Source organism: Marmota monax, unplaced genomic scaffold (assembly GCF_021218885.2).
Source record: "Marmota monax isolate L192 unplaced genomic scaffold, Marmota_monax_Labrador192_F-V1.1 WCK01_AAM20220418_F8-fsc00051, whole genome shotgun sequence".
Lineage (NCBI taxonomy): Eukaryota > Metazoa > Chordata > Mammalia > Rodentia > Sciuridae > Marmota > Marmota monax.
Genome location: NW_026695202.1, coordinates 9,995,341 through 10,134,600, shown reverse-complemented (window position 1 = coordinate 10,134,600; position 139,260 = coordinate 9,995,341). Strand labels below are relative to the sequence as shown.

General features: G+C 53.2%; 5 protein-coding genes, 1 non-coding gene and 1 pseudogene across 8 annotated transcripts; 3 read left to right on the top strand and 4 right to left on the bottom strand.

The window, feature by feature from the left end:
• Positions 1-35,691: 35,691 nt before the first annotated feature.
• Positions 35,692-46,782, top strand: Sox10 (SRY-box transcription factor 10). Its single transcript, XM_046429188.2, has 4 exons — positions 35,692-35,884; positions 36,360-36,871; positions 41,106-41,374; positions 43,560-46,782. The coding sequence occupies exons 2-4, from the start codon at positions 36,438-36,440 to the stop codon at positions 44,261-44,263; spliced, it is 1,407 nt and encodes a 468-aa protein (XP_046285144.1). The 5' UTR covers positions 35,692-35,884; positions 36,360-36,437; the 3' UTR covers positions 44,264-46,782.
• A 2,176-nt stretch (positions 46,783-48,958) lies between these two features.
• Positions 48,959-58,620, bottom strand: Polr2f (RNA polymerase II, I and III subunit F). The gene is made up of 5 exons (XM_046429191.2): positions 58,461-58,620; positions 56,461-56,530; positions 53,882-54,012; positions 49,357-49,428; positions 48,959-49,127 (listed from the first exon to the last, which is right to left on the bottom strand). Exons 1-5 carry the CDS (start codon positions 58,478-58,480, stop codon positions 49,037-49,039), a joined length of 384 nt encoding a protein of 127 aa, XP_046285147.1. The 5' UTR covers positions 58,481-58,620; the 3' UTR covers positions 48,959-49,036.
• Positions 58,621-58,639: 19 nt separating this feature from the next.
• Positions 58,640-68,862, top strand: CUNH22orf23 (chromosome unknown C22orf23 homolog). Of its 3 annotated transcripts, XM_058574326.1 has the most exons (8): positions 58,653-58,816; positions 59,080-59,190; positions 61,139-61,201; positions 63,554-63,736; positions 63,946-64,077; positions 64,170-64,270; positions 68,568-68,643; positions 68,734-68,862. In XM_058574326.1, the coding sequence occupies exons 2-7, from the start codon at positions 59,088-59,090 to the stop codon at positions 68,595-68,597; spliced, it is 612 nt and encodes a 203-aa protein (XP_058430309.1). In that variant the 5' UTR covers positions 58,653-58,816; positions 59,080-59,087; the 3' UTR covers positions 68,598-68,643; positions 68,734-68,862. The 3 variants fall into 3 exon arrangements, with proteins under 3 accessions (XP_046285145.1, XP_058430309.1, XP_046285146.1); XM_046429190.2 differs by lacking the exons at positions 68,568-68,643; positions 68,734-68,862 and adding an exon at positions 64,435-64,954 and having other exon boundaries at positions 58,658-58,816; XM_046429189.2 differs by lacking the exons at positions 68,568-68,643; positions 68,734-68,862 and having other exon boundaries at positions 58,640-58,816; positions 64,170-64,954.
• On the bottom strand, positions 63,093-92,827 carry Micall1 (MICAL like 1). Its single transcript, XM_046429187.2, has 16 exons — positions 92,654-92,827; positions 88,436-88,484; positions 88,007-88,148; positions 82,289-82,377; positions 81,566-81,708; positions 79,773-80,215; positions 78,527-78,584; positions 77,405-77,766; positions 75,451-75,857; positions 72,532-72,666; positions 71,851-71,977; positions 71,657-71,747; positions 71,470-71,543; positions 69,442-69,556; positions 68,784-68,830; positions 63,093-67,427 (listed from the first exon to the last, which is right to left on the bottom strand). Exons 1-16 carry the CDS (start codon positions 92,797-92,799, stop codon positions 67,306-67,308), a joined length of 2,550 nt encoding a protein of 849 aa, XP_046285143.1. The 5' UTR covers positions 92,800-92,827; the 3' UTR covers positions 63,093-67,305.
• A 4,219-nt stretch (positions 92,828-97,046) lies between these two features.
• LOC124083024 (barrier-to-autointegration factor-like) lies at positions 97,047-102,796 on the bottom strand (annotated as a pseudogene).
• A 3,549-nt stretch (positions 102,797-106,345) lies between these two features.
• Positions 106,346-135,413, bottom strand: Eif3l (eukaryotic translation initiation factor 3 subunit L). The gene is made up of 13 exons (XM_046429613.2): positions 135,270-135,413; positions 134,695-134,743; positions 133,324-133,534; positions 128,893-128,972; positions 127,601-127,662; positions 124,500-124,569; positions 124,224-124,297; positions 119,506-119,677; positions 116,967-117,121; positions 116,005-116,175; positions 113,729-114,226; positions 107,409-107,489; positions 106,346-106,517 (listed from the first exon to the last, which is right to left on the bottom strand). The coding sequence occupies exons 1-13, from the start codon at positions 135,300-135,302 to the stop codon at positions 106,479-106,481; spliced, it is 1,695 nt and encodes a 564-aa protein (XP_046285569.1). The 5' UTR covers positions 135,303-135,413; the 3' UTR covers positions 106,346-106,478.
• LOC124083179 (U6 spliceosomal RNA) lies at positions 109,284-109,390 on the top strand. Its single transcript, XR_006848679.1, has one exon. It is a non-coding gene; the product is annotated as a U6 spliceosomal RNA (small nuclear RNA).
• Positions 135,414-139,260: the final 3,847 nt, after the last annotated feature.

Here is a 139,260-nt window from a genome sequence, read left to right as displayed (position 1 = left end):
GCCCGAGAGCCCTGAACCCTCTTTGTGGAAAAGCTGTGTTGGAGCCGTGGCCTCGGGGCTCTGGAGCCGAGTGTCCCTGGAGACAGGAAGGCGGGAGACAGCACGTGCCCGGGCCCGGAGCCCCATCTCCCCGACGGCAGAGCCGAGACACCGTGCTCTGTTGCCCACCTCCCTGCCTCTTGCCCAGCCCAGGGGGGAGCAGGGCTGAGCCCGGGTGGGCGACTTGGGCAGCTAAGTGCGGCTCACGAGGTCAGCTCGTCGCAGCTCCTGAGAGGCAACCGTTTGATGTTCTGTGAACTTCCAGCCTGTGATTTTACCTCGGAAGCTTGAACCGTCCCCACGGGAGTTCTTACATGATGAAGACCGCACCTGACCCTCCAGCGCCCACCGACAGAGCTGGCCCTCAGGCATGGCCAGCATGTTCCGGGCCCAGGAGTCCCCTCTCCTGGCTGCTGAAGCTCGCTGCCTAGCCTTAGCTCTTGGGAGGGGTTGCTGTCACTCAGTGTCTCCCACGTGCCACCAGCGAAGGCCCCAGCTACTGCCCCGGGTCTTCCAGGCCAGCGTGTCTCCAGCTGGGCCCTCGGCCACCCGCTGCAGGCTCCAGGCCAAGCCACGCAAGGAGGGAGGATGCGGGCGGCGGGGGCCCGGGCTCCCCCACCTCTGCCACACGCCCTTCCCTGCTCCGCCCGTCCTCCCGCCCCATGTGGCCAGTTCCCAGCTGGAGCTCGGTTGACCTTTCTCAACAGGACGGAAGGGAACCCGGTGGACACCCCGTAGTAGGGGGGTCCTGGTGCTGTGGGAGGCTGGACCCCCAGGAGACTGAACCCCCACCCCTGCATGGGACAGAGACATAGGAGAGCGGCCCCCTTCCCCTTGCTGGCAGGCTGTGGGAAATGGACATGAGGACAGGCTGACCCCCGACTTCAGGAGCGGTCAAAACAGGAGCCAACTCACACCACCCAGGGCCACTGCAGCCAGACCCTCCCATTCCCCATCATCCTCTCGGATCCTCTGCAGCCTTCCAAACCCAGCCCAGAGGCTGCCTCCGAGAGAGTCCCACCCCGCGCCTGTTCACCCTCTGGTCGGCGCACTCATGGCGCCGGGTGACACTTGTGGGTCCATCTGCCTGTTGCCAGGCTAAGCACAGCCACCTGTCAAGAACCTGACCTAAGGTGAGTCCTCCGCCTGGTGCCCCCCAGGTTCAGGAACTGCACGCCTTTTCCGCGTGTGCTACTGAGGACTGAACTTCAGGACCCTCTCCACCTGAGTTACATCCCCAGCCCTTTAATAAATTTTTTCATTTTGAGACAGAGTCTCGCTAAGTTGAGGAGGCTGGCCTCCAACTTGTGATCCTCTGGCCTCAGCCTCCTGAGTGATGGGATCACAGTCCCCACTGCACCCCGCAGGAGCTGTTTGCTGAATTGACCTGAATTGACTTGGTCACTGTTTTGGGCAAGTCACACCTGCCCCCTGGGACTCAGTTTCCCCCTCCCCATGAGCTGGACTTAGACTCGGTCATCTCTGAGGACTTTCCAGGCTTCTGCATTTCCCCCACCTCCTCCCGTTAGTCACTAATCCCTGAGCGTCCCTCCGAAGTCCCCAGCCTCCAACGGGAGACTCCCCTTTCTTGGCAGCCTTCACCCCACCCACCTACAGGCCATCGTCACCCCTCAAGCCCTGAATTCCACTTTTCAGGGTGCAGGGCTGCCGAGGCCCCGCCCGCACGCCCCGGCCCCCCCTTGCTCACTGTCAGGGACGCGGCGCGCCTAGTGCCCATCAGCCGGTCGTGATGGAGTGGCGGGGCTCGCAGGGCCTCGGGTGAGCTGGCAGAGTCCAGGTTCAGACAGGCCGGAGCCGCCCGCCCGTCACAGTCGGGGGTGGCTCCCTGGAGCCCAGGGCAGACGGCCTCGCACCTTCTGGGGACCCTGCCCCTCTCCCCAGCCCACAGAGAGGCTGTGGTGGCCGGGTGGCCACTGTCCTCTCCAATCCCTCTGCCTTCCAAGTGCACCCGGGGACAGACAAGTGCATGTGCTTGAGCAGGGAGACGTGCACACACAGACACACGGACACACAGTCACATGTGCACACGATCACGCACACCCCTGCCCCCCGCAGTCACCCTGAGCGGCACCAGGAGCGTAGGCAGGTGTCAGCGTGCTGTCCAGGTGTGCTGTTAGAGGGCTCCGATCCCTGGGGGGTCTCGGATCCCAGACCCAGGACCCCCCACCCTCCAGAGGCAGCGACCTGCAGCAGGAGGAAGCCGCCCCTGGCTCTGCTTTGTGGCTGTCGCTTGGGCCTCGTGTCTCCTGCAGCGACCTCCTACGTCTAGGTTTTCTGGGGGTGGCAGAGGGGGTACAGGGATTGAGTCAGGGGCACTTGCCATTAGCCACATCCTCAGCCCTTTGTTATTTTTGTTGTTGTTTTTGAGGCAGGATCTTGCTGAGTTGTTTAGGGCCTCAGTAGTGGCTGAGGCTGGCTTTGAACTTTTCTTTTTTTTTATTTTTTTATTTTTAGAGAGAGAGAATTTCAATATTTTGGCGGACACAACATCTTTGTATGTGGTGCTGAGGATTGAACCCGGGCCGCACGCATGCCAGGCAAGTGCGCCTCCGCTTGAGCCACATCCCCAGCCCGGCTTTGAACTTTTCGATCCTCCTTCCTCAGCCTCTTGAGCCACTGGGATTACAGGCGTGCGCCACTGCACCTGGCCGACTTCCTACATCTCTACCTTGTCTCTTTGTTTCTCAGGTGACCAGGGTAGAACACAAGAAGCAAGTTTAACAATGTCCAGAGGAGAAGCCGCTGTAGGCCAGGAGACCTGGGGAGCCGGTAGCGCTCGGTGGCCCTCAGTGGTGCAGATACAAGGGTTCAGAGCCTGGACTCCTGCCTCCTTCCCCTGGAGCGGGAAGACCTGTGCCATATCCTAACCTCTCCCCATCTCAGTGTCCCACCTGTAACACGGTAGCAGTAATAATGCCACCTAATACAGCAGTTGGGATTAAATAAGTCCACAGTGCGGTGTCTTGCATGCAGTACGTGCTCAATAAACACCAGTTGCTGCTGTTGGGCGGGCGGAGGGGAGGCATCCGACATCCCTGCCAGTGAACTCCACACTAGGTGACAAAGATGGAGCCAGGGGGAGACAGCAGAGCCGCTCCAGGCCCCACTGAACATGTGGACACACTGCCTCCGCCTCTGGATGTCGGGGGGACACCAGCGAGGTCAGCAGAGGGGCCAAGCCCTGATGGAGGATCGGAAGCCATAAGGGCTCCCCGAAGAGGGGAGGAGTTCCCAGAAGACGGGAGGAGAGGAGGGAGCTCCAGGGGGAAGGAACAGCTGGAGCCTCGGCTCAGACATGAACTGGGCCAGGGAGGGTGTCCCCAGGACCCCCACCTCACAGCACCCCTTCTGAGCTGGCCTTGGCCCCACCCTCCGAGGACTCCCCCCCACAGAATGACAGGCCACCCTTCCCAGGGGTCACAGAGGCCCTCCCAAAGGTGCCTCCACCATGGTGGGCATGTCCATCTCCCGCCAGGACGGGCCCTCTGAGACCCCAGACAGACGAGGGGCTGAGTGACTACCACACCCCTGCTTCCCGCGGGTCACCTGATGACTGGCACCACCAGGCATCCGTGACCATGCCACACAACCCACGGGACGCTGACACCCCCGGCTGGGCCAGCGGCCTCCCAGAGCCTCGCCTCCACAGCCACGTGGAAGCAGAGCCGCTCCTACGCCCCCCAGTCCTGCGCCCCCCCAGCCGCCACCACCCACGCACTGTCCCTGTCGCCTGGGGCAGCTGGTGGGAGGGGGCTGGGCCAGGGCAGGGGCTGGGGAGGCTGGGAAAGTCCAGGCTGTCCCTCCTGGGTGGGGGCGGTGGCGGGCGCTCACAGGGATGGAGGAGGGGGTCGCCAGCCCTGTACAGCTGCGGTCCCCTCCCCAGCAGCCTGCCCGGCACAGAAAGGCCTCTTTGTTCTCCGCCTTTAAAGGGTAAGAGAAACACTTACGCATGGCAAATTAGCCCAAAAATGTATTTCTCTAAAGCACCCAATTGTCTCCCCAGCCTGCAGCTGCAGGCAAGTCCCAGGGAGCCAGGGAGGGGTGGCTTTGGGGTGACCCTGGAGGACAGGGAGAGGAGGTGGGGAAAGGGGGGCCATCTTGCCTTCCCGCTTCTCTCAGAATCTCACTGTCACAGAGGGCACAGCTGGGAGGGCCCCAGGGCCAGGGCGACCGTCACAGAAAGGGAAACTGAGGCCCGGGGTGGGTGACCAGCCTCAGGTGACCTCACAGGGCGAGCGCTGGCTGTGCAGGGAAAGTTCTCCTGGACTCTCAACTCTCCCTACTGCTTTGTCCATGCCGGGAGGGACAGGGCTCTGTGTCCCCAGGGTCAACCAAGCCAGCTGTCCCGGGCATGGAGAGGGAGCAGGGGTCAGGTGGCTCTTCTCAGAAGCAGCCCACTCAGGGCTTTTGGGTCAGGAAGATGGGCAAGGCCACCTACCGAGCTGGAGGCCGCAGGCCTGTGGTGATGGAGAGTCGGTGGGGACACTAGGACGTCTCCAGGAGCCAGCGGGGGAACCGGACTCCATCAGGTGACAGGCAGATGCAGATGAGGAGGTTCCAGGGTCCCGAGGGCGCACCTTCTCTGGAAGCCAGCCCTGAGGGCCTTGGAATGCCATTAGACTTCCAGAGAGGCACCAAGACTCGACCCAGCAACCCAGCTGCAGAGGAGGCAGATACAGAGGAGGGCAGGCCAAGGAAGGCCCCAGGGGAGGCAGTCGGAGGGCCAGTCCAAGCAGAGGGTACAGCACAAGGACACAGCAGAGAGCCACCCCTTTGACGCCCCGTTCAGACTAGTTGATTTCTGAGGATCTGTTGACCATTCCTGATCCAGTCACATCCTAGATGCCAAGGAGGAAACAGGTCCCGACCCTGGGGATCCTGTCCGCTGACTTGACCAAGTGAGTTTCATGGGTAAGAAATGGCACAAAGCCTAGCACAGAGGCCACATCTGTGACCTCAGTGACTTAGGAGGCTGAGGCAGGAGGATTGCAAGTCTGAGACGAGCCTCAGTGACTTAGAGAGGCCCTAGGCAACTTAGTGAGACTGGCTTGAAAATAAATAAATAAATAAAAAGAACTGGGGGGGTGGTATGAGGATGTGGCTCAGGGATTAAGGGGCCCTGGGTTCAATCCCCAGTATAAAAAAAAAAAAAGTACCAAACCGACTATAAAAGGCACCAGAAAGGGTGCAGATTTGGTGCCCTGGGACCCTGCCTGGGGCTCCTGTGGGGCAACCCAGGCTCATTGTGTGCACCTGTGTCATGAGGTGACCACGTGTCCAGCAGGACTGTCCCGAGGCGTCAAGAGAAGACACGGAGGGAGCCCCGCCTGGTCTCGGTGCTCAGCCAACATGCAGAGCAGGGGTGTGGAAATGTGTGTCAGGGGAAAGGGGAGGCAAGAGGGAGTGTGGGTGCTGTGTTGTGTGAAGGGCCTGAGTGTGTGTGCGTGTGAGGGTGTAGGAATGCAGGCTGTGATTTGTGACCGTGCATAGGTGTGTGCGTGTGAATGGGAAAGGGGTGCACGTGCATGAGTGGTTGTGGTTGCCTACAAGTGTGTAAGTATGTGTGGGTTTTGTGATTGTGTCTATGTATGTGTGTTGTGATTGGGTGTGAGTATGCGTGCCCGTGTGTGATTGTGTGGGGGGAGGACCTATGTGTGCAGAGCGAGTGTATGCCCATGCACGTGAGTGTGTGAGACTGTGCGTGCACATGTGCGAGTGCTGGGGTGAGTGTGTGTGAGCGTGCGTGTTCTGGTGGTGTGAGTGAGCATGTGCGACTGTGCACCTGCGTTGACATGAGGGCTGGTGCTCAGGTGCTTCTCTGGAAGGGACTGAGCTAAGCCTGACACTGTCAAATACATGAAGAGGCCACACTGCCTGGGGAATGTCCTTTGGGGTGACAGGAGGGACCCGAAAGGACCCAGGGAACAGAAGCGACGCCCAAGAGGCGTGGAGACTCCGAGAAGGGCCCTGCTGTGGACGGAGGGGCAGATGTGGAGCCCTGGGGCCTCTGAGTTGGTTTCTGAGGATCTCTTGACTGTCCCCGCAGCTGAGCCTGATGCTGGGCTGCAGGGGGTCCCTCGCCCGTGTTCAGGAATCTTCGTGGCCTTCTCTTCCCCCAGCAGAAAGCCAGGCTCCTCAGTGGACCAACCTGGGCAGGCAGCCCCGGGCTCTCCCTCCTTCTGTCCCTGCCGGGCTCTGGGGCGCCCTGTACTTCGGCCGAGTTGTCACCCTGTGTGCCCATCTGCCTGTCCCTGTACCCCAGCCTTGCCTGGACCTCCACAGACGGCTCCCCAAGGCGTGCTGAAGCCCAGGGAACCATGATCCTTCACCCAGGACCAGGAAAACGCGTCCAAGGCTCCTCTCTACGCAAGGCCCCTGGAGTTGAGAGTGGGCATCTGCCCACCAGGCTCCCGGAAGCATGTCCATCGACGGGCAAGGGGACAAACTGTCCACCCATGGGATGGACCATTCATTCAGCCATAAAAAGGAAGGGACTCTGACACGGGCTGTGACATGGGTGGACCTGGAGGACATCACACTGAGCGAAATAACCAGAAACCAACAGAGAAGTGTGGTGGCTCCACTCTCAGGACGTACGGTGGCCACTCCACCAGGACAGAAAGCAGAGGGGTGTCATCGGAGGCTGGGAGCCCAGAACAGAGTCAGTGTTTCCAGGAGGCTGGAAAGATCACGATGGTGCTGATGGCTGCGCAGTATGCATGTAGTTGACGCCACTGAACTGTACACTTCGTGGCTCAAAAAGGAAATGTTGTGTTATTTTACCCCCCACAAACCTCCTTTTGGGTGGTGGAACCCAGGGCCTTGTGCATGCAGGGCAAGCTCTCTACCAGCTGAGCTGTAGCCCCAGCCCTTTATTCTTTATTTTGCGACAAGGTCTCATTGAGTTGCCCAGCTGGCCTTGGACTTGCAATCCTCCTGCCTCAGCCTCAGTCACAGGGATTATAGTGTTCACCACCCACTTGGCTCACCAAAACTTTTTTAAAAAGGCACCAGGCCCAGACAGGTTCATGAGGAAGTTCTTTTTAGATTTTGAGCAAGCATTCTTGAGATGTAATCTGGTGTTGATAGTAGAACAGATGTCCCCGTCTGCAGAGGCAATGTCACAATTCACTGTCCTGGACATCCAGTCCCGGCCCAGGTGCAGGTGGAATGGTGCCCAGTGGAGCAGACAGATGGCTCCTGCGCGCAGGTCCCTCTGCCCTTGGGATGGCTGCTCTGGTGGCTTCCTCCCTGCCCCCGCAACCCCCACTGCAGCTCAGGCAGCTTCAGAGAAGGCTGGGCCACCCCAAGAGGACATGAATGACCTGCTGGGGTACAGAAAGAATCTTAGTGCTTTTGTTTCTACTTTGACTCATTATTCAAAAGCCTCTCCTCTGAGTATGTGTAATATAATAGAAGCTTATCTGAGTTGTGCACAGCTCTGACTTGGGATCTGACTCTGGGGCTGGCTAAATCTGAGCAGATGTCCTTCACGGTCCAAGATGCAGGACCCAGATGTTGCACTAAGAAAGCTGGGCACAGAGGTGCACACCTGTAATCCCAGCTGTTGGGAGACTAAGGCAGGAGAATCGCAAGTTCAAGGTCAGAGTGGGCCAACAGCACCCTGTTTCAAAATAAAAGAAAAAGAAAAGGGCTGGAGATGTAACCCAGCGGCACAGCACTTAGTACGCCCCCTCCCCTCGGTTCCATCCCCACACCACAAAGACAAAACTGAAAACCAGGGGTGGCCTGGGTGCAGCTCAGTGGCAGAGCACTTGCCCAGCCTGTGCCGGGCCCTGGGCTCCAACCCCAGCACTCAAAAAACCAAAACAACAAACAAAAACGGCATCTGATTCTTGTTCCCCACACTCAGAAGCTAGTGAGGCTTCTGTGCCCATCCTGGCCCTCGGTGCCCCCACACGCTTTCCAAGGAGGACACGCCATCAGACAGACCACAGACAGCTGCCCCAACTGCGGGGGAGAGAAGTCTACGGCCCCACTTTACAGACTGGAGGAGAGAGGCTCCAGCCTCCTCGCAGGGCCCCCAGAGACAGCTGGGATTACCCCCTCACAGGGGAGGAACCTGGGGCCCAGAGAGGTCCACTAGCTTCTCCAAGGGAACAGCAAGGCAGAGAGCCCTGGAGCCAAGGCCAGCCTGGGTCTGACCCCAGACCTCTCTCTCGTGGCAGTTCCTCTCACCCAGGGCAAGGAGCAGCTCGGCAAGGACAGCCCCGGGCCCAGTGCCCCTATCAGCCAGCTCCGGGCCCCAACCCAGCACATGGCACCTGCCGGCGGCCCCTCCCTAGCTCACGCCTCAGGGTCAGAAGTCGTCCCTGTTGTCTCCCCCTCCACGCACTCCCTCGGCCCTGGCCTTCCTCCTGGCTGGCTCCCCCAGCCCAAGGACAGGCCCAGGTGGGTTCTCCCCTGGGGCCTGATGCTCAGCCAACAGCCCGGTACACAGTAGGTGCACAGCAAGTGACACTTGAGGGCGTGGGCTGGGGCACCCCTCAGGTCCCTCCCGGTGCTGACACCCTCTGACAACTCTGACCCCAAGCTCCTGAAAGCGCAGCTGACCCACGGACCAGAGTCCACATCTGGGAGCTGCACCTGTGCTCAGTCTCCTCGCAGAGTCCTGGGAGCGGGCCGGGAAGGGAGGAGAGGAGAAAGGACGCGGTGACAGGGCAAGCTGCCAAGGCCTCCATCCTCTTGCCTCTGCCTCCCCAGAGGCTGGGAGTACAGGTGATCTCAGGTGTGCGCCCCTGTACCCGGCCCCCCAACTTCTTACAAGGCCACTGAGGTCGCGGGCTGTTGGGCTTCGCCCATGCGAGGAGGAGATGCCCCTTCTTCCTCTCCTGTCCCACCTCTTTCACCCCCTCCCTCTCCCGGCCCATTCTTTTTCCCATTAGCCATCCAACCCCGAAGCACCCCAAGAGTCTTTTGGAAGTCCTGAGGCCAGTGGATTTCTCCTGTCCACACCATCCTGGTCTCCCAGAGGTCCCTCTCCCCTGCATCCCCTCACACACACCACACCTAGCTCCTCAGGGGTCACCTGGGGAGTGACACCCTCCTGTGCTCCAGCTTCGTCTGTCCCCGCATGCCCTGGGTCTGCCAGCTCTGGAGGTGACTGCCAGGAATTGGCATCCACCGTGGAAAACTTTGGTAGGCCAGGAGGACCGGCTGCACAAAAGGCACATTCGGGAGTTCAGCCCGACCTGGGGGCTGCCCCAATAGTCAGAGACACAGCCTCGGACCAGTACCGACTCACGTTACAGCTGGACCCTGACCCCAGCCCAGCCGCGGGTGGACTCTGGTTAGATATTGTCCATCAAAGCTGGATGAGAGCCAGCGGACTTGACCCCAGCCTGAGCCTGAAGCCTAACCCTGGCCCTGACCCCCACCTGACCCCTGACCTAAACCAGAATAAATCCTTATCAGCCTTAATCTTGGTGACAGACTGGACCCTAATCCTAACTCCAAAAATGAACACTTACCTTGGTCCTAGCCTGAGCCCTGACCCAGACTGGACCATTAGCCTAAATCCAGAACGAACCCCGACCCTCTCTCTGACACTGTTTCTAAACTGAACCCTGTTCCAAGCCCTGCACAGCTCTGATCCTCCTCTAGCCTAGATCTTCACCTGGCCGAACCTCAGCCTTGATCCAGGCTGAACCCTTACCCTCTCCCAGAATGAACATTACTCCAGCGACAGGCTGAGCAAGCCCTGGTTCTGGTCGCAACCTGGACGGAGATCTTGATCCCAGATGGAACTCGGATCCTAATCCTAGAATGAGCCCTGATCTAACCACATCCTGAGTCCTGAGCCCTCACCCTGCCTATCACCTGCTTCCTGACCTGAAGCCAGGCCCTTCAGAAAACTCTGCCCTGTCCTACACCCTATTCCCAGGACCGCAGACTCCTAGTGAGACCTGGGGGCCTCTGGAGAAACCCCACAGACCACGTGATGGGCTGCTGGGGGCAGGGGAGCAGAAGACAGCTGTTCCCATTTCACAGGTGGGGAAACCGATTCTCGGGGAGGCTCAATTTGGTCATGTGATTCCACGGGATGCAATTGGAACCCAAAAGTAGAAGCAACAGGGAAACAAAGTTCAGAGAGAACTTCCCAAAGTGCAGGCCGGGCAGGACAGCGTGGGCCGCGTGAGGAGCGACGAGCTCGCGTCCCTGGAGGCATGCCAGCAGAGGCGGATGACTTCTTGGCTGGTGCTACAGAGGGACCTGCAGGAAGTGGCAGGGAGAGGCCTCTGACCTCAGAGGGCCCCCCAGCACTAAGATGTCAAGGGGCTTCGTGACTTCGGAGGCCCTGAGCTCTTCCCCACCTGGATACAGTCCAGGGCGCCAGATTTGGAGGGACACTCAAGTCGGTCACCTGAGGAGGGAGAGCCCCAGTCAGAGACGGGGAGCCACCTGGGAGCCCTCGGCAGAGCCAGGCAGAACCAGGGCTCTCCCCTCCTCCCCTTCCCCTCTGTCCCAGCCCAGATGGGAGACAAGGCTCCCAGAGCCAAGCTGGCATTGGGCACGATCACACTGGGGGCAGTTCAGGCTCTAACCCAGCTGCGTCCCCTACTCCACCCAGGCTCAGAAGTGCAGCCCCGAAACTGTGGAGGCTGCACAGCCTTTCCAAAATGCCAGCACAGCTCCCTCCCTCAGCACCCGCCTCACAGACCTTGGACACCAAGACAAGCAAAGGCTGCCTCGGGTGGCACAGCCAGGCAAGGCCACGTCAGGATGCGGACCCCAGACCCTGGCACCGCCCCCTCGGTGCAGACCACAGCTGCCTCAGGAGAGATGGAGGATGGTGGGGGGACCTGGTGCCAGGCAGCAGAGGCTGGTGTGGGGGGCTGGCTGGCCCCTCGCACCACCCCCCGGGCACCCCGGCCTGGTTCCATCCAGCCCGGCTGCCCAGCTGCCGGCACATCCGCCCGGGCCCAGACATCAATCCACCCCAGGGCCCTCTCGGCTCTTTCTTTGCTGCCCTCCTCTTCCCTCCCCAGCTCTTGTCTTTTTTTTTTTTTTTTTACCCCTCTCTCTCTCTCTCTTCCAACATGTCATTACAGTAAAACAAAAAGCACGGGGACAATGCGGGCATTGACAGCAGCCCCCTCCTGCCCCCTCCCCCCGCGGTGCGTGCCAGCACTCTTTCCACCCGCCCAGGGCTGGAACCGCTGCCAAAGGAGCCCTGCTCATAAACAAGAGGAACCAGATAAACCAGGAACACAATAGAGGGATTTGTTGCACTTAGAATGGTGGGAACAATGTCAACGTCGCGCGCAGCTGCTTCTAAGCCCCCACCCCACCAGGTCCTGCCAAGCAGCCCCTTTGCCCCCAGCCCCTCTGATTTATGAAAGGTCAGAGGGCATCATGGCTAAAGGGCCCCTTCCTTGCATCCCTCGTTAACCCTTCGGACACAATGGTCCCTTCTCTGAGAGGTGGCGCCCGGGGGCTGGTGTCAAGCACAGCACTTCCTGGAGCATCCTGGGGCCCACGGTGCGGAGGGAGGAGTGGGCTCCCAGATTCCTTCAGGCTGGGCTTCTTCCCCATGGAGGGAGGTCTCATTGGAGGGGGTCTTCTTAGTGACCCATAAGGGTGTGGCCACAGCCCACGTTGGGTCAGCAAGATGGTGACGCGGGCTGTAGCCCCAGTTCTGCATTTGAGGGCAAAAGTGACTTGCCAATGCCCTAGTGGGTATGAGGAGGACAATACGGAGTCCCTAATGTGGGTGACGAGTGAGAGCGAGCCCAGGGAAGCAGAGTGGGCACTGCCGGCACTGGACTGGGAGTGGAGAGGACACAGGGAAGAGTTCCAACAAGTGGTGAAGCTTGAGCAAAAGCATGACAGGCAGTTCCCAGCGGATGTCCTCCTCTACCACTTGGGGGCTGAGAACCTCTCCACAGCTCCCTCGCTGTAAAATGGAGGCCATAATCCCTATCTCACAGGGTACTTTGGAAAATTAAATGAATAAACACAAATAAAGTACTGAGAACAGAGTGCGGCAGATGGTCAGGTTCGACAGGTGTAGCTACTGTTATTGTGGATTCTCATAACCACCTTACCTTTGTATCATGGCTCCCACAGGTGAGCAACTGAGGCTGGGACTTCCCTCAGGTCACATAGCTCGCTTTACAGAGCCAGGATTCCAATCCAGGCCTAACTTCAAATCCAGGAATCTCCTAGCCATTCAATTGCTTTGGGAAGGGGAACCTAAAACTAGAAATTTGGGATTGAGAGAAAGGGGAATGATAGCAATCTTTTTAAGGGCTAATCCCAAATTAGGCTTCTACATGTCACTTTTCCTTAAATATAAAATTCTCTTGGCCCCTTCATATTTAAGACCGTACTGTTAGAAGGAAGACTCAGGAAAGTTTCTTGTTCGACCACCTCTCATCTCTGCTGAGCAGGGGGACTCTTGACAATACCCTGACCACCTCTCTGTTCCCCATAAATCATCCCCACCATGCCCACTGTAGTCACTGCCTCTTTCTCTAATAGGAAGTTAGTATTCCAAATAATCACTAACCTTCAGTCCTTTAGAAAATCCTGTCAATCAACCTTCAAAGCACATCTAGAATGTCCAATTTCATTTCCATTCAGCATTGTACTAGAAGTCCTAGCCAGTGCAATAAGGCAAGAAAATGAAATAAAAAGCCCGAGAATGGAAAGAAAGGAGCACTACTATATTTATTCACAGAAAACATAATCATCTACCTAGAAAATTGGAAATAATCTACAAAAACAACTATAACTAATATATCAGTAAATGTGAGTTTAGCAGGCTTGCAAGATATGAGGTCAATATACAAAAGCCAATTACATTTCTATACACAAGTAACAAGCAAAATAATTTTTAAAAAAGGGAGAGAGAGAGAGAGAATTTTTTAATATTTATTTTTTAGTTTTTGGTAGACACAACATCTTTATCTTATTTTTATGTGGTGCTGAGGATCGAACCCAGCGCCCTGCGCATGCCAGGCGAGTGCGCTACTGTTTGAGCCACATCCCCAGCCTAATTTTTTTTTTAGAGAGAGAGAAAAAGAGAAAGAATTTTTTAATATTTATTTTTTAGTTTTCAGTGGACACAATATCTTTATTTTTATGTGGTGCTGAGGATCGAACCCAGTGCCCTGCGCATGCCAGGTGAGCACACTACCACTTGAGCCACATCCCCAGCGCCCCCAGCCCAATTTTTAAAAAATATTTAAATTCATAACAAAATATGAAATATTGAGAGATAAAGTTTTATTATAGATGTATGTCATAATGACACTGAGGAAGGTAGAGAAACAAAGAGATGATCTAAATAACTGGACAGTGGTTTTTATCTAGACTCTGGAGGTTAATAGCAAAAAGAACTATACACGAATGCTGTATGCCAGTTGGTAGGTTTATTTCTGACGAGGTTACAGGATAGCAACTATGATGCCATTTTACATGTATATTAAGATTGAACAAATGGGTAAATTATAAATAGTGGGAGCCAGGTTTCTTGTTGTTGGAGAAAGACAGTATAAGTAAGCGATACAGGAAGCCTAGAATAAACCCTGCCAGGCCAGAAGTGGAGCTTCATTTCCATTTCCTTGAGTATGAATGGGCCTTTGACCCTCACTTCTAGCAAATAGAATATGAAAATATTGTCTTTATGGGGAAGTCACCAGGCAGACAGCACCTTAATTAAGTAGCCAGGGTTGCCATCACCATTAATAAGATATGGCAGTACCTGTGCCCCTAAGACAATGCAATGACAATGCCCTGCTGTGGCATTCTTCCCCCAAATCCATACCTTCTGGCAGGTGCAGTGGCACATGTCTGTAATCCCAGTATCCCAGGAGGCTGAGGCAAGAGGATCAAAAGTTTGAGACCAACCTCAGCAACTTAATGAGAACTGTGACTAAAAATTAAAAATGCTGGGTGGACATGGTGCTCAGTAGTAGGGTACCCCTGGGGGTGAGGAACAGAAAGAAAAAGAACAAAACAATTCCACACCTTCAATCTAATAAGGAGAAAATAACCGAAAAAAATTAGAAACATGCTACAAAATGCCTAATTCTTCAAAATTGACAAGGTCCTGAAACACAAGGAAAGGCTATTGGGAAACTGTCCGCAGATTATTGGAGGGCGGGGGTATAGCTCAGGGGTAGAGCACTTGCCTAGCATGCACCAGGCCCTGGTTCTAACCCCAGGAGCACGCGCGCGCGCACACACACGCACGCACACATATGAGAGACAGAGAGAGAGAGAGAGAGAGAGAGAGAGAGAGAAATAAAATAAACAAAATAACAACAACCAGGTTGGAGGAGACTAGGAGACATGAAAACTAAAGGCCAGGTGGGATTGTGGCTTATGTCCTGGAAAAAAAACTGAAATTAGTGGAAATTTGAATAAGTCTATAGGTTACTTGATAGTACATCAACCAATGCTAATTTCTTAGCTTTGGTAATTGCATTGTAGTTATATATAAGATATTAACATTTAAAAAAAGCTGGGTAAAGGATATAGGGAACTTTTTGTACTGTCTTTACAAATGCTTCTAAAAATTTGAAATTATTTCAAAAATTAAAACAAGAAACTTATCAGTTAAAGTCGCATAAAAATATCAAATGCTTAGGGATAGATTTAATAAAAGATTTGAAGACTTATCCATGAAATCTATAAAATAAGAATATGTCAAATATTCTTAAAATATCAATTTTCCCAAATTGTTCTATAGATTAAATTCAATACCTGTTTTTAAAAAAAGCAAAAAAATTTTTATAGAAAATAACAAGCTGGTTTCTGAAGTTTGTCTGGCACATCTAGAATAGTCTAAACAGTTTTGAAGAAGAATCACAAAATTGGAAGACTTATACTACCTGATCCCAAGACTTACAAAGCTACAATAATCAAGATGGTGTAGTATTGGCATGAAGAAAGATCAATGGAAAAATAGAGAACCCAAGAAGAGAATTGCACAGATAGTCAACCGATTTTCGACAAAAAAAAAAATACAAGAAATACAAATACAAGAAAAAAATTAACTCTAAATGCATCACACACATAAATGGAAAAATCTAAGACTGTAAGACTTTTAGAAGAAAATATAGGAGAAAACATTTGGAATCTTATAGACAAAGATTTCCTAGATACAACATTAAATGCACAATGTAAAAAAGAGAAAAAAATGATGAACTGGACTTCATCAATTTTAAAAACATTTGCTCTTCAAAAGACACCATCCAAAAAGTGAAAAGACAAACAAAAGACTTGGAGAAAGTATTTGTAAAATGTCTATCTGAATACGTGAAGGACTCAAAACAATAACACATACAACCCAGTTTCTAAAATGGGCAAAAGATTTGCAGAGATGTGTCACCAAAGAAGACATATAGACGGCAAATAAGCTCCTAAGAGGCTCAGAATGATCCGCTACTGGGGAAATGCAAATTAAAACCATGTGAGAAGCCACACCGGGCTTATTAGAATGGCTGCTGTTTACCAGACTGTCCACCCCGGGCTCATCCAGCACGTGGAGGAATGGGAACACCTTACACCCTGCGGGTGGAAATGTGAAAGTGCTCAGTCACTTTGGAAAACAGCTTGAGTTTCCTAAGAAGTCAAATATACTTCCCCTCTGACCCACCCCGTTCCACTCCTAGATGTTTACCCAGGAGAAATGAAATCGTGTGTCCACACGACTTGTACATGGAAGTTCACAGCAGTTTTCTTCATAACAGCCAAACCTGGAAACAACCCAAACGTCCATCAACAGGATAAACAAACCACGGTCTCTCCATACAGTGAGATATTCTTGTGTAATAAAAAGGAAAAACCACGGATACACACACTGATGAATCTCAAAACAATTATGTTGGAGGAGAGAAGCCAGATGCCCACCCCCAAGTACACACTGTATGATTCCATTTAGATAAATTCTCGTAAATGCAAATTAATCCACAGTGACAAAGCAGTTCAGTGGTTGCCTGGGAATGGGGTGGATGGAGGGACGGAGGAAGGGATTACCAAGGGGCAAAGAAAATTGGGGGCGATGGAGATGTCCATTACTTTATGGAGGCGATGGTGTCGCATGTGTGTCCATGTGTCAGACTCCTCTGTTTGTGTCAACTGTGCCTCCACGAAGCTGTTCAAAAAGTCATTTTTAAAGCCAGACCCACCCCTAATCCCAGCTACTTGTGAGACGGAGGCAGGGGGACTGCAAGTTGGAGGCCAGCCTGGGCCCTTCAGGGAGACCCTGTCTCAAAAGAAAAAACAGAAATGTCCGGGAAGGTAGCTGGGGTAGAGCACCCGGGTTGGATCCCAGCACAAACAAACCCAACCAGGAATCTGTCGACTTCTTGCCCCGCCACTGCACCCACCTCCCTTCTGAGTGGCCCCGGAGCCTCCTCACTGGCTTGGCACCTCCAGTCCTGACCCTCCAGCCACTCTCCACTGGGGAGTAGAGCAGGGGTCCTTCGAGCATGTCGGTCAGATCCCAGCTGGCTCTGCTCCGAGCCTCGGTGGCCACTCTGCCCTCACAGTAAAAGCTCAAGTCACACAGTGACCACCTGGTGGCCTCTCTGACCTCTTCTCCCACCACATCCCCCTCGCTCCCTCCATTCCAGTCACCCTGGCCTCCTGCTGTCCCTGTGTGCCCTGGCCACATTGCCCCCTGGATTCTCTGTACTAGCTGTTCCCTCTTTCTGGAATGTTCTTCCCAGGTACCCCTGTGCCCAACTGCCCAGCAGCTTGAGGTCTCGAAGGACCTGCCTCAGACCCCTGCCACTCTTCTCTTGGCTCCTGACACTCGGTCCCTGCTTGACCCTCCCCTATATCATACAATAAAAAAACGTCTTGATGCTGGTCCCTGTCGGCTCCCCTCAGCTGCAGCGGCTCACGGATTAGCCTGAGGGCCTGAGCGCGCAGGGTGCGATTGGAGCAGGTGTTCAATGAATACTCATCGAAGGAATGTTCTGAAGTCCAACCCCGTCTAAGCTCTTTCCACAGATCACAGTAACCCCCCAGAAGAGGCACTATTGTCACCCCCATTTTTATAGATGAGGAAACAGACACGGGGCAGTTAAGCGTGCCCAAGGGTATTCAGCCTGGCGACCTGGCTCTACAGCCTGTGCCCTTAATCAGCACTCTCTGCCACCTCTCACCAAGGCCAAGTTTGGGTGACCTGGTCACAACTAGACTCCTCCCAGCATCTGGAGTCCAAGCCCCATCTGTGCCACCTCCAGGCACTGAGGCCTGTCTCAGAAGAACCGCAGGGGACGACAACCCTTGGGGACCAAGAGTGCTTCCTGCCTGGGTCTGAGGGGCCCAGCCGCAGGTGGCTCCACCCTAAAGGAGGCGGGGCCGGGCTGGAGTCCAGGGGCAGAGGCTCGCCAGGTGTGCCAGGAGGAAGCCAGGAGAGAACCCGCAGAGCTCAGAGGGAAGCGGGGTGCGCTCTCTGTGGAGACCTCCGATCCCCCTGACCAGGCAAAGGGGCCGTGCTGGACAGCGTCCTCAGGACAGACGTGGCCATCATAACTAGTTTTAACTGCCCTCTTCCTCCCTCAGGTGTTGAGCCATGAGGAGGGCTGTGCCTGCCCCGGAGCTCTGGGACCCCGTGGGGACAGAGCCTCTGGACCTCTGCTGTGGGCACCTACTGTGCATTCGCCCTGCGCCCAACCCTGGGTGGCACTGCTCCTTCTGGCTTTGCAGCTGTGGAGGCAGGTGTTGGAGACGGAGAGCCTGGCCCACCCTCCCGTCCCTGCCTCCTCCCTCCTCCGGCTCAGCACCCATGGCCGCCCTCCTCCTGCAGGGCTTGCCCTCTTCCCAGATCCTGGCCGCCAGGGCCTACCTTCTTCCAGCTCATCCTCGCAGGCCAGGGTCTTGTCTCTGAACACGAGTCCCTGCAGGGGGACCCTGCTGCCTGGGCTACCTTCTGTCCCCAGGGCTCTGCCTGTCCCAAGCCTACTCTCTCTCTGACTTGTCAGGTGAGAAGTGCAGGCCCGGGGCCTGAGCTGGTGCCATCAGACCTCGCGAGGCTGGGCTGGGGGCTTGCTGGAGAATCGTCCCACCCAGCAGCTCTGGGACTGTCCCTCCCCTGGGACCTCATAGCCCACTCGCTGCTCACACTGCCCACCTCAACCACATCGCCTCCTTTATTTATTTATTTACTTTTGGTACCAGGGAAAGAACCCGGGAGCGCTTAAACACTGAGCCACATCCCCAGCCCTCTTATTTTTCACTTGGAGACGGGGTCTTACTAAGTTACTTAGGGCCTTGCTAAGTTGCCGAGGCTGGCCTCAAACTTAAAATCCTCCTGCCTCAGCCTCCTGAGCCGCTGAGATTACAGGCATGTGCCCCTGTGCCCGGCCTCCCCTCCCCTTTTTAGGGTTCAGTTTATTCACTGTAAAATGGAGCGCTGAACCAGGAAGACCAGGTTCCTTCCAGAAGCCCAGAAGAAGCTAGAGCAGACACCCAGAAGGCTGACGGAGCTTCCTGTAATCGGGGTCTCGTTCATTCCAGGTCACCTGTGGTACAGCAGAGGAAGCTGGAGCTCAGAGGTGACCGACTTGCCCAGGGTCACAGAACAGGCAGAGTGGCAGAGCTGGGCCCGCAGCTGCTGGCCCTAGTCCTGAGCCCTGCCTCCCCTCTGCCTGAGCCAGGCCCTTCCTGAGGGCTTGGGGGAGGGGCGGGCCCCATGGGAGAGCCCCTCTCTCTGCTCCTCCAGGAGCCGAGTTCACAGATCCCGGGGAGCGGAGCAAGAAGCTGGCAGCTCGAGGGACAGGGACAGGTCTGGCCCACTCTCTTCTATCTTCCCAACGTGTGCGTGGTGCCTGGCCTGGCACCGAGGACGCCCTTGGTGAATAGTTGCTGGATGACTTGCCAGGGGATGGGTGGCCGGGGTCAGCTACCCATGATCACTCTGATCCCCTGACCAGTCCCAGGTCCCTCCAGTATATACGTAGCCACCTGCCTGCCCACCTACTGCCTCTCTGACTCACTGCCCTCCCTGGACACCAGCATCCATCTAGACTGGAGCTTCTCCAGCTCACTGGGGTAAGGGACATTAAAAAAAAAAAAAGAATATTTTGTGGATCAATACTTTAAGAACAGACAATAAAAATGAATGACTAGAAGCTGATTGCCGTCTTGGAGACTGCAGCTATGTTAAATCGCTCCAGGGTTTCTAAGCTCTACTTACCGGTTACCTTCCTGGCGACAATTCAGGAACGGCACCATCTATAGACTTCGGTGAGGTCCCTCTCGAGGGACAGTATCATCCCTCCGCCCCCTGCTCTGCCTGACAGCCCCTTGCCCTTCCTCCTGCGTGGAACAATCGGCCACCAACTTCCTTCTGTTGTAAGGTCTGGTTGCTGGACCCTCCTCTCCTGCCTGCTGTCTTGCCGCTGCCTGGCCAGGACAAGTTCTCTAATGTTCTACAGGGCCCCGGTCACCCCTGAGCTGAAACCTGTAATGGCTCCCCATTAAGCTGCAAGCTGGAGCTCGGCCACAGGCTCTCCACAGCCCGGCCTTGCAGACTCCCGGACTCCTCTCCTGCTGCTCCCATGAGCCTGAGGTCCGTTGGCTGCAGCATTCCCCCATTTACGGGAGCACTCTGCATCAGGACTGCCTCCCACAGGACACATCTGACCTCAGCCCCTCTTTAGCCAAGCAGGTCCTGCCCTGCTCTCTGTCCCAGCTTAGGTCCCTCCTCCCCACCCCAGAAGCCTCCCCTGAAGACCCTGAGCTTTCTGCCTCCACCCTCCCTCTGGCTCCAGCAGGCCCTCTGCCCAACGCTGCTGCAAAGCCTGGTGTCCCACCCGACATTGTCCCAGCGCAGCAGGTGAATATGCTCTCACCCACGGACCCTGGGGCAGCTGCTCCAACAACTCCGAGCCCTCCACTGCACAAGGCCCAGCAGACAGAGCACTCACGCAGAGGGATGTTGCAGTTTTAATGCAAGAATTTTCTCATTAGTCACAACACCCAGTGAGTGTCACAACAGTATTCCACGCTGGGTGTGGTAGTACCCACCTGTAATCAGGAGGATGATAAGTTCCAGGCCAGCTCTCGGCAACTTAGTGAGATAGTGTCTCAAGACAAATAAAAAAGGACTTGGGATGTAGCTCAGTGATAAAGAGTTCGATTCCCAGTAGCCCCTCTCCCAAAAATAGGATTCCAACTCTGTTTTTTTGGCCTCTGAAGTTCAAACTTTTAAATATGTATGTGTAGCCAGACCTGGTGGTGCACACCTGTAATCCCAGTGACTCAAGAGGTTGAGGCCAGTTTGAGGCCAGCCTTGGTAATTTATAGAGATCCTATCAAATTTAAAAGGCAGGGACGGGTGGTACTGGGGATGTAGTTCAATGGTGGAGCACCCCTGGGTACAATCCTTAGCATCCAAGAATAAATATCTACATGCATAATAAATATTTGTTGATAACAAAGGCATACTAACCAAACATAGATCAGGGTTGTAACCTTGTGATATGACAAGGTTAGATTTAGGACAAAAAGCATTTAAAAATAATGAGAAACATGAACTCAATAAAGCCAATAAGCTAATCCTGATACAGATAGAAAAATGTAAAGATATAGCACCAAATAACATGGCATCAAAATCCACGAAGCAGATACAGGAGATTTGAGGAGAAAATGAATTACATTAGGTAGATTGTAATCTACGTTTCTCAGTCCCTAACAGAGTGAACAAAAGGGAGAATCTAGAACAGTTTGCTGACCAAGAAGTTGATGTAAACCCCAAGACATATATGCTCATGTAGGCAGACACACAGACGTCTACCCCTCCCCAGTTCAGAACCAGTTCATCCACTGTGCATTTATTTCACTGTTCAGGTAGACACAGATGCATCCAGATGCACCCATCCGCACACACGCGGGGATAAAAGTTTGGAAATGTTTAAATCAAACAGTCGTATTCTCTGGACATTGCAATTAGAGGTGAGTTTTACTTTTTGTTTCTCTATCTAGTTTGTCCATGGGAATGTCCATCATATGTTTTTACATTGTTTTTAAATGCAAAGCACATGAGAATTCTGGTTAGTTGAAGGTTCACGTGATGCAGATTCCAGTTATATCAGGCCTGCCCCCACCTCTCCCTCCATGTAGGAGTTATGGGGGTCCAGTGAGGGGACACACTTGCCATACATACGCAGGTACATAGAAAGTGCCAGGCCCACGGTGACTACTCGGGGAGTGGCAGGTGCCATGATTACCACCGGTTTCCAAAGTCTTTCACTTCAGCCATTACTTGGTCAATTCTCAAATCTCTCCTCTTCTCTCCCTGCCTTGGCCCCCTCCCATAAGGCTTCATCATTTGTCACAGGGTTGACACTCCAGCCTCCTAACAGGCTGCTGGCCTCCAGGCTGTTCCAGCACCTCCCTCCCCCTCCTCTCCTCCAACCTTGAAGCTCTAGTGATACGTTGAGAATTCTTTTGTTTTAAAGCTGGTGCTGGGGTGTAGTTCAGTGGTAGAGTACTTGAGCGTGCCCAGCGTGTGTAGGGCCCTGGGTTCTATCCCAAGGAAGGGAGGGAGGGAGGGAGGGAGGGAGGGAGGGAGGGAGGGAAAGGAGAAGCCGACCCGTTGCCACCCTCTGGTTCTTAAAACGCCTCCTTGGCTCCCCATTGTCCTTAGGATGAAACCCAGGCCTGCCACCCTTCCTGTTGTCACCTACCTTTCCCTGCATGCTTCTGTCTCTGTGCCTCTGTTTATGCGTCCCCTACCTCAGCCATCACTAGGCCAGTTTTCCTTCTGTCCAGCCCTTCTCCCTCTTCGAGATTTGACCCAAATACCACCTCCCCTGGGACGCCCTTCTTGATTGGCCCCAAACGCAGCTGAGTTCGCTGAGCACCGGGCTCTGGTGCACTGGGACTGCATCCTGTAGATTCTTGGGGGCCCTCTCTTGCCCGACACCTGGATACACTAGAATGTGCCCGCCTCGCACAATGAATGGAATTGTTAGGCTACAAACAAGTTTTAAAGGACTTTTGCAGGTTAAATTGTAAAGTTTGAATGTTTCTATTTTGGCGTGTGTGTGTGTGTGTGTGTGCGGTGCACACCCACGCACGCGCGCACAGGGGACGGAGCCCAAGGCCTCACACAGGCCAGGCAAGCCTTCTCCCCTGAGCCACATCCCCAACCTTTGCCGTTCCCTTTGTGTACTTTGCAGCTGGCTGTTTTTGTTGTTATTGATTGTTTTCTTTTGATTGCAAACATTTCTGTGGGCCAATAAAAAGCCTCCAGACCCGTCCCCCCAAGATTCCAGTGTGAAGGGTTTAGAAGGTCCCAGGCACTTTCTGCATCCCAGCGCTGACCACTGGTGAGTGGTCTTGACCCACCTGCCTCCCCCATGGGACTGGGGGGCCTCAAGGGCAAGGCAGCGCCTAACTCCTCTCTGTGCCCTTGGAATGAATAAATTCACAAACTCCCCTAGAAATCTGCCTTCTGTCTCTCTGGACCTAATCTCCTTGCAACTCATTTATTTCTGTATCTGTCAACTGTGTCTCTATAAAGTCCCCTGGAGGTCTTCATCAGTTCTCTCTGAAGCTCTGTGTTAGAAACACTAAGTGTCCAGCAGGTGTACAGAAGAGAGCCTGCCAAGTCCCCGTGTGTCCCCTCTCTCGAGCCTCATGACAGATTCTGTTATCCAGATAAAGGAACCGAGGCTCAGTGGAGGGAACCAACGTGCCACGTGCGAGGTTGCGCTCCCACCACATGCCAAGCCCTGCGCTGGGAGTTGAAGCTGCATCAATGAATGCCGAGGGCTCAGGGTATGGGTCCCTCAGAGGCAGGGACCTATCAGAGCAGAGGGTGGCGGGACCTCATTGGCCCACCAAGGGTACTCCATTGACTGTATGTCCTCAAGAGTTCCCAACTTTGACAAGGTTGGAGAATGTCACCTTCAAACACCTACCACTCCCCTAAGCTGAGAGGGACCCCTGGGATACCCCGGCCCTCACTCCTGTTGGATATGTCCCTCTGGGTAAGGCCTCCATCTGGCAGTCGCCCTCAGGCCCCCACCCAGGGTTGGTAGAAGAGCTCGGGCAGGCCTGAGACACCTGCTGTCCACCTTTCAGATACCTTTCTAGGCCACAGGATCGGCACCTTCTCAAAGGGTCCCAAAGAGAATCTCCCACAACCCCCCATATTTGTAGTTCACAGTGTGCAACAGGCCCCACCGCCTTTCCACATCCTCCCCGTCTCCCACTATGGATAAGGAACTATCTAGGTCCACTGACTTCAAGAGGGAGCATTTGGGCCAGGACCTGGGAGTCCAGCCTCCCAGCTCAGTGTAGAAAGACTGAAACTCAGCTCAGCCCCAGGGCCTTAGAAGGGGTGCTCCCTTTTCCAACACCCCCTCACCCACTCCCCAGTCTGCACAGTAAGACATCTGGCACGACAGCCTCTAAGGCCTGCCAGCCACAGCGTGCCCAGAGGCTACCACGACAGGGAGGCTGGTCATCTTACCAGCTCTCCGGAGTTGCCACTGTGGCTGTGCCCCTGTCCCCGCACAGGCCACTGGGGAGGCAGTGCATTTCAACAGGACCAACAGGATGTCACCAGGTATGGAAATGAAGCTGGCAGGAGGGACCTCTGGGAGCCAGGATCTCCCCCTCCAAAACCTCGGCTGAGGAGGCCCCAGAAGGATCCCTGTGAGTCCTGCAGCAGGGCTCAGGAGCCGAATGGTGTGCATGGCAGGCCCTCCAGCCCAGGGCAGTGGAAGCCGCCCAGCCCTCCAGTGACAATAATAGTCACAATAACAACAAGGACAGTAGGGCCCTTGCATCTGTGTCCAGCGCTCTCCACCTCTTACGGCTTCCACTCCAGAGCGACGCTGCCTGCTGAGGACGACGGGCCCATGAGGACAGGAGGCCCAGGGCTTGAGAATCTAAGGGGCTCTGCCCCGGCCACAGGTCGGGGAGTGGGGTGCCTGCTCTGACTGTCCCGAGCCCTTGCCCTTTGCACCCCTCTGGAGGCTCCAGTTCTCTGCGCCCCACACGGTAGAGGCATGTTGCCACCTGGTCCCTGGCTGAGGCCCGGGAGCGGGCAGTCAGGGCACCATGCTGAGAGGCAGACGACCCAGGCTGACCCGACTCAGCACCCCAACCTAGGGCAGGCCAGGGTCCTTCTGGGCCTCTGCCTGCAGGTCCACAAAGCCAGCTCCAGGCCCCAGGGGAGACGGCAACCTGGGGGTGGAGGGTGCAGCCATTTGGGAACAAGGAAGGAGAGAAGAGACTTGGTGTGGGAGCAATGAGAGGGGGTCCCCTCCTGCACATCTGGATGAAGAGCAGGCCCCACCTCAGGGTGGAGGGTGGTAGGTGGTGCCCCCTGCCAGGGCGGCTGTGCTACCAGCCGGTCCTCAGTGCCCTTCCTTTGACATCAGCCTGAGGCCTCCCACACACCTCTCCTCTCTCTCTCTCTCCCGCTCTCCCTCTCTCTGTCATTCGCATTCCTCTGGGAGTCGATCAGGGCTTGAATGACACCCCAGATGACTCTTGCTATTAATTCCCACACAGAGAATGGGCCCCTTGTTCTCTCCCAGAGGAATGGCCAAAGCCATCCCAGAGCTCCTGACTTAACCCTTCTCCCGGCTGCTCCCCACACCCAGGCCACCGGGCCAGCAGGGGGTGGGGCACAGTCTGGGAGGACAGGGGCTCCTCCGGCCCGAGATCCTGGAACAAAGTCCCAGGGAGGGAACAGAAGCCCACCCCAGCCGTCAGGGGAGCCTGACCCCAAGCTGTGCCTGTGGTTCTGGGCAGACCCTGTCAGCCAGACATGGGAGGCCCAGGGAGGCCTTCTGAGGGGCAGGTGGGACGCAGGCCCTCCTTGCACCAGCCCCGAGAGGGTTAACAAGGACTGGAGGCAGGACATGCCCTGTCAGGGCCTGCTGCTGAGAAGAGATGGGTGCCCCTGGCCTCTTTTGATCCTCTGAGCCTGGAGGATGGAGAAGGTTGAGTGGAGGCCCATGGGCCCTTGGGCCCCGCCCCGCCCTTGCTCCCACCAGAGGCCGGAAAGGAAAAGCCAGCTGACAGTGGGGAGGCCGCCAGAGGCCACGTGCCTGTCACTGTGCCACGGGGAAACTAAGGCCCAGGAAGGGGCAGAACACAGCCGCCCTCCCCCACGGGCCTGAGGCACAGCCCAGTTCCCAGGCCCCTGAACCTGACCTTCTCCTGCCTCAGCCCAGTTCTGCAGGCCTGGCTGGGAGACCCCAGCAACCACCTTGGGCTGTGCCTGAGGGCACCTGCCCTGTCATCCCTGCCTCCCATCCTGTTGTGAGGGTGAAGCTGAGACTCCGTGAGGGTCCTGAGGGTCACGCCCCTGAAGGCGCAGCCCCTCCACTGCCCCCTCCCCACCTGCATCCTGCCTACAGCAGAGCTGTGGAGCACAGGGGTTGGGGAGCAGGGCTGCCAGTGGTCAGGGCCCAGAGGCAGGGGCAGCAGAGCTGGGAAGGCAAAGAGGGGCCCAGGGTTCTGGACGCGGGCCCAAGGAAAGGGCAGGGTGACCCAGGTTATGCCGGTGGACTGGGCTGGTAGCCTGGGGAGGGAAGGTCCTGAAGTCAGGCCAGGAGGACCCCTCGCAGCCCAGAGCAGCCATCGCTGCAGGCATTTGCATAAAGCTGGGGGTTCTACCTCGTCTTCACTCTCCATCTCCCTTCTACCCAGGACTTCGGACCCCCAGGCAGGCTCCCTCCATCTCCATGGACAGAGAAATGCAAGGAGAGAGAGAGAGACAGAGAGAATGTGGCCGGGAGAGACAGACAGATGGGGACCTCAAGGGCAGAGACAGGAATGGAGAACAGGGCTAGTGAGGGCCCCAAAGGGAAGAACACAGAAGTAACTCCCTGGGGGTCAGAGTTGAGAAGCCCCCCAGAGCGAGGAGACCAGACAGAAAGAGGAGGAAGCCGAAGCAACGTGGAGAGAGAAGGAGTGTGGACAGAGACAGGAGTGGGAGAGAGGCAGAGAGAAAGGCAGGAGCAGGGGCCCTGAGGGGAGTGGGGACGGGTGGAAGGCGCGGGCCGCTGGGCTCTGTGGAGTCCCTGGGCACAGCAGCCTGCGCCTAGGCTCTGTGCCCCCAGCCCTCGCCTTCCCACCAGGGCTTCAGATGAGGAGTCACCAAGGGAGCTCCCTCAGTGGCCTGCCCAAGTCGGGCAATTTTCAGGCCGGGGACCTTAAAAACCATCTCCTGGGCTGGGGCTGGGGCTCAGCGGTAGGGCGCTCGCCTAGCACGCGTGAGGCCCTGGCTTCGATCCTCAGCACCGCGTAAACATAAATAAATAAAGGTCTGGTGTCCAACTACAACTAAAAACTAAATATTAAAAAGAAAATCTCTTCCCATAGTGCCCCACCAGGTGCGACAGAATCACTGCTGAGCCCTGAAAACTCCGAGTCCCACCCTAAGCTGCAGCCTGAATGGGGCCTAGGAGTCAGTATTTATAAGTTCCCCAGCGATCCGGCTATGACGCCAGGTTTGGGCCACTTTGGCAGCTAAAGAGAACAACGGTGGCCAGAGAGGACCATGCCCCACTTGAGGTCAACAGCAGTTCCCAGAAGAGCTGGCCGCCCAGCCTGGGGCTCTTCCTCCTGCCAGGCAGGTGCCTGGTGGGCGTCGCACAGTGCACAGGAAGGGCTTAAGAGGTAGTGTCCTCTCTGCTTCCCTCCGTCCCTCTAACCTCAAGGCCCAGGTCCAGCTCTCCAGGGCTGCCAGGGCAGTCGCCCTCCTAAGACCCAGAAATGAAATGGGAGAGAGGAAGGCACTCGGCCAGGGTGGATTTTCTGTCCTGCCCGCTCCCCTGAGTGCTGAGTGCCAAGGCCTGGGGCTGCAAGCTCTCGCCAGAGAAGGGGTGGAGGGTGGGGCAGAGGGAGGAGGGAGGACACCAGTGCTTCCTGTCCCCACTTTGCCCTGCCTCCCTAGGCTCCGGGCCGGGTCCCCTGGGGCAGTGTGTCTGAAGCTGACAGATCTGCCCTGTCCTTCCTGCCTGCTGGGGAAAGGGGTGGAGAGGGCTTGGATCCCCATCCCCTCCTCCCCTTCTCAAGGTTCTCAGGGGCTGGGCTCCCCACTAAGCCCAGCCAGACCCCCAGGGGCCCAGCTCCAGAGGCAGGAAGCACATTGGACTGGGAGCTGGACAGGGAATCACACGCCTCCCTCCGTCGCACGGGGCCTGGACAAGCCTCCCTCGCCCTCAGCCTCCTCTGGGCTCCCTGTGCCTCTCTGGCCTCCCACTGCCCCTCCCGCCACCCTCCCCACGAGGCTTCATTAATTTGTTCTCTCATTCATCACTGGGCCCCTCCCACACACCCCGCCGCACTCAGGTGACCCCCGGAACCACGGAGCTGACATCCTTGTGGGGAGACCATGAACCCTGGGGCAGCTTCATAAAGTGCGCAGAGTGCTATAAAGGGAAAGTCCCCAGGCTGGCAGAGAGGATTACGGGTTCTGGAGGACAGGGGAGGTGTCTCCTCTGCACATGTGACCTATAGGCTGAGCCCGAAGGAGGAGCCGGCAGGGAGGGGTGTGGACCCACACCGGCAGGGGCGACCTGACCCAGGCCAGGAAACGGGCCTGGTGGGGAGAGAAGGGAGCAGAGGTTTCCGTGTGTTACTCCACAGTCCATGAGTTCATAAGCACTTACTGAGCACCTGCTGGTTGCTCTGCGTTCAACCCTCAGCAGAAGTTTGGGTGGGAGACCAAACCAGCCGTGGGTCTTTCCCTACGGAACCCTAAGCCCCTTGAGAGTAGATCTGACAGAGTCCCTGGAAATGTCAGAGGCCAGTTCCCTCACTGACAGATGAAGGAATGCATCCAGAGAGGGCAGCTGATTTTCCCAAGGACACGCAGCAAGAGCTGGGACCTTGGCAGTGAGGAAGAGTCCCACTGCACCTGCCAAAGCTTAGTCTCCAAGATTTTAACTCCAGAGTCTAAGTCTGGAACAGCAGCATCCAAACTCTAATTTCTCAACCTGCCACCTGGGAGGAAGGTGGGACAAAATACCAGACGTCATGAGGCAGACGGGCCTGAAGGTGGCCGGTGGGTATGTGGAGGCCTAGCCGGCAGCCCAGCGCCACTCCGTAAACCACAGCTCCCTGGCTTGCGCAAGGCCCCGGGACCCTGCCCCTGTTCCTGGTGGTGCTGGAGCCGCCAGGGCCCCTGCTCTCATCTCAGGAAGCTCAGCTCTTCACCCTGGGAAGGGAGGACCACCCTGGGCTGCGAATCCCAGCCCCCTGCCAGGTGGACGCCGAGCACTGAGCCACAGCTCACGAGCTGGGAAGGTGACCGCCTCACACTCCTTTGTCCCCCGCATTGAGCTGAGCACTGGCCATGCCTTGATCCTCTTTGGGACACCCCCACGAGGCAGCTATTGTCACCTTCATTTTACCCACGAGGAGATAGAGGAGCAGGAAGATTAGATAACGTGGCCCATCCCTCGACAGTAGTGGGGCCAGGGCCAGCCTTGAACTCTGGCCTCTGGCTTCAGACCCCAGGCTCCACATCACTCAACTCTCAGCAAGAGTAAGGGCCTGCAAGCTCACAGAGAAACCCCGCCAGACCATCCTGGTTTCAGTCTTAGGGGACAGAGGTAGGCCCCGCCAGAGCAAGGAGACAGCATCCCAGGATCCGCCTCGCCGGCCAGTCCTGTGTAATGCCCAGGACAGCAGAATACAGTGTGACAAGAAACCTGGAGTGGGAACTCAATGTCCAGTGGTCTCCTGCAAGTTGGGCGACCTTGACCAGCCCCTGCCCCAGGCTACCTACCTCTGAGGGGTGACACCAAGGGCCCCGCCTCTGAGGGGTGACACCAAGGGCCCTTTCCCCCTCCACCCTCGTGCTGTCTCCATCCTCACGCTTGTCTGCACCGTGGGGCCCGCAGGATGGCCTAGGGTGTGTCCAGACAGCTGGAGGCAAAAGTCATGCAACAGGTCCAGGACCAAATGTCACATGGCCTCTGTCACCTGCTTCCCTTTCGTTTGGTTCAGTGAACTGGTGACCTTGCCCTTGCCCTGCCAGCCTCCAGGACTAGCTGGGGGCAACACTCGATGGCAGCACCTCAGCAGGACAAGAACCAATGACTGCCTCAAAACTCAAGGTCGGCTGACAACCACCCTTGGCAGACAGAGCCCTGGGAGGCTCATGACAATCACTGCCATTTCCTGGGCTCCATCAGTGCCAGGTGCGTCCTGCGTGTTTACAGACACGCCACAGCCTGGAAGGAAACTGAGACCCAGAGACCTTCAGCCATTTGCCAAGGACTCACAGCTCACAAGTGGGGGTGCGGGAGCCACACCAAAGCTGTGTGACCTGAGCGCCTTTCACGCCCCACATGCAGCCTCCCCCTCCCTACACAGGACGTTCATTGTTCCTCACTTTGGCCTTCCCGGTGCCAGGCCTCAGGAGAAGGGGGCAGGGAGGAGGGCCTACAGAGAAGGTAAGCGAGGCAGGCCTTGGCAGCAGGCAGGGGCCTGGTCAGCACTGGACCTGCGAGGGTTTAGGGCCATGACAGGGAGCGGGTGGACGGGGCTGCAGCTAAGGTCAAGGCCGAGGCAGGTTGGGGCGTGGGGTTGTGAGCTGAGCTGGAATTAGAGGTGCTGAGAGACTGAGGACAGTGCCCTAGGGACGTCCAGACCTTGCCTGGGTCAGAGCTTGAGAGGGAGGACAGAGAAGGAGAGGACAGGAAGCAGGAAGACCCCCAAGTCAGAGGACAGGGGCTTGAGGGAACAGATGGAAAATCACAGGCAGGGAGGTGAGGTCTCTGGTGGCATGGGCGTGGGCCCCTGTGGAACAAGAGCCTATTCTACCTAGCCCACCCCTGCCCAGGCCTGGCACCAAGCTGTCACCCAGCAAATGTCCAACCCAGTGGAAGAGAATGAGAAGCCAGGGCAAGGTGACCCTCGGATGAGGGACAGCCACACCTTACTCAGGCACCAAGGTGCTTCTGGGATCACTTCCACAACTATTCCTGTCTGGAATAGGGTGACCCTGTTCGCCATAAAGCTACCAGATATTAGTAAGTGTTAAAAAATAGTAATAAGTTGGGGTTCATATTTAAACAAAGGGCAATTTCTTAACTGCAAAACTTGGGACTTTGGCCACACTAATAAGCCCTGCATCCCTAGTACAAAGCAGCCTTCCCAAGCAAAGCCGCCCCGGAAATGCATCCCAAGAGAGGCCGATTGATGTCCTGAGGAACACCAAGGGTCTGAGTGTCCCCTGTGGCAAGGCCGGGTCAGGTATGGCCTCCTGTTTTGAAATCTAAGTCATGGGCTATCAACTCTGAGAACACCCTGAGAGAACATCGAACTGCTCCTCACTTTACAGATGGAGAAACCGAGGCCAGGCAACCCAGGGCATCTGCAGCCATCAGGACCTGACCCCATCCCTTGGGCTCCAGGGGCCCAGCCCCAGCCACCCACGCGGCTGATCGCGCCCCTGGGTCTCCACGCCAGTCTTACCCATGGAACCCTGAGGTTGTCACCATAGGGCCTGGTCTGCATCACCTGGCCCGGTGCCCTGCAGGGCACAGTCACAAAAGAACACAGCAGCCGGAGAGGCTCAGAGCAGAACCCAGGAAGGGCTTTCCTGCAGCTGGGTTTGGATGACAGGAACGAGTAGCCTCCTCTGAAGGCTTCTAAGAAGAGAGAGGCCAGGCTGCCCCAGGCAGCCTCGGGCGCTGGCCCCAGCTTCCTTCTTCCCGGAGAGGGTGGGGCTGAGAGAGAAGGAAGATCCAGGCCCCTGGGGTGGCCTCCAGTGGAGACCAGCAACAGGAGGGGCGGAGAGCGTTCTGGACCAGGCCCCAGAACACCTCCTTCAGGCCCTCTCGGCCTTCAGGAAGCCACTTCTACCTACTCTGACCCCTCTTGCCCTTTCCTCGTTGGACTACCACTCAGGGAAGATGACCCCAAGGTCATGCTGGGCCCTGGAGAGGCCAAGACCTAAGGGGAGAGAATGGCCCTGTCCTCAGGGGCTCCAACAGGAAGTAGAATCTGGCCTAGGCACCATGCTGGGCAAGGCTGCAGGAAAGAATTCCAACCAAGGTGCCCAGGAACCACTCCAAAGAGGAGCGTGATCTAGGCCAGCAATTCAGGCCTCCGGCAGGCACAAGAGGCTCAAGACTCCTGACCCCAAGGAAAGAGAGCACGTGCCAGGGCCAGCAGGAGAGGAGGAGGAGGGGACAGGTCAAGAGGCAGCAGACAGAGCGGCAGGGGCTGATGCCAGGCCCCAGTCTGTGTCCTACCATCATTATCCAGGTGAGCGCAGGGCCATATGGAACCTCCTTACGCCTCAGCTTCCTTCCCAAACGAAAATAATGGGGTCACCTGCTCATGGGATGGTTAGTAAGATGGAGAGAAATGACAGGAACCCTCTGGCCCACAGGAAACCCTGGAAGTAACACCTCTGCTACTGAGGAGGTGCAGGCAGGGAGGCCCACCTGTGAGGGAGGAGCGTAGCACACCTGGTCTGAGCTGCTGACGGGAGGTCCACGGGGCCTGCTCACAGGATCTGAGCAAAAAGACTGGATGAAGTGGCACCCTCCACTCCTCCCTGACGGGCCTAACACTAGTTACTTCTCTAATTAACATTTATTGAGCAGTTAGCAAGCTAGGTGCTGGGTGTGTGTGTGTGTGTCTGTGTGTGTGTCCTTATTTCTCTCGTCCACTTGGGGAGACAGTGAATACATGAAACCATCAACACTTTACACATACTAAGCCAAGTCCTGAGATTCATACCACAGTTTGCCCAGGGCCACTTGGATACTAGTGGTGGAATCTCCTGACTCCAAATCACTTTCTATTACATCTCAGACTGAGGCAGATACAGCCCTGCCCAGAGATGGGGGTGACCTAGGAAGTGTTCAAGGGAGGGCCTCACCTCCAGGAGCTCCCGCAGGCCAGGCTGAGGCTCTCCAGGGTGGCTGGTGGCTTCTGTCTCTGTCACAACTCCACCCTTGACCCCTAACCTGCCCCTCAGTCCTCCACCTCCACAATGCACAGCCCTTCCTGGCCATGCCCCCAACCCCCTGGATGCTTCAGGGTGACCTGTAGGTCTGGCCTTCAGTTCTGGGCCCATAGCCTCCGCCCTCCCCTCTCCCTGGGATTCTGGCTCCGGCAGGGGGCCCTTCCCAGCCTCCAGGTTCAGAGACCCACCTCTGAGGGAGACAAGGCCTGCGGGGAGTCGCAAAAACCCATATCTGCCCTTGTCCCCAGAAATTCAGAATTAACCAGTCTGGGGTGGGATCCAGACTTTAGGGAGTCTAACGCCACAAGCCTGGGCCATGGTGGTTCATCTGAAATCCCAGCGACTTGGGAAGCTGAAGCAGGAGGATTGAGAGTCTGAGGCTGGCCTGGGTGACTCAGTGAGAGGCTGTCTGAAAAAAGAAAGAAGAGGGAAGGAAGGAAGGAGAGGGGGAAGGAGAAGGGAGGGAGGAAGAAAGGGGGTGATTCTAAAGGTCAGGGCAGCAGGGATGGAATCCCTCCGGGCGGGGCCTGGGCCTGGTGGGAAGGCCGAATCTCAGTGTCCGGAAGCACTGAGCCAGCCCTGTGCCCAGGGAGGTAGGCAGGGCCACAGGCCTGAGGCGCCAAGCAAGAGGGCAGCGGGACCCCAGGTCACATCCACACGTGCCTAGAGGTGGTGAAGGCTTCCCTGCACCCCTCCTCTGATCTCCCTTGTCCTGGAGGGGCCCAGGGCAGAGTCGTGATCACGCAGGGAAACGGAGGCTGGGCTGAGGCTCTCCGCCCTCACCACGGCTTGGCCCCTGGTTTTGCTATAGAGCAGATTTCCTGACCTTCATCTCCATGTGTGCAAGGCAGGGTGGGGGCTGGATGGGAAGGAGGGATCATCACCCATGTGACAGATGAGGACTTGGGGCCCAGGGCCTTCCACGAGGCAGCACCGGTGAGAGAGGGGGTTGGGAGTGGAGGGTTAAGGGCCACTGCTGACCTGGGCGGCTCTGCTCTGATTGACAGCATCTCATCTCTTGCCTCCTCTCAGGGCCGTCTTCTGAGAAAATCTGGGAGCAGGCTGAACAGAACCCAGACTGGGTTCCAGGGAACCCGTGGCTCCCGAGAGGCCTCCGGTGGGTGGGAGGAAGGAGGCCTGAGCCCCACACGCCCCCAGGCCTCAGCCCCTCTCTGCTCCCTGCACACCAGGAGACGGGTGGCCATCGAGCCCACCAGGGCCTCGCCTTGATGAGGACAAGCCCTCCTTTCAGGGCAGATTTGGTGGGGGGTGAGGTCACAGCCATTCCTGGGGGAGGGTCAGGAGTGAGGGGTAAAGAGACTCCCCACACCCCAAGCAGGGAGAGGAGCAGAAGATGGCATTGGCTTTCCTGGCCATCTTTCCAGGGACAAGGCCCAAAGTCTTTGCCCAGGACCCCTCCCCACTCTTCAAACTCCCTGTTCTGCAGGGATGAATGGTGGGAGGGAGCTTTGCCTTCCTCTGCCAGAGAAAACTGGGTTCCCAGGGCCTGGGATGGGAAGAAGGGATCCCAGTTCCCAGCCTGGTGGGCAGGGGTGTGCTCCAGTGGGGACCCCCGCAGGCACAGCCCTGGTTATCTGGGAGCCCTCTGGGCTCCTCTGCAGGCCCACCTGCCTCACTGGTACCTCTCCACCGGGAGCCCAGACACCACGCTCAGGAGAACAGAGGAGGAAAGAGAAAGAGGGAGCTGGCCCTGGCCTGGCAGGACTTCTCTGGGGACCAATGTGCCCACTGCTCTCCCCCCCCCTTCCTGGCAGCAAGGCCAAGGAGAGTGAAGGGGGCAGGGAGTTAGAGAGGGGAGCGGCTGCGAGACCCCATGTCCAGCTCACTAGCCCTGGGCCCTCTCCCTCCACAGCACCCCTCCCTGCCCCAGGGTCTCAGGCCCAGTCACAGACACAGCAGGGAGCAGGGAGGTCCTTCCCTACAAGAGGAGGGACCAAGGGGTGGGAGGATGAGCAGGGACCCACCGGGAGTGAGATGCCAGGCAGGCGGGCAGGCGGGCGGGCAGCAGCGGGCGTTGGAGACCGCTGCAGGGCAGCTGGGACACGACTGGCTGGATGCTCGTCCCTCCGTCCCTCTGTCCATCCAGGGCGGCTCCTCTCCGGGCAGTTCTGAGGCCGGGCGGGCGCTGTTAAAAAGCTTTTTATGTGTGTGTGTGTTAATCACATGATTGCCGTTCACCTGTATTTCGAACAAAGACAGCTCACTGTTTCAAGGCCCCGAACAAGAGTCTGGGCACAGGGAAGAGAAGGGAGGCGGGGGGAGGAGGGTTGGCAGCGCCGGGGGTGGCGTCGAGGAAAACTGGGGGGAGATTGTCCAAGGCCAGCAAGCGAGAGAAAGAGAAAACCCTTATCAAACTCCTAATTCACTGGGCTCCGCGGCCCCAGACACACTGGCCCGATTGTCTGGCTGGTTGTGTGTGCGCGAGCATGTGTGTGTGTGTGTTCCAATGTCCGCCACCCCCCCAACATGCCTTTGCCTCGTGTGACTACCTCATTGTGTCCCGTTACCCACCCCCCTCCGCCCCCTGGGCCTTCCGAAGCATGAGGCCTTGCCTCCCCAGACCCCTGTTCCAGCCCACTCCAAACAGGGCCCTCTTGGGGTGGACCTGGGGCCTCGCCCACCTGTAAAGGAACTGGGAACCACACATGGTCACCAGCGCAGCCAGGCTCTTCCATCTGTCCCTACTCACGCCCCCACCTCTGCCTAGCCACCAGAGTGGGGCTGCCTGTGACCTCTGGAAGGGACACCTAGGAGAGAGGAGAAGAAAAGGAATCGAGTCATGGGGGTGGTGGGAAGGAAGAACAAGCAAGGGGAGGGGGCAGAGAGGAGGGAAGCAGAACAGGGCAGTGTCACCCCTTCTCAGGTTGGGGGGGGGGACTTTGTGACATCCAGGACTAAGACTTCCCCACCCTCTCCCAAGACAGGCTGAGCCCAGTGTGTAGGGGTTGGTCTCAGGAAGTGGCACCTAGAAGGTCTCTGAGACCTACTTGAAGAGGACCCACCGCACCCCACCTCAGCCTCCCGGGTCTTTACCTTGGGCCAGGCCACCCCATTAGCCTGTGCAGGGTGACGGAAGAGAAGGGCCGGGGGCTGGGTGGGTTCTGTGCCTTGCCAGGCTGGGACCTAAAGGCTCCCTTACTAAGTTGAGGCAGCGAGAGCAGGGGAGGGGGACAGAGCGAAACTGGCTGGCCACAGTGCCTGGCACGCAGTGAGCACCCAACATGATTTACCAAGTGAAGCAACCAGGCCTGCCCCCCTCACAGGTCTGTGGGGCCTGCCTGGCCTCTTCCACATCTCTCCCCAGTCCTTTGCCAAGTTCGCATCCCACCACCTGAGGCAGAGGTCTGGGGTCCTGGTTGGGTCTGATTTTCCTCCAAGCAACAGGTTCTGACCCTGCCACCAGCACTTGTGCCTTCCCTGGCCTAACACCTCCCTCCCACGCCTGCCTGCCCAAACCCAGGCTAAGCCTAAGGAGTCGGGCCTGGGCAGCAGGGCAGGAGCCGGGATGGGGGGGTCTGGGCGGGGTGGAGCCCTGGGTGCTGGGGATGAAGGCTCGAGCTGGAGGCTCCACCTTCTGCCCTTCCCTCCCTCCTCTCCCCCTCCCCCTCCTTCCTTCCCCAGCCCTCCGCAGCGGCTCAGTCGCTCAGTCAGTCTCAGGCTGTCCGGCCAGGGTGGTTGGTGGTGAGGATTCAGGCTCCGTCCTAACCAGGAGGTGGCCTGAGGCTCAGGGCCCCCCAGCCCCTCCCTCCCAGTCCACCAGCGTCACCCCCCAGCCCCGAGCTGGACCGCACACCTTGGGACACGGTTTTCCACTTCCTAAGGACGAGCCCCAGACTGGAGGAGAGGTCGGAGGAGGTGAGTGCAAGCCTGCTCCTCCCTGGCCGGCCAGCCGGCCAGGCCCCCCGTGGGGGGAGAGGCTGACACTCGCAGCAGCTCCCCCCAACTCCTCTAGACCCGCCGGGGTGGGCGGAGGGGAAGGCGGAGAGGTGAGAGAAAAGGTGGGAAATTCCAGGGGCCGGGATTAGAGTAGAATAAAGGGTCCGTTTTTCTTCCTTTCCATCAACAAACCTCCACCCGAAAGGAGGTTAAAAAGAAAAACCTCACCCACAGCCAGAGACGGTTGGGACCAGGTGGTGGGAAAACGCGGAGGTGGGACGCACCCACCGAGGGTCTGGCATGTGCTGGGGCCCAGAGGCCCGAGCCGGCACCGCGCGAGCAGGAGGGCCGCCACCTCGGGGCTGCGCCACCTCGGGGCTGCACCGTGTCCCGCCCTGGGCCGCCCTCGGGGCTGCGCCCGCCGCCTCTCCATCGCGCCCTTGTTCCCGTCCAGGTGGGCGTTGGGCTCTTCGCGAGGACCCCGGCGGCGGGCCCGGGGGAGGCGGCCGAGGCGGCGGCGACCGGGGCCGACATGGCCGAGGAGCAGGACCTATCAGAGGTGGAGCTGAGCCCCGTGGGCTCGGAGGAGCCCCGCTGCCTGTCCCCGGGGAGCGCGCCTTCGCTGGGGCCCGACGGCGGCGGCGGCGGCGGCGGCTCCGGCCTGAGAGCCAGCCCCGGGCCGGGCGAGCTGGGAAAGGTCAAGAAGGAGCAGCAGGATGGCGAGGCGGACGACGACAAGTTTCCCGTCTGCATCCGCGAGGCCGTCAGCCAGGTGCTCAGCGGCTACGACTGGACGCTGGTGCCCATGCCGGTGCGCGTCAACGGTGCCAGCAAGAGCAAGCCGCACGTCAAGCGGCCCATGAACGCCTTCATGGTGTGGGCGCAGGCGGCGCGCAGGAAACTCGCCGACCAGTACCCGCACCTGCACAACGCCGAGCTCAGCAAGACGCTGGGCAAGCTCTGGAGGTGAGCACCCCCGAACCCCCGCGAGCTCTGCCGGCCCCCAGCTGCGGGAGGACTCGGCTAGACGGGGGGCGCCCCGGCCTCCTGCCCCACTCGGTGGGCACCGCCTGGGCCCTCCAAAGGGAACCCAACTCTTTGGAAGACCAGGCGTGGGGACCATGCCAGCCCGTCTGCCACAGGTACACGTCTGGGGTTCGGCCACTGCGCACCCTGGAACTCCGAACTCAGGGGCCAGGCCGGGTCTCCCCACCTGGGGCGGCGGGTGGGAAGGCGCCCCCTCGCGGCTGGAATTCTGTCCATGTCGGAGAGCAGGGCCTCTGGGGCTGCCTCCTGAGCAGGGAAGGAGGGCCAGTGGAGGCTCCACTGGCTCTTCCTACGTCCCCACTCGAGGGTGCCACTGTCACCAGTGCCACTAGTCTGGCGGATATCAGGGAAATGCTTGGGAAAGAACTGAAGGCATGGCTGATGAGCCGGGAAACTGAGGCAGCCGGATGGAGAACTGGGGGAGGATCAAGGGAAACAAGGAATTCAGAGGAAAGTCTTGAAAAGTGAGGGCTACGAACTATGCTCCCTGCCGCCCAGAGTCTCCTCCTGCCCCAGGTGTCTTCCTGGGCCTTCAGGACCCCCTCTCCTTTGGGCTAGCGGCTTCTTTATTCCCCAGGGGGAGGGGTACACAGAAAGGGGGCTCCCCCTCCCACCCTGTCCCAGAACCAGAGCTAGTCTCTGGCTCCTTTCCTGCCCCTCTGAGTCGGCGCCATCTTTCCTCTCAGGGCCCCACCCAAGGTTGAGCAACTCTTCACCGGAGCTTTGGGAGCTAGAGCGGAGTGCCCTAGCCAGGAGGAAACTTTGGCCCCCTCCCTGCTGAGGGTCCCTCAGGGACCAGCTCTGACTTCTAGGGAAACATTCCCCCAGCGGGGAAGTCTCCAACCCTTGGCTCTGAGGCCCAGCCTGGCCCCTTGGGCGTGTGTGGAGCAGGGCAGCCTCCATCCCACCTAGGAGTCTCAGGGCAGATCCCAAAGAGAACAGAGGCTCCAGGGGATGCCAGTTTGCAGAAGTTACCTGATCCCCACCTGATGCCCAAGAGATAGGCCCAGAAAGGGACTGCAAAGGTCACAGAGCAGTTGGTGGCAAAGTCAAGGCCAGACTTCAGGTCTCCCAACTCTTCATCAGGGATCTTCCCTATTAGTCCCTGATGACAGTAGTGGGTCACCCTTCGCTCTAAAGAGTGGTCAGGAGATGGCAGGGGTGGGGGCAGGGAAAGGACAGCAGGAGCGAGGCATATCTGGATTTGAGGAAATCTGGGGTCTGTCAGAGGAGTCTGCTCCCTCCCCTTTGCTGCCTCAGAACTCTAGATTGGGGTCAGTGGAGATTGGGTCTATGAGGCCAAAGGCGTAGAATGGTTGCCTGGGCAGGAGGCTCCCCTAGAGTCCAGGAGATCTGCCTCCATCACCCTGGCCTCTCCTTGCCATGTGCTTGCTGATGGCTGGTCCCTCCTCCAGCCTCTCGGCCTTCAGCCCAGGCCTACCCTGGGCAGGCCCTGGCCGGGCGGCTGGCTACTATGTGGACCCAGACAGTCTAGCTCTGCCAAGAGCAGAGGTCACAGCCAGCTCCTCCACCCAAGGTTCCTCTAGACCCCAGTGGGGCTCAGACTAAGCTAGTGCCTTTGGGGCTATGGGACAAAGAAGAGGAAGTGAGACAGACGGCCAGGAGGGAGGTGGACAGGCAGACAGAGCAGGCCCCGGGGACCTGGGCATGTGAGGAGACCACTGAGAAGCAAAGCAAGAATGGACTGCTGCTTCCCCACCCCATTGCCAAGGGTTAAGAGGGCCCTCCATTTTCTTTGTCGCAGTTCCCCCACCCAGAACCCGGGAGTTGGGCCCCCTTCAGCAGGACTTCCTCCTGTCTACCACTCAGGCTGCGCATACAGGGGCCAACCTGAGGCGGGGCAGGCAGGACAGCGGGCCTGCTGGCTAAGAGCTCAGTCCCAGGGGTGGGAGATGTCATGACAATGGCAAGGACCTGAGTCTGTGCTAACAGGTGGTGGCTACCTAGGTCCCAGGAGGGGGTCCTGAGAGACGCTGGGATGTGGGCTGAGTTGGCCAGTCATTCTAGGGGCTTCTGAACACTCCCTCCCAAGCTCACCACTCCCAGGACATCAGAAAAGGGGACAGTTGGGGTCCTAAAACTGAACAGAGACTGGGGGTACTGTCCTTGGGTTTTGGGTCAGATGTACAGGAAGACAGGTTCTAGTGGCTGTGTGAGCCCCACCAGGCTCGCTACCGTTGGGGACCACTGGGGGAGGAACAGCCAGATCCCTGAGTGGCTGTGTGCTGCTTGACCTGTCTGGAAAGAACAACCAGCACCAAGAAACTGGGGAAGCGGTCGCAGGCTGGAGCCTGTCCTGTCCCACAGTTCCACAGGCCCTGTCCCCCGGCGGGGAAACAGATGCCACAGCAGCCAGTGCCCCGACTTGGGGTTTCTAGTTTGCGTGGGAAACCAGCCTTCCTTCTCCCTCGGCTTCATTCCAGATCTTGGGAACCAGGAGGAAAAGGGCTGGTGAAGGTGCAAATGAGCATTGGGCTGAGGGTGACAGCGGGTGGCAATGCCAGTGAGGGCTGGTGCTGGCATTGTGATTAGCTGGGAGGCTGGGTCTACCTGGCAGGTGGGCTTGGGCCTCAGCCTGGGCAGAGCCTGGCTGGGGTTGGAAGTAGCAGCTGGTGGAGGTGGGCTGGGCTCAGGGCTGCGGTCAGGGCTGGCTGTGGCCCCCGGTTAGTTTCTGTCGGGGTTACATATGGTGCTGCTGAGAACTGGCGACAGCAGGGTCCAGGGTTGGAATCTTTCTCCTTTCTGGCTTGTGCGGCCCCCTCTACGCCCCTTGCCATTTTTCTGATGATTGCTGCTTGCCAGCTGGGCAGGAGCCAGGTAAAGTTTGGGGTGTCAGAGTGAGCTTAGTGTTGCCAGCCCCCGGGGCCCCTGCTGGCCAAGCTGCTCTGCCGGCAGAACTGTTCTTCCAGGGCAGGTGCCTGCATCCCACCCTCTGCCCGGGCTCTCCTCCTCCCATCCTGAAGGCGTCTCTGACCCTGATAGTCCTGCTTGGCTAGAGGGTCCCTTGGAGACAGTTGGGGCAGGGGCGGGGGCCAACAACCGGCTAAGCTGCCGAGGAATGCTGCGGCCAGCTAGGAGGTGCCTGGTATGACCACCCCCTCCCAGCCTCAGGAGCGGCTCAGCCTTCTGCTGCCTGGGGCTGAGGCAGGGGGGTGGGCGCCAAGGGGGGGCACCTACTGGGCCAGGGGGCGGGGCGGCTGGAGAGAAGGGCCCTCAGACAGAGGACCCAGGCTGCCTCTCACAAAGACTACTAGATGGTCAGTCCCCTATGTCTGGGGTTCTATAAATCCTGTACCTTCACCTCAACCCCCTCTGCAGGTACCCCATTGTGCCCTTCTCACCCTGGGGCAGCTAAGCCCTTCCACTCCTGGCCTGAGGCTGGGCACCGCCTCCAGGGCTCCTTCCCTCCATTGGCAGATCCTGGGAACTATAGTAGGGTCCAGAGAAACTTGAGCTTCCTCTACACTTTGTCACCCCTGGATCTCCCCAAGGAGACCATGCCCCATAATGAAGAGGACTCACACCCAGTTCCCCTCAGACCCACCATCCTGGAATCCACCAAATCAGTATTCCAGAATTGAGGGGCCCATCCCTGGCTCCCCCAGGCAGCATTAGAACAGCGCCTATTTCTCAAGTGCCTCCCTGCCCAGCCCTGGGACAAGGCCCTTCACATCTGTTACTCTGGTGACCGCACACCCCAGCAAAACAGTCACTACCATCCTAGTTTCATAGGTGCGGAAACTCAGGCTCAGCTGCCCGAGGTCACACCCAACTAGTGAGCCGCAGGGATGGGGGCTGTGTGTTCCAGCACCTCCAGTCCCGGGGAGCCCGTTCCACCTGCGGACGGCTTTGGTGACGACAATGTTTTCCCCTCCTTGAGCTGACATCTGCGCTGGCTCTGGGCCTACCTCTAACCGGCCCTCGGGGCTGGCCCCTCTCCTCCAGCCCCTCAGAGCTCTGGGGACAGAGATGACAGCTCTCTTAGTTCCTTGGCCTCTCATCTTCTAGTCCCCACAAGGGTCCTACCCCTGGGCCTCCCCTCCAGGGCCCTGCGCTTCGGGCCTCCGAGGGAAACCAGCGGGCGCTCTGACATTCAGTGCGGCTCTGCTGTCCTCCTCACTGCCCCACCCAGGCTGCTGAACGAGAGTGACAAGCGCCCCTTCATTGAGGAGGCTGAGCGGCTCCGCATGCAGCACAAGAAGGACCACCCCGACTACAAGTACCAGCCCCGGCGGCGGAAGAACGGCAAGGCGGCCCAAGGGGAGGCCGAGTGCCCGGGCGGGGAGGCCGAGCAAGGAGGGGCCACGGCCATCCAGGCCCACTACAAGAGCGCCCACCTGGACCACCGGCACCCAGAAGAGGGCTCTCCCATGTCTGAAGGGAACCCTGAGCACCCCTCAGGTGAGCGCGGGGCTGGGAACCAGGGTGCTGATGGCAGGGCTGGGGCTGGCTCAGGGAGGCGGGCAGGGCAGAGCCAGGGGGCATGAGACTCTGAAACTCCCCAGCAGCCCTGGGCTCTGGATGTAGAGGCCAGAGGGAGCTCAGGGGCGTCTGGGGCAGGGGGAGCAAGGTGGCGCTGGCCGGGGCTGATAGGAGAACCTCACTGCTGGGCACAGGGCCAGTCAGGGAGAACCTGAAAGCCGCGGGCGAGAAGGGCTGTGGCAGTGACCAAAGGAGAAGGGCGCACAGGGTCATGTGGGGAGATGGGAGATGGAGGAGTTGCAGCCTCTGGCCCTCCTGCTCTGACGGAGGGACGTGCACGTGATTTGAGCACAGGCCACACATATGATACCTTGTTCAGTTCTTCTTAGTGATCATAAGAGGGACATTAATTGAGCACCTACTGTGTGCCAGGCACCATGCTAATTGCCTAACTCATTCAATGATCAAGTTGGCCCTGAACGGCAAGATGAGCACCTACCTGCCGGGGCTCCGGCTCAGCTGTGTGGCAGGTTACTGTCAACAGACACATGAGGAAACAGAGGAGGAACTTGCCGCACAGCTGAGACCTGCACCCAGGCAGTGAGCTCCCTGGGCTCTGCTTGGCACTACGGCTACCTCGCTTCCTTCAGGATGTACAGAAAGTGCCACACTTGAGTCTGGCACACAGGAAGTACTCAGTAAGCAAAGCTCTGCCTGCTGAGTCCTACTTTGTGTCAGGCACTGAAGGGGACTCCAGAGGTACCACCAAGAGAAGGCCACAGTCCCTGGCTTAAGGAGCCCACATTTAGAGGGAGGAACAGGGGTCAAAGCAAGTGAATTATGCTCAGGATGAAACAGGTACACAAGAAGCCCCCTGAGACCCAGGGTGGCAGCATCCATCCGTGTAGCCAGGTCTCCAAAAATATCAAACTACCCACTAGACTGCAGCAGAGAAGGCAGGAGGCAGAGGAGTCAGAGAAGGCAGGAGCTGCTTGCTCTTATCACTGTGTAACCATAAGGAAACTGCTTAAGAGAAGACAGTGGGTCTTCCCACATCCCACAGAAGGACAGCCAGGACTCAAACCCAGGCAGGCGTCTTGAAGGCCAGAACCCTTGGCCAGCACTCGGCACTGCCTGTGGTCTGATGGGGGAGGCCCAGGCCTCCCTTCAAGAAGTTCCTGCTCCCATAAGACCACAAACACATCTCTGAGATGGAAGCCCAGCGCCACCATCTCTCACGAGTACCCTACTCCTCACCTTCCGAGATTCAGGGACACACGTACACAGACACACACACACACACACACACACACACAAGAACATACAGAACCACCTCCCAGAATGAAGCTTGCTGTGGACTTTTTCTCACCCTTCAAGGCCCCATCCAGACACTTCCTCAGTGAGACCTCCCCCAGTTGCCAGGGGGATGAGCGGCTTCCTCCTCTGGTCTCCCAAGTCCTTGGTACATCCCCTCATCAAAGCACTTCCTGCTCTAGGCACATGCTGGTCTCTGATCTCCCCCAAATTATAAGCCCTTGGAGAGCGGGCCCTGTCTCAGTTCTGTTTGTACCCCCACACCTGGCAAGAGCCTGGTGGATGAGGAAGTGAACAAGGAACAGGGACCAGTGGTCTTCTTGGTCCCCTTCTGCACAGGAGGGAAGGCAGCTCCAGGGCCAGGGGGGCAGTACAGACCTGTGTGTGATGGAGCTGGGCATGCTCAGCAGGCAGGTTCGGGCGAGAAGTGGAGTTGGAGGGGACACAGTGCCATTTGGGGTCCTGGGTGGCGAGAGGCACAGGTGAGTCTGCTAGCGAGATGGTACAGAGCAAAGGGAAGCACCGGTCACCACCTACGAGCAACAGGAGCAGGAAGGGAGCCTTCTTCAGCCACGTGGGAAGAACTTGCCAACAGAGAGGGCTTCCTGCCAGGTGGGTAGGAGGGTGGGAGACAGGACCCAGCAGAAGATCTGAGGATGTAGTCAACAGTTAGAGACCAGGAGGAGACGGAGGCCAACTGGCTGATGAGACATGTAAGCCCCCTGCGTCAGTGGAGGGCAGGCCTGAGCTTCCAGGAGGTTCAGCTGCCTGAGAGTGGCCGTCCAGCCACTGCTGCCACCTGCCTCTGACATATCTTCTCCTTGCCCTTCTGTGTCTCCCTTCATCCCAGGCCAGAGCCACGGCCCACCAACCCCGCCAACCACCCCAAAGACAGAGCTGCAGTCCGGCAAGGCAGACCCCAAGCGGGATGGGCGCTCGATGGGGGAGGGCGGGAAACCTCACATCGACTTCGGCAATGTGGACATCGGCGAGATCAGCCACGAGGTAATGTCCAACATGGAGACCTTTGATGTGGCTGAGTTGGACCAATATCTGCCACCCAATGGGCACCCAGGCCACGTGGGTAGCTACTCAGCAGCTGGCTACGGGTTGGGCAGCGCCCTGGCCGTGGCCAGTGGACACTCCGCCTGGATCTCCAAGCCACCGGGCGTGGCCCTGCCCACGGTCTCACCACCTGGTGTGGATGCCAAAGCCCAGGTGAAGACAGAGACCGCAGGCCCTCAGGGCCCCCCCCACTACGCCGACCAGCCATCCACCTCGCAGATCGCCTACACCTCCCTCAGCCTGCCACACTACGGCTCCGCCTTCCCCTCCATTTCCCGCCCCCAGTTTGACTACTCTGACCATCAGCCCTCAGGACCCTATTATGGCCACTCGGGCCAGGCCTCTGGCCTCTATTCGGCCTTCTCCTACATGGGGCCCTCTCAGCGGCCCCTCTACACGGCCATCTCTGACCCCAGCCCCTCAGGGCCCCAGTCCCACAGCCCCACACACTGGGAGCAGCCAGTATATACGACGCTGTCCCGGCCTTGAACAGGGCCCTGTCACCACCAGCCCCTGCCCAGTCCCTGCTGGGCCCCGAGCCCCTTCCTTCCGCTGTGCGCCCTGTTCCTCACCAGTCTCGGGCCTGGTGGTGGCGGCGGAGGATGCTCCAGGGGCTGACAGTGGAGGGAAGGCTGTCTGCCTGCTCCCTGCCCTGATGACCTGCCGCCCCATCCAGGCCCCAGAGGCATGGCCCTGGCTGACAGCCTGGGCAGAGGAGGAGGAGGCTGGCCGATGCCCCTAGACTGAAGGATGAGGCTGCACCTCCCCCAGAAACCCTCTATCCCAGGACCTGAGGAGGGCCGCCACCCCCTGGGAAGGGAGGAAGCATGCAGGGTGGGACAGCACGGGAGGCTGGGCCACTCCTGTTTCCTTCTCATGGACAGCGAGGGCCTACAGGCCCCTGTGCCACTGTGCCTAAGCTAGGCCACCAGGGACTGCATCAGGGCTTAGAGACCCTGGCTGTGTCACTCAGGGGCTGAGGACAGCTTTGAACCGCTTTGTGGGGTGGGGTGGAGCTCAGTGGAAATTCTTATCCCTTCAACGCCCCTTCCCTCCTGAAAACAGGAAGGAACCGGCACAGAGGCCCCCCAGATCCAATTCTGTGCCAATAACCTCGTCTTTGTCTAACTGGGGACAGCCCCTGGTCTCCCTGCCATGAGCTCCCAGGCCTTGACGCCCACCCCAGGTGAGGAGGCAGGGCTCCAGGGAAGGGTTCAGAGACAGTCCCCCAGTCCTCCTCCCTGGCTCCTGGTCAACTCCCTGGGTCCTCTCAGCTGTCCATGGCTTCCCTGGTTTCTGGGGTTAGAGCTGCATAGGCTCAAACCCTGGCTCCAGAAGGAGCCGTGGGGCCAGCACCAGGTGGCTGGCAGCAGGTCTAAGACCCTAAAATCCTGCCCTATACATTTTGCCCTTGCCTTTTGCCCTTGGCCTCCAGTGGTATCTGAATAAAGTACGTAGCTATGCCTGCCCCGTTTGTTCCGCAGCCCCCAGTCCACATGTAACACGTTTGCTACCCCCTTATTTATCTCGTAGTCCCCTGTCTGCTCCCCTCTCCTAGCTACTCCAGCCCCTATTAACTCTGCATTAAGCATTCCAAGTAATAAAATTAAAGGTTCCGGTTACCTGCTTAGTGGGTCTGACCTGGCCTGTTTCTTGGTCTCTTGTCCCTTTACCTGGGCTTCCTCAAAGACTCTGAAAGTAGCTAGGAGGAGGGTGTGAGGGGGAGATAACCCAAGAGTCTGGCTGTCCCCTGGGTACGTGGAGTGGGTGAGGACAGCTGGCCCCCAATGGATGGGACTGGGCGCAGGGGCTAAGACTTCCAAGAGAAGCCTTTCCCCAGGCCAGCTCGACCCCACCCTGCAGGGGCCACTCACTGACCAGGCCCAGCTAGAGCTCACGAGGGCAGCAGCAGCCTCACTGCCCATTCAGCAGGGAAGAGTTTGCAAAAAATTCCAGGGACGGCTGTTTGGAAAGAGGTGGGTTGAGTCTGACTGCAGTCAGGCCTGTCCCTTAGGATGCCTGGATGGCCTTCTGTTGCCACACCCCTACACCTGTCACCTCTGGCAGAGATCATGCAAGCACCAGGGACCATGCCAGGTCCAGCTGAGCCTTCAGAGCAGCAGCCTGTGCCCAAGTCTAAACCAAGGGCATCAGATGTGCAGTCTCCTCCTGTGCTCACTCCCTCGGAGCCCTGTCCTCTGCAGGCCAGGAACCACTCTGGTCCGAGACCCCAGGGAAGGGGACTCTCTTCACCTTCCTGCTCTACTGATGGCAGCTCTGAGGCTTGTAAGTTCTCTATCACCTACTGCGCTGAGTGCTTACGTCATTTGGACCTAGATGACAGTGAGTCCTGTCCTCATCCCTGATTTCTAGATGAGACTGAAGCTTTGGGAGGTTGAAGCTCAGGAGAGCTGGCGCCAGAATCTGAACCCAGTGCTGACTCCAAAGCTTGTGCTCTTCCCCATCATCCCCTCCACCTGCCCGGGGCTAGCAGGCTCTGCTTCCACTTTAAGTGGCGCTTTAAGTCTTCTTCCACTGCTCCAGACTGATCCTCCCTTCCATCTGTGGTCTCTACACCCCTGCACCCTTCTCTTGGTCAGGACCTGGGGGAAGGTGGGCTCCAGGAACTAACCCAGTCCTCCCAGGTGGGCAGACCCCATCTGGAAGCTGCACCAAGCTCTTCAGGCCACCTTCCCCAAAATGTTGGCCTCATGAAGTTTGGTAACTGAAACCCCTGCTCTCTCCAACAGTATCTGTTGCAAAGTCACACCACCCAAATTGTATATAAAGTTGTTTTTGGCATTTCATTTTGTCGTAGATAAATGCAGGATTTTATGCTGATCTTTAACAGACTTCATCCTGTTGGATCTGACCCTTTTCCCCACCTATGTTAAGTCTTGGAATGCGGCTCTCCTTCAGAGCATTATGTATCTGCAAACTTGAATATCCTCCTTTAAGTCACTAATAAAGGTCAAAATGAAGAGACGGGGCCCTGCGTACAGCACTAAGTACTGCTGCCCATTCCTTCTGCTCTCCACACTCTCAGGGAAGGACTGTCTAGTCAGCTCTGAAATACCTCTTCACATCACTGCTCCCATGGCGCCCGGTCTTCATCCACCACAGGGCCTGGAGACTGCCCAGCGATGGGCTAAAATCGAGATTCACTGATAGGTGGCATTCCCTAGACCCGTGAGACCAGAAACCACTGGGAAAAAGAAACTGATGTGACAGGATTGACCTTAGATACTATCCTGTAGTTCAGTGTAGAGCACTTGCCTACGTATGCAAGGCCCCGGGTCCATCCTGGTTCTGGGGAAAAAAAAAAAAAAGAAAAAAGAACCCTAGGCCAGCCCCCGGATTCCTGCAGCGTGATCTGAGGGCTCAGGCGTGTGACCATCCGTTCTAGAATTCTGTCAGGTACCCTTCGGGACTAAACTTAGATGCTCATTTTAAAACTCAACCCTTCCCCTTTATTCAAAGATAGGACACTTGTCCATTTCCAGTCTTCACGGCTCCTGATCTTGGTGGGGGTTGTGGATATGGAGCTGGAGGAGCACATGGAGAGGCTGACACCATCCCCAGGACCCTGAGCCTTGGGAGACTGGCTGGGAAATGACCTGAGTTGTGGGAGGGTAATGACTCACAAAAGCCAAAAGACCTGACTGTACACAGCCCATAGACCAAAGGCTCTGGGCATGTTTGGGCCTTGGAATGGCAGGAGCTCCCTCTGTAAGGAGAGCAGGATCCAGGTGTTTCTGGCAAGGATGTGCTCAAACCCCAAGAAAGCACAGAGCCAATAGTGGCGGCAGGTGACTTCATACTCCAGAAGTCAAACCTTGGCCCGGCCAGCGGAATAACAAGGGTCTCCTCAAAGAAGAGAATGGGAAGGGGGAGGGGGAGGAAAGAGAAAACACCCTTTCCTCCCACTTCCTTTAGCCCTTTCCCCAAAGGGTTAACTCTCCTCCTCTCCCGCCCAAACCTCATCTCCCTTTAATCACATCTGATACTGAGCGGCCCAGCAGGGAACAAAGAGACCATTTAGAGAAATGGGGCCAAGAAAGTGACCCCCGCACTCCGGGGCGGCCGCCTGGATGCCGGCACAAAGGCGGCATTTCAGAGCTGAAATTTCAGCACCCAACTTGATTAAAGGATTCCATGGGCTTGGAGGAGGGTGGCAGGGGTGCGAAGTCCACCCTCCCTGAGTTAACCCTTCTCCAGAGCAGAAAACATCCCGCCCACACTTGTGGTCACTCATCCTTCCAACCTGGGCGCAATAGTGGGGGCCCTGCCTCTTACAGAGGTGAGGGAGCCGGGCTCCTCCTCTTCCGGGAAGACAGCTGGCAGTAGAAGGGAGGCTGGGCTGGAAGCTTCAGGGACCCGATCTCCCCTCCTGCCTACTCCTGTCTGTGTGGGTGTGCTGTACCCTTTCTCCTTACTCCCAGAACTGGGGAGCCAGGTGACAGGGCCTCCGGGCCAGGGTGAGCACCGGGGAGAAGAGCAGCAGCCCCGCTGGTACCTAGGCCAAGGAAAGGATGCCCCAGCTCCAGCTGAAGCCATCCCTGCGCAGGCCAGAGGACCAGGAGCCCCCCAGAGGGAAGGGCATCTTACAGCAGCGGAAGGGCAGGGCACAGGTGTGGCAGGTCAGAGATGCGCCACGAAGGGCAGTGGCCTGAGAAGTAGGACAGAGTGGGGAGGATGAACAGGTGCTCGGCCCTTGCTCCAGCTGCTGACTTGCCCTGCGGGGCTGCGCAGGAGGGTGGAGAGCCGCAACCCCAAGCTTCCTGCTGGGGCGCTCTCCTGAAAGGGGATCCGACCTCGATAAGAGCTCCAGGCAGGTCCTTAGGAAACAATGGGTGGCTTGATGAGACCTGCTCTGTGATACTCCTGAGAAGGGAGAAGCCCCTGCAGCCAGTCCCCACTGGAAAGGAAATTGGGGGTTTCCCTGGCAACCAGCTCCCTGGGCACAAAGACTCGTCTGTCTCTGGGAAGGCAGCTGAGGTATCTCCCCTGCAGCCGCCTTTGCTCTGGTGAACTGGGAGATGGAGGGAGGGATGTGGGGGAGCCACAGGGGCCAAGGGCTGACAGTCCCAGGGCCACTGGTAAGTGCTGAGTGTGGGCTCCCGGTAGCAGGGTGGGAATGGGGAAGAAGCACGAGGTGGCATCACACAGCTAGAGGAGCGGGGCGAGAGGTGGAACAGTTTATTATTTACACGTATAAAATGGGAACAGAGACGGGGTGTGGCCAGGTCAGGAGGCTCCAGCTCAGTCGCTGATGATGAGCTCGTCCACCCCCCAGTCTTCATAGCTCCCATCGGGCAGGTAGCGGCGAATGATGATGGGGATCTTTCGGGCCCTGTGGCAGGGGAGAAGTCACAGTACATGAGAGATGGTGACTCCAGCGCTGCAGCAGAAGGAACAGTGTCGAGGTCCATGTCTCAGTGACGCCCTCCTCTCAGCTGGTCCCCTCTTCCCTCTCCCTCCTCCCTCCTGGTAGGCTGACTCTGAATGGACCCCGGATCCTGGGAACAAGCACCAACTGCCCCGCCAGGGAAGCCTGAGAGGGGCCTGCCTGGGCGACTTACTTGAGCTCCTTCATGGCGATGAGCAAGGGGTCTGTCTCCCCCTCCAGCTCCACCATCACGGGGGCACACATCCTGCAGGCACAGGACAGGTGTCGGGAGAGATGGCAGGCACAGGGGGAAGGGCCCAGTGGGCAGCAAGGGCGGGACCAGCATCCTGGCCCTCACCTAGCAAGGTCACTTTCTAGGTAGGCAGGTGCGGTGGGGAGTGGCGGACAGGGCACTGCCAGAGGCTGCCCACTGAGGGAAGAGAACGGGACTCAGCAGATGGACTCCAACGTGCACATGTAAATGGTCCACAGGCAAGTCACTTAACTTCCCTCCAGATCTCAGTATCCCCACTGCAAGACGAAGGAAATGACCCCCGCCTGGGTGAGGGCTCACTACGCACCAGCTGCTGCTGCCCGCTCCTTTCACATACTATCTCATGGGAGGTGAGCACTATTTTGATTTTCATTTTACTGACAGTGAAACTGAGGCACAGAGAGGACAGTAACTTGCCCAAGTTCACACAGCCAGGAAGTGGCAGAGCCAACATTTGAGCCCCACATGCTCTCCATGTGACAAGTGTGAGCTTTTATTACTAGGCCACATGACAATCATCATGTCAGTCCCCCACCAAGAAACTTGCCTGCTCCTACTGCAGACCCCAGTTCTGCGGCCATGGCAGAAAATGCCACCCAGAAGTGCACTCTACCCTGACCACCCCAGCCAGCACCACGGCCCTGCCTCTGTGCCCGGCCCCGTTTTCCTGCTCTAGCATTCGCCGCTCTTCAGCTTGGCTCCTCCCAGCCTCCACAGACACTCATCCGCTCCCAGCCTGTCTGGACTCCCCATGGCCACTAGGCCAGAAGTCAGTCTATTCCCTGTTAACTTTTCAAGCCCTTCTTAGGCCACTTCCCCAAGTTTGCCCCACGTTCAAGCCATACCAACTACTACAGTTCCCTGGTGCTATGGCTTGAAAGTGTCCCCCAAATTCATATGTCAATGGTATCTAGAGGTGGAACCTTTAGAAGGTAGTTAGTGTTAGATGAAGTCATGAGGGTGGGCCCCATGATGGATGGCATTAGTGACTTTACAAGAGAAAAGAGGGCTGGGGCTCTGGCTCAGCTGGTATAGTGCTTGACTCGCATGCACAAGGCCCTGGGTTCAGTCCCCAGCACCACAAAAAAATGAAACAAATAAGAGGAAGAGCCCTGAGCTAGCCAGCACACTAGCTGTCCCACCACAGGACGCCCTCCGCCAGGTGAGGATGCAGCACAAGGCCCGCCCAATGTGGAGCCATGCTCTGGGACCTCCCTGCCTCCACAGCTGCGAGCCAAATGACCAGCAGACTACAGTTAAGGCCCCTGGACATTCACACTGTTTCTGTTCTGAGTCCTCCTCAAGCCCCTTCTCTGCATGCCAACATGGGAGCCAGAACACTTCCTGGAAATGCCCACTGCACCTCCAGCACCCCACTCAGTGCACATGTGCTTCTCTCTTCTCGCTGGAGCACTGTCCACAACAGACCGTGAGCGGCTGGTGGCCCAGGACTCGTGATTCCCCACAGGGAGGACAGGACAGGCCCCAGTTACTGCCTGGCCCAGAGCACAGGCTCCAAACACAAACAGGGGAAAACTGAGTCTAGGCTACTGCCTCTTCCAGGAAGTCCATCTTAATTATTCCAGCTTGAATTGACACTAATGGATCCAGAATTACTAGGAGAGCATGCTAAAAATACAGGCTCCAGGGTCCTTCTCCAGACCCTCTGAACAGGATCTCTCATAAAGGGGTCTGAGAATCTGCATTCACAAAGATACCCAAATTAGTCTGATAATCAGCCCGCCAATTACTAATTTTATCATTAAACATTCTGATTTCTGTTACTTTCAAAAGCTTAAATATTTCTCAAGGACAGAAACCAAGCTTAACTTTCCCTATATCCTCTCTCAATAAGTATTTAGCCAGGGGCAGGAAGCGAGCCTAAAACTCCAGCTACTGGAGAGGCCAAAGCAGGAGGATCGCAAGTTCCAGGACACCCTGGGAAACTTACCAAGGCACTCTTCAAAATAAAAAATAAAAAGGGCTGGGTATGTGGCTCAGTAGGAGCATGTCCTTAGCATGAGTGAGGCTCTGGGTTCAATCCCTAATACCAAGAAAAAAAATTCAACAAATGTCTCCAAAATATAAAGCTTTAAAGAATGTAGCAAAATGCTTGTCCTGACCTTCCTGTACCTTCTCCCTTTCAAGATATGAATAACTCAAGTCCATTCATTATCCAGTGCCCACCATAAGCCCACAATTTGCAAACTAGGGTGGACCCGTAAGTAATCTATATCTCACTGCAGCCTCCGCATACACACATGTCCCCTGTTTAGGAAGAGAGTATGAGCAACTTCACCAGCCACCAGGTGGTGCTAATGAACCAAATGGAAACTTCAGCACCTGAGTGCAAGGTCACAAGCCTGTCTGTCCAAGGGCACCAGATGGTGTCTTATCCCTTAACTGCAAGGAGCAACACAGAGTGCTCCATGCTGGACCATGCCTTGCTCCCAAAGAAAACCAAGACACTCGGACTTGGGAGTGATCTAGACGGTGGCTTCAACACTTTGAAGTGCTCCACACTGCCCACCAGATGAATGCCAGTGTCACTTGGGCTCTAGGGCATCTTTTACAGTGTTGTGCCCAGGCCACCCGCCACCAGAACACATAGCCACCTGTCTCTAACTGGACCTTTACTTGTGCCACTTCCTGCACCTGGGGTACCCACAAACCCACCTCCCTTTATGCATCCCTGCAGAAATGGGCATGCACCCTAAACCCTTCAAGGGCCCCCCCTTTCCTTTTCTGTACCCCTTCTAAAGTACCACCCATTTCTGCCCTGAGTTCTGCCTAGGTCCTCGCACAGGTCCAGCTCTCCTACAGAAACACCCAGCAGGCTGGAAGTCACATCCTTAACATCTTCACCTCCCTAACAGGCGCTGGCAGTTTCTCAGTGTCGAAGAGCTGACTGACTGCACATCTTTAGAGTCTATTTGTTTGAAAAAAATTAGGAAATATTCTTCCTGCTAGTTCATTTTAGCCTGGAGGAGTATGCCCTGCAGAGCAGCTTCCACAAGGGAAATGGATCCGTGCTTCCCTTGGGGCGGCCACCAGCCACCCAGGGCTGCTAACTACCTGGTAATGTGGCCAGTGAGACAGAAACCAAACTTCTTATTTTATTTTACTAAACTTAAATGGCCACATGGAACTAGAGGCTACCATAATTGGTAGTGCAGGCCTGGAGGATCTGATTCCAACGGAACCAAAAGATATTGCACTGAATGTACGTTTCTCATCTCACTTAGAAAATCAAGCAGTGCGATCAGCCTGGTAGGGGGGCTTTTGTTGAGAAACAGGTAAGAATATTGCCTTCCCCTAAAAACCTTTATCAATGTAGACAGGGAGGTCACAGGTGGTCACCGGACTGGAGGAAAGAAAAGTCCAGTGCTAGGGGCTGGGGTTGTGGCTCAGTGGTAGAGTGCTCGTCTAGCACGCATGAGGCACTGGGTTCAATCCTCAGCACCACATAAAAATAAAATAAAGATATTGCTTAAAAAAAAAATGTCTAGTGCTAGACAGCATCACCACTCCTCAGCACACAGGCCCTGCTTTGCCTCCTGGCCTGATTCCTTCCTTGAGCCCGCCCCCCTCCAGACTCCCACAACCCCCTGCACTAGCCTGTCAGAAGCTTGGCGTAGGGATTCCTTTCCTTTTCTCACATATCCCAGTGCATGACATTAGAGTACCACTAACACTACTGACCTCACACTGTCCCCTCCCTTACTCAAGCCCAGGTAAGCCTGGGGAAAAAGGCCTGTGCCCAGCCTCTTCAAGAGGCCTGCTTGCTCAAAGTCACCTGCCAGCAGAAGATGCCACTGGTCTGTTCTCCATGTGGCTGAGACATCAGAGGCACAGGGAGGCCTGCACCGCTGTGCTCATTAGGTCACAGCCTGCTCTCCACCCAGCTACTGACTCTCCTTGGATCTTGTTCTTCTAAACTTGGGAAAGAAGGAAAGGCGGCTAACTGTCAAGTCCCTAAAGCCCGTCACTATTCTGGGCTATGATCTCCCTTGAATAAAGAACCAGTTAAATGCACAGGCCCTGGGTCTGAGCCCCAACACCAGGCAGGGAAAAAAAGGACCTGCTAAGTCCCAAGGGTGCTGGGGCAGCCCTCCTGACTACTGGTACCCAATCAATCGTCTAGGGCTCTGAATTCACACTCTTGTTTTGCTTCACAACCTAACAGACATCCTCTAACTGTTGTTCATTATTTTCCTCCTACAATGTTATTTGACTTCTCATTACTTCTCATGCTCTCCTATTGGATTACAGCTTCTGAGGGATGAGTCCAGCACAATGCCTGGCATGCAGGGGCAGCACTACTTTTGTTCAGATCTGAGAGCAGGGAGGGTTTGTTTCCGAGTGCCAGGCTGGGCAGGATCGATAGCAGGAGCACTCACTGTGGCCCACCTGATGGAGAAGACAGTGAAGGGGCCACACTTACGCAATCTGAAGAGCTCGGGTGCCCAGCACTCGGGCTCGCTCATACTTGGTCATGTATGGGGTGGTGATTCGCTTCTGGTTGGCCTGCGGTCGCTCCCCAGAAGGAAGGATCTCGACATTCTCCTGGCCCTCCTGGACACCAAGACAAAAAAGGAAAACTTCAGGGTACCTTCCTTGAGTGGGGGGAGGGTGAATGATGACCAACACCATTAATGCTTACTGGATGCCAAGGGCCATGCTACTGCTAGTACCTCGTTAATCTCCATACCAACCTTATGAGGTAGGAATTACAGTCCCCATTCCAGAGGTCTGGAGAGTCAGCTAACATTGCCAAAATTTCAGACCCAGTAATAAAGAAGAGGAATTATAAGTGGTATTCCAAAGCCCAGTTCCTCAACCAAAAGGGAGTGAAACAAAAAACTTCTAGGACCAGACTGGTTGCCCTATAAGAAGTCCATAAGCACACCCTAAGCAGAAAGCTAGGCAAAAACACCTCTCTTTCAGATAGGGACACTGAGCCAGTGGGTCAAGTCAGGGTGGCGCAGGAAGAGTCATACATTCACACACTGAAGAGCTACTGATGATTGGGCAAGGTGGTGCATGCCCATAATCCCAGCAACTCGGGAGGCGGAGACAACAGGATCTGAGGCCAGCCTCATCCACTTAGTGAAGCCCTAAGCAACTCAGTGAGACCCTATACCAAAATAAAAGAGAAAAATGGCTGGGGATGTAGTGAGTGGTAAAGCACCCCTGGGTTCAATCCCCAGTGCTGAGAGCCACAGCCGAGTGATACATGGCATTTTTGCCAGAACGGAGTAGTTGAGAGGTGAGAGGTGACGCCAGCAAGCCATTGAGATGATGATGGTTATGTTAGGCTGTGTATTCAATTGTATATTAGACCCCTGCTATCCGACTCGCCCGCTACTTTGGAGTTCTCGCAAGGATTCCTGGAGAGTTCGCATTGGTTGGGGAAGTGCCGGAAGTGTCAGAGGAGGGATTTCCGAATAAAGGAGTTCCTGTTTTGAACCTAAAGTGCCTCGTGGCAGCTGGGGTATTTTGTGCCCAGCCAGACTGCGGCACCCCAGTACCAAAAATAAAAAAATTTTAAATGAACAGATAAAAGGAAAGCTCTGTGTACTCTGTTGAGAACATGATATAGGGCCAAGAGCAGAAGCAGAGAGACCACTGAGGGGCCCAGTAGTGATCAATCCCACAGGCAGATAAAAACATGATGGTAACAGGACAGCAAGCAGAGCAGCACTAGGCAGGGTGGCCGGCCACAGTCTCCTGCCAGGAAGCAAATGAAGAGTGACATTTCAGCCAGGCTAAGGCACCAGGAGTGGAGAGACAGGCAGGACAGAGCACATCTAGGAGACACAATCAAAAGAACAGGGACAGAAAGAGGACCAAAGGGTAGAGAAAGCTTCTGACTCAAGTGAACAGAAGGGTACCTGAGAGTGTCGGGCAGAGAAAGAAAATACAAACAGAAGGGCTTCGGCTTCCAGCCTGAAAAAAAATTGAGGGATCTCTCTCCAGGAGACATGCAGCTCTTCTCTCTCCCTCAATCTTACAGGAAAGAAATTTTTTATCCTCAAAACTGGCAATCCATCCATCTAGCTGCTCCAGTCGGAAAACTGGGAGGCATCTGACTTTCTCAGCTTCAGATCCAACTCACTATAATCTCTCTTCTGTCTTCTCATCACTTACTCTACCAGCACCCACATCTAATCCCTGGGCCACTCACCTGGAGGTCCCTGATTGGTCTTTCTCTCTTGTCCCTAACACACTCCTTACTCTTGGAATTTTTGTTTTGTTTTTTTTTGTTTATTTATCTGGGTACAGGGATTGAACCTAGGGCCTCATGTGTGTCAGGCAAGCACTCTACCACTGAGCCACATCCCCAGCCCCACTTCTCACTCTTCTTGAAGTCAGAATGTTGCATTCCCTTTTTTTTTTTTTTTTTTTTTTTGGTACTAGGGATTAAACTCAGAGGCATTAGACTACTGAGCCACATCCCCAGCCCTATTTTGTATTTTTAAATATTCAGAGACAGGGTCTCACTGAGTTACTTAGCACCTCGCTCTTGAATTTATGATCCTCTTGCCTCAACCTTCTGAGCTGCTGGGATTACATGTGTGAGCTACCACACCCAGCCCAGAATGTTGCATTCTAAAATAAAAACTGGATCGTGCCAGTCCTAGCTCAAAACTTGGCTTCCTACTGGCATTAGGCTCCAAAATCCTGCCTGATCTTGGCCCTGCTTACCTATGCAGCCTTATCCCAGGCCACTTGCCCTCATGCTCCCTATAGAGACCCAACTTGCACAGCACCTGTCAGATAATAAATATTCAGCACATTTGTGAATAAATGACAGCGATGTTTCAACTATTAGTTTGGGGCTATAGACCAAATGGGCCCCACAGGATCACTCTGCTACCCAGGACTGAAACACTTCAACTGGGAATGACTATGGCAGTATCCTGGACCACAAAGAAGAGTAAGAACAATTAGACAATTATCACCTGCCTTGCCATCTGGCAGCTGAGCTGCAGAGGTAGGAGCCTAAGGCTGAATACTCACCTCCTCAGCATTCTCCAAGTCATCTAGCCCTTCATCCTCCTCCACATCATCAAAGTCATCACCATCGAAACTGTTCAGGAAAAGAGATCAGTCACTTAGAGCCTTATCAGAATCAAAGAAGCAGAGCCAGGGACTGAGGTGCACATCTGTAATCCCAGTGGCTCGGGAAGCTGAGGCAGGAGAATCACAGGTTTGAAGCAAACCTCAGCAACTTAAGACTGTAAGCAACCTAGTAAGACCCTGTCTCAAAAAAAAAAAAAAAAAAAAAAAAAGGCTGGGGATGATGGGCTCAGTGGTTAAGCACCACTGTGTCCAATCCCTGGTACCATAAAAAAAAAAAAGTCAAAGAGTCAGAGATCTGAATATCTTAGCTGATCTGTAGGTGGCATTTGATAACTATCTACTTGATGATCAAATCAAACTTTTGTCTCATTTTACTCCTTCAATCTTACCCCATGGGTCCCCCAAATTTTGCTAAGACTCATTCATCATCACTGTTTCCTTCTCTACTGAATTACATTTAAACATAGTTATTTCCTCATCTTTTTTTTTTTTTGGACCTGGAATTGAACCCAGGTGCAACCCCTGGGCCACATTCCCAGCCTTTTTTTTTTTTTAAATATCTTATTTAGAGACAGGGTCTTGCTAAGTTGCTGAGGCTGTCTTTGATTTTGTGATCCTCCTGTTTCAGCCTCCCAAGTCACTAGGATTATAGGCATACGACGCTGCACCCAGCTATATCCCCATCTTAAAAAAACAAAACAAAACAAAAAACTTATTTGAAACTGGGGAATACAGTTCAGTGGTAGTGTGTACAGCATGCATGAAGCCCTGGGGTTCCATCCCCAATACCAAAACAAAACAAACAAAATCCCCAAAACCCCACAACAAAACCCACCTTTCTTTTCTTTTTCCTCCCTTCCACAATCCTAATTCCAAGTGCTCTCTTGGTGCAAAATCTGTGACAAAGCTGTCCAACTTCACTATCCCCAATTTCTCTCTCTCTCCCTTCTATCATAATCTTACTACAAGCTGGTCATAGTGGTATATGCCTATGATCCTAGAGACTCGGGAGACTGAAACAGGAGGATCACAGACTTGAGGCCAGGCTCAACAACTCAGAAGAACCTTGGTAATTTAGTGAGGTTCTGTCTCAAATTAAAAAAGGAGTTGGGGGCTGGGGTTGTGGCTCAGAGGTAGAGTGCTCACTTAGCATGTGTGAGGCACTGGGTTCAAATCCTCAGCACCACATAAAATAAAGATATTGCGTCCACCTATAACTAAAAGATAAATATTTTTTTTAAAAAAAGGAGTGGGGATGTGGCTTAGCAGTAGAGCCCCTGGGATCGATCCTCAGTATCAATTCCTCCCCCGCCCCCACCCGCAGGGTGCGGTGGCGCACGCCTATCATCCCAGGGGCTTGGGAGGCTGGGGCAGGAGGATCGTGAGTTCAAAGCCAGCCTCAGCAATGGCGAGGTGCTAAACAACTCGATGAGACCCTGTCTCTAAATAAAATACAAAATAGGGCTGGGGATGTGGGTCGGTGGTCAAGTGCCCCTGAGTTCAATCCCCGGTACCAAAAAAATCCAGAATTTAAACCCACTTCTCACTACCTCTGCTACATCACCCGGTCCCTGCGCACACACCATCCTCTGGAGGCCTCTCATTTGCTATTTCCACTGCTACGACCCCGCAGGGTCTGCCTATGGGTCTGTCCCTCTTCCAGAAAGGGAGCGCCTGGAGAGCGGGGGTCCACTTAATTCATCTCAATATATTAATTCCACCCACGACACAGTGGTGCACTGCTCGGTGCAGTCTGCTGGAACTCAGCTTTCCCGCTGCTCCACTCCGTCGCTGCCCAGCTTCGGGCGGGTGCACGCTCCAGTGCCGGCCCCTCGACACACCGCGCGATGCCAGGTTCGCCACCCGCCTTCGTCCAGGCCCCGCCTCACCCGTCCCTCCCGAGGTTCCAGCGAAGGCCGTTCCACTCCCGCACTCACTTGTCCTCGTTGTCTGACATGACGCCCTTTGCTTCAGTAACCCGGTCCCCCTGTCCTGACCCGCGCGCAGAACCACAGGGAGCGACCCTCCGACCAGCGTGTTACCAGCGTATCCTGCGCCTGCGCCTGCGCCGTGACCCCGAGGAAACCACTTCCGGGAAGCCGGAGGCGCGGCAGAAATGCGCACGCGCCGCTCGGCCTGCTGGTTACCATAGTAACCAGAGCCGCTGGCTACGGCGCTGGTGCCTGGAATTCCGCAGCTTTTGTGCCTGGCGCCCGCGCGAGAGCGGTGGTCACTTGGAGCCCGCCAGCCGCTCTGCATGAGGAGGGGACACCAGCGGGGGCCTAACAATAGAGTGAGGTTTCAGTTTTATCCTGTCACCCAATGGGGACCTCCGCTATGTTAAAGATGTGTCCTCCCGAGGGGATTCACCTTTCGCAGGCACCAGGGGTCAGGATAGGGGCTCTGTTATCTAGCTTGGGTGGAGGTTAGGGGATCGGCCCTGTCGCAGTATTAACTTGGGTGTCCCAGTTGACCCCACTCCCAGAGGGTGGGGGTGAAGGAGCAGAGATTGGGACTGGGAAACTGGGAGGGTCTGCGTGTGTCTTTCTCTTCTAGGCCCTGGCATGGCCTCACAGAACAGAATGGAGGCAGTGACCAAAGAAACAGCGTTCTGGCGCTGCCCCAAGTCGACCGCTTATACCCCAGAGACCCGAAAGCTGCTCAAAGGTGAGTGTGTTAAGAGGACACAGGTGGGGGAGCAGTAGTAGCAGTTACCCTGTGTAACTCTGTTCTCCTCTACTCTACATGACCTGTGGCTGGGGACACAGTGGCTATTCTCTTACGAACAAGGATCCTGGGGTTCAGAAAGGTTCAGTGTGCTACTGCTGACCAGGAGCTAAAAGTCAAAAAAATAAGAATTTTGGAGTAGTTTATTTCTATGCATTCTTTACCTCCCACTCTCAGTGTTCCCCAGGAATCCTTATCTCCTCCCCATACCACCATAGTGGGACCAGTGGTTAAGTGCCCTCAAAGAACTGTTAGACCAGGACACAAGAAAAGACCACTGACTCCAATTAAAATCAAATTAAAGCAAGCTTATTATTTCTGCTGCTTCTCCCTCCCAAAACGGCGGGAACAAGACAGCACCCCACCTTTCCTACAGCCCAGCTTTATAGCCCAGAAAGTTACACAAAGGGGGGTTACAGATAACAGAACTCTGACAAGCATCACACTAATGGTAGTTTACTTTTTTTTTTTTTGCTGGCCCCAACATCAGAATTTATGAGGACCATTAGAGCCTCAGAGAGGGTCGTTGTCTGGCCAGGGAAGGCCAATATTTATGAGGTGTCACTAAAGTTTCAGAGAGGGCTGCTATCTGGTCAGAGAGTCAGGCATGGGTGAGTTCAAGGCACGGGCAGGCATTCCAAGCAGGTTCAGAATTTGCAGTAATTTATAGTAAAGCTGAAATTATCTTTTCATGGCTTTGTGGCAAAATGGCTCCCAATTTTAATAAAAGATCAGGTTGGGTCTATCAGAACCCAATCTCCCTACACTGGGTTCAGCACAACCTATAGCTAGATATTTAGTGTCCCATCTACACCTCTAGATAGTAGATTCCATCAGGCAGGGAGTGGTCAGTTTCTGCTCACAATTGTAGCTCCAGCCCCTGACACATGATCGAATAAGTATTCATTCATTTACTCCACAACAAAAAAATGTTTAAGCCTACTCTGTACTTTGAGCACTGTTCTAGATGCTGGGGATATAGCAGTTAAAAAAAAAAAAAGCTGTAAAAAAATTCTTGCTCTTATAGAGCTAAGAGTTTAGTAGCATAATAAATAATAAATAAAATTTAGGACTAGGGTGTAGTTCAGTGGTAGGGCGTGTGCTTAGTATGCACGAGGCCCTGGTTTTGATCCCTAGCATGTGCACACAGGTGTGTGTACCACACACACAAAACTTAGCCATTGCCTGGAGATGTAGCTCAGTAGTAGAGCCCTTGTCTGGAATACACAAGCCCTGGGTTCAATCTCCAGTACTGAAACAAATTAAAAAACAAAACAAACAAACAAAAAACATCCATAGCCAAGCATGGTACCACACACCTGTAATCCCAGCCCTCAAGTGGCTGAGGCAGGAGGATTGTAGGTTGAGGGCAGCCTTGGACAATTTAACAAGACCCTATTTCAAAAATAAAAACAGGGGCTGGGGTTGTGGCTCAGAGGTAGAGTGCTCACCTAGCATGTGTGAGGCACTGGGTTCAATTCTCAGCACCACAAAAAGTAAAATAAAGACATCGTGTCCACCTGTAACTAAAAAATAAATATGAAAAAAAATAAAAGTAAAAGCAGGGATGCAGCTCAGTGGTAGAAGAGCCCAGGGTTCAATCCCCAGTACCACAAGAGAAGAAAATGGAGCAAGAAAGGGAGGGGGCGGGGGCTCAGCAGTAGAGCATCTGCCTAGCACATGCCAGGCCCTGGGTTCGATCCCCAGCACCACATAAAGATAAATAAAATAATGGTGTTGTGTCCAGCTACAATTAAAAAAAAATTAAATGAACATAAAAAGAAAGAGGGAGAGTGCAGTGCAGAATGGACTAGGAGGAGATACAGTTGCAGTATACAGTGAAATCATCTGCTGCAGCTCAGCCTCATGCAAGTGCTTTATTTTGCAGAGATGATGAAGGAATCCAAACTAACCAGCTTCCAGCAGCGCTACCTCACGGACACTATGAGAAGTAAGAGGTGTTCAGTCCACAGAAGCTTCCTGGGTGGAGGGATTGGGGACACTCCCCCTTCCTCCTCACCCCCAGTATTGGGGACTGAAACCAGAGTCTCACAAAGTCACTGAGGCTGGCTTCAGATTTGTGATTCTCCTGCCTCAGTCTCCTGAGTTGCTGGGATTCCATGCACCACCACACCTGGCTTGGGGCCACATTTTTAAAGCTCCTCCATGTTAAGAGGGATAGAATCTCATTTTAAAAGGAAAAAAAAAATTGAATACATAGTATTCCTGACCCCTAGTCCTTGGGAATTGACCTTTTGTGTGGCCTTTGCTACTTTTGACAGGCACAATAAGCCCCCTACAGGCAGGCTGTCACTGACCTTCCTAAGAAACTGTGGCCTAAGCAAGACTCCCTTCCCATCCACAACAGCCTCAGCACTGGAGTGTCTGCAGTCTGCATGTCTGAGGCAGGAGGATCAAATTCAAGGCCAGCCTGAACAATTTAGCAAGACCCTCTCAAAATAAAAAGGGCTGGGGATATAGCTGATGGGTACAGCTCTCCTGGGGAGAGGTGGGGGGACATGCCAGAAGGTCCAAGCTTGCAGAATTTTGCTTGATCTACCAAAACTGTCGCCTTCTCTAAAGATGACGAGGGCACCCAATCCCCCCCACAAGCAAAGAGGAATGTCAGGGGCAAATATGGACAGGGAAGCTCTGTTCACCAAGTCAGGGGTCAGATCTCCTTCCTCATTGTGGACAAGGACAACTCAGACTGCAAAAGGCTAGTGCCATCACATGTTTCAGTCATATAACCTCCACATGCAGCAGTCTGATAGTGTGGTGTCTCCTGTTAGCATAACCATAGAGAATGTGCTAGAAGTCCCACTGAAAGTCAATACTGTCATACCAAAGACTGTCTCCTTTGCTCAGCACAGTAACCCAGCACCTGGGGCAGGTGCATGATTCGTACTGAACTGCTGGTTACATCAGTGGTTGGACAACACAAGCGACTACTTTGCCTAGCAGCCTCGTTTTCCTTAGATGTTTTATTTTTAAAAATTTGCCTTCAAGTCTGGGTGTTGAGCCTGGCTTCTCTTGGAGTTCCTCCCCTACGTTTCTTCTCTTAACCAAATCCTACCAGTTGCTTTGAGCCTTAGTTCAAATACTGCTGCAAGCCACAAATCCCTCCCCTCACTGGAAGGCCAGAATTATTTGTTGAGAAGGGGCCAAAGGAAGAGGTTGAACTGGAGAGTGGGAGGTGTGAAGGACATGCTGGGAATCAGCATTTCTTCAGGAAAAAGAAAAAGGCATGTAGAGGCTAGAGCCCTGGGTAGAGGGCCTGGGAAGGGAAGGTCTGTCCTTGCAGTTTTGGGAGTTATCCTTGACTCCCCTTTCTCCCAAACCCCACATCCGCCCTTTCTACGCGACCTTCAACCCTCCCACCTTCTCGCTGGCCGCCATGGCTGCACACTACCTGAGTGGCTCCCAGCTGTCCTTCCTCCCCTGCCCTCAGCCCTGGGCTTCAGATTTTCAACAGCAGCCCACAGAGGGCATGTCTTTTTCTCAGAACCCTCCAACTAGGCTGGGGTTGTGGCTCAGCAGTAGAGCACTTGTCTAGCACGTGTGAGGCACTGGGTTCAATCCTCAGCACCACAGAAAAATAAATAAAATAAAGGCATGCTGTCCATCTACAACTAAAAAAAAAAAAATGGGGTGGAGAAGAGAAGGGGCCCAATGACCAGATAGGAGAGACACTTGGATAGCCTGGGGGAGGAGCCCAGGCATGGGGCAACAGGGGGGATGTATAGCAGGTGGCATTTGTGTCTATTACCATCCAAACTGTTCCCACTAGTCCGTGGACCAAGCAAAGAGAAAACAGAAATAAAAACAGCAGGACAAAGATGCAGTGTACAGAGTGTTTATTGCAGCATTGTTTGTAGTAGTAAAAAACCAACCAACAGAAAACCTGGAAACAAGTTGAACTTCCAAAACTAGGAGATAACTGAATAAATAAGGTAACCATTCTAATGACTAGTATATAGCTATAAAAAATAAGTTATATATAAACAGATTTTTCTGGAAAGATGTCCACATTAAATGGTTATGTGAAAAGGGACTGTTACTGACTATTATACAATATGATCCAGTGTTTGAAAAAAGAATCTTATGTGCACATAAAAAATATATGCACACATCTTTGAGCATGTTTATATAAGCATCAAAAAGCAAAGAGACCACCAAATTGTTCCCACTGCTCATTGTAGAGGGGTGGGCTTAGTGGGGATAAGAAGATTCTGCTGCACCATTTGACTAGTAAGATGAAGGAAAAAAAAAAAAAAAAGCCATGAGACCCTTCCACCCCCAGGAGGAGACCCTTTGCCCCTACAGTGCAATCCGACATCCAGCCAGCAAGGCTCACCTTCCAAACAGCTGCCACCAGCCACCCACCTGCCTCCCACCCTGGTAGCCCCGTCTCGCCTCCGGCCTGCCAGCATGTGCCGAGCCAACGGGGCCTACAGCCGTGAGCAGTTCAAGCCTCGAGCCACCAGTGAGTTGGAAGCCACCCACTTTGGCTGGGGACGGGGTGGGGGGGTGTTTGGAGACTATCTCAACTTGACAAGCTCAGGAGCACCCAGGAGGGAGGCTGCTGGGTCTGCACACCTGTCCCTTGCCAGACAGGCTGCAGCTCGATGACCCCCTGGACATGCAACCGGAGAGAGCTTTATGCCTCAACTAGGCCATTTGGGGGCCCTACAGGAGATCTGGAAAAGGAGAAGCAAAGACTCCAAACTATCCTTGCCACTGGGAAGGACCCGGCAGAATGGAAAAGAAAGGCAGCCCCTGTGCGGCAGCAGGACCCAGCTCCTGAGCCGGACCGCTTTGAAGAACGTGAGCCACTAGGGCAGGGGCAGGACCACTCCTCCCCCACTACACCCCCTTCATAGAGCCCCCTGCCCTGACACCCCTTTTCCTCTGTCTAGTTGTGAAGGAAGTCCAGGAGAGGAAGGAATTCCTGGATGCCATGGAGGCCCTGGGGCAGGGCAAGAAGTACCAAGGAATCATCCTGGCTGAAATCTCCCAGGTAGGAGGAACCAGGAAAGAGGGGAGGGGCGGGCCCAGAACGCGGAGTCAGAGTGAGGAGAAACCCCAGCCGGCACTGAGAGACTCGGGAGTTGAGCCACAACTCATCCTGATGCTCCTCAAGTTCCTAACCCTGATACCAACTTCCCCTGCTGCCCTTTGCAGAAACTACGGGAAATGGAAGACATTGACTGCAGAAGGACTGAGGAACTTAGGGAGGCTCTTGCCACCACTTAGAGACGGCAGGGCAGCTCACACTGGACCGCCGCAGCCCGCCCCTGTGCCAACCAGTGTCATCCAGGCCAGCCACTCATGTCAGATGGCTGCCCAGCATGGCACTGTCATAGACTGCAGATGCTGCTCAGGGATGCTGGGGACCACTGGTGGGGTCTCAGAGCCACCCAATGACAGGGCTTCAAGTCTTCTGGGGAAAGAGTCCCAGACACAGCAACAGTTAAGGCCCAAGGCTCACCACCTTGGAAGTGCGTCTGAGGGCATCTGTGGCTCTCTTCCCACCACCTCCAACTCCCGTGTCCTGCTCAGTTAGTTTCTAGACTTGGGGATGAAGACGAGCCTTCCCTCCCGTCTGTCTTAGGATCTACTTATTTGATGACTTAAAGCCTTGGGCAAATATTTAACAACAGTGATTAATTGGCCAATAAAACACATTTAACGTGGGTCATTACACGTACCACCTTGTTTTCACAGGGATAATGCTTATTTGCACAGAGTTAGACTTTGTCCAACATGGACGGTTTCTAGTTGCCTGTTTTGCACATTTCAAGAGGAAATGGGACTCACACTCTTGAGTACCCTATGGCCAGTAGCCATGGCAGGTGAACTTCAGTTAATGATCTCAATAGACGGCGTGAGGCTTCATCATCCCTTGTGAAAAATAAGGTTCAAGGGCATTTTAACTAGTGAACAGCCTTCTCAGGATTAAAAGTTACTTTAGGTCTAAATACAGACCAGAGCAGCAGCACACAGGGGTGAGAGGGACCCACGCTGACAGTGCGCCTGGCTTTGGGGTTCCAGCTGTAGCATGCACCATGTCTCCTTGTGCGCCCACGGCCTCAGCTCTGTTCCTGCATGTGGCTGGTCCTGGGCTGAAGGGTGGCTTAACAGTCACCTGACAGGAAAGCACACCCTGGCCTGGAAACACAGCATATTAGTCCCACACCTTGGGCTCCTGACACTCACAGGTCTCCTCCTCTAGTGTTCTGTCTTTTCCTAAACCCCCCACAAAAAAAAACCCTACCTGCTGTCCCCCACACCTCGAAGGAATCATAATCCTATCACGTCACACAACCCATGTTTTGTGTGCAGAATAAACATGGCTGTGCAGCAGCCAACCAAGAGTAGGATCAGGAACCCTCATGGGAAGCCTGTGTCCACACCCACAAGAGCCCAGAGCAGAAGCTGCAGTAGGACAGTACCTCCACTCACAGGCCACCGTCACATGACCCAGAGGCAGCAAAACAGAACCAGGGCAAATTCAGGCCAGCCCAACAAGTTCAGACCGGGCGTTCACAAATCACACACATACGAAATCTGAATCCCCAGTTTCTTTTGAAAAATGGAAAAGATTTGGCAACCCTGGGTCCACGTACATTCCCACAGGCTACAGTGGACTACAGTGAGGGGCCCTAATGCTGGCAGAGTCCTCCCAGTCTACCTACACCCAACCCAGGTCAAGTGTGTTACCTGCCTGGTTCCTGAAAGGCCTTAAGGTGGTGACCTCAGCCCAAGGTCAACAGGCACATTCAGCAAGAGACTGCCAGAGGCTGCCCAGGTGTGGAGAGGAAGGGAATCCCGCCCAGGGGCAGGCAATGCAGGCCAAGGTCCCACTCAGTGGACAACCTTAGCATGGTCCCAGACCCTCCAAGGCAGGCAGAAATACCTGGCCATGGAAGTGGGGAAGAGGCAGACAAGAAGGCAAATGTGGCCATGGCCTGAGGCTGTCCCCATTGAATGTTGTTGAGGAATGTCCCCAAGTTAATACAGTGCGATCTTGTCCCCCAGGGGCATGGAGGAGGGGGCCTGGAGGCCCCCAGAGCTTATGACACAGTGTTTTGACCAAGAGCTGCCAGGCACATTCCCTGGGCAAAAGTGACATCACCATCACTTGTCCCCTCCCACAGTCCTCAAGTGGGAATGAGTCCGGGAGAGGACAGACAACAAAGGAGACAGACGGGTGATGACCACAGAGGGGAGCGGGCCCCAGGCCCTGGGTGGGGAGGAAGCCTCAATCAGGTTAGCACCTACCTGGAGCACCCTCCCTAGGCTGATGCACGGGACCAGAGCTCTGACTGGGTGGCCTCCAGAGGCCATGTCCAGGGGACTCGGCACTGGGGCAGCTAACAGGAGCACCCACCTGCCCCAGCATGGCCACCAGGGCACTGTGGCGTCTGGGAAGTAAGTCTTCCCACAGAACAGGGGAGGTGAGGGAGAATCTCCTAGAACTCGGAGGCAGAGGAGGTGGGATCTGCCCAGCACAGACCACTCAGTAACTCATTTGAACTTAACTGCAGACTTGATAAATAGAGCTCCTGAGCAAGGTGACATGAGATTCTGGGCACCTGCACTGGACAGAAAGACAGACTCAGGCTGGGCAGGAGGAGGCCAGCACAGCCCGTCCCGCTTCGGCCCGTTAGCGGGGCAGAGCTAGGCCAGCGCCTACAGAGAAGAGAGGGGAGGCCGAGGAGCTGCCCCGCCACGGCAGGGACCATGGAGCGAGCGGGTGGGTGTGCGTGGCCACTGCCCCTCCCTGGACTGGAGTCCCTGCTTGCCTTTGGGTCTGTCACAGCATCTGGCATCCTCAGATCTGACTGGGCGGGGCTGGGTCACAGCTGTCTGGAGTGCAGAGAAGAGGGAGGGAAACTCTGGCCCAGACAGACGGAGACCTCAGTGGGGGAGGCTCACCCAGAGACACCCTCCCCTTGAGTCACCTCCCCCTTGACTGATCCACGGCAGCAGGGGGCTCCCTCCAGCCCGTGAGGATCCAGGAGGAGACCGTCCCAGCAGCTTCCCTCCCTGTCAGCTCTTGTCCCCAGGGGACTTGCTCTTTGTGTCACGCTTATTTCCCAGCAGCTTCAGCATCTTCATGGTCTTGAACTTCCCCTTTTTCTTGCCCTCGGGTTCAGCCTCCCTCTGGAACTCTGAGCAGAGAAAGGGAAAGATTTGACTCGAGGGAGTCCCTCCGGGACAGGCTGGGGTGAGTGGCTTGTGTCACTGGCCAGGTGTGTGGCTAGCAGGACGGCCCCCACCAGCCTGTGTGAAACTGAGCAGTCACTTCACCATCCCAGGCTTCCCTTACTCCCTACAGGTTAGGGATCCTCCTTGCCCGGTGTCTTGGCAAGGACCACAAGAACAATCTGGGTGCCCTGTCACTTCAGCTACATGGGCGCACGACTCTGTGGGCTGCAACACAAGCACCAACACTCAGAGCGAGAGGAAACTCCGGAAATGACCTCTCCCAGCTCCGAGTTTTAGCCTCTGAGATGAGCCAATCCCAGCTGAGCTTTTGTGGGTGCCAGGTCCCAGGCTAAGGGCTCCCCACCTGCTCCCCCTGTGATCCTCAGCAGTGCCAGGGAGGCAGCGCTTGGTACCCCGGTCTGCAGATTCAGAAAGGCTACGCGTCACCCAACGCATCCATGTCAGAGCTTGGACTGCATCCAAGCAGCCTGACTCCAGCCCAAGTGGGGACAGTGAGCGGCTGGTGGAGCTAAGACCAAACCCAGACCAGCTTGCAGGCCCAGGCTTCCTGCCGTTCCAGGCACTGTCTGATGCTGAGCGGGCGCCACCATCTGGGCCCACACACCCCACACCACCAGCTTGCAGACCAGGAAGGAGACACCCAAGGGCAACCCATCCTGGGGCTGGAACTGTCCCCCACACACCAGCCCTCCGTGTGGCTTCTGGCTGTCGGCTGGCCTACCTTGCTCCAGCGGCCTCAATAGAGACAGAGTCTGCACACCGGCTCCTGCTGGACTGCACCTGCTCCACCCGCCCCTCTCCTTCCACCCCCAGGCTGAAAGCAGGAGTTGAAGAGGGAAGAGGCCCAGAACCAGAACTGTCCTCCCCTGGGGACAGGCTTCACCTTCCTCCTTTACTATTTGTCTCATTCTTGCAGCACTGGGATCAAATCCCGGGCCTGTGCATGTGAGGCAAGCAGCTCTACCACGGCTACACCCCACCCCTTTTAAGTTTTTAAAAAATGTTTGGTACCAGGGATTGAACCCAGAGGCGCTTAACCACTGAGCCACACCCACAGCCTTCTATTTTTTATTTTGAGACAGGGTCTCGATAAGTTGCTTAGGACCTTGTGAAGTTGCTAAGGCTGGCCTCAAACCTCCCAAGCACCTGGGATTACAGGTGTGCACCCCCATGCATGGCTTAATTTTATTTTGAGACGGGGTCTAAGTTGCCCAGGCTGGCCTTGAACTTGAGATCCTCCTGTTTCAGCTTCCCAAGGAGCTGAGGGTTACAAGTGTGCCCATCAGGCCCAGCCTCACCTTTCTTCTTGATCATGGCTTCCAACATCTTGTCTTCCTCTTCTTCTCTGAAATGAATAAAGGAAGCTGAGCACCCTCAGGAGGAAGGACCATGTCATGGTTTGGGTCTACAGTGTGTCCCCAAAGCCTTGAGCTGGAAGCACGGTCCCTGGCAGCAAGGTTCAGGCTGGGCCTCTTAGGCAGTGACTGGGTCACAAAGGCTCTGACCTCACCATCATGGATTAATCCAAGGATGCTGGGAGGCAGGAGGAAGTGGTTGGAGGAAGCAGGCCCTGGGGTGTAGGGTGAGGGGCAGGATTCATCCTCTTCCCAGCCCTTCTGCCAGGATGTTCTGCCTCACCTGAGGCTGGGGCAGTGGAATCTGCTGAACTGAATTCTCTGAAGCCATGAACCAAAGTAAACCTTCCCTCCTCTAGATTGTTCTTGTCAGGTTTTTTGGTCACAGTGACAAAAAACTGACTATCCCGGTATCTCTTCAAGTCCTTTCCAGCCTCCGAGTCCCCCCAGGCTGAGCAAGAGTGTGCCTGGATCACTGGTGGTCAGGGCAGGGCTGGCCTGGCCCTGGGGTGTGGGCCTGTCTTGGGCTCTGCCAGGGAGTTGTTTGACCCATGGGGCCAAAGGTATGGCCCACTCTGGGCCCCTCCCCTAGCCGTGTCACCTCTGCCGGTCCTCGTCCAAGCAGTTGACAATGGCATTGCGCTGCTCGATGAGGGTCACGAGCTCCTGCATCAGCACCTTCTCCCGGCCCCGATCTTCCTCGGTCCAGTCCTTCTCTGCCAGGGGAGAAGGGCCAAGGTATGAGTGGTGGTAGACCCTCCACCTCAGCACACCAGGAGCCACTACAGCATGCACAGGAGGGGCAGACCTTAGAAGTATTTGGGGGAAACAAAGGTCGTTATGGAAGAGACCAAGTCTGCTTAAAAAAAAGCACCCTTCAAGGGGCCCCGGGAGGGCCAGTGTGAGACCCTCTAAGAACAGAGGCTGGCACACCTACGGGGCCTCCCGCTCAGTTCACGCATCTGGGCAATAGATGGGCAAGATGGCCTCTTGCAGCAGACAGGACCCGGTGGGGAGACAGCAGGGACTCCCGGGGCTCCTCCTGCAGAGGCACTATGACCCAAGGGGCACACTGGGGCAGTCACCAAGGAGGAGGGAAGATGAAGGGGACACTGGGGCAGGAGCCCAGCTAGGAGGTTCCCCTGCTGCTGTGTTTACCCGCTGCCCCTTTGAGCTCCTCTCCCCTCCAGGTGCAGAGCTGTCCCACAGGTCCACCCTCAGGGGCCCACCTGTGCCCTTGGCTTCTCTCTCTGAGCCTGCAGGCTCCAGGGGATGGGTGGCCCACTTGGCATTACCTCCCCAGCATCTCCCACACATCTGGAATGACAGCTGGGTCCCTGAGCCACTGCCCCACTGGCCTACTACCTCACTTTGCCAAAGTTCAGGGGCAGGGTGCCCAACTTAGTTCTAGGGACAGAATATGGGCTTCAGCGTCACCATCCAAGTTCATATCCCACTCTATTACTTCCCAAATCTGGAACCTGGGTGACTTATGTCCCTAGTCTACATGTGGGGAGACAGGCTTAGGGAAGCTAAGTCCTTGGCCAGCACCACACAGCAAAGGTGGCCCAGGATTTGAAGTGGGGCAGCCTGACACCCCCCAGGGGACGGCTGTTGCAGTGTCTTGAGGCTCTCCAGTCCACCTGGGGCTCATCCTCCAAAAACAACATCTGAGTCAAGCCCAGAAGGTGCTGCCCATAGAAGGGAGGCTGGAGGGACCACGGGAAACCCAGGGCCAGGCTGGCCGGGGAGATGGAAGTCCTGAGCTCACTCTAGCCACAGGGTGTTGCTGTGGCCCCCTCTGAGTGGCCACACCCCAGCCTCCTGGAGGTCTGGGTGGGAATGACTCACAGCTGGTACTGGACCTGGGCCATCCTGTGACTTTCCCAAGGCCACCTGCCTCCCAGGTTCCCCAGCCAATGGAGAGGCAGGACCAGTTACAGAGACGGGAGAGCTGGGTGTGCAGGGACAGGTGCAGGTGGGAGACGTGGAGGGAAGGGCACCTGCAACACCCACGGGCAAGCCCCTTGGCCCTTCTGTTCCCCTGTGTGTTAAAGGGTGACGGTGGCCTGCCACGCAGGGCTGGCACCATGCCCAGCCATGGGGAGAGGTCAGAGCTGTGGCTTCCACAGTCCTGAGGTCTCTGCCCCCGGCTACGGTTCACTTCATACCGCGGCCAAAGGGCCCTTGAAGAGCCTCCCTCACCAGACTCCAGCTTGGCACTCAGTCCGCGGAGCCCAGGGAGCTTCCGCATCACTGTCTTCTGTCCCGAGAACGCCCTATGGGATGTGTCCCTTTATTCTCACCTCACACATGAAGCCACTGAGGCCCAGTGAGGCTAAGCAACCCGCCTAATATCACACAGCAAGTCTGATCCCATGCTGCTCCTGGTCCTGTTGTTCACCGAGAGCTGGTCACCCTGACACCAAGGACATCCCCCCTCACCTGTCGCGTGGTCCGTCTCCTCCATGGCACTCACCATTTATGCCTACCCTAACTGCTCCCAGCCTCTGATGACCCAGGGTGCCTGCTGGCCCCTTCCTGTGGCCCATGTCCAGCCCACCTACGCACTGCCCGTGGCGGCTCAGGGTGGAAGACCTGCCCCCGGGGCCACGTGTGGCCGCCTTACCCGGCTTGTTGAGGAGGCATCGGAGCTCGTACTCCACGTCCGCCTGGCGCTGCTCCAGGTTCTGCTGCTTGAAGCTAGAGGGTGAGAATCAGGGGACAATGGACAATTCTGCCCCCTACCTGGCTGCCCCACCCTGTGCTGTCACCAGCCCCAGGACAGGAGGGCGGGCAGGCCGTGCAGGACTCACACGTAGATGAGCTCCGACTCCCGCCGCACCAGCAGGTGCTTCTCGTGGATGAGCTTGAACCAGTCTACCAGCATGTCGTCCTCTCGGCCCTCTAGAAGCCAGACACCCCCTGAGGCCAGGGCGGGCCACCTGGCTCCCCTGCTCCCTGGCCCAGGAAGAGGGGCACCACCCCAGACCCTCCCGGGCTCCCGCACCATTCACTCCGCCACGCAGCTTCTCCTCCAGCAGGACCCCGCGGTGTTCCAGAGCATCCAGCTGGCGCTCAATGGTGTCCATCTCTCCATAGATGTCCTCCTCCGGGATGTACTGGTCAGCCTGGACCTGCCCCCAAATATTCTGGTCACCTAAAGGCCAGCAACCCTCTCCCGCGTGCCCTCCCCTGCTCAGGCTGATGCCAGGAGCTCCACCCCTTTTTCTGGCCACCACAGGCTCCAGGGACCCAGGTACTGTGGCACACGCCAGCGCAGCAGGAAGCAGGATGGGCCAGGGGAAGAGGCTGGTGTGGGGTCACCCCAACCCCTCCGTGCCGTGAGTCCCAGCACCAAAGCACCCCCATTTCCAGCTTTGTGGAAACTCCTCCCCCTGCCACTCTGAAGGACTTCACAGCAGGAGTGACAGTGGCCGATGTCGAGATGACCTGGAGAACAAGCCTCTCACAGGAGTGCCTGATGCTGCACTATCGTTAGCCACCAAGAAATGCAGAGGGCTGCTCTGGGCTGCCAGGGCCCCTGCCGCGTCCCCCTGGCTGAAGCCCGGGCTTCCAGAGGTGACCTAAGAACCCTCCTGAATATCAGGGCAGCGACCCAGACACTCGGCCCAAGGTGACAGGGAGGCGGTGGTCCCGCTGCCTGCGTCCCAGGGCTCCCAGCTGGCACCTTGCGTTTGATGAGCGGGAAGCCATGTCCGGGCGCAGGTGGCCTCACTGGCTTGGATCCCTTGGTGGCCTTCCTTGCTGTTGGAGATGCTGCCGGTGACGGCTTCCGATTAAAAGGATTCTCTTTGCAGGAAGACTAAAGGCAGGGACATGACAATGGGCAGCATGGTCACACGAGGGACACAGAAAGCGGACCAGCTTGGTGGCACACGCCTGCAATCCCAGCTACTCAGGAGGCTGCGGCAAATTCCAGTCACCCGACAGCATTCCAGTTCCCTCCTTCCTTCCTTCCTTCCTTCCTTTTCTTCTTTTCCTTTTTCTTTCTTTCCTCTTTTCCTCCCTCCCATCTTCCTTCTCTCCCTTTCTTTCTTTCCTAGAGATTGAACCCAGACACTTTACCACTGAGCTACATCCCAGCCTTTTATGTTTTTTATTATGAGACAGGGTCTTCCTCTTTGCTGAGGCTGGTCTCAAACTTTAGGTCCTCCTGCCTCAGCCTCCCAAACGTCTGGGATTATGGTGTGCACCACCACACCCAGCACGCATTCTTTTCTCGTCTTTTTTCTTAAAGCTCTTACTTATCTTTTTAAGTGCTGGGAAGAGTCTGGGGCCTCCTGCATGCTGGGCAATGCCCTACCACAGGGCGGCCCCCACCAAGCACTTCCATTCCCAGAGAACCTGCAGAGTGCAGGTTACTACAGCACCCGATGCTCTGGATACATTCCTGCTCAGATCTCAGATCAGGGCTGGGCGTGGCTCAGGGGAAGAGGCCTGCCCAGCATACTCAAGGCCCTGGGCTCCATTCCCAGCACGACCCCCACCCTTCACCCCCGCACAAAAAGTTTCGTCTCCCAACACCTACGAAGCAGGTATTATAAAGTACATTTTATAGCCAAGCAAGGAAGTCTAGGCCCAGCAGCCCTCCAGCACTGAGGAACTGTGGGCAGACCATGAAGAGCTCACCGAGGCCTTGCAGACAGATGCCCTTCCCAAGAGAAGCCTCTCACACAGGGTCACCCAGCCAGGAAGTACAAAAAGAGGACCCTGACCCTCTCTCCTGCAGCAGATGGTGAAGGACATCTCCCTTCTGGACTGGGAAAGGCCCACCCTCTGCTGCCCAGCCAACCACAGACACCCAGAGTTCAGGCTCTGTCTTTCTGCCCCTCTGGGGAGACCACTGTCCCCTCTGAGGCCGGCCCAGCCAGGCAGCCACACCAGGCACGGCAGGCCCCGCCCGCCCCATGCACACTGTCAACGGCAGCTCCTGGGAGGAAAACACAGGAGCCCTCGCAGGCCTTCCTGAGGCACACTGAGGTCTGCAGCCTTCTCCCAGCAGCTGGGGAGGGAGGGCCCTGCCCGTCCCCTATGCCAGCTCAGGGAGCCACCTCTGAGGCTAGGAGTCTCTCTGGGACACTGAGGCAGGAAATGTGCCAGGGCCAGAGTGCAGCCACACAGGGAGGTCCTCACCAGTGAGCCCAGTCCAGGGTCAGCTCGGCCACCCAAGACCTGGTCTCCTGTCTCCACTGTCTCCCAATCCTGGAAGGAGTGTGGGTGGGCTCTCCAGAAGGAGGATCACTTGGGGTTCTGCCTCCTGCCTCCATAAACACCCAGAAGACCCAGTAGAGTCCAGGAGCCTGAAGCCTCGACCCCTCAGGGGCTTCAGCCCTTGTCAGCCACAGGCCACCCTCACACCCACCCTCACACAGCGATGGATGGGGGCAGATGCCTTGAGCAGAGAACCTAACCCAGCCACCCCACCTCTGACCACCAGCGGGCCCAGGGGCTCCTCAGAGCAGTCTGGAGCCTGGCACAGCCCGGCTCCTCTCTCTCAAGGGGAGCCCGAGCCCAGGGAAGGACAGGGCCTTCTCAAGGTCACTGCAGGTGGCACCGCCAGGATCACTGTACCTGAGGCTGTGGCCCAAGCCAAGCAAGGTCCAATGGTGTCTGAAAGGCACACAGGTAGGTCCAGACCCACCACAGTCAGGCCATGACAACAGCTGCCCCCGTAAGCATCCCTGCCTTCCCCTACTGGGGCATGGACAAGCCCTGGGTGCTGAGAGGCCAGCAGAGCACGCACTGTGGACACAGGAGGGCATGAGCTAGGTGCCCAGATCCCAGGCCACCCCAGGTTGTTGGCACAGGGCAGGGAAGTTGGTGAGCCTATGGCTGACCAAGCTTCTGGAAACCAATTCTCCTTGGCACCGCGCCTGAAGGAAGACACCACCCAGCAGGCCTAAGGGGGCCCGAGGACACACCTATCTGCCCTCTCCAAACACTTCCGGGCCACACAGCCAAGGCACTCAGGAACTGGGTCCTGAGCCCTGCAGCCTGTCAGGGGCTGACCCTGCCACTGCCAACCCTACCCACAGCTCCGCGGTCACCGGAGCACCTCCCCAACCTGGCTGACAGCCCCTCAAGGACAGCTACCATCCTCGGCCACATCACCTCCGCGGCCGGCAGGTGGGTCCCCTCCCTCTGTTCTACCCCAGATCACCTTCTAGAACAATCAGAGTCATGTCTCCCTGAGCAGCCTATGAGCCCCCCAGGGCAAGTCAGGGTCTTAACGCCATTTCCACCCCAGCCCGACAGCCACCGAGCGGGAGCGGAGGGGGGGTGGACGGGCCGTGAGCATGAAGGCTGGGGTGGATGGTCCCAGGGGTTCAGCACACAGGCCTAGGACACCAGGTACACACGCAGATGGCCAAATGAGTGGACAGGTGAACAATTGGACAGGGGATGGACAGAGGGATTGGTGCCTCACTGCATAGGGTGGGAGTGGCTTGCTGGACATAGCCAAGGCCACTCGAGAAGTCAGGAGCCAGCATAAACGGCAGGCCCTGGACATTCTTGCCTGGAGACCAGACCCATGTCCATGAGAGAAGACGCAGCTGGAGGAGGGAGAGTGGGGGTGGACACTTACCTTCACCTGCAGCTGTGGGGACGCGCTTCCCGGGGAAGGTGCAGGGCTCCTGTCTCCAACCAGCAAGAGAGGGGTGGGGGTGGCACCGCTGCAGGGCTTGGCTGGCAGGGGACTTGGGCTGCCCCTGGTCCTGGCCTGTGGTGTCCGCTCCGTGCTAGGCTGCACCATCTCCCCAGAAGAAGACAGGGAGGAGTCGGCGGAGAGGCTGGCAGAGTTCCCAGGGGTGCCGGGGGTGTCGGGGGCGTGGACAGCAGGCTCCGAGGAGCTCTTGGGCACGGCGGGCGGCTCCAGGAGCTCAGCACTGGCAGCCTGGCCTGAACTCTGGGAGGACAGGCTCTCCACACTGAGGGCCGGCGACGGTGTGGCCGAGGGGGGCTCCGAGCGGGAGAGGCGGGAGGCGTGGAGAGCTGTGTGAATGAATGCCACGTGATCTCGTGTGACCCGCTGGGCCAGGCCTTCAGCCTCACCTGACAGGATCCCCGCCCCAGAGCTGTAAGTGACCCAGGAAACCCAGCCCCTTCCCAAACGGATGGGCGCGGGCCCACAAGACAGCAAACCTACGGCAGGACCAAATCACAAGTGTTCCCATCGCCAGACCTTGTGCTGGGGGGCACTGCCTCGTGACACATCTGAGACCCTTCCTCTCATGCAGTAGCACTGCCGCCACACACCCCCCCACCGCCTCCCAGCATGCCCATGCCCGAGCCACCCCAAGGCAAGCTACTGGGGAGGGGAGGGGGGCCTGCTGCAGGGGAAGGCCAGAAAAGTGAGGCTAGCCTCCCTGTCTCCAACCTGCTCTGTAGGAGGGACACAGCAGAGAGGCAGGGGCAGCAGCCCTGGCTACAGCCAGTTCTGGCCCAAGCACTGGTAGGCACCACTGCTGGGCGTCCTCCTGCAGACCAAGTCTCCAAGTCCCTCATCCCCGCTTTCCAAAAGAAGCAACAGACTCAGAGAGGGCACTTGTCCCCATAAGGGCTGGCCTTGAACACAGCTGTGGCCAATCCAAGTTCATGCCCCTCAGCTCACCCAGAGCCTGCCCACCGTCTCCCCCTGGGCAGCCCAAGCACTGCTGGTGCCTCCCAGGGTTGAGACCCCTGGGCACCTGCCTGTGGGCATCTCTAATGCTCTTGGCCCCACCGTCTGAGTGGTCCCCTGAGCTCTCAGAGGCCCGGACCCCAGCAGAGAAGGCAGGTGGCCAAGAGCACAGGAGACCTGGGAGACCGGAGAGCCCAGGATGCAGCGTGCCCAGGAAGGAAGCTCAGGGAGGGCAGAGGCCCAGCACCCTGGAGCCGACCTGCCCACGTCCCAGATGGGAAGACTGAAGACAGATGTGGGGAAGGAACAGCTCCCAGTCCTAATCTGAGCCCAACGACGCAGTGACAGTGCGTGAGCGAGTCGGGGTGAGAGCCGACCCCTACCACGTGCCCCGAGGGGCCTGGCCTGGCCTGCGCCAGGTACTCCCCTGGGCCCGCAGCAAGAGTATGGACTCAGGATCTGGAGCGGTGGTGTACACCTGGAATCCAAGAGACCAAGGCACCAAAGGCACAAGTTCAAGGCCAGCCTGGGCAACTCAAGGTGTTGTCTCAAAATAAAGTCAAAAAGGGCTGAGGCTGTAGCTCAGTGGTAGAACACTTGCCCATCATGGGCAAAGCCTTGGGCTCCATCCCCTGTACCACAAAAAAAAAAGACCCCTAGAGCCAGACTGCCCTCACATCTTCAAATCCTGCCTTCATCGCTCCAATACTGCGAGGCCCAGGGAAAATCACTAATCCTCTCTGTGCCTGTCTCCTCACCTGCAAAGAGGCAATCATGACATGGCCTCACAGGCTGCTCTAGGGTTCAACAGGAGACTGCGAACCCCACAGGGTCCCTGGCCTGGAGAGCCTCCCTGACCACACCGCCCAGCCCGGGCCTATGCAAGGGTCAGGCAGCTGCGGGGCAAGTGGGTACTCACTGAGTGGAGATGTGCTAGGCACTCGGGGGGCGGGGCGCTTCTTTGTCTTGGGGCTGCTGGTGGGGGTGATGCCATACCAAGGGTGCAGGGACTTGGGTGTGGACTCTGGGTGGGCCAGGGCAGGCCCGGGCACCGGGCTGGGCGCTGCGGGGAGTGACTCCTCCTCTTCTTCATCCTCCTCAAAGGGGTTGTAGGGCCTGGGCTCGGGGCCCTCCACCATGGCCCCATTCTCCGCCTGCCTGCTGGCCAGAGCCAGGCTTGGTGGCCCAGGGCTGCTGCTGGGAGGCAGCGGGGCTGGCTTCTTCTTTGTCTCTGCCTGAACCAGTGTGATCCATGGGGGGTCCTTCCTGGGGGCTGGCGTCCTGGAGAGAGGCCAGGAAGCAGAGGTGAAGGCAGTGGTCAGTCTTCTATCTTCCTGGCACAGTTTCAAGTCCACATTAAAGGAGAGCAATGAGGAGCTTCCCAGCCCAGGGGCCAGTCTGGGCCCAAGGATGAAAGGAACTCTTACAGTCACATCCCAGCTAGGCACTCTGAGGCGCAGAAAGGGCCAACCCTCAAGTCACACCCAGGAAAAAAAGAAACCAGGGGTCTGGGGAACACCGGAACACAGTCACCTGGCCCCTCTAGGTGTCAGTCTCCTCATCTGCTAAATGGGGACGATGACACCTCTTGGGGCTGTTGTAAGAATCCAATGAGTCTCACGCACAGGAGCTCCATAAACATTAACCACTAGGACAGCTGGGCCACCTCCCTCCCAACCCACCATCCAAAGCACGGCTCCTGAAGAAGCCGGAAACTGAGGTCCTCCCTGCTGACTTGACCAGGCCTTTCTATACTCCATGAACAAGGCCTAGGTCTCCGTATTAGGGAGGATCTGGAGGTTGGGGAAGGGGAAGGGATTCTAGAGGCAGCTGTCCCCACGGGAGCAGGTCAGGCAGTGGCAGTGGGAATCCCGGGGCAGCCATGGGGGAAGGGGCGGTGGGCCTAGCTCTCCTGCCCACCAGACAAGCCTCCTTTTCAAGCCCAGCTGCCCACCCCAGGAAACCTAGCCCCACCCAGGCCCCAGGGACCCCATTCCCACCAAGCCCTCCATGGCAGAAAGCCTCTCGTGGGCCAGCTTACCTGTCTATCAATTTGGGTGTCCCTCTCGGCTTGGGGACAGGAGGGTCCTGCAATCTTCCTAGATGGGAAAGGACCGTGAGCCAGACCTTCATGGGCAGCAGAGAGGGGCCCCCAGAGCCAGCCAGAGAGCTGGCCTTGCTGAGGAGTGCCCTTCCTTCCCACCTGGGAGGTCATAGACCCCAGGTGGCCATGACAACCTCCCCTGTACCCTGGTACCTCCCCTGCCCAGCCCTCAGAGAGATTAGATAAGCACTGAAGGTGACCAGGAGAATGGTCAGGTGGACAAGGCCAGGCCTCCTGAGACTCCATCTATATTTCAGTTGAGAAGAGAGAACCCAAGTCCCTTCAGATCGATTCCCAGTGTGGGCCGGAAAGACCATGTCACTTTAGTCCAGGTGCCATCTCCTCCTAGAAGCCTCCCCTGACTCCCAGGGTCACCCATCTCAATAAGATCCTGCACTCTCCTAGGCACCTGAGTCTGCCTCTCTCCTCCTCAACACTGGAGGGCACAAGGAGGTCTGAACAGTATCTGTCCCTAGTGCCCAGCCCCTAAGCCAGCCCTCGGGAGCACAGAGCGGAACGAACAAGCGGAATGAACAAGCAGAACTTCTGGTGAGTCCCAGGGAGGCCAGTGCATCCGGGTTATAGGAGCCTCCTTTCTTTCCATGTGCTCCTGGAAACCCAGGGAGATCCTTTGGGAATGTGTGCAACACAGGGTAAGGGGGGGACCCAGAGGGTGGGCAGGGGTTTCCACTGCAGTTCAGACTAACTCAGAGCTGTCCGACCTCCACCTTCTCCCAGTCCCTCAGTTCTCCCAGGCCAAACACAGAGGCTGGGTACATGAGGTCACCTGGGAGCGTGCCTCGGGACTACCCAGGGCATGGGAGTGATACCAGCTCAAAGGCCCCAGGACACACAGTCGCACACAGCAAACACTCCTACACACCTTGGAACACAAGACCGACACAAAAGAACACAAATACCCAACACGCAGGACGGGGCAGGGGAGAGGCAGGGCCTTACTCTGCCCGTGAGAGCTGCACTGGCTCCGGGAACAGCTTGGCTCAGGGGCTTGCGGTGGCTACTTGCTGTGGGACTTACCAACCTCAGGACACAGGGACTCCCCGGCACACTCACAATGTATGCAGGCCCAAGTGGAGAAAGTGGCTCACGGATGCTCCCAGGTGCACACAGACACTCAAGGCCCAGACACAAGGGCCACCCTGCCCCGCTGCACCCTGCTCACCATTCACGAGGCCACTGTCGCCCTGCTCCACTGGGCTGTCCTGCTGCAGGCTGGACCGGGGCCGGGGCGTGGGGGGCATCAAGGCTGTGCTCTCAGAGGACTTCCTGGGCGCAGGCGTGGGCCGGCTGGCTGGGGGGCTGGCCAGTTCCTGGGGTTTGCCGGGCACTGGGGGCTTGGTGAGGATCTGCGGCCGGGCCTCAGGGCTGGCCTTGGGTCCATCGGCCTCAGGCCCTGCAGCCACACTCGGGCTGGGGCAGCCTCCCTCGCCATGCTTGGCTTCTTCTGTGAGCTGCTGCTGCTTTGGCTGTGAGGGGGGTCCAGGCCTGGTCCCTGGCCACCCCCCTGGGCCTAGCCTGGTACAGTGCTCCGCACACACAAAGGTGCCCTCCTCAGGTCCGCTCCGGTAAGCCCCGGGCAGCAGGGTGCTGGAGCACCGCCGACACCTGCAAGGGGGACAGGACGGGTTCCGCCAGGCACTGCAGAGGCCCAGGCTGCTCCCTCCTCCCTTCACCAACTGCCCCGTGCATCGAGCCCAGGACTTGGGTGTTCCCAGATCAAAAAGAAAACGGTAACTGTCGGAGACACATGGGAACAACACAATCAGCAAACCACTTGTGAAACACACCTTCAGTTTGTGCTGCAAGAGGAAGAAGCAAAGGTTTGCCCCATAAGTACCTCGGGGGGCTGCCACCCACTAGGCCCAGGGAATCAACTGGGTGGTTTTAAACCAGCCAGGTTTGTTTATTGTGGGTTGGTTTGTTTTTTCCCTTCTTTTTCTCTCACAGTACTGGGGATCAAAGCCAGGGCCTCATAATTGCGCAGCTACCAAGCTATACCCCCCAGGTTTATTTGTTTTTAATAAAGCAGAATAAAATATATCAGGAAATAACGCAAGCAAGGATAAATACTGCTTTATGAGACTCTTATTCTGTGTGTGCGACTATTGACAAGAGTTTCATTTCAGGTATTTACACCAAGTCACCAATGTCAAAAGCGTGTTTTACTAAGAGTCACTGTGAAGAGTTTCTCAAATGCTGCCTAGGTGGCCAGATGTGACTGTATTGATGTAGCCTGTCTCCCTGGGCCTGGGGCTGTACTCGTATGTACAGGCACCAAACCAGATCCAGTATGTGCTACCTTGACTACATATTTTCAATTTTCCTTTCCGGTTTCTTTTTTCTAACATAAAATGTTTGGCGGCTGGGGGTGCAGCTCAGTGGTGGAGCATTTGCCTAGCACGTACAAAGCCCTGTGGTACATCCCCAAGACAGCACTAAAAAAAAAAAAAAAAAAAAGGTTTTCACTAAGTTTTTGCATTTTCCTTGCTTGTTATACTCTACTTCCTTAAAACTGGCTTGCACCACAGAGCCAACTTAAAGCAAGTTGTTACTGGGGTTTTTTTTAAAACTTTTTTCTTTTCCCAATGGCTTTCAAGTATATGCTGTTCGTTAGTCAAGTAGTTATCCTCAAGAGCTAGAGCACTGCAGCAGAAACCCTGAGCTCCAACCGTGTTGGTCACGAGATTTTGATCTAATTATGTGACTGAGCAGGTCTTTCCCATTACTAAGCCTTAGTTTGCTTCTCAGTAAAATGGAAATAAGCCAGACACTGTGCCCGGCTGTGCCAGGTATCTTAATGGCACAGCCGGGCACAGTGATGTGCACCTGTAATCCCAGTGATTCAGGAAGCTGAGGCAGAACGATCCAAGTTCAGGGCCAGCCTGGGCAACTTAGTGAGACCTAACTCAAAATAAATCCAGGGTGACAAGGGACGTGCATGACCCCTACACTCACCGAAAGCAGTGCCGATGGTACAGCCTGCCCTCGGCCAGGTACCGCTGCACCAGATGCACATGCTGCTGGCAGGCCGCACAGGTGCTGTTGGGGGCCCGCTGGGGGGCCTGCTCCGACAGGCTGCCTGGGGGGAGCTCCTCGCCCTGCAGGGAATGGGTACAGTCACCAGCCATGCCGTTCAGAACAGAACACGCCCCTTCTCCTTCCCTGTCACAGCCACTGTCCCTAAAGTGTGCACCAAGCTTCATGGTGGTAACAGGCAAGGATCAGAACCCTAGGAGGGGCAGCGAGGGGATCCTGTCACTGTGCCCCTGATGAGGAAGCCAAAGCCCAGAAAGGGGAAACATTTGTCAAGGTCACTGAGCTAGGACGGAACAGAAAACCTGACTTCTGGTTTCTGAGGATTCCTGCCCCCAGGAAAAGCAGTGCCCTGTGAAGGCGCGGCCTCTCCTTCCCTCGGGTGGCCCTCCTTGAAGGCTGTCTCTTAATTCACCTCATCTGCCTGTCTTCCCTCCTAGAGCTGCAGGTTTAAATCCCAATGTCTCTACTGCCCAGCACTGTGACCTTGAGCATGCCTGAGACTTGGGTCCCACCTATAGAATAACCCTTGCTAGTCTCAGTCCCACACAGCCTCCCTGGGGACCCACTTGGGCCTGGCTCTCTCTGGAGCATGTGTCACTGCAGTTGTCCCCCAGCCTACTCTGCACCCAGGCATCTGCATACCTGGCCCTTGTCTCCTGGTTCCGCCACAGTGGGTGTTGCAGAGAGTGGGGGGGAGGGTGCCAGGTCCTTCCTGGGGGGTGAGATGCCACCTGCCAAGAGATAGGAAAGGTGCCTGAGGAATCCTGCAGCCGCTGGAGGCCCCGCCCTGCCCAAAGAGGTCAGCTCGAAGCCTTCAACCCTGAGGCACCACAGGACGAGAGGAGGCTCCCCCATCACGGTCCAGGAGCACCTTCACTTGCAAGTCATGTGCTAAGGACAGGCCACCTAACCTCACTGAGCCCTGTAAAAGGGGGACAGTAATGACTACTGCGCACAGCCCATATGACAACAGGACGATCAGAGAATTATCGATGGACGCACGGCCGGAGGGCAGTTTCCTTCCCAGCCCAGCGAGAGGGCTGGAGGAGGGGAAAGCAAAATGCCTACCTGGTGGCTGGGGATGCTGCCTCTCCTGTGGCCACTGCTCACCTCACAGGTGAGCAGCTGCAGCTCAGAACTCTGCCCACTGCCCCTCAGAGAGGACAAACCCCACCCAAGGCTCCCCTGGGACCCAGCTCCTTCCTGCTACAGCACATGTTAAACTGAACACCTGCTCTGGACCCCAGGATTAAAACAAACCCAAGTCCACAGAACTGTGTACCCAATAAAAGGCCACTGATGATATTTTAAACATTTAATCACAACAGCCTTATCATCTACAATGCACTGACCAAACGTCAGGCCCCTGAACACATCTCAAAGCATTGAGGAGATGTCGACCAGCACGTTCACAAGACGGAACAGAACAGAAAATATCTGCATGTTGTAAAGTGCATCACATGTTCTAAGGGGAAGAACTGTTTCCTAAAACTTGTTTCAGTTACATACGTGTGCGTGGCCTGGGAGCGTGCCAGGAAATGTCCTTACTGTGAGTCACCCTCAAAGGTTTGGAAGCCCAGCAGCCTCAGCCAGTCCCTCCAAGACCTGCTCTGCATCCTGCCCCGCCTCCTCCCCATCACTCACAGCAGCACATGCCCCCTGCTACCCCGGCCAGCAACATTTCCCCCCCCCACCCCGCCACCAGGATTTTCACAGGGCCACCTGGGCCTCCTCCTCCTCTAAGAGATCAAGCCCTCCCTGACCACCCATCTAAGATGCCACTCCCTCCCCTTATTACTTTTTTTTTTGGGGACCAGGGATTGAACCCAGGGGGTTTTAACCACGGAGCCACATCCCCAGCCCTTTTTATTTTCTATTTTGAAACAGGGTCTCATTAAGTTGCTTAGGACCTTCTTAGTTACTGAGGCTGACTTTGAACTTGTGATCCTCCTGCCTCAGCCTCCAGAGCCGCTGGGATTACAGACATGAGCCACCGCACCCAGCTTTTTTTTTTTTTCCTTCCTTCTTTTGAGATGAGGTCTTGCTGTATTACCCAGCTGGCCTTGAACTCCTAGGCTCCAATTAATCCTCCTGCCTCAGCCTCCCAAAACTGTTTTTTGGTTGGTTTGTTTGTTTTTCAGTACTAGGGACTGAATCCAGGGGTCACTGAACCACTGAGCCACCTCCTCAGCCACCCCCTTTTTAAAATATTTTTTTAATTGTACATGGACACAATACCTTTATTTTACCTCACAGGTGCTAGGCGAGTGCTTGACCACTGCACCACAGCCCCAGCCCCCCACTTTTTCTATTTTGTTTTGTTTTGTTGTTGTTTTGAGATAGGGACTCGCTTACTTGTCCAGGCTGGCCTTAAATTTTGATCCTCCAGCCTCAGCCTCTCCAGTACCTAGAATTACAAGTGTGCGCCCCTGCACCCCGTTTCCCCCATTGCCCTTCATCCTGCTCCTTATTTATTCCTTGAAATGATACTACTTACTGATCTGTTCTCCCTTTCGCCCTCCTCATTAGAATGTAAGTCCTGAGCCTGTCCCCTCTTAGTGGTCTCCCCAGCCTCTGGCAAAGGCCTGGCACATAGTAGGGACTCGATAAATATTTGCTTAAATGTGTGAGAAAATGCCAGGTGCTGGGGCTGCACACCATGAACAAGACAAAGATGGTCCACAGGAGAAGGAAGGGGGGTAAGGCAGCTCTTGGGGACCGGGGCAAGGCTCAGTGGGGGAGCCTGCACTTAGTGTGCACAAGGCCCTGGCTCCACTCCAGCTCTGAAGAATCTGTACCCTACACCACGACGGCTTCCCCATGAGGTGGGCAGCAGGAATGTCCACCTGGAGAAGGCAAAACTGGAGACAGGAGGGTGGCAGGGGCAGACCAGCAAGCAGCCGCTCAGCAGGACGGGACGTGGCGCTCAAAGATGCGCAAGAAACTCAACAGGACTGCAGCTGCGGCAGGGAGCAGTCAAGCCCACGGACAGAGGCCCAGGAAGCCCAGGAAGAGAGGCCCAAGAAGCCACATGGGGCTTCTGGGCCTCCTCCTAGGACACTTGCCCTGCACCCTGTGGACAGGTGCCCCTCTGTGGATTCCCATGACTGCGGGGCTTCCTACACTCAAGCCCCGACTCCCTGGCCAGGCAGGGGTCACCTGATGTGCCCAAGGTCACTGGCACCCTCAAGCCCCCCACACAAGCTAAACACAGTGCAGATCCAAAGCTACCAAGTTCAGTGAAAGTCATTCTGGTCAAAAATCACCCCTGAAACCCCTTCCCTGGCCCAGAAAGCTCAGTACAGGAGCATCTGGGGAGCCACCAGCCAGCTTTGCCTCCGGGATTGGAACACTTCGCTGTTTCCTCTGCTGGAGCAACAGATGGGATAAAAATGGTCTCATTTAGAGGCCAAGTGGTATGTGTGAGAGGTACCAGCTGTACCCTTCTCAATGAGAACCCCCGCAGGGAAGCAGAGCAGCCCACCAGGGCACACCCACCCTGCAGGTCCCCCAGGAGGGGTCTGCCAGGAAGGACTTGGTACAAGGACACTGGGAGATAAGTTGAGATTCAGGTCACAGTCCATTCATAAATCCTGATCATTAAGCAAGAGAAACAGGGATCAGCGAATAAAGGGGCACAAGTGGTCCCACGCTTAAAATGGGGTTTGTGCCCCGATAAACACATCACACCTTGGAAATTTCCTAAGTCAGAAATTCATTTATTACCCCAACCTCCGGGACATCACAGCTTAGCAACACAACACACTGTAGAGTATCAGCTGTTCCTGGCTCAGAAAAAGGGCAAAATTCAAAACTAGGAAAACAGTTTCTACAGAATGCATATTGCTTTCATACCACAGAAAAATTGAAAAATCAAGTTGAATCATCCTAAATCAAGGACCATCAATAATCTAGTTTTTAGGGTTTTTTTTTTGGTAGTATTGGGGGGGTTGAACCCAGGGGTAAATTGCCAATTACTAAGCTGCATCCTCAGCTCTTTTTATTTTATATTTTGAGACAGGGTCTCAGCAAGTTGCTGAGGCTGACCTTAAACTCATCATTCTCCTGCCTCAGCTTCCGGAGTAGCTGGGATCACAGATGAGCACCACTGTGCCTGGCTAGATGGGCACTATTATCCTCATTGTCAGGGGGAAACGGATGCCCGGCACAGTGGCACACACCGGTAATCTCAGCAACTCGGGGGGGGGGGGGGGGGGAGACAGGAAGAGAACAAGTTCAAAACCAGCCTCAGCAATTTAGTGAGTTCCTAAGCAACTGAGCAGGACCCTGTCTTTAAATAAAAAACTAAAAAATGACTGGGGATGTGGCTCAGTGGTTGAGCACCCCAGGTTCAATCCCTGTAGCATTAAAAAAGAGGAGAGGCTGAGAAAGGGAGGTGAAATCGCTGTCACCCAGAGGGGAACTCCTGAGTCCACGCTCTGAATCTCCATTCCAGCTAGACTGCCTCACCAAAGACTGTGGTGCCTAGAAGTGCAGTAGTTTTGGGTGCAGATGCCAAAATTCCCACCCGCACAAGCCCCTTATCTAAAATGGTGATGGAGCGGGTGCAGGGGTTCTCACACCCATAATCCAAGCAGGAGGATCTCAAGTTCAAGATCAGCCTCAGCAACTTAGCAAGGCCCTAAGCAATTAATGAGGGAGACCCTGGCTACTAGGGATGTAGCTCAGTGGTAAAGCACCCCTGGGTTCAATCCCTGATGCCAAAAGTATTTTTTAAATAAACAAATTAAATAAAATGACGATTTACATATAACCTATGTACATCCTCCTGTGTACATTTTTTAATATTTATTTTTTAGTTGTAGATGGACACAATATCTCCATTTTATTTTTATGTGGTGCTGAGGATCGAACCCAGTGCCCCACACGTGCTAGGCAAGTGCTCTACTACTGAGTCACAACCCCAGCCCATGCATGTACATTTTTTTAATATCATACTGCAGACTTTAAATCATCTACAGATTATTTTTAATATGTAACACAATGAAAATGTCATGTAAAAAGCTGTCCTACTGTTTTGTTTTGTTTTTTTCCCCTCTGTTTGTGGTACTAGGATTAAACTCTATCCCTGAGGGTCTCCTTAAATTGCTTAGGGCCTTGCTAAATTGCTGAGGCTAGCCTTGAACTTGCTATCCTCCTGCCTCCACCTCCAAAGTAAATGGGACTGCAGGATTGCACCACCTCACCTGCTTGGCCTACAGTATTTTTTAGGAAATGATGACCTGAAAAACACCTGTAGTTGCTCAATACAGACGAAACTTTTTTGTTTTGTCTTGTTTTGTTCTGTTTTTCTTTATAGTGCTAGGGATGGAACCCAGGGCCTCCAGCATGCTAGGCAAATGGTCTACCACTGAGTGCATCCCCAGCCCCTTGAATAATTTGGCAGGAGGTTTGTTGACCCTGCAGGTGCAGAATCTAAGGATGCCTAGAACTATGTCCTTTCACTCTGACTTCTATTAAAATGCACAATGCAGTTTGTGCACTATGACATCAACCCTGGTGTTTATGGGGGAAGCAAATAACAAATTCTTTTAATTTTTATGCTTTTTCTTTGTTCTGAATTTTCTATAGTAAACATGTTTACTTTTAGTAAAAAAATAAAACCACTGACTCCTTTTTTTTTTCTTTTTTAACAGATGGGCTGGATCTGTCCATAATGGAGAACAGAGGCAGGAGGCAGGACCCAAGTGGGGGCCCTGAGGACCCATGGGCAGCAGTGACCCCAAGTAGGATTTGGGGCTCCTGGATTCTCCTCCCAGCTGATCAGCTTTTCTGCTGTGTTCCTGAGCACTGCTCCCCCTCTCTGGGCCCACTTCCTCTCTGCAGATGGGGAGGCCCAGCTGTCCCAGGAGGGGTTTCTGCATAGGACACCCAGCCACCTGGCTTGGAGCAGAGAGACAACCTCATCGCCCCCAGCCCAGTTCCCAGGTTCTCAGTTCTCAGGCCTTAGAAGTCATCTCTGTGAAGGACACGGCACACAGCCCGACAGGACAGGGCCACTGTCTTGCTACAGAGAAAGACAGGGAAGCATCTGCAGACAGGAAGTCAGGGCTGGGAGGTGAACTCCCAGAGCGGATGAGCTCGCACTCCTGACAAAAGGTTCAGGTTTTGGTTTCTGTGTTTGTTATCACCTCCCCGTGGGGCTGTGCAAACTAGAAGCAGCAATCGCCCAACAGCTGCAGCAGGCCTGGCGCAGCGATGTTTCCCCCAATAAGTATTCAAAAGTGTGAACTGATGACTAAGTGGACAGCCGTGGCCATCTCCCAGCCGCCTGCTAATACCAGAAAACAGAAACAGGCCCTCACAGGGCCAGCCTCCCAAAGGCAGGTCCCCTCTCACCTTGGCCAGGACTGGCGAAGTAGTTGTAGTACTGGGACACATAGGTCATGATGCTGAGACAATCAGGGACACTCATGGAGACCATGTCATTCGGGTCCAGGAGAGCAGGGATGCCCAGCTCTTTTTCAGCCACTTCGAAGGCCTGGGGTAGGGGCAGGTGCGGGGTAGGGGCAGGAAGAGCCACGGCAGAAGAGGACAACGAAGAGGCAGTTAGTGGACACGCCTCAGCCCAGGCCCAACTCCTCACAGTAGGACAGGGCAAGGTGGCTCTAGGACCACCCCAACCCCACAGGATGGCCTGGGGGGCTGACGCCAGGCATGGCCTTTTCTAGGACCTGTGCCCCACATGCAAAGGCAGCCGCCCTGCAAGACCCCTGCCCTCACCCCCAGCCCCCCCCCCCACAGGCTTCCATCCATCCGGGGACTCACCAAACGGTTATTCTCAAAGACATTGTCCTTGGAAAGTGAATCAAAATCTCTGCAAGAGGCAAAGGAAGGAAGAGCACTGGTCAGAGAGGAGGGGACGGCTCAGGAGTGTGCTGGGGCTCCTGAGGAGGAAGCCAAGGCAGCCAGCACCTGCCAGGAGGGAGCCAGGGCATCCCACGGCACCCTGCAGGCAGAGGCTGGGGAATGGCTGGGGAAGGAGGGTTTAAGACCGGGCTTTCCCTATAATCCCAGGGAGGTGGAGGTGGAGGTGGAGGATCGCGAGTTCAAAGTCAGCCCCAGCAATTCAGCCAGGTGCTAAGCAACTCAGTGAGACCTGGTCTCTAATAAAATATAAAATAGGGCTGGGGATGTGGCTCAGTGGTCAAGTGCCCCTGAGTTCAATCCCTGGTACAAGACCTAGCTTTCAAGTCCAGACTCTTCCCTGGAAGCCATCTGGAGTCAGGGCAAGCACCCTCAATGACAGGACCTTCATCTCATGAGCTCCTTCATCTCATTTACATGATCCGAGAGGCAGCCCTAAGGCAGGCACTTATCCCATTCCACAAATGAGGGCACTGCGGCCTCCAGAGAAGACACCACCCAGCCCTGGCACGGATCTCTGGCCATCTGCTTGTCATGTCACAGAGTCACACAAGCCCCACCAACTCACTGAATCTGAACCCTGCCCAGCCCAGGGATGAATGCTTTTATTAACTGGGCCAGAAATAGAACACGTTTGGACAAGAGTGGAAGTGGGACACACTCCAGGGCTGCTGGCCCTCATCAGCTGGCTCGTCACTCTGGGTCACTCCTGGGGACAACTTCCTTTGATGTGGAACAGTGAGGGGGTCCCAGGTCTTCTCGGTGGGCCAGGTGAGAGGCCCCTGCTGCCTTTGCCTACCCCACCCTCCCTGCTCCGGCTGCGGGCGCTCTCCTGGGTCCACCCACTGGGGCCTTCTGCTTCCTTCTATGGCTGGAAGCTGCTGCTGAGATAAGTGGCCCATGTCCTGGACCTCAGTCCCTCCTCTTGCAGGCCAGGCTGTGTGACCGTGGGCAGGCCTGCCGTCCTTCCGGCCTTCAATTCCCCAACTGGGGAAGCCTACACCCAGCTCCCAGGCTAGTACGAGGGCTGGCAGAGCCTGGGCTTGGTGAGGGGCAGGCCCCCCCAGACGCAAGGGAGCAGGCAAGCAGCCCACAGCCCCTCACCCCACACTTTCCGAGGCAGTGTCCAGGGACCACGGACCCCCGGGGGGAAGGCAAGGAAGGGCTGCGGGCGAACCCTGGCGGGGCTCATGGGCAGGGGCCAGGCACCAGTTCTGATCCCCTTGGCCAACTCTGGCCTCGACCCTCAGCTGCTTCACTAAGTCTCCTGTGGGTGACTTTAGGCAAGTCATTTAACCCCCTTCACTTAGTCTCCTTGTCTGTGACACCTGGAAAGTTCTAGACTCTAGGGGAGACAAAGAAAAATGAAATCCACATGGTCCCTGGCTTCAAGGGAGCTCAGCAATGCCTGCATGGGGAGGGGGGGCCAGCGCCTTCTCCCCCACAGAAGCCTGGGCCAGCACTGGTCCACCCTGGCAGGGCTCACAGTGCCAGGAGCTGAAACCACTGTACAATACCGGCCTTGCCCTGAGCCACTGTACAAGGCGGTTCTGGCCTCACCCCCAGCCCCACACCTTGGCTCACGGAGACCCATCCCACCCATCATTCTCCCCTGTGGGACCTGGGCCTCAGTTCTTCTCCTGTGCAACTGGCTGTTCACTAAGGCCTGGCTTCCCTAGCAAACTAATGGCTGGGTTTGGTTCTAGATTTCTTCTTAGGAGGGAAACCACTCTCTCCTCCACACAATTTTTTTTCCCCGCTACTGGGGATTGAGCCCAGGGGTACTTAACTATTGAGCCACATCCTCAGCCCTTTTTATTTTTCTTTTGAGACAAAGCCTCACTAAGTTGCTGAGGCTGGCCCCAAACTTGCCATCCTCCTATCTCAGCCTCCCAAGCCGCTGGGATTACATGTGTGTGCGCTGCCACATCCAGTTGTTTTGAGGTTTGTTGGTTGGTGTCTCTACTACCTATACAGTGTCCAGCACAGACAACTCTATAAGTACTTGTTGGATGAAGGAGTAAAAACACCGTCATCCTCCCCTGCTGCCTAATAACACCACTTATAATAACTAATGTTAATTGCATGCTTATTACCTCATTTAATCCTCACAACAATCCCTATTATTCTTATGAATCAATCCCACCTTACAGATGCCTGGGGGAACCCAAAGACTTCCTAATCCTAAGAACCAGGGAGCCTTCACTTGGATGCCAACAGGCTCAGGGCCACCAAACAGGTTAGCTTGACACCCAAGTCCATTCTTGCTCTAGGCTTGGTCCCTGCCCTATGCCAGCCAAAAGAGATGACCCCTCCAGCCTCTGCTCCAACACAGGGTCCAGTCCCACCCCCTTCTCCTCCACCTCAAGCCCCTGCTCCTGAACTCCACAAGTATAGTGTCACATGCTCCACGGAGGGCAGCAGGCCACCTATGTCACCACCTCATCTGTTCCCTTCTATACTGATACCCCCAGAACCCTCTCCTCCTGGGCCCAGCCCTCTCCACAGACACAGTGCCACAAGGCACAGAGTAAACTGGGTGCATGTACCATCCAATTCTTGGGGTGATCCTTTCAGAGCCCTGCCAGGGCAGATGCAGGGTGAAAGAGCACAGAAAGACTCCAGGCCCTGCCAGGCTGGAGCAGGAGGGGTTCCTGCCAGCAGGCTGTAAGCACAGAGAACTAAGAACCAGGACTTCAATTCAAAATTTGCAATTGAGACCAAAAGCAAAAGAAATGGTGAGCACCAGATAAACTTTCACTTATTGTTTTATGAATGAATAAGTGAAAGGAAGGAAGAGATTCCAGGGTTCAGGCCAGCAGAGAGGGTTGAGGCAGGAGCCCAAGTCTCAGGGGGACTGAAGACATTTTCCTACTAGAACCTCACTGGGCAGCTCCAGGCAGGAAGGGGTCACTTCTAAACCTGGAAAAGCTGATTGACGGTTCTCAATGGGAACTTGTGCACCTGAGTCTTCCCAAGGCACAAACCTGACTCTTCTCTAGCCCACCTCATGCCCTGCTGAGGACAATAGGGGCGCAGGGCACACACTGGGAAGGCAGGCCTGATTCCTAATTGGGGAGGTGTTTGGGGATATGGTGTGCCTCCTGTTATCTAGCAATCATTCATTAATCTAGGGGCTCCTCTGTGCCTGAATGGTGCATTGGGACGTCAGAAGTGAGAGTTCACTGGTCTTTCCAGAGCAAGTGGCCCCACAGGGTGATCAGCCCTCAGTGCCTTATGGAAGTGTGGGGGAAGAGGATGGCTTCTTCCCTCCACCCTTCTAGATTCTTGGCTGGCCTATGAATTAAATTGACATAAAATAGTTGAACAAAACAAAAGAGAAACTATATTTAGTGACATATGTCAGCCTTGAGTCCCATAAAATATGGGGCTCTAAGAACTTAGAGTGGGATCGAAGCTTCTATAGCATCCAGAGACGGCAAGGAACTAGGGCTGGGGTTTCTGGGGCTGGGGGAGGGGAGGAATTGTGTGGCGAGCGAAGGTCGAGCAGGGAAGGTCTCTCCCGCAGCCAGCAGTCCCCAGCAGCCTTCCTCCCAGGGAGACACTTTACTCTGGTGGATCCCCTTACAGACGTAGATTTCCCTAATGTGTGAATTTCTTTTACAAAAGGACCGGGCGACCCCAGAGTCTGCCATTTCTCAGATCAGCTCAAACCTGCGGAAGAAGTCTATCTTGGGGTGACAGATTCTGATCTCCTACAATCAGATTCTGGGGTGGTGCGTCCTGGGCACCAGTAGGGAAAAGGCGGACTCTGTGTGTCCCCAGAAAGGAGTTTAGCGTAAAAGACGCCCAGGTCCCCAAGGTGGGGCTCAGCGCTCCTTCGCAGGGTCAGGGCCTGCGAGGCTCGGCGTCCTTTCGCCGGAAATCTGGCCGGGTGGCGCGGGTCAGCGCCCCAGGGCTGGCCGGGGCTGGCGTCCCAGCGGGCGGGGTCGCGCCTCGGTGGGGGAGGGGTGCCGGGTCGGGGGTCTCCGGCGTCCCGGCGTCTTGAGCCGCTGGCCCGGTCGGGGTCTGCGTCCCAGGGCGGCGCCTGCCACCGCGTCACTGAGGGGGGCGACGGTCCCCGCCCCGCCCGCCCGCCCCGCGCGCCCCGCCACTCACAGCAGGTCGGGCCGGTGCCGGTGCAGGATGGCGCAGAAGGCCAGGCCGTCCCGGAAGGAGCTGCTCAGGTCGCGGATCTCCACGCCGCCGTAGCCCTCGCACTGGCGGCGGCACCAGGCCAGCAGCGCGCCCCGCGGCCCCGCCATGGCCGGCGGGCTGCGGCTCGGGCTCCGGCTCCGGCTCCGGCTCGGCGGCCGCGGCTCGGGCTCGGGCGCGACGGGCGGGCGGGCGGGCGGCCTGGGCGTCCTCCTGGCTGCGGCGCGGCCCGGGCTCGGCTCCCCGCCGCCCCGCCCGCCGGCCTGCCCCGACCTGCCCGAGAGCCGCCGCCCGCGTGGCCCGGCCCGGCCGGCCGCGGCTTACTCACCGCGGCCCGCTGCCCTCATTGTGGGCCGGCCGCCGGCGCCCTTCGCCTGCGTCCCCGCCCGCGCCGCCGGGGAGCGGGAGGCGGCCGGCGCCCCACCCCGCCGCGGCCCCGCCCCCGCCGCGGCCCCCTCCCCGGCCCGGCCTCGCCCCATCGCCCCGGCCCGCGAGCCCCGCTCCCGCTCCCGCTCCCGGAGCCCCGGGGCGACCCGCCGCCGCCCCGCCGCTCCCCAGCCCGCCTCCCGGCACCGGGGACGCCTCCCTCCCCTCCTCCCCGCTCCCGACGGTCCGCGGACTTCTCAAAGACCCCACCCACCCGACCCCTCCTGCAAGTTTATTGAGGCGGCTTCCCGGCAGACCCCAAAGCCCACCCACTCCCAGAGGGCCACCACCTTTCCCCATCCCATCCCACCACTGTAGAGCGCCCCTGACCACCAGCCAGCCATTCTGGCCTCCGGGGAAACCCCATCAATCTCCACCTTCTACCCAGGTGTCCATGCAGTGACAGGACTGAGCCCTACAGCTGCTCCTGCACAGTTCCCCTCACTCACGAGCCCTGTGCCAGCTCAGGGGACTCCCACACCCCTCTGGGGTCTCTTGGCCCTGATTAGAGTGGCAGTGAACTGGCTGCCCTGGAGGGACCTATGGGAAGCAGGCCCATGCAGGCATTCACATCTGGCTTTGGAAGCTCCCCAGCCCACTATCTATCTGCTGGTCCCTTCAAAACTCAGAGGACCCCTCCCCCAAGCCTCTGCTGACCACAGGCAGGCAGATGATCAGCTGCAGGCAGTGATGTCACTCTGACCAGTGCAATGGCTAGTTGGAAGGGTCTGTCACCACCTTCCAAGAGAAGGAACAGGTCTTAGTCATCTGGGTTTAGGAGTCATATTAACCCCAGGCTCAGATCCTGGTTTTCCCCCCTCCTCTGGCACGTGATCTTGGGCCTGCCTGAATCTCAGCTCCCATATTTCTTGAAAATGGGGACCATTTCTGCTTTAAAAGGTGATTTAGAGATGGAAATGTAACATGCCTGATGCCCCTACATTCTAATTACTGGTACCTGGTACCTGGTAAGCATGTGATGAGATAAATTGAAACCTTTTGTACCCAACTTGTCATCTGAGCCTTTTGGGGCCAATTGTCAGGGAAAGAGAGAAACTTGAGGAATTCCTTCACCTCAAAGTCCACAGATCCAGGACCCAGAGCCCGAGGACTCCAGCTTGCTAGCCTGAACAACCTCATGCCCCTGGGCTTGTCCAAAGCTGGAAGGCCACTATCTTGGCCTAGAAGGTGGATTCTCAGGCCACTAAGTAAAAGGCTGCCGGGACGTAAATGCCCAGCCAGCCCTCTTGGCTCCTCACCAGCCCTGAGCTTCCTTCCACCAGTCCTGTCCCCTGTGGAAAGCAGCTCCCAGGAAATCAAAGTTCCAGATACGTCCATTAAATCATGAATGTAGGAGGCTGGCTTTGTGGCTCAGCAGTACAGCGCTCACCTAGCACGTGCGAGGCACTGGGTTCAATCCTCAGTACCACATAAAAATAAGTAAAGGTATTGTGTCCCTCTACAACTAAAATAAATAAATAAATCATGAACTTAGACTCAGGAATCTGATATTAGACCTTGGTCTTCCAACTAGTACACTCATTGCAACCCAGGAGGGGAAGGGGCTGGGGATATAGATCAGTGGCAGAGCACATCTTTAGCATGCACAAAGCCCAGAGTTCCCTCCCCAGCACCTCCCAAAAAAGAAAATTCCCAGAAGGGATTGTACCCCTGTCCTAAGGGGCTCCTGATCTGACTTGGATGCCTCCCATTTCCATAATAACAGCTTATACAGCACAGCCCTCTAGGCCCCATTAACCCTGTGGGCTTTATAAACTCGGCCTGAGTCAGCTCTCCAGACTCTGAAGGGAGGACCTCTATCACCACAGCTGTGTGACCACAGCTGGGTGACTGCAGGCCAAATAACTCACCCCTGTGAATCTCAATTTCATACCCTGTAAAATGGGGATGATAATCTTTTCTCTGTCTGCCTCCCAGGGTTGTGAATAAACAGATGAGATAATGGACGTGAACATGCAGGGCAGACTGAAATCAGGGTTCAGGTGGAAGGGGGGTCTGTATTCACAGGGAAGGCCAGAAGCCACAGGCAGGCAAGTCCCGCCACTTGCCTGAAGTCAGACTATAATTTCAGGATTAGGATTGAGGGATTTGGATCCTTAATTCAGTGCTTTTCTGTTTTGTTTTTTAACTGTCAGTAAGTGGGGCTGGGCCTGTAGCTCAGTGGAAGAGCACTTGCTTAGCATGTGTGAGGCCTTGGGTTCTGCCCCCAGCACCACACACACACAAAAGCGGTGAGAGGTTTGCCTCTTCCCAATTCAGGTGTCCCACTTGGGGAGCAGGGTCCTGGCAAGGAAGTGCAGACTAGTCAGGTGAGGGAGCTGTCTCTGCGTCTGGCCAGGTAAGGGCAAGGGGAAAGGAAGCCCAGGAGCAGGAAGCCAAAAGGAGTCTGCTGGTCTGGGTGGGAGGTGCGGGCTATACTTTTCTTCCGCTTACCCTTCTTCCAGCCAACAGGCTCTGCAGGAGAGTTGAGAAAGAGGAAGTGAAGGCAAGAGGAAAAAGAACCCATTAGTTAGGTGTGGGGGTGCACGCCTGTTATCCCAGGGGCTCAGGAGGCTGAGGCAGGAGGATGGCAAGTTCAAAGCCAGGCTAAGCAATTTAGCAATGACCCTGTCTCTAAATAAAAACTGAAAAGAGTTGGGGATGTGGCTCAGTGGTAAAGCACCCTTGGGTTTAATCCCTGGTACCAAAAAGAAAGGAAAAAAGCACCGATTGCGGGTGGAGAAAGCTGACATTTCCTCAGCTCTAAGAATGACGAGTGCATGTGATCAGGACTGTGGCTCACATTTATTTTCTTTTTTTTTTTTTTTTTTTTTTTTTTTTTTTTTTTTTTTTTTTTTAATATTTATTTTTTAGTTATTGGCGGACACAACATCTTTGTTGGTATGTGGTGCTGAGGATCGAACCCGGGCCGCACGCATGCCAGGCGAGCGCGCTACCGCTTGAGCCACATCCCCAGCCCCGCTCACATTTATTTTCACACTCGGATCCAAAGGTAAGTTTCAGAGAAATAAAAGGGAGAGAAGTAAGCTGGGCATACAGCTTAGCGGTAGCACACTCGCCCAGCATAGTGTACTCAAAGCCCTGGGTTAGACCCCCAGGACCAGGGGGAAAGAGAGGAAAGAAGCACCATGAAGCGGGAGGGGAGGGTTTGGGGACAAAGATATGTGTTTCTGGGGGTGACAGCAGTGCCCACCTGACCTTTCTCCCACCATCTACTCTCTGCCTCTGACTTACTGGAGGTCGCCTGCCTGAGGTCCAATGTCAGCAATATCTATAGAAGGTGAAGACCTGCCCACCGGTGATGCGCTGGCCCACCCGTTTCCAGCACTGTGTCTAGAAGTGCCATCAAGGGCCCCGCGACTTACATGCTGAGACATTTATGGTTGGGCAGAGCGAGTGGCTCGGTGGTGGAGCGCTGACCTAGCATGTGTGAGGCCCTGGGTTCCGTCCCCAGAGCGAGACAGGTGGTTTATTACCCACCGACAGCAAAGCACTGGGAAGAGGCCTGAGTATGGAGGTGCTGAGGTTCAAACCCAGGCAAGCGCTCTACCCTGAGCTACATCCTAGCCCTTTTCAAATTTTATTTTGACAGGGTTTGCTAAGTTACCTAGGCTGGCCAGGAACTTCCAATCTTCCTGCCTCAGCCTTCTGAGCATATGTGAATGTTCTTTAGTAAGGGACTGGGTAGTTAAGTTTCAGCACAGTTAGGCGATTAAAAAAAAAAAAAGCACAGCTGTTAAAAAAAAAAGTCATCGGCCTGGCATGGTGGCACACGCCTGTAATCCCAGCAGCTCTAAAGGCTGAGGCAGGAGGATCACAAGTTCAAAGCCAGCCTCAGCAACAGCAAGATGATCAGCAACTCAGTGATACCCTGTCTCTAAATAAACTACAAAATAGGGCTGGGATGTGGCTCAGTACTTGAGTGCCCCTGGGTTCAATACCTGGTCAAAAAAACAGAAAAAGAATGTCATGGGAAGGGCCAGGAAGGTTGGGGAGCACCTATAGTCCCTGAAGCAGGAGGATCACTTGGGCCCAGGGGCACAAAACCAGCCTGGTTGCTCAGCCAGACTCCATGGCTTTAAAATAATGTCATGGAATTACATCCTCAAAAAGAGAGGGAAAAAAGCAAGCTGTGATGTAATAGGTATGATAGGATCCCAGTTTTTTGTTTTGTTTGACTGTCTTGCTAAATCGTTCAGGTTAGCCTACATAAATAATATATACATTTAGATACATAAATATACATTATATATATTATGCACATAGAGAGAATTTTATTTTTTTAAGAGAGAGAGAGAGAAATTTTTATTTTATTTATTTATTTTTAGTTTTCGGCGGACACGACATCTTTGTTTGTATGTGGTGCTGAGGATCGAACCCGGGCTGCACACATGCCAGGAGAGCGCGCTACCGCTTGAGCCACATCCCCAGCCCAAGAGAATTTTAAACATCAGGAAAAAATGATTCATGTCCAAATTCTGTCAGTGATTAATTCTGGGAGTGAGATTGAGGGCTATTTTTACAAGCAACTATGGTTTTAATTTGTATCAACAGGTATAATTTTATTTATTTATACTTTTTTTTTAATGTGATGCTGAGGATGGAACCCAGCCTCACGCGTGCTAGGCAAGCGCTCTACAATGAACTACAACCCCAGCCCTGACTTTTTAAAATAACAATTAGAGCCAGGCGGGTGCAGCGGTGCATGCCTACAATCCCAATAACTCGGGAGGCTGAGGCAGAAGGATCTCAAATTGGAGACCAGCGTGGGCAACTTAGCAAGAGCCTGTTTCAAAATAAAAAGGAGTGGGGATGTAGCTCAGTGGTGGAGCACCCCTGAGTTCCGTCCCAATACCAAATAAATAAAAATGAAAATAACAGCTGTATTGAGATACAACTCGCATGGTGTAACATGATTTTATTTTTTTTCTTTTTATAATTTTATTGATATATGACAGTGGAATGCATTACAATTCTTTTTTTTTGACATTTTTTTATTTGATTATTTTTCATTTTTATTTTTTTGAAGGCCACTGTCTTTATTGATCTAAAAAACTTTACAAGGACAGTGACTGTTATGCCAAAAAAGGTGACAAATGGCATCAAACAGACCAGAGGTGAAGGTGGGGGTAAGGGCAGGGGCCAGGAATCCAATCAGAAAAGCTGGTTAATGGTTTCCACGGAACTGGCAGGGGAAAGAGAAAGGGAGTTGCAGGCAAGAGCAAAACTTCCAAAAAAATTGAAATGGTGAGGGGAGAGAACTCCCAAAGACCCTGGAGTAGACAACAGCAATCTTTTCCTTTGTAGAGGACCAGGAGCCCCCACTCAGCTGCAAACTCTGGAGACTTGATAATGGGGCTAGGGATTGAGGGCTCCCCAGAGAACATCACAAGAAGGCGTCACACCATTCTCGAAGGCACCCAAAGCAGTCCCTGGACTGCTTGGCATTGGCACCACATGTATCCTTCAGCCATTCTCAGAAGAGGTCTTCATCTTTCTTTAGCACCAGAAACTGCCCGAGGACAACATATGCCTTGTCAAAGCCCCTTTCCTCCAGCTTCTTGCCCAGGACTTCACAATCCCAGCCAGGCTCCCCACTGGCTTTCCCCCATAGGCTCTGCCACAAAGTCTCGATGCTTTTGGAAGGTTGTCGTCTTGATCGAGCTTAATAGGCAGCTCTGGCTCCTGTAATGGTTGCTCTTGCTACTCCAACATTTATGATTTTAAAGCAGACTGTTCAGTTGTTTTTCCTGTATTTATAGACTTGTGCAACCATTACCACTATTAAATCTTAGAGCATTCTCGTCACCCTGCAAACTATGTTCCTAGGAGTACTCACTCCCAATTCCCTGCCTCTGATGCCCAGTGATCTGTCTTCTGTCCCTGCGAATCTGCCTGTCCTGAGCAGTTCATATAAATGGACTCCAACATCCACAATGCGGTCTTTGTGTCTGGCTTTTTCACTTAGCATAACTAACTAATATAACTTTTTTTTTTACTATTTTTTTTATTTTTATTGTGGGAAAATATATATGACATAGAATTTGCCATTTTCTCCACACCAATGCACACAGTTCCATGGTGGTGAGCAGTGGGTGAGCAAGCGCGTTCACATCATCGTGTAGCAGACACCACCAGCCCTCTCCAGAACTTTCTTTTCTTTCCCAGCTAATCAGTAACCCACTAATCAGTAACTCCCGGGTCCTCTCCCAGTCCCCACGGCCACGATTCTACTTTCTGCCTCTCCAAATTGCCTACTCATGTTAGGGAGAATTGTAGTATATTTACCACTAGTTAATTTTTAAACTTCTGCTCTGGTTATACTAGTAAGCACTTGTTCATTTTAAAAAAGCATTTCAAGCCAGGCATGATAGTGCCTGCCTGTAATCCCTAGGGCTTGGGAGGCTGAGACAAGAGGATCACAAGTTCAAAGTCAGCCTCAGCAATTTAGGCCCTAAGCATCTTAGTGAGACCCTGTCCCTAAGTAAAAAATAAAAAGGGGTGGGAATGTGGCTCAATGGTTAAGGTTCAATCCCTGGTACCAAAAAGAAAGAAAGAAAGATGTGTCTGATTTAAAACCAGTTCTAAACAAGAAAAAAAAAATTACCTACTCCATATCAGGGCCCCAGGCAGATCACTGGATAGAGAGAAATCCGGGGACCTCAGGGAGGACCAAGTATGACTTTTATGATGAGAAATAGATGAGGGTAGGCCTGTATGCGCAGGCCACATGTCAGGGCTGGACAGACTGGAGCCGCGGCACCTGTGGCTTCTAATCCAGGGCTGCATTTTTCTAAGCGTCTTTGAGGGTCGGACTCCAGGATTCTTGGTTTAGGATTCCCAAGGGCCATGACTTCTGTGGGTCTGACCACTCTGCTTCTTCACCAGGCTGCTCCCTGGGAATGAGCGCTGCCCAGGCTCTGAGCTGTACCCTAGGGCAGCCTGGCAGGGTGGTGGACAATGGGACCATTATAGGGCCTCTCCAGCCAGGGCAAGGACCAGTGGAAGTTGTGGGCAGCTCAGGGGCAGGAGTGGCATCTGCCTCGCTGAGCAGAGGTGGTCCCGAGTCTGGACTGCCACCACCTGGAATCCCAGCTATGTCTGAAGACAGGCGGCTGTCCTCAGCCTCTCTCCCCAGACCATCCTGCCCCTACATGTACACATTCTACAAAATCCTCCTGGTACTGGGGCTTGCCCCTTCCCTCTTAAAGGGAAAAAAAAAAAAATCCTCCAACTAAGCCCTGGAGAACAGAGGGCCACGTGCTGCCTGTCACTGGGAAGGAGCAAGCCTGCGGAGCTGGGAGATACTTGGGCTTTGTCTCTGGAACTGTCTCAAGACGGGGTCAAGTCAAAGAAGCTACTAAAATGCCAGATCTGGCATATTCCCTTATCTAGCAAAGCCCCCTCCATGTTCTGGGAGGAGACCCTAAGGCCAGGTAGGGGAGGTGTTCGCTCAGGGTCACAGAGACTCTTGGAAGAGGAGCCTGAACCCCTCCACCTGGCTGCAGCTGCTGTTGAGCCTCCGCCTGTCCCACTGCTGCTCTTCCAAACTGCACACTGGCTCAAGACCTGGCCAGACATGGCCTCCTCCCCCAAGGCTCCCCAGACAGCTCCCTCAGAATCCCACCCTCAGAATTAAATGCAGCCCCAAGGGGAAGCCAGTGCTGAGTGCATGAGAAGTCCCACCGTCTGTCCTGGAGGGACTGATGGCCAGTGTGGGAGATGTGTGTGACAATCACAACCAACCATCACAGGAAGACAAGACCAGGGATATGATGGAGGCTTGGGCACAGTGTACAGGGCTTCAGAAAGGCCTCTCCCCTGAACCCTTCCACCACGAAGCCTGCGCGGGCCGCTCACATGGTCCAGTACATATGGTGCGCAGGAATCTGTACCCACTGGACTGTGAGATGCTCACAAGACACACAGCTAAACCCTCCCTGCAACAGCCGTCCTCCCGAGCTGAGCTGGGCTGCTTCTCCTCAGGATGAATTACCTGTTGATTCCTCCTAGTTCTTTGAACTAGTCTCATATTACATCCATTTGCTAACGAAGGTGTGGCTCAGAGAGGCTAAATAGCCTGCAGGAAGACACACAGCTGTCACAGGTGCAGTGACAACTCAGCCTAGCTCTTTCTGAGCTCATAAAGAACTTTCTTCACCACTAAGATATTTCCCTGCCACGAGCACCAGCTCCACAGCACTGAGGCACTGCCCCACCATGCGAAGGCCAACCCTGGCAGGCAGTCTCAAGCTTCCAGCCTTGGTCTTCTGGGGACATCCCATCTCCCTTCCAAACATGGTACGTATTATTAGTGCTGGGGTTTTCCCAGCAAGGCCGCAGGATTGAAGTTTAGTGAAAATGTGGTCTTCTGGGCCCTGAGGGTTGGGCTCCTGTTGCTCTATAGGAGAGCAAAGGGGCCCAGAGGACCTGGCGTGGGGTCCGTGTACGCGGCAAGCCCCGATTATGCTTGGCTGTGGTTGAGGGGGGACCTGGGGTTACAGGCCACTCGAGCCCTCCCTTCTCCCCATCAGTGTCCACCTGGCCCCTTGGCAGGTGGAGTGGAAGCGGTTCCTAAGCCTTCCTAACACAGCTGGGTCACCTCTCAGGGAGAGGACTGGGTGACCGGAAAGGTTGTCACACAGCTTCCCAGGTGACGACCACCCACGAGGTGCTGTGGGCCAGGCAGTTCTTCCTGTCAGACATAAAGTGAGACTTGCGCACCTTGGAGCTCTGGGAGCTGCTTCTTCCTGCCAGGAGAGCAGAGGTTAGCTGGGGCACGCCTCCCCCAGGTGACACAGCCCTGTGTGGACATGAGTGAGCACCACACCCCTGCCAGCAGCCTCCAGAGGGTCAGGAGCTGGGACTTGGAAAGGCTCAGGTGGGAGAATGACTGGCTCCGCTTGCCTGATGAGGAAGCAGAAACTCAGAGAGGTTCAGCCGTGTGCCTGAATCTCCAGGTTAAGGGGCAGGGGCAGGGCTTGCACCCTGAAGGGCACCCAGCCGTGACCACAGGCCTCTCAGCACCTGCCTGGGGAAGCTGTGGGGGTGGGGTGAGTACAGAGAGGAACCCTGGTTTTATTTAGTATTTTTAGTTGTAGAGAGACACAATACCCTTATTTTGTTTTCATTTTTAGGTGGTGCTGAGGATGGAACCCCGGGCCTCACAGGCGCTAGGCGAGTGCTCTACCACGGAGCCACAACCCCAGCCGCCCCCCCCCCCCACCTTGATTTTGATCAAGTGGCAGGATAGGGTGAGGGGGGGCCAGAAATAATGAAAAACCAGTGTTTTCACAGCAGGCTTGGTAGGAACGGGAAGCTGCAGGAGCCAGGATGAGTTGCTGCTTCCCATGCGCCCCTGCTTCCGGAAGCCCTCAGGAAATGCTGCCCCCTGCCTTCCTCTCAGCCTCTTCCTGAAGCCCTTCCCCCACACAGGAGGCCAGGGCAGGGGGGCAGCCACTGTGAGGAAGAGCCAGGCAGCACAGCATGGTTTTCCTGCACTGAAGGCTGTGCCAGAGGGCATCTATCCATCCTGTCCATCCACGCTCCCCCATTCTATGCCTTTGATCCCAGAAAGCATTTAAGGCAGCTCTACCACCGCGCAGCCACGGAGATGTCCCATTTGGCCCCCGCTCACTTGTTCCTCAAGCTGTCAGCCATGCGTGCAGCAAGGTCTCTCTGCTGCCAAGGCCACCGCTACCAGGCGCTGCCTCTCTCACCTCCAGTGTCCACAGGGCTCCTGGCTTTTAGACCCTAGAGGTTACCCAGGATTCTAGAAGGGCAGGGCTGAAGCCCACAGCTGGCAGCATGTGCCCCTGCCTCATTTTACAGCCAAGATGGTCAAGGACGGGCAGGGAATCACATCCAGTGTGTGAGGAAGGCAGGAGAGAGGGAGGGAGGGGGAGACACAGACGGACAGACAGTGGAAAGAAGGTGGGCCAAGACCACTGGAGGCTCCGCTAGGATCTGTGTCAAGGCACCAGTGCTAACCTGGGGCTGAAGCGCAGGGCTCCGGTGCCAGCTCTTCACTGCTTCTCCCCAGAAGTCATGCCCTAGGCACCTCTACCCAATGTGCCACAGGCTCCTTGACTCCGGTGTAACCCAGGAATCCACCCACCTGCGTGCCTCTCTGTCCAAACCTGCTCCCACACTGCTCCCCCTCCGAGGACTCTGCCCACCACCTCCGAGCTGCAAAGGCCAGGGACCAGGTTGATCCTTCACCTGCAGCCCCACATCCAGGCCCTGTCTTCCGCCTCCACGCCTGCCACTGCCACTGCGCCAAGACCCAGCTCCTCTGTGGCTGGGCTGCCCTAGACAGGTGTCTCCGCCTCTCTGTGAACTGTCTTTGTACTCCCTCTCCACTGGTCCTCCCTTTGGTGTGGAGACTGAACTCAGAGCCTCCCTCAGGCTAGGCAGGTTCTCTGCGGCTCCCTTTGGTCCATGGAGGAACAGGCAGTGAAGTCCTAGGGTCCACAGGCCCCAGCTGCACCAGGAAGTTGCAGGGCTATGCCACACGTGACCTTTCTGCCAAGGTCACAGCCAACTAATAATGGCCTTCACCCCCTAATGACATGCCAGGTGCTGTGCTAAGAACCTCACGTCATTTAATCAACAGAATGATCCCGAGGCAGGTGCCATCCCCATTTAATAGACAAGAAAGATAAAGCATTGAGGGGCTGGGGCTATAGCTCAGTGGGTAGAGTGCTTGTCTCACAAGCACAAGGCCCTGGGTTCAATCCCCAGCACCGAAAAGAAGGAAAAGAAAGAAAGGTAAGGCACTGAGAAGTCAAGTCCTCTGGGCCACCCACACAGGGCTAGCGTGTGGGGCAGTCAGGACTCAAGCCCAGGTCTGACCAAGGCCAAGCCTGGTCACATTCCACCATCTGCCCTGTTACTGACTGAAGCTTCTGGAAACACACCACCCAGAGCTCCCCATTTCCTGATAACAAAATCCTTGCTCTCTTCATGCTTGGAGGATTCTGGACCTGCTTGCTCTGCGATAGGCAAGGGAGACTCAGAATCCTGTGAGCTGGCTGCAGCTGCTGAGCGCCACATTCCTCCCGCGGTGCCAGGCGGAGTGCAGTCGTGCCTGCCCCCTCCCAACCACTGCTGGGCCGGGAGGTGGCCGGGAGCCAGGCGCTCACACACACTGGGCCTGTGTGGCCTTGGGCCCCTGAAATAGCCTGTCTTCCAGCAAGGTAAGGGGAGTGCAGAGAGGTCCTACCAAGCAGCACACTTTGACGAGATTCTAAAGATGAAGCAGGAGACCTTGACGTGATCCATGAAATTGTGGTGTTGAATAAAAACAAGTTAAGCCAGGCGAGCTGCTCAGGTGAAGCTGGGCTCCTATTAGACACCCTGCCAGGCGTCAGGACTGGTGGGAGGCACAGCAGAGGACATTCTCTGCCAAGTCAGTGCATGGCACCCACCCCTGCCAGGGAATGGGGGTGGACATGTGGGGGCTCAGGAGCTCTGGAAGGTGTCAAAATGTTTGACTGGCATTCACGAGGACCCACCAGGTAGCAGATGAAAAGATTCGAAAGTTACCGAGGGTTTTACAAAAGTTGGATTTGTTACATGTGAAGGGAGAAGACTAGCATTTTCTTCCTCTGGGGGTCAGGGTGTCTCCCAGAGGAAGCTCCGTCTGAGAATCAGGCTGACCTGGATTCAAGTCCTAGCTCCACCCTTTCCCTCTGGGAGCCTGGACAAGTTCAGTCCTCTCTTCGGTGAAAACTAGCTTTCCAAGTCACTCAGTCTCAAAGTCTCGGTCCTTACTGCCATGTATGATCGACTGGGTCCCTGGCCGTTCACTTTCCTACCCCTTTGACTCATGACTGCCCCCCTTCCCTACTTTTGGTATAGTGGATTGAACCCAGGGGTGCTCGGCCACTGAGCTACATACACCCCAGCACTTTTTGTTGAGACAGGATGTTGCCAAGTTGTTGAGGTTGGCTTTGAATCTGAACTTGTAATCTTCCTGGCTTAGACTCCCAAACCACTGGGATTAACAGGCATGCACCATACCTGACCCTTATTTTTTTTAATCTTGCTAAGTTTCTGAGGCTGGCCTTGAACTTGAAGATCCTAATGTTTCAGTCCCCCAGAGAAGCTGGGATTACAGGCATGTGCCACTATGCTGGAGCCCAACTGGCCACTTTTTTTTTTTTGGTAGGTGGACACAACACCTTTATTTTATTTTTACGCAGTGCTGAGGATCGAACCTAGTGCTTCATGTGTGCTAGGCAAGCGCTCTGCCACAACTCCAGCCACACTTCTTGCTACATTCCCTTGGCACATTAAAAACCAAAAGGGCCCAACAACATTCACCCAAGGCAGGCCCAGTTCTGCCCAGTAGCAGGTGCCAACCTGCAGAGGACCGTGGAGAAAGTAGTGGTGTGGGGCCAAGTCTTGGCATTTTTGTAGCCGTGTGACCTGGAGAGAGTCAATTAACTCAGGGTCCACTTCCACACCAACGAAGCGGGGAATTACTACTAAAGCCAGGGTATAAGAGGCAGTATTTTTAGAGGCCTCTTGGATAGTTCTTGGCAGAGGGAAGTGGCTGGAAGTTTCTTCCCAGGACTAAGCACTGTTTCAAAAATTTCATGATTAACATGCCATGAAAATCATGCAGGCCACTTAGACCCCATGGGATTCTTGTGAGGCTCAAGTAAGATACAGAATGTGAAAACGCCTGTGAATACGGCACGTTACGAACAGGGGGACGGAGATCTCAATTCAGCCGGATGCAGCACACCTGGGACCCAGCTACTCAGGAAGCTGAGGCAGGAGGATGGCGAGTTCAAAGCCAGCCTCAGCAGATTAGTGAGGCCCTAAGCAACTCAGCAAGGCCTGTCTCTAAAATAAAATATTAAAAAGGACTGGGGATGTGGCTCAGTGGTTAAACACTCCGGGTTCAATCCCCCGTACAAAAAGAGAGAGAGAGGGGCTGGGGATGTGGCTCAAGCTGTAGAGTGCTCGCCTGGGATGCATGCGGCCCGGGTTCGATCCTCAGCACCACATACAAACAAAGATGTTGTGTCCGCCGAAAACTAAAAAATAAAAAAAAAAACAAAAAGAGAGGGGAGGGGAGAAAATGACTTCATTTCACACACGGGTAACTGATGAACTGATGCACCACGAAAGTAAGACCCAAGGGAATAATGCCTTGTCACTAGAACACAGGCTCTCCCACAATAACGAGGCGGCAGATCTGGCTCCCAAGATCCTTTACTGGGACCTATTTACAGCATTTCTGTTCTAATATTCAAAGGCTTCATGGTGACAAAATACTTCACATCCACAAAACCAAAACAGGCTCCAACCAACCCAAGCATGAGTGTCCTCAGGGTCTCTGTCCCATCTTCTTCAGGGTTCGATTAAGCTAGAAGAAAAAGAAGCAAAGCTAGATCAAGGGTTTTCCCCACCCATTCCGACAGGGTGCACACCAGACAGGCAGGCTCCCAGCTGCCCCTGGAGGCCAGGAAGAGGCATCTTGGGGTGGGCGTCCACACGGGTGGAAAGCCCCAATGCCCATGTGGCCCTGCACACTCAACAAACCCAAGCCCTACCCGGCTCTGCCTGTTTCCTGGACAGGAAAGGGGCTGGGATAGGCGACTCCAGTTGAGCTTCAGAGCTCTCCTTTCCCATGGACAGGATCCAGGCAGGAAGCCAGCCCCAGTCCACTGCCCCTACATGTGTGACCCAGACAGCGGGAAGGTGAAGAGCACTGGGCCCTCTCAGGATCCTGCAGGAGGGCCAGGCCCTGCTGGAGGACTCAGCACTCCAGGATGCAGTGGCTCCAGTAGTGCCACGACATGAGACCCCACACCCTGTGCTGTTTGGCCTGACCCAGAAGACCCATCCTAGGGCAAGACACAGAATGCACGCAGTGTGTCAGGATGGAGCATCCTGTCCTCCAGCCTCAGGAACTGGCCAGACCTGTCTCAGCTGCAGAACACCACCAAGAGGGGAGGGAGGAGGGCGGGTAGGAACAGGCAGCAAATCCACCCATATTAGGAAATACCAGGGAGGGCGAGGAGAGCGGCCACGCGCAGAGGGAGATCTTGGAAAGAGATGCAGAGGGCTGAGGCAGCAGTCCTAGGGGCCCACCCTGCTCGCTCCCCAGCCCCAGCAGCCAGCCAGGCAGCTCTGACACTTAAAGGGCCAATCTCAGGCTTTCTTGAAAACAGACCTGAGAAATAAAAATTTAAAAGCTCCCCACCCACTTCCTAGAGTCTGTTCCCAGTCAACAATCCTCTCTCTGACCTCTCACCTCTTCAAATTTGTGTATCTGACGAATGAAGAAATCCCCATAGCGCCTGGCGACCTTGGTGTCTGCAATGTGGATCATGTCCTGTGGGAAAGGACAGGCAGAAGAGTGTAAGTGGAGGGGGCTCACCCAGAACAGGAGCCACCTGCACACAGGGACGAGGCTAAGCTATATCACACCCTGTGCTACTTTTCAAAAGCAAAGGGCGTATGTGTCTGCACACGCACAGGCAGGGCAGGCATGGTGGTCCTGGAGGAGCATGACCAGTCAGCTGCAAGAAGAGGAAAAACATGCAATTAAAAAAAAAAATTTGATGTGGGCCTTGAAACCAGGGACACAGTATTAATTTAACCTGAATATAGTGGCAGAGCAAAATTTTACCTACAATAACCACAGTGTTAATTCCTGCAGAAGTACCTTATTAGATCATCTGGGTGACTGGAACTAGTTAGGCGGGGCCCCTGAGATGACAAGGGATGTAGCAGGTAGGACAGTGCCAAAGGTGGACATTTCAGGTGCTGAGGAAAGGACGGAAGGTATTTGACAGCACAGCACAGGGGAGAGGTAGTTGTGTTTTGTTATTAAAAGCATGATTAAAAACAACATTGAAAAATTCCACTACTGATGTGTTTACTTTTGGAGAGTCTGCTCATATCAGGTTTAGTTAAGTTCTGCCAAAAACCAAGTTGTCCAAAAGCCATAAAACCTAAATGAAATTTATTTAGAGCAACATGAGCTTTAAAAAAAACAAAAAATCTAAACTGACCCAGCACATCCACAACTAGATACACACTCAAGAAAATTAAAAACATATGTTCACTGGGAGTGGTGGTGCACGCCTGAAATCTCAATGGCTCAGGAGGCTGAGGCAGGAGGATTCCAAGTTCAGAGTCAGCCTCAGCAACTAAGCAAGGTCCTAAGCATTTTAGTGAGATCTAGTCTCAAAATAGAAAATAAAAATGGGTTGGGAATGTGGCTCGGTGGTTCAGTGCTCCTGGGTTTAATACCTGGTACTAAGCAAACAAACAAAAACAAAAAACATGTTCAAACCAGGTATAGTGTTATTCCAGTTACTAAGGAGGCTGAGGCAGGAAGATAACAAGTTTAAGGCAGGCCTCAGCAACTCAGTGAGATCCTGCCAATTAACATAGGGCTGTATCTTGGTGGTAAGTTCCCCTGGGTTCAATCTCCAGTACCAAAACCAACCAAACAAAAACCATATGTTCACGCAAAAACTTATGCATGAGCCAGGTGCGGTGGCGCACACCTGTAATCCCAGCAGCTCAGGAGGCTAAAACAGGAGGATCCGAGAGTTCAAAGCCAGCCTCAGCAACTTAGCGAGGCACTAAGCAACTCAGTGAGACCTTGTCTCTAAATAAAATACAAAATAGGGCTGGGGATGTGGCTCAGTGGTTGAGTGCCCCTGGGTTCAATTCCCAGTAACCCCACCCCCACAAAAAGAAAAAGAAAAAACTTAAGCATGAATATTCACAGCAACATTCTTTTTTCTGACCCAGGAGTTTGCCATGTTGCCCAGGCTGGGACAACTCCTGGGCTCACGCGATCTTCCTGCACAGCTTGACTACACCCAGCTCTGCAGCATCCTTTTTTTGCCATCACACTGGGGGGAACCCAAAGGCACTCTACCACTGAATGACAACCCAGATAGGGCCACACTGAGTTCTGAGGCTGGCCTGACACTGGAGATTCTCCTGCCTCCTCAACCCTCTGGGAGCTGGGGTTACACAATGCCTGGTTTGTAGCATGATCCTTAATGGCCAAAAAGTGAAACACCTCAGTGCCAACTGAGGAACAGATAAACCAAAGTGTGAAGTACTCTGACAAGGAATTCAGCCATTAAGAAAGAATAAAATACTGGTGCTTGCTTCGGCAGCACATATACTAAAATTGGAACAATACAGAGAAGATTAGCATGGCCCCTGTGCAAGGATGACACGCAAATTCGTGAAGCGTTCCATATTTTTTGTATAACCAATGTGATTCTGCAACCTGTACAATCAGAAAAATGAGAAATTATACCCCATTTGATTCAAATGTATGAACTGTCAAGATCATGGTACTGTCGTGTGTAACTAATAAAAAAAAAGAAAAAGAATAAAATACTGATGCATTAAGTTACAAAGTGGAGGAAACTTGAGAAGTACTCAGGGAAGCAGCTGCACAGGGGGCCAGAGATCATGGACTCAGCTGTACAAAGTGCCAGGAAGAGGCAAATTCAGACACAGACAGGAGGTGAGTGGGTGCCAGGGGATGGGGGAGGGAGGGGCTGGGAGTGACTGCTAATGGGCGGAGTCTTTTTTTAGGGGGTTGGAAATGTTCTGGCATTAGACAGTGGTGCGGCTGAACCATGCTGTGAATGAGCCAACAATCACTAACCGGTGTGCCTGAAAACCAGGCCATTTCCATCATGAAGGTACATGTGCAAATTATATTTTAAAAACCAGTCAAAAACTACTATTTCTAATAGCACATTTAGACCAACACCCAGGTATACTCTATCACAGAGCTACACATTCCAGCCCGCCCCTTTTTTGGGTACAGGGGAATGAACTCGGGGGCACTCCCCACTGAGCCACATGCCCAGCCCTGTTTTGTATTTTATTAGAGACAGGGTCTCCTTGAGTTGCTTAGTGCCTTGATAAATTGCTGAGGCTGGCTGCTTCAATCCTCCTGCTCTGTTTCCCGAGCCACTGGGATTACAGGTGTGCACCACTGAGGTTTTTTAAAAATTTGAGACAGGGTTTTGCCAAGTTGCTGAGGCTGACCTCAAGCTGTGATCATCCTGCCTCAACCTCCTTAGTATAGATCAACATGCTTTCTGAAGAAAAAAGAAAGGGATTTTTTATTTTGTTTTTTAATCCTTATAACATCAAAGAGCTGATAAGCAAATAAAATAATTATTAAGGGAAAAACAGAAAACATATAGGGGATCAAACCCAGGGCTTCATGCCTTCTAGAAAGAGCTACACCCTCAGGCCAAACAGAAATCATTCTAAGCAAAGCACAGTAGCCCTCTGCCCTAAGGACATCTGCTGATCCTAGAAAATTTTGAGTGGGGAAAAACAGAAGTCAGGGCAGTCTCCTTGCAATGCTAGGATCCCAAAGGGCTTTATCCTCCACAAAGGTGAGACAGAGGTGAACTATCATCTCCATCCCAGTCCCAGTCCCAGTCCCAGCAAAAGGCTGTCAAGTGGGGAAGAAGCAGAAAAGGGGCCCATCCCAGAGATGTTATTAAACACAAGGCAACTCTCCAGCCCACTTGCAATCTGGCTAGTCTCCTGGATGGTCTAAGGAACTTGGGCTCTAAGCTTAGTTTATGGGGGGTTCCCTGTTGATAACATCCCAAACACCTTGAAGAGCTCAGAGAAAATTCCTCAAGAGGAATAAATGTTTATCCTAGGCCCCAAAGAATGCTGGCAAATAGTGTTTGAGAAGAGCAAACCAGCCGGGCACGGTGGAGCAGGCCTTTAATCCCAGTAGCTTGGGAGGCTGAGGCAGGAGGATCGCAAATTCAAAGCCAGCCTTAACAACTTAGTGAGGCCCTGTCTCAAAATAAAAGCATAAAAAAAGGGTTAAGGGGCCTGGGTGTGGCTCAGTGGCAGAGTGCTTGCCTAGCATGTGGGAGGCACTGAGTTTGATCCCCAGCACAAATAAAAGTAAATAAAATAACATGTCCATCTACAACTAAAAAAATATTAAAAAAAAAAAAAAGGGATTGAGAATGTGACTCAGTGGTTAAGGGTCCTGGGAGGGAGGGAGGGAGGGAAGGAAGGAAGGAAGGAAGGAAGGAAGGAAGGAAGGAAGGAAGAAAAAGCAAACCATGTATACCAAAAAATAATCATGCCCTTAGACACTGCACCATGAGTATAAAAAAAAAAAGATTTAAAAGGCTGGGGATGTGGCTCAGATCCCCAGTACCAGGGGGGTGGGGTGAAGCATAAATAAAGTTTTTAAAACTGTCTGTCATGTGCATATGCTGTGTGCCTACTGTGCTCTTTCATGGAAGGACATGCAAGCTACAGCAAGGTTTCCAGTGTTGTGACTTCAAGTTCAAGCTGGACACTGTTCTGTTTCCTGTGCTACGGAGTGAACCTGTATGTCCCTGCACACGAGGTGAGTGCTGCACCACTGATCTGGGGTCTCTTGTCCTAACAAGATGTTTCTGTTGCTCTTGTCGGCAGCATTGGAAACCCAACTCAGGGCCCCTAGCACGCTGGGAGGTGCCCTACTGTTGAGCTATACCTCCGTATCCCCATGAGCTTCTTCAAAAGAATTAAGATGCTGGAGCCACGTGGTGGCCAGTCCTGTAATCCCACTGTAATTCCAGTGGCACAGGAAGCTGAAGACAGTAAGGTCACAAGTTCAGAACCAGCCTTACCAACTAACAAGGCCGTAAGCAACTAGCAAGACCCTGTCTCAAAAAATAAAAAGGGCTGCCGGGCACGGTGGCGCACACCTGTAATCCTAGCAGCTTGGAAGGCTGAGGCAGGAGGATCACCAGCCTCAGCAAAAGTGAGGCCCTAAGCAACTCAGTGAGACCCTGTCTTTAAATAAAATACAAAATGGGGCTGGGGATGTGGCTCAGTAGTTAAGTGCCCCTGAGTTCAATCCCGGGTACCAGGAAAGAAAAAAAAAAAAAAAAGGGTGTGTGTGTATGTGTTAGGGATGTGGCAAAGTATCCCCATCCATGTTCAACAGCCAGTACCAAAAAACAAAAGCAAAAATCTAGTTGTTTTGTTTTTCTGCATGAGTTTTTGTCAGACTTAAAATACTCTAGACTGCTAGAACTGTTCTTTCTAGGAAGCACTGCCTCCCCATTTATACTCAAGAGTGAAGAAAAGAGTGCTCAAGGATATGTTTGAAACCCGAGTAGGGAATATTAGATCACTGAACTAGTCCTTTTGTCTCTTCTAGAATAGTCTTAGCCAATATTTCTTACACATTGTTTCTGTTTCCTTCCCCTTCCAGATTTTTTTTTTTTTTTGGTGGGAATGGGCAGGGGTTACTGGGGATTGAACTGAGGGGCACTTCCCCACTGAGCTACATCCCCAGCCCTTTTTTTTTTTTTATGTTTTTTTATTTTGAGATATAGTCTTAGTAATTGCTGAGGCTGGCCTCGAACTTGTGAACCTTCTGCCTTGGCCTCCTGAGTTGCTCAGCAGAATTCTTTTTTTTTTTTTTTTTAAATTTTTTTTTAGATGTTGATGGATCTTTATTTTATTCATTTATTTATATGTGGTGCTGAGAATCGAACTCAGAGCCTCCCACATGCTAGGCAAGCGCTCTACCACTGAGCCACAACCCCAGCCCTGCACAGCAGAATTCTTATTCAATGTATGTTAGACCTTACTGTGACTTCCATGTGGCTGTTTTTTTTAAAATACACACATCCATCCTACCCTGCCAGTACTGGGGATTAAACCTAAGGGCACTTTACCATTGAGCTAAATCTGTGGCCTTTTTTGATTTTTTTTTAATTTTTTTTTTTTAGTTGTAGATGGATACAATATTTTTATTTTTGTATATATTTTTATGTGGTGCTGAGGACTGAACCCAGTACCTCATGCTTTCGAGGCAAGCGCTCTACCACTGAGCTATAACCCCAGCCCTGGCCTTTTTTATTTTGAAACAGATCTTGAACTTGCAATTATGTTGCCTCGGCCACCTAAATCGATCTTATGTATACTTGTTGCAATAGCCCAAATGACCCCGTGTTCATCAACAGGGACAGACAAATGGCAGTTGATGTGGGACTCTCACAGGGCAGTAAGCATGGCTGAATCCCAGCTGCACATAGCAGCGATGGAGGGTAATTCTCTCCAAGCCAATGTTGAGCAAAAGAAGCCGGTCACAGACACCATGGACTCCTTACACACACCAAGGACAGGCAGCAGCAGGCGACAGCAGGACAGTGGCTCCCACTTGCAAAGTGCTTCCGCTGGCCTAGAGTATCCCCACTGCCATCTCCAACCTCGTTTCCCACCACAGCTCCCCTCTCAGGCCACACAGCCACACTGCAGTGGTCCCTCAAACACAAGGGCTCCCCTCCGCGCTGGCCCTTTGCTGTCACGGGGCCCTCTGCCAGCTCTTCCTCGCCTCCCAGTCTTAGTGTAACCTCCCCATCTCAGCCAAGCCTTGCTGGGCACATGTTTTAACGTGGCAACCTGTGCCTCCCACAGCTCTGCCCGTGCGCTAGTCCCCGGCAATGTCTAACCTGCGAGAGCTGGCTAACTGTAACACCTGGGTTGATCACTTGGAGAGCAAGTAACAGAGTGCCGAGACGCCAGCAGGGGACACCTTACCTTATCGATGTAGAAGTCAACCTCGGAGGCCGACTGGAATTCGCCATCTAGGGCGGAGATGCCACTGGTCCACACCAGGTTCTTCATCTTGTGTTTGAAGACAAGCAGCTGGATGCGGAACTCCTGCTCGGTGAGGTCCAGGAAGCCGGCCAGCTTGGCCACGGGCATGGTGGTGTAGAGCTTGAGGAAGCTGCGGATGGTGGAGAGCTGCGCCTGCTGCTGCACTTCGTCAGAAAACACCTTCAGCTGCTGCAGGAAGGGCTCTTTGTGGTAATTGGGGTGCACGTTGTCATAGTTGGGCACCACAGGCGACAGGAACTTGGGGCAGGAATAGCTGAAAAGTTCCTCATAGACCTGCGGGTCACCTTTCTGCATGCGCAGCATCTTGTCCCCGTACTTCTCCCGCAGCTGGAGGTGGATGCTTTCGTCAATCCGCATGGGGTACATGGTGAGCGCGATGGCCAGCAGCGCGTGCATCTGCTCGTTCTGTTTGTTAATCTGGGGGTGGAGAGGACATGAGCGCAGGGTCAAATGAGAGGGACTTTTGGGTCCCCCTAACCCACCGCCCACCCTCCCAGCTGCCCTCTGCACAAAGCTTTCACCTCTCCCGTCCCCTTGCACACAGCAGTCGGAACCTCCCCAGCCGCGTCCACTCCGCCCCTCGCTCTCCTGGGTCAAGCCCTCCTCCCCGTCTCCTGGACTCCTCACTGGACTGTCTCAGCCTCTCCAGTCAGCCCCACATCACTGGCAAGCCAATCCTTTTCTACCATCCAGAATCAAACCGCATGTCACTCGATGCTTGCGATCCCAGCTGGCAATGGCGCAGTCTAACCCCGACCCACTCCTCTCCTGCCACAGCCAGTGTGACCGTGCTGCTGCTGTCACCACACTTCAAGACCGGAACCCTCTGCTCACGCCCTCCTTCCTGTGTGAAAACCACCTCCCAGCCCACAAGTCCAGGGTGCCCCCTCCTGGCTAACTGCTGGGAAGCAGTGTCCATGCAGGAGTCTTTTTCTTCCCATTGCTGGGGATGGACTCGGGGGTTTGTGAACCTAGGGTGTTCCTCCATGAGCCGCATTCCCATCCCCCAACTCCAACTCTGTCAAGGCCCGGAGGAGGTCAGTGGTAGAGCACCTGCCCAGCAAGACAAATGCTGCATGCTCTTACACACATGCAGAAGCTAGAAGAACTTATTTTATGGAAGTAGAGGGTGACGATGGCCACTAGAGAGCAGGAAGGGGAGGGGTAAGAGAGGAGGTGAAAGAATGGGCACCAAATAGGAGGAGAAGGCACTAGTGTTTCCCAGCACAGTAGGAGAACTAGAGTTTACAACAATTTACTTATTGATTTATTTGGGGGATACTGAGAATTAACCCAGGGCCTCCTGCACCTCAAGAAAGCACTGTACCAGTGTGGGACACCTCCAGTTGACGTTTTTTAAAGAACTAGAAGAAAGGATCTTAAAGGTTTCCAACACACACAAAAAGAGAAATATTTAAGGACACAAAAATGCAAATTACTCCAGTGATCACTACAAACGATATATGCGTGTGTATATATAGGTACTGTATGATCACACTGTGCCTCATAAATAGGCATGACATTCTTTAAATTGGTGCTATCATTTGGATGTGAGGTGTGCCCCAAAGGCTCATGTGAGACAATGCAAGAAGGTTCACAGGAGAAATTCTTGCACCTTAACCCAACCTGTGGATCGATCCCCTGATGGGATTAACTTGAGTGGTGGGTGAGGGCAGGCTGGGGAGGGTGGGTCACTGGGGGCGTGCCTTTGGGGTATATATCTGGTAATCAGAGTCTCTGCTTTCTGATCATCATGTGAGCTGCACCCCCATCCATTCCTCGAGCACCACCAGAGTCAGCTGTCTGTGGACCAAGACCTCTGAAACCTTGAGCCCTAAATAATTTTTTCCTCCTCTACAACTGTTCTGGTCTGTCTTTTAATATCAGCAGCAAAAAAGCTGACTAAAACAATTATGTTGGGTTGGGTTCTCCATGTCATGTACAACCACAAGAATGGGAAGTTATATCCATGTATGTATACTATGTCAAAATACACTTTACTGCCAGGTATACCTAAAGAGAACAATTACAAATAATAATAAAAATAAACCAAACCAAACCAAACCAAAAACCCAACCAAACAAACCAAAAGAACCCCCTCAACTGTGATGGATAAAAGCATGTAAAGTTGCAAATCTGGGATGGCCCCAGGAGCCAGCTGGTGGACACCCTGGCTGCATAAGCCAGCCCCTTACCATCTCATACTTGTACGTGGTCCTCTGGAACATGCTCTTAGTCCTCTGGATGTAGAGGAGGATATTGGCAAAGACCCGGATGGCATCCTGGTAGCGGCGCATCATCAAATATGCAAAACCAACATAATAATATGTGGTGACTTGGCACTCCGGGACCCGGGAATACATGCTCTATAGAAGGTGGAAGATAGATCCGTGAGTCCCAATTTATTCCAGATAGGCCCTGAACTTTCAGAGGAAGCAGTGGCTCTGGAGTCAGAGCTGCTGATTAAGCTATATGATTTACGGCCCGCATCTGCTTAGCTGTGCAATAAAGAGAATGGATATAGAGGGAATGGACCCTCTATATCTCAGTTTCTTATCTGTCCTTGCTTTTTAAAATAACCCCTATATACAAATGGACAAACAGGAAACACATGCACACAAACCAAATGCTAAGTACCCATTTTCCCAAAGCCAGGAAAAATGCCAGTGTATTATATCAATAAACACACCATCTTAGAAGTAAATCTTTTCTTTCCTCCTCGTCTGGTACAAAGGAGTGAACCCAGTGACACCTAGCTAAATCTCCAACTCTTTAAATTCTAAATTTTGAGACAGTATCTTGCAAAGTTGTCCGGGTGGCCTTGAATTTGGGATCCTCCTGCCTCAGGAGGAGCCCGGATTACAGGTGTGCACCCCTATACCCACTAGAGCCAGATCTTTTGTTAATTCTTTAGACTGGTGATGTTGAACAGTAAAAAGCTCTCATTGCCACTCTACTTGAAAGCAGAACCGAAAGATTGCTGAATATCCCGTGTCATTAACCACGTGGTATTCAGCGGTTTACACAACTTTACTCTCAATTTTCACCTGGCCTAGGGAAAGAGTCCTCTCCTGAAAATGTGTCCTAAGAGATCGGAGGCCCTCTCAAAACAGATGTTCCAGCTCTGGGAAGATGGGCTGGAGGCCACAGCAAGTACCTTCTTGTTGAGTTCAATATTCTCGAGCACCTTGATGGCCTGGTAGTAATCCCCCAACAGGGAGTGCAGACGCAGGAGCCCCACCAGGCTGAAGTAGCCTAGCATCTTGTAGAGGGAGTGCCGTCCATATTCCCCGGCCACACTCTCGGGGTCACCTGAGAGGGACAGATACTGTGAATGCTTCAGCAGGGGCAAGTAAGGGAAGGCAAGGCTGCGTTGGAATGTCACTCAGTAAACTCCTCACCCGGCGTCAGCCTTTAAAGCTTCTGTAAGAGGGACTAACTGCCTTTGAGGGAACACTGAGCAGCAGCACACCTGGCCTTCCGCTAATCTTAATTTTATCCACAGCTGCATGGAGAGGAGGGAGTTCATTTTGTTTAGTTTTGGTTTTTATCCCAACACACCTGAGAATGTGAGCGGCCTCTCAACTCTCACCCACCCAGCCCCACGAAGACAAAGCTGGTTGCTAATAAGATGCTGCTGCCTGCCCCACGAGCCGTACGATGACAATGCAAAGACGACTTCACAGAGCCAGGCAGTCCTGCGCCAGAAGCCACTAGTTCTCTTATTGCTCCTAAGAGAACTAGTCCCTCATCGTCAAGGAGCTCCATTTTTACTTGAAAAAATGCTGGCACACACAAACCAGGGTTACTCAGATTTGGGTTATTTGGAAGACATTCTCTTTAAAAAATAAACAAGGTAAAACCTAACACACGTTAATGAAAACAACTGACAGTATTTCGTGTCAGTTTAAAATTTGAGCATTTAAGCAAAACTAAGATTTTGTAAAATTTCTACCCACCTTGACGAGTTCAACAGCTGACCTGACAACAAATAGGCTTTTCCTCTTTTGGTGCTGGGGACTGAACCCAGGGCCTTGAACACACCAGCATGTCTCTACCATGGAGCTGCACCACCAGCTCCAAGTGATTTTTTAAAACAGATGTGTAATAACATCTGTTTTAATTGAAAGATCTTTATAATTAAGAATGCCAATATTTAGAAAAATTGTACATGGAAAAAAGACATTTAAATTGCAGAAAGACCAATAATTTATTTATTTATTTATTTATTTGGTACTGGGGATTGAACTGGGTGCTTCACCCCTGAGCAATGTTCCCAGACCTTTTTATTTCTTTATTTTGGTAGGGTCATGCTAAGTTCTATGGGTGGCCTTGAACTTGTGATCCTCCCACCTCAGCTTCTAGAGTTGCTGGGATTACAGGTGTGCACCACTGCACCCAGCTAGAACAATAACCTAATCTAACAAAGTTCCTCACTGCAAGTAAATTATACACAATTACCACTGGTCAGGTTTCAAAGAGATACATACTGCTCCTGATATGGAGGATGAGAACATCGGTTCCAACTGAAAAGGCTACTGAGACTAATGCAGAAGCAGGAATAAGACCACAGCTGCTGCTATCTTCTACCAAGTCAGACACCAGAGATCTGCAAAAATGCCATTTTCAGGGCTGGGGTTGTGGCTCAGTGGTAGAGCACTTGCCTAGATGTGTGAAGCCCTGGGTTCGATCCCCAGCACCACATAAACTAAATAAAACAAAATAAAGGTATTGTGTCCATCTACAACTAAAAATATTTTATTTTAAAAAATTCCATTTTCATTGAAAAAAAAAATATGTGGTTCTCAGTGTTTCAAGAGCATAAAGTGGTCTTGACCCATAAAGTTTGAGAAATGCTAATATAAACAAAAGCCCCTGGATAAAAAGTCGAAGAATTCACAAATGCACATCTCAATAAGATAGGTTCAAGCCAGGCTGGGTGGCAGATGCCTAGCAAACCAGTCCTAGGAGGCAGGAAAATTCCGATTTTAAGGCCAGCCTGGCCAACTTAACAATATCCTATTTGAAAATAGTTTACAAGGGGGCAGAAATACAACCCAGTGGTACAGCGCTCATGTAGCATGTGGGAGATGCTTGGTTTAATCTCTTTTTTTTTTTTTTTTTTTAGAGAGAGAGAGAATTTTTTAATATTTATTTTTTAGTTTTCGGCAGACACAACATCTTTGTTTGTATGTGGTGCTGAGGATCGAACCCGGGCCGCACGCATGCCAGGCGAGCGCGATACCGCTTGAGCCACATCCCCAGCCCCTTGGTTTAATCTCAAGTAACAAAAGAGACAATGACTGATTCAACCAGGCGTGGTGGCTCAAGCCCATAATCCCAGCAACTTGGGAAGCTGAGGCAGGAGGAGCCCAAGTTCAAGGGCAGGCTCAGCTACTTAGCAAGGCCCTAAGCAACTGTATCAAAACAAAAAATAAAAAGGGGCTTAGTGGCAAAGCGACCCTGGGTAAATTCCCAGTACCAAAAAAAAAAAAAAGACGGCTCCAGTCTGTTGGCCAATGCAACGCCCTGGGAAGCCCAGCATCGGCACCGGATCCTATTCAAGTAAGGAAGAGCTACACCGTTACCTGAAGAGAGGCCGGCACCTCCCTGCTCTACTGCAGCACCTGCCCTTGGGGCCGGAGGGAAGGTCCCTGGAACTCGGGTCAGGGCTCTCCTCAGCCTGCTGCACTCACCTCCGCTTGTGTACACCTCCAGCTGCCGGTTGATGTTGGACTTGTCTACCAGGGAATGAAGGACATTGAGGACGCTGTGAACATTCCAGATTTTGGGATTGGAACGCAGGAAGTCAATCTCCTCCTCTGACTTCTTGGCAGTCTTGCAGCGGTACTGACTGAACGACTGGAACTGTTGAGGAAGAAGGGGACCATCAGGGGTACAAACCCAAGTGACAGTCCACGTGCACACTGTTGAAAATGAGGCCAGGCCAGGGCTCTGGATGCGGAAAGGTAAAGGCGGGACGGTTGTTTCTCACTGTGAACGTTATTTATTTTTATGTGGTGCTGAGGATCGAATCCAGGGCCTCACAAGCGCTCCCAAGAGGCAAGCGCTCTCCGCTGAGCCACCCCCACAGCCCCCGAACATTCTCTAACACTGCTCTTCTTTTTTTGAGACGCAGTCTTGGGGTGTTGCCCAGGCTGGGCCTCTAATTTCTGGGCTCAAGCCATCCCCCTGCCCTGGCCTTCCAAGTAGCTGGGAGCACAGGTAGGCACCAACATACCCAGCTTACTGTTGTGGTTTTCCAAAGCCGTTTTTTATTAAGCTGTAAATCTTGCTGATATTACTTATTCTACAGTTAAGTCAAAATCTCTTAAGACTTGAGGTAATTTGTGGAAAAAATCTATTGTTTGGAGTCAAATACAACCTGCAGCCATTTACTGTCTCCAAGCCTCACAATCAGCTGACCTGGCCACCAGAAGTGCCACAAACCTGTCTGCAGTGGGTCTACACACGTATGCTGGCCACGTGAGTCAGAGTTATGAATGATGGTGTGGAACTGAGGCGGGAGGTGTCCATAGAGTGCCACCTTCCCAACTGGAGTCAACTGGCAACTTCCAGTCTGTCACCACTACCAACCAGAGCTTGGCCAACTGTAAGGTACATATGGGGACATGCCACAGGTATTTATCTGGGGCAGTGGCTCCATGAGTCATGCAGAATAACACAACAGATCTACCTAATCAATCAGAACTTTTTAAAATTCCTAGTTGATTCTGGTGTGCGCTGGACTTGGAAACCAGTGGCCCAGAATCTAGGTCATGGGTTACCCAGGACTGCTCTTTAGAAATATTATCTTCCTCTAAAAGTACGGGGCAAAAAGTTTCCAAGTTTATATTAAAGAATAAGATCCAAGCTGGGCATGGTGGCACATGCCTATAATTCTAGGAACCAGGGAGGCTGAGGCAGGAGGATCACAAGTTCCAGGGTAGCCTGGGAAACTCAGCAAGACCTTGTCTCAAAAATTAAAAAAATAAAAATAAATAAGGCCTAGGGATGTAAGTCAGTGGTTGAGCACCCGAGTGCAATCTCCAGTAACTAACACGCATGCACGCGCGCGCACGCACACACACACACGGAATAAAATACACAGTCTTCTTAAAGAATTCTCATTTATCAAGAATGAAAGACCAATCCAATAGAAAAACAAGCCAAAGCAGCATTAAAACAGAATAAAATCATGGCATTTGCAGGTAAATGGATAGAGTTGGAGAATATTATGCCAAGTGAAGTAAGCCAATCCCAAAAAAACAAACGCTGAACGTTTTCTCCAATATGAGGATCCAGGGATGGAGGCTGGAGAAGCACGGGCGGCGGTGGGGGTGGGGGGAATATGGAAGAACTTTACACAGGGCCAAGGGAGGGAGAAGGGAGGGGACAGGGGTAGGAAAGACGATGGAATGAGATGGTTATCATTACCCCAAGAACATGTGTGCAGACACAAACGGTATGACTCTTACTTTGTAACCAGGGACATGAAAAGTTATGCTCTGTATGGTAACGACGAATTGAAAGGCATTCTGCTGTCATATATAACAAATTAGAATAAATTAAAAGAAAAGAAAAACAAGCCAAGAATACTAATGATCACATGGAAAGTGCTCAATTTTGTTAGTTATCAGAAAAATATAAATTTCTTTCCTATCAAATACAAAAACTAGAAATAACAACATCTAGTAGGGAAAACAGTTGTTCTCAAAACACTGTTGATTACAGTGCATTTTGATACAATCCTTTGCAAGAGTAATGTGTTACTATTTGTTAAACTTTAAAGTGATCATGTGTTACCTTTTCCTGCATATGCCAGGGAGCAAAACTAGGCACCCCTGAACCCAGGGCCCTCCACCACTAAGCTACACCCCCAGACCTTGAGGTGCTGGGATTACAGGGTGGGGGCACTGTGCTCAGCACAATGTTCTCTACCTTGACCATGGCAGTGTACACACAGTGGAACCTCCTCAACTGTACACCGTTTACAGGAGCATTTACTGTACATAAACTATACCTCTAGAAGGTTGATTTTAAGAACTTAAAAGGCACATCTCTATCAAGCAACAATTCTACTTGTAGGTAGCAATCCCTAGAGCTATACCTATGTATACATAGAGTGTTTATTGACTCACTATAATCGTGAAAATTGACAGCCCACAATTCCATTACCAGAGAGGACACATCCATCCATGTACACAGAAGAGGCTGGGTATGTCCCAGCAGCACACTCCAGGCCCTGGCTTCCATCCCCAGCAGCTAAAAACCAAACATTTTGGAAAAGGCAGGTCTCTATGAAGACTGGGTTAAGCATTCCAAGTCACAGCAAATGGCAGAACAGAGCATGATACAACTCATGTCTCCACATCCAGCTTTCTGTAAACACCTGCAAATCGTTCACGTGGTGCCTTTCCTTCCAGACACTCGCCGATGCCTCCACAAGGCGAGGAAGGCAGGCACTTTCACTCTATCTGCCAAACAAACCTCTAAGCAGTAATAATACTCTGATACAGTACTTATGTAAACAAGAATGAATGACAGCGTGGTCAGAAGAGCCACTCACCCTCTGTGCCCTCACGGGACAGTCTGTGGAGACAGAAAGCCCCATAAGCCCCTTAACAGGATCACTCCAGCTAAGCCAGGAGAATAAAGCTCTTCTTAAGGGGATGACGAAGCTCAGCACAGAGGGTCCCCCTCACTCACTACGAGCCAACAGGATGCCAATGTCTGAAACGATGCCACATGGGAGTCTGACACAACCAAGGGGCCAGAGAAGCCAAGCGGGGCCAGTGCAGTTTGTGGTCTTCCCCTGAGAGGCACCAAAACATCACCTTGAGCAGGAAGGCTGTCTCTCAGACAGTCCTTTGGAGGTTTTTCTCAGCACACCAATCACAACTTGTCAGCGTCCTGTGCTCTTGAAGGCTCTCTGGTATATGGAGCTCAATTACCATTTTTACTTATTTATTTACTTTACTTTTGGTACTAAGAATTGAACCCCAAGGCACTTTACCACTGAGCTACATCCCCAGTCCTTTCAATTTTTTTCAAGTTGGTCTCACCAAGGTGATGAGGTTGGCCTCAAACTTACAAACCTTCTGCTTTATCCTTCCCAATCATTGGAATTACAAGGAATATATCACAATGCCCAGCAAATACTATCTTTATTAAGATACCTATGTCCCCCAAAGTACTCAACGAGAAGCACACTGTCTCAATAAAACACAGGGAAAACTGGGTGCAGTGGCACACAACTATAATCCCAGCCACTTGGGAGGCTGAGGCAAGAGGATTGCCAAGTTCAAGGCTTACCTGGTCAAGTTAGTAGGACCCAGTCTCAAAATAAAAAATTAAAAAAAAGGGTGTAGCTCTGTGGTAGAGCACCTCAGGGTTCAATCCCTAGTACCACCAAAGCAAAAAAACAAACAAACAATCAAACAAACAAAAAACCCAGGGAGAAAAATTTTTTTCTAAATTCTATTAAATTTTTTAAAGACTGGGCAAACCAGGCTAGGAATACAGCTCAGTTGGTAGAGTGCTTGCCTTCTTGCCTTGCATGCACAAGGCCCTGGGTTCAATCCCCAGCACCACAAAAAAAAAAAAAAAAAAGAAAAGAAAAGAAAAAAAGACTGGGCAAATCAAAAGAAGATGGAAGAGAACAACAATACTGACCATTCTCATAACAGGAAACATTTACAACTATTCAGTGACTAAGTACGTCATATGTAATATCCCAGGAATCTTCCCAACAATCCCTCTCCTAGAGATGAAGAACAGATGTTTAGTGCAGCCAAGTAACGTTCCTAACATCCAAGGCTAGTAAAGACCAATAACGAACTTCTAACCTCCAGACTACGCAGCCACTGGACTGAGCGCGGGGCAAATTCTCGGTGGAACCTCAAAGAGAGCACCCATGGCGCCTCCCTGTGGACAAAACGTACTACTGCATTCCAATCTAGCATACACCCAAGTAAACATCACCACCATCAAGATATGCAACACTTGTGTTTTCATGTTTGTTTTGTAGGCAAGGAAAGAGAGAGCTTAGAGACTTTAAATAAAATATTACTGTTACAGAGATTCAGGTGGCAGCCCCCATATTGGAACCTACTTCCATATCGTTCCAAAGCCTGAGACCTGCATGCCTGGCAGACCGCCTCTGAAGGTCAGGTGAGAACCTGGTTAAAGTCAGGACCTCTACTCTCCCAAGTTCCCATAGCTGCATGGCGTAAGTTTCACTGCTCTCTTCAGAAAGCCACCTGACTAGGGTGTCCACTGCCATGGGGTATTTTACACTGCAACAGGGATATTTTTACAACATTGCATCTTTCTTTTTTTAACAACACAAAGTTCACAGCTGCTCCTTGCCAGAGCCTGTTATTTCAAATGAAGGCTGAGGCTGATCAGATACCTGGTAGATGAACTCATCGATGATGTCCCAGAGCCACTGGTTGGGAAGTTCAAGGGGAGCAGGCCCATCAGCATCTGTATAGACCAGAGAGAAGTCAGATTCCAGGCAATGACTCTGCCCACTTAGTGTGGCTGCAGAATGCTCTTTTTAAATTCTCTACTCTAAGGACTATGTCTCCCCCCAACCCCCTCTTCTTACTTGTACATTAAAAATCTTGCTAAAAAGAATTGGAGGCCCTCATCAAAATTTCACCCCTTGGCCAAATCTCAGACTTACTAAGAATGTAGTTGAAGAGATTGCAATAGTTGTAGTAGGATTCAAATCTCTGCTCTAAGGAGGGTCCCCCCTGTAAAGAGAACGGAGACGTCAGGATAGATATTTAAGTGTCTTATTCGTGGTCTACCATGATGGCTGAGAACAAATACCTAAGAACCGCTGCCTGCCCTCTCCCAGTAGCAAAAGTGCTCAAGGGAGAGGGAAGACAGTCCACTATAGCGGAGGGGGCCCTGAACACTGGACCAGGGTGATAACCACAGACCTTAACTGATGCTCAGATGCTTAGAGAACAGGCACGCAGGGGGACATGGTGGGGCAGAGAAGGGAAGGGGAAAACGCTGACAAAAGGCAAAGAGGGGCTGGGGTTGTGGCTCGGTGGTAGAGAGCTTGCCCAGCATGTGTGAGGCACTGGGTTCCATCCTCAGCACTGCATATAAATAAATGAATAAAACAAGGATTCATTTACATCTAAAAAAAAGCAAAGAGGTAAAAACATGAAGTAAAGGGAGTTCGAGAATAGGCAGCATTGGGCACAGTGGGCTACAGAGACAGGAACGGAAAGGCTTGTTGGTGCCAAGCACAAGAGGCTGGGCCAGCAGGTCAGCAAATCCACTCCCGCCTGTTTTATAAAACTTGCTATCTTAAAAAAAAAAAAAAAAAAAAACTTGCTATCTTAACCCTTTGCAGAGAGGGTGGCTAACCCCTGATTTAGACCTTTTGTTGGTAGCAATTGAAGACCACCAACCGTCTCTGGGCTAAGGACCCCCCACAGTGAGCCACATATTCATGGAGGAGCAGAGGACTGCCTGGAAGTCTTATTTCCACCACTTCCTTTCTTTTTTTAAATACTTTTTAGTTGTAGTTGGACACAATACCATCATCTTATTTATTTATTTTAATGTGGTGCTGAAGATCAAACCCAGCACCTCGCACGTGCTAGGCAAGCCCTCCACGGCTGAGCCACAGTCCCACCCCCACCCCTACAGCTTTCTAACCATGGGTCCTAATAAGGTGGGTTTTTTGCTTTTGGTACTGAGGATTGAGCCCAGGGGCTTTACCACTGAGCCACATCCCCAGCCCTTTGAGACAGCATCTCACTAAGTTGCTGATGCTAACCTCAAACTTGCAACCCTTCTGTCTCAGCCTCCTGAGTTGTGCACTACCACACCCAACTGACAGTACACGCCTACAAAAGACCATGTCTCTGTAAGCCGTGAAGAAAAGACGGTGACTAGTCACATTAAATTAGGATGATACGCATTAAGCTAGGACAGCAGCGCACACCTGTAGTCCCGACTAAGGATCCTGTGCAAGGCCAGCCTAGAAAACGTAGTGGGACTCTGTCTCAATGTAAAGAGAGCTGGGATGTGGCTCACTGCAAAGCACCCCTGGGTCCAATCCTAGTACTGTTACAAATAACAACAACAACAATAATAATAATGGGCCTTGCACCTTACACAACAAATGCTTGTTCAGTAAAATCCCTCCCTGGAGAAAGAAAAAGCAAGAGACCTCAAATAAATTTCTAACACGATATGCTAGTGACGAGTGCTCTGAAGTGCCACAGAGCAGGGCTAGAAGCCTGGGAGGCAGGGGTAAGTTGTAGAAAATGAAACTGGCAAGAAATCATGGGCCAGAGGTGGTGGGACCATGGCTCAAATGTGGGGTTTTCTTGTAAGTATGATGGGAAGTCAGGGTAGAACCGAGAGGACCTGATAAGGCTGTGTTTCAAAAGGATCACGCTGGTTTCTAGGCTGAGAGTAAACATAAGTGAGCAAGGGTAGAAAGCAGCTATTGCAGTAAATCAAGCAAAAGAGAACGACTTGATCCAGGGAAGCAGAGAGGTGGCAGGCAGAAGTGGCTGGCTTAAGAGTGTGCTGCCAGGTAGGATATCAAGTCAGAAATGTCAAGAACAAGGCCAAGGTTTTCAGTCTAACTGGACACAGGATGATCTATTTATCAAGATAATGAATTTGGAAGGAGTTTAAAGGGAAAGTAACAGTTGAGCTTTGGGAGTAAGGAGCTGGAGACGGCTGTCCAACAGCCAAGTGGAGGTGCCGAACAGCCACTGCACATACAACTCTGGATTCCAGTGGACAGACCAGCACAGAAGACAGATCTTTTTTTTTTTTTTTTTTTTTTTGGTACCAAGGATTGAACTCAGGGGCACTTGATCACTAAGCCACATCCCCAGCCCTATTCTGTATTTTACTTAGAGACAGGGTCTCACTTTTGCTGAGGCTGGCTTTGAACTCAGTATCCTCCTGCCTCAGCCTCACAAGCTGCTGGGATTACAGGCGTGCGCCACAGCACCCGGCTAGAAGACAGATCTTTTAAAGTCATCAATATGAGGCTGGGGATATAGCTCAGTTGGTAGAGTGCTTGCCTTGCATGCACAAGGCCCTGGGTTCAATCCCCAGCACCACAAAAAAAAAATTAAATAAATAAATAGAAAATAAATTCATCAGTATGGATGATAGAGGAGGGACACTCTTAACATTCAGAAATAAGGAAGAACAGAATTCATCAAGTGCCCAAAGCTGGGGCAGCGAGTAGAACACTGTTACAAGCCTCGGTTCTAGAAGTTTTGCCACTCATCAGTTTTGTAAATTTGAAAGCAAATAGCCCCTTTTGCATTTCTCTCGCCACCTGGCAGGGCCACGGAGGATATTTGTGCCAAGCACCTAGCATTGTGCCTGGCACATGCTGACCCTGTTGCGTACACTTCAGAGCGAAGGGAGACTCAGCAGAGGCACTCTAAGGGGAAAAGGATGGGCATCCAAGAAGAGGAAGCAGAAGGTACCTAGAAACACTCATGAGAATGGCAGCTGGGAATCCAGTGTGCGGGGATCAGTGCCCTGTCAGAGAACTATGGGAAGGAGACGTAAAAAGGACAGAGAGACTGCATGGTGTTAGTTTGCCTGCAACAGTGCCTAGCATTCTGGGTTACATCATTTCGCCCACCGCATCCTCAAAGGAAGCTCAGAAAACATGCCAACTGCTGTTAGATACAGAACTATTATAAATAGAGACTGTTTTCTAGGGATGAAAATGGCATAATTAAAATAAAACTGCTAGTAACACCTCAAAAAAATACTCACACTGACTTTGGCATATATATGCCTGTAGTATAATTCTTTGTACAAAATCAGGAAAACAGCATCTGAAAGAGATGGCAAAAGGGTGCTTTAATAATCTACAAAACAAGTGCAGTCTTCCGGCTGTTTTAATCTTTAGAGAGAAGAGAGAGAGGTGATTTTGGAGACTAAACAGCATCTAAACTCTTGTGCTGGGCCTGGGGGTGTAGCTCAATGGTGGAGCTCTTGCCCAGAACAGGTGACACCCTGAGCTCAATCTCCAGTACCACAAAAGAAGAATATGTGTATGACAAAATTCTAATTTCTCTCAGACTTACTCCCCTCCATTATTTAGACTTCTATTCCAAGTTCTTTAAATAAGCCAGCAAATAACAATTATAGCCCCAAAGAGAGTAGTAATATACTATCAAAATTACTAACACAATATTTGTATTTTTGACTTAGAAACTGTTATTAAAGGAAACTGTCCTATTGATATGATGCACTATGAAAAAGAAAGAAAAAGACTTTGAAGGCTGAGGCAACAGGATCACAAGTTCAAAGCCAGCCTCAGCAACTTAGTGAGGCCCTAAGCAACTTCATAAGACCCTGTCTCCAAATAAAACAAAAAGAACTGGAGATGTGTTTCAGTAGTTATGTGCCCCTGGGTTCAATCCCTGGCACCAGGGGGAAAAAAGAAAAGAAAGGACTGGGGATGTGGCTCAGTTGTAGAGCACCCCTGGGTTCCATCCCCAAGGAAGGAAAGGAGGGATGGAGGGAGGGAGTGGGGAAGGAAGGAAGGAAAGAAGGAAGGAAGGAGGGGAGGAAGAAAGGAAGGAGGAAGAGAAGAGGGCAAAAGCTTTTTAGGGATTGATGCTGCAGGAAGAGTTAACAGGAGGCCTGAGACTGCTATCCTTAGTAAAAACTGCTCCCGAGGCTGACCTCTGGGAACCTAGATTTCAGGACGGTTTCACCATTCCCTAGTGGATAAGGATGGCCTGTGGTGCCTAAACTTCTGTGCAAGCAATAAGGTTTATGATGAACACCTGTTTTCCTTCAAGGAGCCTGGAATTCTATTGTTAGGCAGAGGGCACCTACATGACCAGGCTCTGGTAAAACTTCTGGATACTGAGTCTCCAATAAGCTTTCCTGATGAACAACATTTCACATGTCACAATTTGTTGTTGGAGGAACTGAGTCCCACGTGACTCTGACCCCTCTTAACCCATACAACTTCATTCACATGTAATTTTGCCAGTTAATACACCAAACTCTGGTGAAACGAAATGCACACTGGACACACAGCTCACACCTACCGTTGCCAACCTGTGGAGCAATAGCTTCAGCCTCAGGCCAAGGTGTATTCTTGAAGAATCTTTCAGTCAGCTTGGTCCAGCTGAAAACCAAGCAAAAAAACTCTAGAACTCCAAAACAAGAAAGACCAGAGAGAGCCAACCCTCACATTTTACAGATGGGAACCCAGGCTCAGGGAAGGGGAGAGGTCACAGAAACAGCCAGCGTTCTCCCAGTCCACAACCTTCAGACAGCTTGAGGATCCCTATCTGGATATTCAAACTGCTCCAAAATCCAAAACATTCTGAGCATTAATGAGATTCCACAAGTAGAAAACCCCACACGTGACAGGGCAGAGTTAAAAACACAGGTACAGGGCTGGGCATGGAGTTGAGTGGTAGAGTGAGGGCTTAGCACGAGTGAGGCCCTGAGTTCAGTCCCCAGCATGCATGTGTGCAAGCATGCATGGACGCGTGTGCACATCCGCACACACAAGATGCTAAGACTTGGGGTTGGGGTTGTGGCTCAGCGGCAGAGTGCTCACCCAGCACATGCGAGGCACTGGGTTCAATCCTCAGCACCACGTAAAATAAAGGTATTGTGTCCAACTACAGGCAAAAAATTTAAAAGAAACTAAAACTTTTTTTAAACACAACCATACTAAAAATATTATGTAAAATTATCTTCAGGCTATGTGAATATGAAACATAAATGATGCTTAGACTTGGGTCCCTGTGGGAGGCCATCCTCACACGTGATTTGAGTTACCTCCCTGGCTGGGCGAGAGGCGCTCAGACACAGCTGTGTCAGAGCTTTCCCCACCCTTCTCCAGCTCCAAGGGCTTGTCCGTGCAGAGGCGTGTCTGGCCACTGCCCCGAAGATACCAATCGACGCCCCTGACTTTGGGATGCTGCCCCCCTTAATCTTCATTGGATGGGATTTTCCCCAGAATTTTTTGTTCCCCAATAAAAGTCCACTCCCTGGTGTGTTTGTTCTCGTTCGCGCTCTCTCTCTCGCCTCTTCAGTAAACCTCGCTACCACATTCGGTGGCTTGGGGCTGGAGCTGGGAGGAGCCGTTCTAGAGCTGATTTCAAAGGTAATTAGAGGGCTGGGGATGTGGCTCAAGCGGTAGCGCGCTCGCCTGGCATGCGTGTGGCCCGGGTTCAATCCTCAGCACCACAAACAAACAAAGATGTTGTGTCCGCCTAAAGCTAAAAATAAATAAATAAATATTAAAAATTCTCTCTCTTTTAAAAAAAAAAAAAAAGGTAATTAGAGTCTTGTCTCTTTAATTTAAAACTCCCTAGCATTTTCTCATGATTCGAACCTTCTTTCATGAAGCCAGCTTGGGTAGCAGGCTAGAGGTCCCATCCCTATGATGACTCATTATGTAATGCAAATATTCCAAAATCTGAAACGGTTGTGGTCTTAAGCATTTTGGTTAAGGAATATTCAACTTGTACAATAAACACTCTTTTTACATCAGTTAGTTAGGCACCCACCAAACTTTTCAGGGTCTTCTCCAGCCTCTGCCTCGTGAACGTAACCTATTTAACTGCTCGCCATTCCTGGTATGAGCCTGCTTTTGTCCCTGTGTACACACAATTTCCATCCCCTGGAGTGTGACTCTTTCCAAATTTGGAAGCAAATCAGTCTCTCTTGTAGCCTGATGCCACAACTGACCCAGAACACCCAAACACTGCTCCTTCACAACCCCACAGGAGATTGCTGCTGGCTTCCCTCTCCTGATGCCCTCACCAGCTATTTCAACTTCCCCTCTTGAGCTCCTCCTCCCCTTCTCTGGCTCTTTCAGTCTAGCATATGAACACACTCAAGTCCCCCTTCAAAACACAGAACAAGGGTTGGGGTTATAGCTCAGTGGTAGAGCACTTGCCTCACATGCACGAGGACCTGGGTTTGATCCTCAGCACCCCATTAAAAAAATAAATAAAAATAATGATATTGTGTCCATCTACAACTAAAAAAAAAGAATCACCACAGGACAAAATAGAAAGCTGTCCAATGAGCCTACGAATCCTCTATACCTATCTATTCCTCTCCCACCCCATTGCCTCCACATTCTGTTGAAACTGACCTTGCTAAGATTACCCAAGGAACCACCAAATTCAACCAGCTCCTTTTCATCTTTTTAGGGTATAAGTTGCAAGGCTGGCCTCAAATTTGCAACCTTCCCACCATGGCCACCTGAGCCACTGGGATTATAAGCCTGCACCACACACAGCTCCTTTCTCACCTTGACCTCACTATAGCATGTAACACCTGTTCTTTTTTCTTGTGTTTGGTACTGTGAATTAAACCCAGAGGTGCTCTACCACCCAGATGTATTACCAGCACTTTTTTCTTCTAAGACAGGATCTTGCTAACTTGCTGAGCTGGCCTGGTACCTGCGATCCTCCTGCCTCAACCTCCCAGGTAGCTAGGATTACCAGCATGTACCCCTGTGCCTGACCTAGTACTTAACGTTTATTGACCATTCCCTTCTTCAAAGTCTATTCTGAAGGATCTGGTTCCTGTGACCCTTCTCTGCTGATTTACTTCTACTGGTTTGTTTGTTTGTTTGTTTTTTAAAGAGAGAGACAGAATTTTTTAATTTTTTTTTTTAAGTTTTCAGTGGATACAACATCTTTATTTTTATGTGGTGCTGAGGATCAAACTCAGCGCCCCGAGCATGCAAGGCGAGCGCACTACTGCTTAAGCCACATCCCCAGCCCTTGTTTGTTTCTTTCTTTTTTGTACTGGAAATTGAACTGAGGTTTTATCACTAAGCTACATCCACAGGCCTTTTCATTCTGAAACAGGCTCTCACTAAGTTGACACCTGCCTTGAACGTCTTATCCTCCTGCTAGTCTCCCAAGTTGCTGGTACTACACGTGTCCCACTGCGTATGCATACACCCCTAAAAGATTGCACTTCCCAAGGAACCGGCCGTGATTCTCAATACATTCTCCTAAGGAAAGATACACCACGTGCTAGCTTTGACTACCACCTATATCTGTCTACATTGCCCAATGCAGGAGCAGTTGTGTGACTGTTACTGAAGAACTAAATTTTAAATTTCAGTTAGTTTTAATTTAATTTAAATTTAAAATAAACACTTAACTTAGTTGTCAGAAAACTTCTAAATATATTTGGAATAATTTGAGTATGTGAATCTACTTTTCCAATTCTTAAGTTTTATGAAACTTAAGATGAAGTATTTCTGATGTACACAAATTAAGATGTACCACACATGTAAAATACACCCTAGATTTAGAAGACTTGGTCCAAAAAGAGTAAATTGCCTCACTGGTTTCCAAATACTGGGCAGGGGGCACAGCTAAGTGGTAGAGTGCTTGCTCAGCATGCTTAAGGTACTGGGTTGAATGCCTGGCACCACAAAAAAAAAAAAAAAAAAAATGTTGGTTATGAGAAAATAACATTTTAGATAAGTTTTCACCTCTCACCTTTTTTGTTAGTACTGCAGACAGAATCCACGGACACTCCACCACTGAGCTAAATTCCCAGTCCTTTTTATTATTTATTTATTTGGGCGAGGGCAGGTACTGGGGATTGAAGCCAGGGATACTCAACTACTAAGCCACCTCCCCAGCCCTTTTTTGTATTTGACTTATGTGGCTAGCATTATATGTCTATTGAACTGTGCTATGCACTTCTAATAAGAAAAACCTGAAGAACGTGGAAACAGATCCGAGGTCAATTTGTATCCATTAATCCAACAGGTCTCTGGCTGTTTATGTTCTCCCCCATTCCAGGACTTGCTTCTTTCCTTACTGAAGTCTTTCTTGACTATCCCATCCGTGATTGATTTCTCTTGTTTCTATTTTATAAGCACAGTCCCAGGCTGGGGTTGTGACTCAGTGGTAGTACACTTGCCTAGCACACGTGAGGCCCAGGGTTCAATCCTCAGCACCACATAAAAATAAACACTAAAAAAAATAATAATAATAAGCACAGTCCCCTCAAAACTGCTTTATAGCTTGGTTTATCCGTGTATCAGCTGAAAGGTTATATAGTTTCGAAATTAGCTCTGGTGTCAAGCCTATGCAGGTTCAAAACTCAGTAGTACATCCACTTAACTAGCAATGTGACTTATTTCTGTCCTGGTTTTCCTAACTGTAAAATGAGAAAAACCATAATATCTACCTCATGGGATTATTGTGACAGATAAATTAGTAAATACAGAAAAAGCACTTTGAATATTGATCTATACTGATAATATATGCTGGTATTATTATAATTATTAGTAATGACATCATTTTAGGCCTTGTGTAAGTTTCTTGGGAGACAAAGTCCAAATGAATAACATGTCTCTAGGCCCAAAGAACAAAGATCCCCTGAGCCTTCTTCATAGAAAAATGATTATAGAAGACCCTTTGCTGCACCAATAGACTAGTCCCTCCCAGAAAGAGGTCATTTCAGCCAGTGGCCCATACCTGTTCTCATAGATGTCCTGGATCTCATACACCTTCTGGTCAATGACATCACTGGAAACACGACTGGCCTGAAGCTCGTATACCTTCTGATCAATCAAATCCGAGACAGTTTTGTGGAAATATTGGATGAAATTTTTGATCACTTCAGGGATCACTTGATAGGTCTGCTGTTCATACTGACGTTCATAAGCAAGGTCCTGCTTTGGATCCCCTACAGGTTGGACACAATTGATTTTTCAGAGCACTTTCAAACTCATGTGTCATGGAACACAAGGGCAAGACCACCCTACAAACTCAAGTCTATAAAAACCAGTATAATTTGGGGCTGGGATTGTGGCTCAGTGGTAGAGTGCTCGGCTAGCACATGGGAGGCCCTGGGTTCAATCCTCAGCACAAATAAAAATAAACAAAATAAAGGAATTGTGTCCAACTACAACTAAAAAATAAATATAAATACAAAACAGTATAATCCCCTTTTAAACAATCAGAGACACAAACCTGCCAAGTCACTTCCAATTCCACTGCCCTTTAAAATTACCATTATGAAAATAAGAACGTAAAGTTACTTCTTACTATATTTTGTTCCTAGAATCTAAAAAGGTTTTAAGGTCCGGAAATTTATCTGTCTTGCATGTAGATATACTTTTACGTGGAAGATCTCTGTGTGTTGGGGGAGAGGGGAGACACTACGAAGTGGTAATAGGTATTTAATATTTTTTGAATAAATAATTGCCATCTCTAACTAAATGCCTTTCAGCAAGTTACTAACTTCTCTCTGCTCAGCTGTCATCTTTAGGAGACAAACTAAGCACATATAAATGTGCATATTAATGCACATGCTTTATAGAACTGGATTAAATGAAATATTTCACATAAAGTACAAAACATAAAAACATAACAGTAAGTCAAGCCAAGTCACTATAACATTTCAGGAAACTTCAAAAGCCTCAAAAGATTTAACTTGGGCTTAGTTTGAATCACTCAAAATTTCATACCAAGATTTTCTTCTTTGGGGGCGGGGGTGCAGATCAATGGTATATTGTGTATTTAACATGCACAAGGCCCTGGGTTCAATCCCTAGCACCAAAACAAACAAAACCCCAAACGATTTTCTTTTTCAGCTAATATTATAAACAAGAAAACCACAGCTAGGTCAGTAATCCTTTTCTTCTGAGACTGAATTGGACCACAAAAAAGGGCTGGTTTATTAGGCTCTACACAATCCCTCCCACTGAGGGCTAATGATTGACTCCAAACCTGGACCATCAAGAAGCACTTTTTAACAGGTGTGTGTCAGTGCTGGTTCTGAGACACTCACAAGGGTGCCAATCTCTGAGCGTACTGAACTAGCCAGACAAACTGTGGCCTCACCTGTGTGCATATCATAGTCTCCGGGGTAAGCATAGGGATCATAAGCAGCCTGTAAGGGAAGAGACAAAGTCAGGACAGTCACCCTCTGGTGAACCAAATGCTCGGCCTAGCGTCTATGTGCCAAAGCGGGCTACGGGTACAAAGGCGTATAAGACAGGACACAGTCCCCACTTTCCAAGAATCGCCATGCCTGCGAGAAATGGGAGAATAAACCGGCCGTGGATGCAAGGATCAGAGCAGAGCGCCAGAGGCGGCGGGCGGCGGGGAGTTCAGAGCAGACGGAGCCCAGACGAAGAGCTCGGTCAGAAACTCGGTAGCGCGTCACCTGCCTTCGCCCAGGTCTTGGGACAGAGAGCTAGCGGCTCGAACACGCGAAATGACAGCAGGGACAGATCCATGACGGGCCGGACGCTGGGGCGGGGGGGGGGGGGCAGCACGGGGCCACGCAGGAGGCAGCCGGCGATGGTGGCCATCCGCGCGGACTCCCGGGGAGGCCCAGATACCGCCACGTTCCCGGGTATCCGGGGAGCCCTGACCCTGCCGCAGAGCCCGCCGCGCGTTTACGACCACGTTACCTCAGACTCGTAGTCATCAGCCGGGTAAGACATGACTGCGGCGCTTGCCAACACCACGGGAAAACGTGAAAAGAGCGGCCCGCGCCTGCCTCTCCAAGGCCGGAAGTCACGCCCCGCTAGTATAGCTGGGAAACCGGAAGCGCTCCCGAGCCAGCAGCATCAGGATGCAGCCATGAGAAGAAGGTGAAAGACTTTAAAAAGTCACCTAATTTTCTTTAACTCTTCAATTAGAGGCTTTTAAAAGAATGTAACTCTATAGTACTGGTGCGAATTCCGAAATAAGAGCATGATATACTTTGGCAAAGAACAGGAAAAAAGGAATCGCAAAGAATGCCACACAAAAAATGGCTGACAGCTCCCTCCGGCGGCTTCTGGTGTGTAGGGAAATGCAGCCGTAGGGGGCCTAACCTTAGATTTAGGTGTAATCGGTTTGCCTGCAGGAGAAATATCTTCAAAAGACTAAATTTAGCAGGTGTAAAAGCTGATTCTCGGACCTATGCAGTGAGAAGGTAGTGAGAAGGCATTGAGAGCCCCCCACGCACCAAATTCAGACACTAAGGTTGGCAGGCAAAATTGAGGCCAGCTGTGGTTCAAGACCTCAGACCTAGGCAGCTCAGGAGAGCTCAGGACTTGTTTTTTGCCTTGAGGTACTAGGTATTGTACCTGTGGCCTCGCATATGCTAAACCACACTCTACTACTGCACTACATCCCCAATCCTTTGTTCATGAATTTACTAAAAAGGAGTTGTGATGGTGGAAGAAGTTTTTCTAAATTATCAATAATATTTTTTAAGCTAAAATGCTAGAGGAAAATGTAACTGTGGTCCATTTTATGCTTTAAGTATAGCCCTTGCTGCTCGGTCAAGGTAATTTATTTTTAAGATGGACATGTTTCTCTTCCTCTCTCTTCCCCTTCCCTAATTTCTCCATTCTCCTCCGTAATCTTAGGAGAAACAGGATTACCTTTCTTCCCCATTCTAGGCAGCGTTATCTGTTCTTGAGCGCACAGATTTACGGACAGTATTAGAATATCTAAAAAATGACCATCTTTATCCCCAGCCCTGAAAAAAATAATAGTTAACATGGCCAAACTGAGGTTCTGATTTTTTGCTCCTCCCTCAGTTTTCCAGTTAATGAAAACTTCATTTTTTCAGCAGCTCAGACCAAAACCTTCACAGCCATCCTCCACCTGCTTCCTTTCTCATAGTCCACACTCAAGTGCATCTGAAAATCTTGTTGGCTCCACCTCCAAAATAGTTGCAGACTTTCAGTCTTACCACCTTGTCTCTATCATTCTTGTCTGAGCCCCATCATCTCACCTCTATTAACAGCTCCTCACACTTCCTGCTCCCAGTTCTCAACCCATATTTGTACAATTGAATTTGAGTTGACATTTATGAAAGAAAAGTGGCACAGGACTGATCACACACACTAACACCTGAGATAAGAAGCGGGTTTATTGTCAGGAGCCTGACAAGTCTGTTCTGCACGAAGCGGAACAGCAGCATCAAGTGATAGAGAGCCGCAGCAACTCCCCCATGAATGTTAGCTTCCACTGGCTAGAATCATGGCTGTGGCACAATAAGCATCCCCTGATCTTGTGGAAGGCAAGTTTGTTTCTTAGGAACTGAGATGGGCAGTTTTCTGTCTCTCAGAAGAGGGAACAAGGAAACAGACATGTCCCTTTATCTTCTCAAGGAGAGAACAGGGAAACCCGTATGTCCCCATCTCAGGGGCTGGTAAGTTGTCTCCTCTCTCCCAATGAGAGAACAGGGAGAGAACTGCATGGCACGTCTCCAGGCCAGTAGGTTTTATCTCAGGCTAGTTTCTATTTCTTGAGAATAAGAACTGTATTCATAAGTGGGGGTGGACGAAAGGAAGATGGTTGCAATTATGCTAACAATTTAGTCCATTGATTGGCAGCACATTAAGCCAGCTTGGCTTAGAAATGCGACTTTGACACAAAAGCAGACCAGATGGAACCCCATTACAGACCATGAAATGTCTGATCACAGGGTGTTCGATTTTGCAAGGTTCCCGTGTTAATGGGAAACCAGGACTTCAAAAGGGTGGAAACTGAGCAGACGAAAGCTCCTGGAATAGAGGATTTAGCAGCTGAAATGCTGCTTGGTTTCTCTTGATCTTCTTTTGCCTGGGGTTTCAGGCAGGAAATTGTCTGACTTGGGAAAGTCAAGCATATTTCACAGTCTGCCTGGATTCATTTCAAGCTCCATTTCCTATATGCATGAGATCAAAGTCTCCAACATACTGCTCTCTTAAATGAAAAGCCTGCTGTAAACCTGACTTCCAAACAATCCAAGCAAGATCTTTCTCAAAATAAAATTTAAGGACTGGGGATGCAGCTCAGTGGCAGAGCACTCGCCTAGCATGTGTGAGGCACTGGCTTCTATCCTTAGCATCACATAAAAATAAACAAAATAAAGGCATGCTGTCCATCTACAAATAAAATTAAAAAAAACTTTAAAAATAAAATTTATAAAAGGGCTAGGGGTAACTGGGCATGGTGGCACATGACTGTGATTTCCATACAGGAGGCTGAGGCAGGAGGATCACAAGTTTATGGCTAGTCTCAGCAACTCAGTAAGGCCATAAGTAACTTAGCAAGATCCTATCTCAAAATAAACAAATAAATGGCAGGGCATGGTGGTGCATACCTGTAATCCCAGGAGTTTGGGAACTGAGGCAGAAGGATCAAGAGTTCAAAGTCAGCCTCAGCACTTCTTCGAGGCACTGAGAAACTCAGCAAGACCCTGACTCTAAATAAATAGAAAAAAGGGCTGGGGATGTGGCTGAGTGGTCAAGAGCCCCTAGGTTCAATCCCCATTATCAAAAAACAAAATAAGGTAGGAATGTAGCTCAGTGATAAGAACACTGGATTCAAGCTTCAGTACCCCCCACTGCACAGTGAAGTCAGGAAATAACAGTAGTTTACCTGTTTGTTTCACTTTTCTGAGCATCATCTCACAAACTCCCACCCACCAACTTTATTGCAGTTTTATGTTACAAATCAGAACTAGAAGCATTCTCAGGGATCTTCTGCTATATGAATCATAGGGCAAAATCTCCTTTTTCGGGGGTGCCAGGCATTGAACCCAGGGGCACTTAACCACTGAGCCACTTCACCAGCCCGTTGCTTAGGGCCTAATTGCCAAGGCTGTTCTCAAAATTGTGGTCCTCCTGCCTCAGCCTTCCAAGTTGTTGGGATTACAGGTGTGCACCACCACACCTGGCTCATAGAACAAAGTCAAAACTGAAGCCCACTAGGTGTTAAAAGGGGCTGTATGATGGCAGACCGTTTCCTGACTGCATCTCTGTGTGGAGAGGTACACTGGGGCTTGAACCCAGTGCTCTATCACTGAGATACACTCCGAACCTTTTTTAAATTTTGAGACAGGGTATTGCTTAGACTGCCTAGAAGCCAAGTTCACAGGAGGCTTTTCATTTAAGAAAGTAGTATAGCCAGATGTGGTGGCACACGCGTGTAATTCCAACAATTTATAAAGCTGAGGCAAGAGGATCACAGGTTTGAAGGCAGCTTCAGCGTTTAGTGAAGCCATGAGCAACTTAGTGAGACCTTGTCTCAAAATAAAAAAATTTTAAAAAGGCTGGGGATGTTGCTCATGGTAGGTTCAGCACTGGTAGGTTCAATACTTACCCCCGCCCCCCGCCAAAAAAAAAAAAAGTAGCATCCTAGAGAAGACTATGGCGTCTTGACGGGTCTAGGTTCAACTCTCAGTTCTTCAACTTTCTAACTCTATCCTGAGAATTCACACAGCATCTTAGAGTCACAATTTCCTGATCTGCAAAGTGGTTGTAATAATATCTACCTGGGGCTGAAGATAGAGTTCAGTGTTTTCCTAGCATGCATGAAGCCCAGGGTTCAATCCCCAGCACAGAATGAACAAAAGAAAAAAAAAATCTACCTGTTAAATCCCTAGAGATGGGAACTAAATGATATAATGGGTGTTAA

Coding starts and splice junctions, on each gene's coding strand:
- Sox10 (XM_046429188.2), top strand. CDS start 36,438: ATGGCCGAGGAGCAGGACCTATCAGAGGTGGAGCTGAGCCCCGTGGGC. Junction 36,872..41,105: donor ACGCTGGGCAAGCTCTGGAG/GTGAGCACCCCC, acceptor TGCCCCACCCAG/GCTGCTGAACGAGAGTGACA. Junction 41,375..43,559: donor GAACCCTGAGCACCCCTCAG/GTGAGCGCGGGG, acceptor CCTTCATCCCAG/GCCAGAGCCACGGCCCACCA.
- Polr2f (XM_046429191.2), bottom strand. CDS start 58,480: ATGTCAGACAACGAGGACAA. Junction 56,531..58,460: donor ATGTCAGACAACGAGGACAA/GTGAGTGCGGGA, acceptor TTTCCTGAACAG/TTTCGATGGTGATGACTTTG. Junction 54,013..56,460: donor ACTTGGAGAATGCTGAGGAG/GTGAGTATTCAG, acceptor CTTGGTGTCCAG/GAGGGCCAGGAGAATGTCGA.
- CUNH22orf23 (XM_046429189.2), top strand. CDS start 59,088: ATGGCCTCACAGAACAGAATGGAGGCAGTGACCAAAGAAACAGCGTTC. Junction 61,202..63,553: donor CCTCACGGACACTATGAGAA/GTAAGAGGTGTT, acceptor TTCCACCCCCAG/GAGGAGACCCTTTGCCCCTA. Junction 64,078..64,169: donor GCCGGACCGCTTTGAAGAAC/GTGAGCCACTAG, acceptor TCCTCTGTCTAG/TTGTGAAGGAAGTCCAGGAG.
- Micall1 (XM_046429187.2), bottom strand. CDS start 92,799: ATGGCGGGGCCGCGGGGCGCGCTGCTGGCCTGGTGCCGCCGCCAGTGC. Junction 80,216..81,565: donor TACCATCGGCACTGCTTTCG/GTGAGTGTAGGG, acceptor TCCCCCTTGCAG/GTGTCGGCGGTGCTCCAGCA. Junction 78,585..79,772: donor CGACAGTGGCCTCGTGAATG/GTGAGCAGGGTG, acceptor TTTCCCATCTAG/GAAGATTGCAGGACCCTCCT.
- Eif3l (XM_046429613.2), bottom strand. CDS start 135,302: ATGTCTTACCCGGCTGATGACTACGAGTCTGAG. Junction 124,570..127,600: donor ATATATATGCCAAAGTCAGT/GTGAGTATTTTT, acceptor TTCTCTTTACAG/GGGGGACCCTCCTTAGAGCA. Junction 117,122..119,505: donor GGAGGTGTACACAAGCGGAG/GTGAGTGCAGCA, acceptor TGTCCCTCTCAG/GTGACCCCGAGAGTGTGGCC.